This window comes from Triturus cristatus, chromosome 5_2, assembly GCF_964204655.1.
Source record: "Triturus cristatus chromosome 5_2, aTriCri1.1, whole genome shotgun sequence".
NCBI classification, from domain to species: Eukaryota; Metazoa; Chordata; class Amphibia; order Caudata; family Salamandridae; genus Triturus; species Triturus cristatus.
This window is the reverse complement of record NC_140588.1, coordinates 230119693-230263871: the sequence shown is the minus strand read 5'-3', so window position 1 is coordinate 230263871 and position 144179 is coordinate 230119693.

The following is a 144179-nucleotide window of genomic DNA, read 5'->3' as shown; positions in this document are numbered from 1 at the left end:
GTAACCTCTTTCTCTCTATTTACCAATGTCATTTTATACAACACATCTTCATCTGGTGTTTCAAAGGCTATTCCATCTGGAGTACAAAATATAGTGCAATTCATCTTGCACAATAAATCTCTACCTAACAAGTTCACAGGACTGGTATAGCACACTACGAACCTGTGCATTTCAGAACATTTCCCTATACTAACTTTCACTGGTTCTGTAAGGTAAGTTTTAATCTGTCTGTTGGACACACCAACTACTTGGATTGTTTCATCCGAGAGAGGAAGATTCTTTACATCAGCTGATCTAACCGTTGTTCGAGCAGCACCAGTATCAACTAGGAAAGTAATATTTTCATTATTAACTTTTCCATCTACAAATGGGCCTGTCTGGTCTACTTCTAGAGTTGCGCCAAGTACGCACTCCTCTTCCTCCCTTCGGCACCGTCAATAACCCTCTTCTGAATCGCTTTCATCGCGTTGCAGCCAATACTGTGAAGCAGTGCTAGCGCGTTGTGGCTTATTTACCTGTTCTTCGTAGTAGAATCCATTCTCCTTACTATACTTCTGGCAATTTTTGTTCTGTGGAAAAGGTGGTTTTGGCACCTGATTCTGTTGTGTTACACCCTGCTGTTGTCGTTGCTGTTGACCACTCACCTCATTCTGCACCTGTGGATTCAAGGATGAATTTTCATCATTAGTACTTGGTGGATTCTTACACTCGGATTTCCACTGCCCTATCCTACCGCAATTATGACACGGAAATTTCTTTTTAGCTTCCTCAATATTCCCTTTATTTTTCCCAGGATTAAATCTTTGTTTTGACCCAGCTTGTTCCACTAATTGTGCTTCCTGTCTCTCTGCTACTTTTACCTGTGCCCACATTGCCTTTTCTTTTAGTTTTCGCTGTTTTGCTTCAATTTCATCACTGAAATATTTAGCATGTCTCAATACTTCGTCTATTTTCTTATTTTGCCAATCTACCGTATGCTGTTTTATCATTTCACTAATTTCTGGACGAAGACCATATACAAACCTGTATACGAAATGACTCAAATCCTTGTAACTCAAATTTTCATCTCCACTGAATTGTTTAAAGGCTAAAATTAACCTCTCAATAGGCATGTACTGATTCTTTGCTTTCCTGATGTGTTCTGTTAATTTTCACCCAATCTGTCTCTTTAGGGGGTACCTTGTTCTTCAAGAATGCCATAACCTGTTCATATTTCTTCATTACCTCGGGGTCTGGAGCTCCTGTCTTAGGATCCCTTGGGTATTCCTGTGTCGGCCAATCTATTACTATTTTGCATTCTGTCCATAGATCTGCTGGTACAATTATGTCAAACAAGCTATCAAATCAATCCACAATACTTTGGATAGCTTCACAAATCTGTCCACCTGTCTATACCACTCGATGGGTTTTTCACGCAGTCGAGGGAAGTCATTTGTAAATGACAAAATATCCTGTCTAGTCTATGGGACATGCACATATCCTCCTCTCTCTCATAGGGTATTCTGTCACAACCTTCTCTTTTTCTCTCATAGGGTAGGCTGAAAACGTTTTGTCTGAAACTTCGTCTCGCTTACGATACCATCTGCTCTTCCATTTGTCCACATCTCCCCATTTTCTCAACAAAATAATTATATCCTTAATCTGATCTATTTGTCCTGTGGTATTCATGTTTTCAATATCTTTTTCGGTGAAAACTACTCGATATGGTTTCTGTAGGGCTTTTACCTTTTCAATATCAATACCCATCTCCTTTGCCACTTCTTCTAATCTTTCATGAAGACTTTTCGCTCTCCATGTTACGCTTTTGCACAGAAATAACAACTCCTCATCTTGGTAAGTTTTTAATTTCTCTGTCGGAATTGTTCCTACTATTAATTCTTCCAGTACCATTTGTAATTTAGCTACATCTATTGACTGAGATTCCTTGTCTTTCTTTTGCAAGCTTCTCAACCATTCACTCAACTCCTCTGTAGACGGTCCTACTGGCTTCTCTACATTTCCTTGTCCAAAATCTTTTTGCGTTTCTGACATCGTCTCTATCATTGTCATATGTTTCTCTGCACAGTTTTGACCTACAAACGGGTTATTTGAAAAATTCGGTTCAATCATACTCATAGTCTGTCTCCATGGATTCTCACTCTGACTCGTTCTTGATTGTTCAACCGGTTTATTACTTTTATAAGAGACTGTCAAACAATGTTCACTGTCTTTCTGCTTGTCAAAAATAGGCATTACTGGACCTATCGTTACTGGTACAGTTACCGCTTCCAAATTCTTAGTTAATTCTCTTATTTTCTCAGTTAATTCTAGGGTTGTTTTTGCTAATTCTGCTGAATTTTCTCCATCCAATTTTCCTCCAGACTTCTTTTCTACCTCTCTAATAGGATTGTTTCTTCCCAAATCTTGGAACTCTGGTTCCGATTTTATGATTCGTACTGTTTTTTTCATTTGGGCACTTGGAGTTAATATTTCTGGTTCTGGTCGGTATGGTGGTGGATTCTTATAGAACATATCATCAAGAACATCATCCTTGGACTCATTCACTCCGTACCCTCTCGATTCCACATTATGCCTCTTTTCTACACACTTTCGTCCTTCATTTTCTCCTGCAGTCCTTACGGGAAACAAACCCTCAGTCATACTCGCATTTCGCCACCTTCTCATTCGATCATCCTGCGTCTCATGTCCGTATGATCTACCAAACAGGTACCTATATCCTCTACCATTTATCTGTCTTTCTGGGTCATGCATTTCATCTTCCCACTCCGTCAAAGCCTCAAATTGAGTCGGTCTAGGTCTCGGTTCTAAATTCATCATTCTCTCTCTCAAATTTCTCAAAACTGCCAAATTAAATGCTCTGGAAAAGCCAATACTCCGTCTTTTTCCGTATACTTGACCCAATTGTCTAACCAAATACAGGTGTGATATCCATATTTCGCAACCATAAAGGATGCAGGGGTTTTCGGTGGGGGAAGTAACTGTCCTTCCCTAGTTATGATCGTTTGTCCTTCTTAAACCACTTCTTAATTTGACCAAACTATGACTTCTTCTCCTTTTCTGGTGGATCGTAATACATTTTCCCTTCTTTCGTGTCTCACTAGTTTCTCCTTACGACTGTACCGCTACTCTGTTCAATCGCAGCGCGACTCACACTAATGCACCAATCCGGAGCGTCTACGTCACTGTCACAATTCTCAAATCCCAGCGCGACTCACACTAACGCACCAATAGGGAGCGTTTACGTCACCCTGTATTTCTCCACTCCTAGCGTGGTGCACACTAAGGCACCAATCCGGAGCGTTTTACGTTTCCGACCGACTGTCCAATCCCAGCGCGGTCGTTCTGACGTCAGCAGCCGCTGCGGCAGCTCCTGCTCCTGTCTACCCCTCCTTTACAATCTGCTCAGTAAGTTTTTGTTTCAATTTCTACAATTCTGTTAGTAACAACATAAAAACGTCTCCATTGTCCGCTTCGCTAACCAAAGAATAGCAATAGACCTTTCTCACAAGAATTCCGTCTTTCCCGAGAGCAGCGCTTACCTCTGTCCTACTGTGGAATCGTTACTTCCGTTGATAAAGTAGCACATCCCTCTACTTCACCCTTCTAACAAGCATTAGCTAACCGTTTCTCCAGTATTTAAGACAAATAGTTGGAGACTCAATGCTCCTGAGAAATAAAACCAGAGTTTCACAATTAACCTGAATGCTTTTTCGTTCACGCACTTTCACACAAGAAAAATGTAGTACATTCACACAGAATCCTGTCTTTCCCGAGAACAGCGAACAGTCTGTCCTACCACAGAATTATGACATACGTTAACAAAGCAGCGCTTACCTCTCCTTTGTCCTTCTAACAAGCTCAGAGAGTACCTATTACCTTTCCAGTGATAAGCGTTATCGGAATGCCAGTTGGATCCCTGGTACCTAAGACCAGAATTTCACAGGTAACCTTCGCTATCATACACACTTCTCTCGCACAGAATGTGTCTCTAATGGCAACACATGGCGATGTCACCGAATCGAACCCAGACAATGCGTCGTGCAACTTCAATCGTCACACGTTTTCTCCTGTGTACCTACAGGATAACAACAATTCCGTCTTTCCCGAGAACAGCGCTTCCCTCTGCTCTACTACGGAACCGTTACACTTCCGACTTCCTACATCCCAGAAGCTGTGCAAACAACATAAAACTCAACACGACTCACATAGAGTGTTAGTACATGAACCAATTTCAATAACCAATTATCAATAAGCTATTTACAAGCAATATTCACAAAGCCAAAACAATAAAAACCATTGTCTTGCTACCAGAAAACTGTTGTAGCGCGGAGCGTCAAATTTCCCCTTTCGGCACAGACCAACTACCTCAGCATCCGATTCACTCAAATACATTCATTGGTGGGGCCTATAACACCAATATACTTACACTCTGTTGATCTGTTTTTCCTGAGGGAAATACGCTTCCAAACGCTGACATGAAAGGAATACCTTTACCTTACTCTTAAACACATTGACCTCAGACCTAAGATATCCCTCTCATAAGGAAATGGATCATTTAGTTGTTTGAAGGTTTAGATTCACAGTCATTTATCTAGTCTTTAAATCCCATCAAAATCTCTTCTTAAATAATCGACACAACACATTTGTCAAATAATCAAATATTCTTTATCTAAGAAATATTGCAAGAAACGTTAGAAATCATCATCAGCATTTTAGGGCATCATATTTACCTATTCTGGCTAAAGTCGTCCTCTAAGTCAATCAGTCAAGGAAGAATTTATTCAGCAAAGTTAGGCCGCAATTCAGTGTCTCAAAGATTCAGGATAACAGCTGTCCAGCAGTGTCACCGTCCTCTCCGTCAACATAACGTCAGGAAATCGAGTTAGTCAAAGACGAGCGTGTCGATCAGCGATAGTGTTAGCGTTCTTTAGCCTAATTCCCTACCTACTTTTATAATGAAAATAATGTCAAAAAGTATCAAGATCGGGGTTTAGAGAGTCCTGATTGGTCCATTTGGGGTAGCGGGGTACAGTTCTCAGGGTGTCGAATGATGCAGTCATCAAACTTGCTTGTTCCGGCTTTCAAATTGAGCTTTGTCTTTGGTCTTGGATGGGTTCCCGGAGCGTCCTTGAAGGGTACATGTTCTCCCGGGGTCAGGTCCAGGCCACTGCTGATGGCGGTGATGCCTGCGCACTCCACCCAGAACCTCGTGTTGTCAGGGCAGTCACGTTTAACGTCTCGTTCAGCCATCTTGTTTAGGCCGAAATGGTCAACTTAAGCAAAAGAAACACAAAAACGTAATTAAAGCATAGAAATTGCTAATAAAATGTTATCCCCTTGCTAATACCCATATGTGTGTGTATTTATCTAGCAGAAGCAACACTCAGAGCGGTTTATACTCACTGAATGAAGCACAAATCACAAATACATCACCAAAGCGACATATAACATGCAATATTCTAGTTTTCTACTATTAATATGCGTACTCAAGTTAGTTTACAATTAATATAGCCATGCAAGGTGCAATTCCCACGTGTGATTCTTTTGTTAATATAGTTGTCACTTCAAACAAATTAATAATATTACAATGAATTGATTATTCGGATTAATAAAAACATGCAGAATGGGGGGGGGTATACAAAATTTTGTATTACCCACTCCAGCACCGCTACGGCCAGTTCGGCCCTGGTGAGAATAAGAGCATGTATGTCAAGATATCTAAGATCTTTGGGGCATATTATCAAGCACGGCGTTATAATTATCGCCGCTTTGGCGGCAGCAGGCGCGTAGCTAGGGGGGGGCGATGGGGGCGGACCGCCCCAGGCGGCACTATTTTTAGGGCGGCCGCTCAGCACTGGTGGCCCGTTGCGGCTGCGGCGGCCTTTATAATTTATTTAGGGACAGATTTGACTGTCACTAAATAAATTATAAAGTCCGCCGCGGCCGCAACGGCGCGCGCGGCCGGCGGCCCAGTTAAAAAGTTAAACTTCAAGTTCAAGCAGCGCGGTGAGCGTGCTGCGCACTGCACGCACCTGACCAGCAGACCTACTTGTTTGTGGTGCGCCAGTGCGTCAGCGCCTGCCTGCTGCAGTGCTGCCTTGCCATCATGACGTCGGTCGGTTCCGGTTCGGCAAGACTAGAGCCAGGACTTCGTATTGGTCACCCAGCCTGCTCCAGGGCCTCGCGATGAGAACGTAGTGGTGACGCATCACGCGCTTCACCACTACGCACTCGTGAGGACCCAATTCTGTGCAGCACAGGTCGGAGTCGGACTGTCGGAGAAAATAAGTTTGTTTATTCCTATTCCCCTTTCCTGACCCCTGCAGCTGCTTATCGCATCAGGCTGTGACACAAAGTTCAACTAGTAGGTAAGAGAATGTGTTACTATTTTTTTTCTTTTAAAAATATGTGCAGGCCCAGCAGGACACATACTTCTGTGCGCGTCATTTAAACAGTTTTTATCCTTCTCATGGCCGATGCAGGACACAATATGACAACGCAATTCAGAATGCCCAGATAACGCTAGTGATTAATGATCCTGCTGGAGAGCAATCGTTTGTCTGTTGGTAGTTTTTAAGTGCAGATGAACTGTATTTTATGTAGATAGCTCAGTGGGTTACTGCCTTTGTCACAGAGATCCTTGTGTTACTTGCAGTTCAGAAGTTACAATCCTAACATAGGACAGTGACCAATGAACTGTCATCCAAGAGCTGCATACAAACATGAATGGTATCGTTTTTTTTGTTTTGTGATATAGTTAGAGCTTCCTCAGTCTTTCATCATTCTAATGTTGCTAAAATGAGTATGTTTGAGCAGAGATACATTTTTATCAGTAAAGCTGATCCCCATGGAATACTCTTTTAAATCCTAAGGTTGTGTTTCCCCAGACCAAATCCTCTCAAAATATACTGCCCACCAGTATGGATGACATGTGATTCCTACACCTTGTAATCCTCATTGGCTTATGTGACATTCCCTGTAGACTGATTTACATACTTGTATGATTGATTGTCTCTGTATAATGTGTTTTTGGTGTAAAGTGCTGACACACTACACTACACTGATATGAGTAGCGCTAAACAACAAATGCATATGAGAGAGGGGCTACGGAGCGATGAGGGGCACTGGTGGAGGGTGGCAGTGAGGGAATCTGAGCAGGAGGTAGTTGGAGGGGCTGTGGAGCGATGAGGGGCACTGGTGGAGGGTGACTGCAGGGCTCCAGTCGGGGTACCAGGCGGGTGGACGGTGTCCCCTCACTTATTTTAACGGGAGCTCGATTACTGGAGCAAATGGAGCCACACATTTACTCTTTGGCTTCTCTGGGGCGAGATTGGAGCTCATTCAGAACGCTGCTCACGCGCTGGCTTCTCTGATGCAATGGCATCTAAGGGGTGAGCGAGGGGAGGCAATGAGTCTGATGGTGCAAGCCACTTTCGTGACATTACTTCGTGTTGTGACGTCAGCGTCCCCATACTTCTTTTTTTAGGACTTGTGCCCTGGGTGACAGTGAGGGAATCCGAGGAAGAGGTCATGGTGTGGAGGGGGAGCTAGGGTGAGATGAGGAGCACTGGTGGAGGGTGGTAGTGAGGGAGTCTGAGGAGGAGGTCATGAGGGGGAGAGGCTGCAGAGAGATAAGGGGCACTGGTGGATGGTGGCAGTGAGGGAGTCCAAGGAGGAGGTCATGAGGGGGAGGGGCTATGGGGAGATGAGGGGCACTTGTGGCGTGAGGCAGTGAGGGAATCTGAGGAGGAGGTCACTAGGGGGGCCATGGAGGGACGAGGGGCACTGTTGGAAGGTGGTAGTAAAGGTATTTACAGAGAAAGAGGTTATTAGTGTGGCGCCAAAAAAGACTTTCGCATCAGCGCTAAAGCCGGCCCTGTCATGGCCTTTCTGTTTTTGTTTATTTAATTAGCAGTCGGGTCATAAGGGCTACTGTGGAACATGCTTTAAAGTGCTGCTAATTATATTTACTGCTATATTCAATGTTTTAAGTTTTAAGGTGATTTTACTAATGTTTTTACCGGGAAAAAGCAAAGTGGAGCCCGATAGTGCCTGATATGGGGCTGGGGCCCAAGGTCAGCTGTGAGAAAAGGTGCACTGGAGAGAGGAGTAGTGGATAATCAAGCCTGTAAGGGAGAGCGTTGCCGAGTCCGGGGTCAGCTGGAGGTAGTAATGAAGAGGGATCCTCCATGAAGGCTCAAACAGATGGAGCCTGAGTAGTATCACTTGCCTGATACTCCCACCTCAAAAACATCCTCTTCCCATCAAAGGAACATTACATGGAAAAAGCACTTTTTGTGAGTGATAATATTTAGAAAGAGATTTGGAAAAGAGTGAGTTTTACTGGTCCTTATAAGGCTAAGAAGAGATAAAGGAGGGCTCTGAAGCAGGCCTACCCAGACATATATGCGACAAATCGAGCCCGCAGTGGCCCACCCAAATGCACCCTTGGCCCACCCAAATAAAAATTCCTGGAGCCGGGCCTGATGTGTGGCAAAAATATTTGTGCATGTTTGTTGTGTGGCATTGCTCTGTGGTGGTGACTGTTTTTAAGCTGCCTCATCTGGAGGCAACCGACTGGGCCTCAGTGGGTTTATCCTGCTGGCTACGATGCATGCTAGTATTTTACAATGAACATTTATGTGCGATGGGGATAGTGATATGTATGGTTAGGGTTGAATGGCCACACAGTGTTAAAGATCCTCAACCCTTTACGTTCAAAGAATGGGTGAGCACAGCTCTAAACGGTTTGAAGCTGAAAGGCTCTCCACAGAGAAGAGGCATGGGGCTTCAGAAAGCATTCCATAAGCGATCAATGACTGGGTGTATAATAATGTTAACAGACAAATCTTGTGGTTCCAGCATCTGAGCAGTACTTCCAAAATTAAGACCCATTACACACATTAAAATCCCACTCCACATTGAGGAAGAATGTAACAGCTTGGACCCAGGGGCTTAGTTGATCCTCGACCATTTACATTCAAACAATGGATGTCTGAAGCTGACAGCATGGCACTCCACAGAGCAGCCCTGCCCTGGCACTGCCTCCCAGCCCGTGTCTCTCTCGGCAGTGGCTCCCTTCCTGTGCCCTGGGTAGACTTGGGGGTAAGTTACAGGCTCAGCCCACAGGACAGGCGGCTCTCAGCTTCCCACCATTGGCTGCACTTCCAGCCCATTAGGAAAATGAAGACCCCTCTCCGGTTGCCCGAGCGGCTAATGCCGTTTTCTGGAAACCCTCATCATTCTCTTTATCACACCCTGGCCTCTCTCCCTCACACTGACCCTCCTCATTCTCTTCCTGTCTCGCCTGTTGGTCGCCCCCCTAAGTATGTGCATCTACAGTCCCTCTACCAATTTGCCTGCCTCTACTCCTTCATTACCTCCCGCTGCTCTCTGACACAAGCCTGACCATGTTATTGCACGTTCTTTTTTCTTCCTGCATCGCGTCCTCTTCCATGAGGTCCCCTCCCTGTCCGGAGTGTGTCTTGCTGTGCATTGCCCTCCCAGGTTCTTTTGTGTCCTCCGTCCCCAGACGTGAACCAACCCCTGCCATAGAGACCCTGGCTCTGGCTGCCACCACTGTGGAGTGCTGCTGGAGGCTGAGTGAGGTAAGAGCTAAACGTTTTCAGAGGGGATATTTAGTGAGTGGCAGAGTGGCAGCATAGCTGCCAAGGTTTCAGATGTGTGACATTTTCTCATAACTTCAGTGTAATTATGATTGACATTTCAACGATTATGAGCATAGCTCCCAAGGTTTCAAATTGCTATGTGTGACATTTTCATAATTCAATTGTAGTTGTGAGTGACATTTCAACGACTATGAGTGACACTTCTTTGCGAGCAAAACTCAAGCAATGAAGACGAGGGAAACATATATATATATATATATATATATATATCAGTAATTACACCCATTTGAGCAATGAGAAACTCTAAGAAGACTAAAACTGGTGCAAATGTCTGCGGCGGCGGACTCATAATTGCAATAAAATTATGAAAATATCACACCCAGCAATCTGAAAGCTTGGCAGCTATGCACTTTGAGGCTGCTCTTTACCAACTGACGTTGGAACTACTCAAAACAACAATGTACAGTAGAACTCTTCTTACTGTGTATCATCTGTGACTTGTCCATGCACATCAAGGGTTGAATCTCTTTGGCAGTACCCCCATATAAGTCATGTAGATTGCACAATTTTCTTCTCTAATGTATAATTCAGATGTAGCTTACTCAAATTATTTTAACTTATGTTGGTAATAGATTTTAATGGGCACATATAACAGGGGGGCACAGTAGTATAGCACAATACAGCCCATCCCATAATCTCCATGATTATCTCATGTACATCCAGGGTTCGATTCCCTGGCTTTACATCCCTTAATTTTCAGTTTGATTGTTATTGTCTTCTTTAATTTAGCCATAATGTATGTGTGGTATTAGTTTGGCAATATATTTAAATAGACACACCTAACAGCATCTCATGTAAGTTTAGCATAATGCAGCCTACCTGGTATGCTCAAGACTCACCTATGTACATCTACTTCCTTTAATCTAGAAGTATTTCACTTAAATTTTAGCAGCTGACAATCACACTTAACATGCTTGATGTCGTCTTTGTCTTGTATCTATTTATTTGCCCTGCACATTTCTTTATTTCGAAACATTGACCATTCTTGGCCGACATCACTGTGGTTTAATATTTCTTGTTTCTTCTGAATATTCAAGGAGTGCCGCAGCGCCGGAACAGTTTGTCCCGGGTCCTGGATAGAGTTGAACAAGTTCCCATGGCCCCCACAACTGTGTTTAAGGATTGTGATCATAATGTGTCGCCCCTCCCTGTATTTTAGCTTTGGGCCCCCAGGCAGGCTGTGCACCATGTGTGTGCTGAGGCTGCTGTGAAGGAGAGATGCACTATTACAAGCTGGTTTTGGGTACCAAGAGCACACGTCTTTTCATTCCCAGGGAGTTGGTTGCTGCTGCTTGGAAGTAATGACAGGGAGCGACCCCTGGATGTTGCCTTTGGGCCACCAGAGTGGGCTTTGTATCTGGTCTGTGTTGGCAAGGTGGAGCTGACTGACCCCTTTATGCTGCGTTTAGTTTTAAGGGCACACAGTGAGTCATTCCCTGTGAATAATTAATTTGCTGTTTTTGAAAGATAAAGAATCACAGGCTTCGACACTGTTAAGTTGGTTTTGGGTCCCCAGAGCACATCACTTTCGTGCAGGTCCCCACTGCTTTAATGATGGGACCATGATGTATGGTCATTTAATGTCAGCTGTAGATGAAGGTTACATGAACAGTGTCATGTGTGTGCATGTTTGCATTGTGTTGAGGGGATTACCAGGTAATTGTTCATGCAGCTCTCTGATGGATGTGATATGAGGTTTTTCTGAGTCCCCAGATAGATCATGCAGTCTGTGTGTTCTCTTTTGTACTGCCAGTCACCGGTGTATTCAACTGTGTAGCCTTGGACCATGTCATGTATGTGCATGTAACTTGCATGATCAAGCTAACTATTCGAGGCGATATTACGTTTTTCTCGGACCTCTTTGAAGTGCATGGCCTCCCGCCGGGGGGGGGGGGGCGGCAATCTGAGGGATAGCCCCGGGCGCCACAAGCTCTAGCTACGCCACTGGGCGGCAGAAATCTGCCGCTAAAGTGGCGATAATGGGCTTGATGATATGCCTCAGAGAATTCCAATAGAAGCCCATGTTGACACCAGAACATGGGCTTCTATGGGAATTCTCAAGGGCATATTATCAAGACCATTATCGCCGCTTTAGCTGCAGTTTTCTGCCACTAAAGTGGCGATAATTTTAACGCCGTGCTTGATAATATGCCCCTTTATCTCTAGGTAGAGGGTGCAGCTGGTTAGGGACACCTCAGATTAAACCTGATGCTAGGCAAGAGGAAACATGTACCTTTTGGGATGCTTAGTTAGACTAATTTTAGTTGCGAGAACCTCAACTCTCAGCTCTGCACCCTCTCTGTGCACCCCCAACTCTCATCAACAAAAACACACATACCTAAAACTAGTGCTCCTTATTTGTTGTTACCTGAATGTCTTCTAATTGATGGAATTTGAATCTGCATCAAACAGCCAGAATAATCTTTCTTTTCTCTCACAGGCGCACTAGGTGTTGGAAAAGCCTGTAGGATTCACAGCTGAGACCGATTGGCTTTGACAATGCTTGTGATTCTTTGTCTTTGTTTTTTAAATGAAAATGAAACACAGCTTACCAACTGTGAGACATGCAGCTGCTCTGCGTGGGTCACTGGGTTTGAGTGGAGGTCCTAGGACTGTAGCTCGGTCTGTAAGACTGCGGGTTGGGAGGCTTCAGAATTTCCAACAATCATTCTGCCATATTATGTTAATCATTATATAGTATGCAGCGCATGACGGGGGCTTAATGGCCACTGGAAAGGGAAAGGATTGTGGACTGTGAGGGGGACTTAAAACACAGTATTTTGTAATATAACTAATTTTTAAGACCTTCAAAATAGAGACGAGGGTGTGTGTGTTTGGCTGAGTGAACAGAAAACTTACCATTCCAGACTAAAAGCTCCTGTATCCAACTATTTAGTAAATAATACATTTATTAGGGGGTAATACCCCAAACACCTCCTTGAAGCTACAGCACTGGGTGGCCCCACTACTTGGTGGTCCTCTGGTGGTTCTTCTGGTACATCACCTGCAACCTGTGTCACACCTGTTTTGTTCACCGTAGAAGTTCAGCAAAGCCTGGCAACCGTGGGGAGCACGAGACCAGCATAACCTTCGCTCCTGTCACTTTCCCATTCTGCTTCTGTGGAAACTGTAAAATCAGTGTTGACTTTGCTTAGTCCCAAACACTATTTGTGTTAAAGTGGGGAATTGTGATTGCGTTTTCCGCATTCAAAACGATTGCGTTGGGCAATAATGCTTTTTAGGAAGCCCTGTTGTTTTTATATGACCTGTTTCCCGCTACCAATTTGATACGCACATTTCCACTGGAAATGCAATCTCTACACTCTTCCACATTAGTCTAAATAAACATTCATTGTCTCAAAAAAAACATAAATTCAGAAACAAACTTGTATTTATTTTGACATTTTATTAAGTGGTATAGTCCATTAAAAAGTTACTTTTGTTTTGTTTGGAAAACCAAGCATATCTCCTATAGATGCCACGAGGGTTCCTTGCTATTATAAAAGAAAGAGGGGGCATATCATCAAGACGATTATCGCCGCTTTAGCGGCCGTTTTCGGCCGTAAAGCGGCGATAATCCTAACGCGGTATTAGCAAGGACACGCTAAACGGCTTTAGCGTGTGTTACCTTATGTCATCGCACATTTCACTAATGCCTTGCATCTCATCGCTAATGAGAGGCAAGGTAGGCGTTCCTGATATTTACTACATGTCAGAACATCGATATCGCGGCTTCGCTCTATCAACAAGGATGCCCCATTCCCGCGTTGCGACTATGAAAGTCGCTCAAAGACCCAATTAACGCTGGTTTCTAACACCAGGTTAATTTCTGACTTACCCATATTGCCCTATGGGGGGTGGATTGTCATGCTGAATCCCCAATGGCTTATCAACAAGAACTACCCTATCGCTGACATGTTATCACTGGATTACCAGCGATGTTGCAGCATTTCCGCTGCTATCGCTGGATATTTTGTCGCTTTGGAGATAGCCGTTGATGATAACGCGCTATCTCAGCGATAATATCCAGCGATAGCCGGCGATAACTTCAATCGCGCTAAGCGCGATTAGCGATATTTATCGCGCGGCCTTGTAGATATGTCCCGAGTGCCGGTGCTGAAAGCTCTGATCAGAAACTCTTGGCACGCGGAATATCAAGTCTGGTAATCCTAAAACCACATCGTGCCTCTTTAACTGCCAGACACTCCCTGCCCCTTTATCTCACTCTTACAGGTTCCTGCTCTCTCCCTCCCCGATTGGTTTGGCGTCTTTCTCTTCCACAGTCTTTCTGATCTGTGTGTGTTCCTGCTCTTCCAGTTGGTATATTGATGCAGAAAAATAAGTGCCAGTCCTCAAAAATAAGTGCCCTCCACCGGCAACCACAGGCTCAAATTAAGAAGTGCTCATACTTGAGTCAGTTCTGCATTTTAAGTAAACAATGATGTGCACACAGGGACTTGTAGTCCAATTTCTTCCATTATAAGTATGTTTTTTTTCAAAGTTACGCCATAGAAGATTTTGTTGGCTAATAATCTCGGACTGTTTGAAAATGTCATGCAAAAAAATAAACACACAATTACAAGACAGGTTGGAGGAAAAATGAAGCAAATGCAACATGCCTCAGCCCCCCAACAAATATATGCCAATCATAAAGAAAGGGACAAGCCAAAGAAGAGAGACAAAATCTCTCAAAACGTCTTCCCGGCTTGTATCACTAGGACATTCTTGTATCTAGAAGGGCCCTCACACAAACGCTAATTATGTGGCATGCTTTATCATTGGACCCGCTTCTGAGGAGACAATCAACTCCAGACAGGCGTGACCTCACAAAGGGAGGGAGCCCTTTGATATTACCTGTGCTGATTAGGTGGCTCTTAGAACCTAACTAGGATAAAAATACCTATAAAAATACTTTATTATGGGGTACCCATGGTAAGATTTAAAACAAGGGTGACACAAACTGGCCATCATGGGGGCGGTGTGTCCCATGGTTGACCTGTTTCGTCGAAAAACATTATTGCTCAGATTTCTTCAGGCCCACCTAAGATCCTTCAACTAAGGGGAAGGCACACAACTATAGGGTGCAGCCACTCACACTGGTGTATAAACACCTGCACACACATTAGAAAATGTTATATACTGAACCACACCATTCGGGGTTGTCCTGTATTCCTATACTCTTGTGGGAGTCCTCATTTACGAACCTAAAAGGAAGACAGAAACAAAAAACAAAGTATGAGCGACATTCTCCTTTCGCAACACTTGTCACAGCACAGTGTGCGCTATATTGCTCATGTGAAAATACTTCATAAAAATAAAAAACATTCGGCCATCAATCATCCGTTATAAAATATCCCTTTTTAACCTGTAACCTTATCAAATAACCATGGTAAAAACATGAGTTTCATTGCAAGCATTCTCAAGTCATGGAACTGTAGCAAAGAAAATGGGGACCTAGCACATCTTATCTACCAATGCCCAACTCTCAAAACATACTGGGATAACATCTTTGGTTTTATAAATAAAGTACTGGGCTGTACATTAAAAACTGAGTTCTCCTCCCTCGCCACCGTATTTATGACCGCAGAACTAAGATCAGAGCACGATAAGGACCTACTAGACCTGTTGATGACCGCAGCAGTGAAAGTGGTCCTAGCGAACTGGAAAGACACAAGTAAGACTTCATACAGAGGCTGGTTCAACTGGTTTACGCACCTCAGAGGTGCGGACATTCAACTACAGAACTCACCCTGGAGACCAGCCTCCAGGGGGATGTGGAAGTCACTCGACATATACCTGGACTTTTACGAACCCCGATGAACTCCGCCGTGAAACCAAATCTTCGGCGACTAACCCCCTGATCCCCCCAGACCCCCGGTAGGCGTGGTAAAAGGAATAGAATTGAGCGCAATCACCATGGCCCTACGGGTAGGTTGGAATGACTGGTCTGCCCATATTGCGACAAGCAAACCAGCGATGTGGCGGCCTGGTCAGGTGATTATAGGTCTCACAAATACATAGCCTCTCTTGTGCCCTTCTCTTCATCTTTCTTACTATCTCTTTCTTTCTTTCTCTCACTAAGCCACGTCAGGAGGGGTTAGTCAACCATATGTTTCGAAGCGACTGCAAACACTGTTATACATTCTACGGATGGCTAACCCTGTAACAGAAATCCTAATGTCTTGTATAATAAAATCAATAAAATACTTTGAAATTAAAAAAATAAATTGAAGATTATGTGGCTGATGAGGGATTATGTAGCAAATGGAGAAAATCTATAATAAAGCAAAAACCACTGTGGAGGCACGATCACATAATTCCAGTGGCCCTGCTCATAGAACAGTCACCCAAAAACACCTATGGACAAATTGGTCCATGTAACCACCTATAACCTGGTATCTAATGACGTGAAGAAGATAATTAATAAGAGGCGGTATATTATGAATACAGCTAAATGTAATTTTGAAAAACCTCTATTCGTACACAAAAGAAATTGGAGTCCAGGGAGCATATGTATCATCATCTCCATTTGCGATTCTCAAATAGCAATTTTTTGAGAATCGCTATTTGAGAATTGGAAAACGGGATGTATTTAAAAAATCGCACAAATTTTGCGATTTCTTAAAATTCCTTAATTGCGATTAGCAAATTGCGAAATCGCAATTAAGGAATACCTTCCCATTCATTCCTATGGGCCAGGAGCCCCATAGCAATGAATGGGAAGTCCTTCTCAATTTGCGAATCGCTATTTGCTAATCGCAAATTGAGAATATTTTCAAAGGTGCAAGGGTGTCATGATGACACCCTGATGCACCCCTGAAATCAGCATGTGTGCACATATGGCGCACATACATGCCCTAAGGGCATGTATGTGCACCACATGGCACTTTGAAATATGCAAAAAAGTGCATATTTCAAAGAAATCGCAACTTACCACCAACTTGAAGTTGGTGGTAATTTGCGATTTCTTAAGGAGAAATCGCACAACTTGGGTGCGTGTTACATTGCATTTAAGAAATCGCTATTTGCGATTTATTAAATGCTTGCGCAAACTTAAGAAATCGCAAATTTAGCGATTCCTTAAGATTGCGAGGCTGAAATGCCTCATACATCTCCTTTTGCGATTTTGTATTCTCAAACGCTGTTTTTTTGCGATTCGCAGCGTTTGCGAATACAAAATCCTTTGATACATATGCCCCCAGGAGATAACATATTTCATACTAGTGACAAGAAGACAGTCCGAAAGTCTGTACAAGACTGACACTTTTGGGTCTGCCTCTGGTACCAGTACACCACGCATGTGGTAACTGCAGCGTGTGTCATCTTACCAAACAAATTACAGAGCCGTACCTGGGTCTCTCCAACCCATTGATCTAAAGATGACACACCAATTGAAATTCAACATGTGTTGTTTACACCATTACGTGCATCTGCAATATGCGGTATGTGGGGATGATGTGCCGCAAAGTTAAGCTAAGAATTGGAGCACACAGAAGCAATATCAGGTGTAATTGGGCAAGTGCAAAATTGGCCAATCACTTTATTACAGCAAAAAACACCAATATTAACATGTACTGAACAGTCTTGGAACAGGTGGGCCCAGATGGCCCCAATACGAACCCCAACCAAATTCTCATGGAAAGAGAACACAGGTGGCTGTACCGCATAAAGACACACCTACTCGGCCTGAATAGTGACATCCCGTTGTCCTTTTTAGGTTAACTCTCTTGTGCATTACTAACAGGGCAACCTTTAGCTGACTTCTTCTTCGAGGTGTGCTAATTTGACAATTTGGGACAAGCTCATATTCCGAGGGGGCTGGACATGGTTAACCCTAAGCTTTCAATAACTCTCTGGTCCAGTCACCTAGGGTGGCTTGCAAGTATGAACACGATTCCACCATCTGCAGAACCGTGTAATATTGGGATCACAAGGTTCTTTCATTTGTATTTGTTTTCCTTTTAGGTTCCTAAATGAGGACCCCCCACAAGTAAAGGAATACAGGAGAAACCTTCACAAACATCGCCATCAACCATACTTCTTGTGATGGCTGCATTTGAATATATCATGAACACAGTCACCAGAATTATTATTTTTTTGGGCTGGCATTGCCTTTTCCACATAATTAAGGATAATTATGGGTTTTCCACACTTGTAACACATTTCAAATCGGCTGCCTAACTTGCATATTTCAACATCAGTAATATTTTGGCTCAATAAGATTCTTCACACTTTTCTCACACCTGCCTCTCATACAAACCCGATACTCACCCTCCTCTCTCCCAACTCTGTCCTCATACCCCTACTTTTTCACACTTATCTCTGTCATCCTCTAGCACCCTTCTCACCCCCTCTCTCTCCCTGTCACTTTCCTGTTGCTAACTTCTTAGACACCTCAGTCTTCCTCACCCTCATTCCACATCCTGCCTGATAACTTCCTATCTGAAAACGTCTTGCCACACTTCTAGTCTCACCCCCTCTCTTCTTTATTCTCCACTTACCTTATTTTTACTTGTTTTGCACTGCAGTAAGAGTAATTTTTGAATTCCTTTTGTCAGCACTGGAGTGCAAGTCCGACCCAATTTTTGCTGCCTTATTAGATTTCTTTTATGAAGTTCAGATGTGGATTAACCCAAAATGACCACAATCTAGAGAGACTTTCTGGGCAGACATCTTGGGGCATATCAGCAAGGCGGCGCTATGAAATTATCGCAGCTTTTGCGTCCGTTTTCGGGCGAAAAGCTGCGATAATTTCATCGCCTTATCAGCAAAGACACGATATCGCGTGTTTTGCTGATTTAGCGCCCCTTACAACAACGCCCAGCTTTGCATATCTAATGAGATGCAAAGTGGGCGTTCTGTGCTAAAATAACTGGAGAAATGTCGCTAACCGACATTTCTCCAATTATCAAGCTGCACGCAAACAAGCAGAGCGATAAGAAAAGTGGCGCTAACCACAGTTATCGCCTACTTTCCTTACGCCTGCTTGTAATCTGATTTAGCCATGTAATCCAATGGGAGGTGGATTACATGTCTAAGAACACCCTGCCCTATCAGCAAGGTATCGCTGGTCGCAGTGCGATTATCGCTGGATTTCCAGCGATAATCACACTGTTTTCCAGCTAACGCATGGATTCCTATCGCTTGGGAGATAAGCGTTGCTGATAGCATGCTATCTCCACAATAGAATCCAGCATTAGCCTGCGATAATTATCCTCGCGCTAAAAGCGCTGAGCGATAATTATCGCAGGCCCTTGCTGGTATGCCCCCTTGTTCTTCCCGTCTGTCATATCAAGAACACTTACTGTTCCAAGATAGTCGCTGCATTTTGTTGAGGCCCAGATCAGAGGCTTCTATCATGAAAGAAAAAATATCTGTCTTGGGCTACTTACCAAGCACCAATTGACTATTCAGTATGGGGCAGCAGCTGCATACAATATATAAAGGCTGTTTGACCGCTCCCTCCTGGTAGCTTCCTCTATCTTCAGGTGCACAGTGCAGTTCCTGGGCCTTTTCTCCACAGCTGGTGGTCCCTGGCACATGCCTCCATCACTAGTGTGTTCTTCATGTGGGGCTCCTGGATACCTTCCTCTATCAGGTTGTGTTCCTCTGCCCCTACCTTTCTGCATGATGCCTCTGTCTTCCAATGCCCTCTTAAGTTGCTTTCTTTCCTCTCTCTCCTGACATCCTCTGGCTTCAATCTCTTTCGCCGCAGCTCCTGGCGTCATAGCAAGAAATTATTTAGTGCTGGCTTCTCTACAACATCACAATAGAAATCTCAAAACTATTGGCTTTACTAGTGCTTGTTTTCATTTTTTGTCTTTCCAAACACATCAGTTCCTGCCTTCGCTGCTGTCATTTTGGAAGGCTCTTAAAATCAATATCTTTTTTAAGTTTTTCCCTTTCTGACTTTGACACATCGCCTTTCCACTTGTTTGTACCCTATGATAAGTTTGTAGTATGTTCCTATCATAAATTAAATGAAGATAGATACATCCTCAAATATATAAAATAGAAGTTAGTTTCCATAGTGCTGGCGCATCCATTTCCCATTTTATGGAACCTTATTTATTAAAGAAAAACATTGACTACGAGGTGCATTAAATGTCAAAACATTCCATTTTTGGGTGGTCTTGTAGTATTCCAATCAGGGTTTAAGGTTCACTGTCAGTGCTCATCATATCTTCATATTGTTAATCAAGATCCAACATAATGAAATTCATCACATTTCCCTGGTCCTTGCCTTCAAATAGTTACCCAATATGATTGGCCACAATCACAGGGACGGTGGCAAGCTGGGCTCAGCAGACCACTCTGTCTTATTGCTTTTAAATAAAGCAGTGTTTTTTTTTAATGCAAACCATTTTCCTTCAAGGAAAAGCAGATGAATTTAAAAAAAAAAACGAACAAACCTATTTTAGGAGTAGGCAGTGGTACCGTGGACGGTTTTATCAACTTTTATAAAGGAGAAGGGGGGATTTTAGGTGCCCCCTCCCATTTGCAAATTGGTAACCACGTCCTTTGAGTTGGTGGTAAAATATTAATGTTTTTCGACCGGATTTTGCATACCATAATAATTTGGTATTTTGAAGGGACGTCCTAAACATGTCTCTTTCAAATCCCAATTCTGTATGGATTCCAAAACCTTTTCTGTATCTTTAAATGGGCTTAATGCATTTGAAAAAGGGTTTTAGCATTCTCAAAACCCTCTAGTTTATAGAATCATAGGATTTCCCAATGCGAAAACTCTTTGTACATAAGTCCCCTAGTTCTATATGTTGAAATGTTTGTAGCTCTAGTCACTGGCCCATATCTCCTCCCCAATTCTGCTTCCTATCTGTTGCATTTCGTTGTTTATATTGTTTCTGGCTTACATCTGGAATGTGTGATGAAGGATCTACCAGCAAACATTATGTGACCGTGGGCATTCAAGCTAATCAACATGTCACAAGCAGTTGCAGAACGAAAAACCACGTTTACTAATTATGTGCTATACACAGATATGCAGAGGGAATTCCCCTACCCTTTTACAGCCCAGTTATGGTGGGTCTGTGAAGGGGTGGAATATTAATTACCACAGATATTTTCCAGCACTGCAGGAATTTGAGCCTATTGGTTGTGATCAATAGCACCATATTACAGTCATTGTCCAGAAAAAGGGGTATAATGTGGATTTTTTTGGTGCTTACTCCACCAAAATACACACGTCCTAGTAATTGCAGGGAATTGTCCCATAGTAAAGTTCAACATGTTTTATCTACTGAAAATTACAGGGGACAAATGCAGGTGTACTTGTTCTATGTGTTGTGTTACACTACTTACTGCATGTATCACAATTGATTGGGTCGACCATAATGAGGGCCCTTGTAACTAATACTTACTGAAGCCTGTAAATCCTTTAGTGTGTTAAAGTGTGAACAAGACAACACAGATTATTAGCTACATAGGTGTTTCAAAATATGTTACAGCTGTGTTGAGAGAAATTATTCCATTAAAAGACCTGCCATTATTACCAACTTTAAACAAAATGCATTATCAACTTATAAATGGCACATGATTACAAAGATGACACAGAAATTGAGAACAATTAATTTACAAATATGGTAGTGTCTTAAGCAATTAAGTATTAAGGCACGGAAGGGGATCCGTGTCAGAAAAGAGGAATACACATATAATTATAGGGATACCAGTACGAGTTTTCAACATACACTGTGAAACAGCTAAGATTCTAATAGGGTTCAAAATCACTTGATTAATCTTCTACATTGGCTCATTAGATCACAAGTGTGAATGGGCATCTATGATGTTCTGCCACAATACTGACATGTTACTATATAACCACACTTATCTCTACTTCACCCAAGGACTACACATCATCAAGGTAAGTAGGTTAGGAGCTAGGAATCATACATCTATACATTGCTATTTATGCGAATAATGACAATATGTTGGTAGTCGATGTCCTGGAGTTGCTATATTTGTATGTCTAAGGGCCTCATGTAGGAAGCCAAATACCGGTCGGTAACGGCCGATTTTCGGTAATTATACCGTTACCGACCGGTATTTTGGCTTTTGAGATGTAGGGGGAGAATTTCATGATTCGGTATTTACCGAATCGGTAAAATTACCGAATCGGTAATATTACCGATTCGGTAAATACCGAATCATGAAATGAGATGTAGGGGGAGTGTGTGGTGGGTGTGGGGATTCGTTATTTACCACCAACTAAAGGTTGGTGGTAAATGACGAATATGTGTAAAAAAGCATTTTTGTGCACGTTTAAGTGTGCAATGTGGCAGACATACATGCCCTTAGGGCATGTATGTGCGCCACATGTGCACACATGGCCGAATCAGGGGTGCAACAGGGTGTCAATGTGACACCCTGCCACCCTTGCATGTGCTCCCCCATTACCGAATCGGTATTTACCGATTCGGTAATGAGGCATACCTTCCCATCAATGGTGATTGACAATAGTGTCAGCTTGAGAATTTGAAATGAGAACTAGATTCCTTTTATTCCACCATCCCCTGTTGAGTAAAAGAGCTGAACCTTTGCTTACTTTACAAACTTACACTGGAGAAGAGAATCTAGAAGAACCTTTCAACAGTTGCTTGTGGTTTTTAATTAAAACCCAATCACCAGGTTTCAAGGAATCACCACTAAAATGTTTTTGTCAGCCAAAATGACTTTTCATGGCATCTTGGTTGCTTTTCACTCTGGCTTTGACAACATCCAATGAATTAATTTATCGCTCAGACTTGCTAGATACCTATGTGGGAAATAAACTAGAGTGCGCCATTCTACCTCTCAGCAAGGTAAAAGGCGCATCCCCAGTGTTGGAATGGGGAGCAGTGTTGTAAGAACAAACCTTTTCTTTCAAGTAGTCCCCAATATCTAAACTTGAAGCGATGGTGGTTTGAATACCTTCTTTGATGAGTCTGTTACCTCTCTCGACCAGTCCATTGTAAAATGGGGAATAGAGAGCTACCTTAAAGTGCTGGATGTCATGACGTTCTAAAAATGTACCCATACGTTGAGATACAAAGTCTGTACCATTGTCAGTAACAATAGATTTTGGAGAACCTTCAAGTTAAACAATGTGTTCTAAAAATGTAATGGTGTTTTCAGTGGTGTGGCTATCACAAAACCAATAAAACATCCACTTTGAAAAGTAATCCACCATTAGAATTAAAACAAATTTTATGTGCAGGTAACAACTCATAAGGTCCAGAACAATCTTTACCAACTTTGTCCCAGGGACCACATGGAAAAGGTACAGGATGTAAGGGAGTTTATAAAGTTTTCCATCTTTTATTAGAGAAAAGGCACTCTGAACATGTTTCAATGGAAAATTTCACTTGAGCTTCCATGGAAGGCCACCAATGAAATTCTTTGATGCATTGACAAGTTTTAGAAATACCAAGGTGACCTTGGTGTGCTAACTGAATAATTTTCCTGCGTAAATTCTCAGGAGGAATAAACAAATCATGACGCATGACAATTTCATCAGCAATGGACAGCTCATCGGCTACATAAGCAAATTTCTTCATGTCACCAGAAAGCATTCTGCTTTCTGGCCAACCGTCTATGATGAATTGTTTGACCTTATTAAGATTGTGATCCTTAACATATATTTCTCTCCATGTGTGCTCAGAACTAGAAGGGAATCCTATAACAGCATCTATAGCTGCCATCACACACTCCAAAATACCAGTATCACACTCATTGTATTCAGTTTCCAAAGACATTCTAGAAAGACAATCTGCTCTGAAATTTCTTCCCTCCAGCTAAGTGTTTTATTACAAAATGGTATTCTTGCAATGTGGAAAGTAAACGTATTAATCTCACGAAGGGTTATTGGGACCAGAGCCAGAAAGAATGTAAACCAATGGTTGATGGTCAGTGAAATTGTCAAATTATCGTCCCCAAATATAAGATCTAAAATTCTGAATGGCCCAGACGCACGCAAGTGCTTCCCTTTCAATTGTGCTGTAGCGTCTTTCTGGAGGTTGTAGTGTTCTGGAGGCAAATGCAATTAGGTGTTCCTTGTTTCCCACCAATTGACAAAGAACAGCACCCAAACCAGACAAACTAGCATCCACATTTAAAAAACATCTGCAATCATCCTGAAATGGTTGAAGGGCAGGAGCATGTTCAATAATGACCCATCACATACAGCTTTGATCAGTGATAGTTTAGATTTGATATCTTCTGGAGAAAGTGTGTGACCAAAATAATCAAGAGTTTGAACACCAAATTTGAATTTTTCATGACTAATGGTCATTCCAGAGGTAGACAATTTTGACAAAACCTTGGCTAAGGTGAAATTATGAGCCTCACGACTGCTATCGTGAACCAGAATGACGTCTTGATATGCCTGGACTCCAGGAATGTCTTTGAGAAGTGAGTCCATAAGTTTCTGGAAAACGCTAGTTGCAGAGGCTAGTCCAAATGGCAGCCTAAGATATTTGAATGCCCCAAAGGGAGTGATAAATTGGTGAGCTCTTGAGAATCGACACTGAGGGGAATTTGATGGTATGCAGACCATAGGTCAATTAGAGAAAAAGTCTTGGAACCTCCTAAACCAGCTAAGAGTTCATGGATTTTCTGAAGAGGGTGACAATCTTATTTTTTTGTAAACAATTTTTTTATTGCCTTTTACATGTCATATAACATATCCACTTCCAGGGTATCAATGTACAAACAAAATAGAGCACTACCAGGCAAATGCATGTTTTGTTTGGCTGCAAAGGTCACACCGCTATCTAATACCGGTGCGGTATACATACGAGAAAGTTCTCCCATCCCCTCCTCCCCAACAAGTAACTAGGCCTCCCCTGCCCCCTCCCTCCCTACACTGCTGTCTCTCCTCTACCACTAATGGGCTCAGTTAGTAGACTCTTGTGCGCTTGAGGTGTGTATAATGGTGCTGCGCCAGCACCTTCCTTCGCAACTCCATCCTCTCCTGTGTGTGTCGATGCCAAGAAATGCTCTCCTCTCTCTGGCTCTACTGTGGTGTTTCATCCAATGCTGGACCCTGGGGGTTTTCTACGGGAAGATGGTGACAATCTATGATGATGTTTTTATTTAAGGAGCGCAGGTCGGCACAGAGTCTCACCTCGCCTGATTTGTTCTGCAAACGACGATGGGAGAAACTCACTGAGATGAATCACAAGGAACAATAATACCCTCAGAACAGAGATTAGCCAGTATCTTCTTAAGATCATCTCTGGCACTGAGAGGTAAGGGTCTGACTTTGTGCACAACAGGTTGAGCATCTGGTTTAAGTCTTATTTGGTGTTCAAAACCCAAAACAGTACCAATTTTATTGGTAAGAACCATGGGAAACTGGTTGATAATCTCGTTGACATCAGTAGGAAGATCTGAAAAGGAAGAAGTATTAATAGCCAACATATCCATATTGTCAGTATCATCTGTAACATATCCTTTTGGTAAATCTCCAAGGACAATAGGGTTGTCATGCCTGGTTTAAGGTAAATTCCCATTTTTGCAAGATCCTGCCAGCCAACAATGTCTCTGCCCTTATTTGCAACGTAATTGTTTTAAAAACATAACGTTCTAAGCATATCAATTTAGATTTGGAATAACCAAGCATGTCAATTTCAGTTTCCCCAAATGCGTTGAGATTGACATCTGTGGGAGTAAGGGATATAGAATAAAGCCATGGTTATTGAAAATAAATTTCAGAAAGAATTGTGATGGGAGACCCAGAATCAGCCATAGCTTGGAATGGAACATCTGCAATAAAAACATCACACCACGGACCTTTAGCTGTACCTATGTCACTAATAGAGTTACATTCAATTGTCACAACAACATTAGTGAGTTTTTCTGAAACAGCCTGTAAATCCTCAGAGAAGTCTATGCTGTTGATTTTCATTGGTCTCCTTGCACTTCTACACACGCCTTGAAAGTAGCCACATTTTTTGCATGCAGTACATTTCTTGCCAATGGCTGGACAATTGGGAGAGCATCCAATATGTGATCTTGAGCCTCATCTGTAACACATTAAAGTTTTTCGTGGAACAGATTTTCCAGAACTGTTGGTGTTTGCAATTGCAGAAACAGTTGCCTCAGGTTGAGTAGTAAGAGAATTTACAAATTGCCCATCACGAATAGTTTTAAAGGAGACCATGGAACGTTCAATTGATTTGTCTATATAAATGGTTTCAGATAAGGTGGGGTTCCTGCAGCTCAACAGTCTTTCCGGTATCTTATGAGAAAAACATCTGAAAACAAACTGATCTCTGATGGCATAATCTGCATTTGCACCAAATTCACACGTAGATGCCAGTATTCTCAGTTCTGCAAAATATTCCTCTACTGTTTCGTCAATATTTTGTTTTCTTTGAAAGAAATTATGACGTTCTAGCATAATACTAGGTTCTTCATTATATTGTTTGGTTAAACGAGCTAAGGCTTCTTTAAAAGGGTCCCAATCATCACCTGAGCCTGCATGAGGCACATGAGGTAAGTTATCAAAAACATTTTGTGCCGCAAGACCAATACAACTGTATAAAACAGCTGCTTTACGTGCAGGTGAAAAACCTGTGGCGTCAATTGCCACTAAATAGTTGTCAAAAATTGTAATCTATTGACGCCATTTAACAATAGGTTTACCAGGAAACTGTAAAAAAGGAGAAGGGGCTGTAATTTGTTGAGAGGAAGCCATGCTTAGTAACAAGAGTGTATAATTATGAAGTTTAAAAATCTGCAAAATATGGCAAAGCAGGTGTAGTAAAATTTATTATAAATTGTAAAGACGCAATATGTAAAAGGAAAGGAGGTGTCTGAGTAATAAGTTTGTGCTTGAAGAGAAAATTAATTTTGAATGTCACCAGTAGTAAGGAATAATAAAATTTGACAGTACCTGAGTGAAAGCTGTAAGATTTGAAGGCTAACCAATCAACAGTACATGTTCAAAGAAAGCTCCTGCCTGAACATGTGTTGATGTTAGCATAAACCAGATTAATGAAATGCATCAAAACATCAAAGAGAAGCAGAGATGACAATGAACACATCCAATTTTAAACGTTGCAGTTGGGAATAGCGTGTGCATGCGCAGGCATGTTCCCAAAACCGGAAATGAGAGCTGCTCCTTTAAATGACGTGGACAAAATGGGAGGGGAACACGTAAAGTTGGATATCAATGTGCGTGATCTCGTTTTGAATGCAGTGCGGTGCTCCCTTGAATAATAAGAAGGCATGGCAAGGAGGAAAACGCGGAGTTGGAGATCGGCATGCGCGATCTTGTGTTAAATGCCAAAATGAGCAGTGTCTCTGATGAGGGTCCGTGAAGGTAGAAGGAATGAAATTGGAGAAGGACGACTCCCATGTATTTGAGGAAAAAGACAATACAGGTGGTGCAGCAAGCGAAAGGTTGCCGATCGTAATCTAAGGTAGAGAAAGTGAAATCCATAAAATAGTTGAAATGGTCAGTGGGTGTGTAATCCAATCGTCGCCAAGATGTTAAATGTAAAACAGCAGGCAGTTGTTGAATAAAAGGGTGTTTATTCAGAAACAAAATACACCCACAATGACGGCGTCCAGCTGCTGCGGATTCAAGCACGAAAATGAACGTTGCTTGAAAGTCCGCTAAACAGTAAACGGCACGGAGTGTGGAACACAGTTAAATGTAAATAAGTTTGTACACGAGATGATCACATGCAAGGACCTCGTGGAAGGCTGCATGTGCTCATCTTGTGCACCGGAATATTATCATTACTACAAGGTGAAATCAACGTTCTAAACTGAAGCCCTGGTGAGCTGGGGCTTCAAGTCAATCAGGAAGTGGAAAGCATGGTCACCACACCCTCTCCCAACTCGTCACGAGGGTGGGGACCTGTGACGAGTTGGGAAAGGATGTGTGTAGTAGGCGAGTATTGTAGGTCTTGCTGCTCAGCCAGAGTGGAATGTTGGTACATGGTTAGAATGCAGTGTTGGAATGCCTGAGTGGGAGAATCAGTTGAGGACGGGCTGAGCAGCAAGTGGGCTGCTCCTGGTGGGACCCCCCCCTTGATACTTATCATCTGATCAATAAAGCATTCTTCATATGCTACACCTCGGCTACTTCCAATTATTCCATCTTATTTCATCTGGCGACGATCCGGAAGAACCTGCCTGTGCTGCCTTAACAGATGGTTGAACAGAAAACTGAAATTTCCGAAGGTAAAGCACCTATCTTGGAACAGTAATCTACGTACTTAAGAACCTGACACCAGGGGTCCCACCAGTGACCAACATCGGTCGCCCGCTGAAGTGTGTCAGGACTCGTGACTCTTCCTGCTACCTTCCTCACCTACAGTCTGCCAGTTCCTGGGTTATCGGTCACTCTCCCATCAAACCAGGATCGGTATGAGAGCTACCTGAGGAGAGTTCAACAGATAAGGAAAACCAACAGATAAGGAAGAACGGAGCTCTAAGGAGAGTTCAGCTGGTAGAGAGAACTAGCAGCCATGAGAACGATCTCCACTTTTTGACAGGTCAGAGGGATGTATAATTGGTAACAAGCGAGTGTAAATGGATGGTCGCTGCCACCTACTGGAAGTAAAAAGAAGCCTGAAAATGTATTCCCTGTACATCGTAGTACAAATGCTGTGAGACTGCCTAATTCCGTTCGCTGTGGTTTGGCACCCGGGTGAGCAGTTTGTCTGTGAATGCAGTTTGGGCACTTCGTTTTGTGGGAACCTTCGCGCCCAATTTCAACCCTTGGGGTCTTGTGGAGTCATTTTTGGGTCAAAACCGTTCTTTCATTACACCAAACTGCGGTATTTTGGTGACTCTTTATCTATTTATTAAAGCCTGCCGTTACACTCAGCGACATTTGAATTGGTGCCACGGCACTTCAGTGAGAGCCGCGAGACTGATGCAGTCTGTTAGGAGCCTGTCATGCTGTCACAGGCTCACCTTATTGTTCTGTGTTGTCCTGGCAACTTTTCGATGTTTCAGTCCCTCATGTCATTGCCTCTGCATTCCTCAAGTCTGCTGCTCACTGACGCCTACATGCATGGACGTGTTGAGAGCCACCCGGTTCTCCGTCGTGCTGCGTGCCTCCATTTTGGATCTGCACGGTTATTCATGCTCAGCGCTGTTGCCACCCACGTTTGCCTATTACAATTAAGTCGGAGCATTTGCCAACCACGTTTTATTTTGTGTATGCTCAGAACAATAAAGCTTCAAGCAAGCCTCGCCGCACCAAGACACTACTAGTATCCAGTAGAACTTATCGCCTTACAACATGGAAGTGAAGTGATTTCATTAATCACCCTCGATGCCTACTTGCAACTTTCTGAAATGGCGCTACAATTTTTGGGTAATCATACTACTACCTCAGGCTCATCTAAAAAGTTCATTCAACCATTCATTAATTCATGTGACATGTTTTTTTTTTTTTTTTAAAGAATAGAAGAGTTATTTATTTTAAAATTGCTGCAATATGTTTTTCCATTTCGTTGGCATAGCAGTCTTTATGGACAAGGGTTTCGTATAGATATTGATCTGTTACATGTTTCCAGAAGGGAACTTTTTATTAGGTATACGCATGAATAACCTACAGTCTGTAACGAAATTTTTCATTATTTGAGGTATGCATTTCCAGCAAAGTGTGTTGGTTCATAATGTGTAATTTTCCTCTTAGGTAATTTATCTGTTACAAGTTCCAGATGGGAATTTTCATTAGTTAAGGTTTATATATAGCCTACTACAGCCAGTAACAAAATTTCTATGGTATGCATATATTGCTGTGTCATTTCACTTGTACGTGGATATGTCACATACGTTATTACTGTATAGTGTTTTAGTCATCTGCATAGAAATAATTTTCATTATTGAAGTATGCACTGGTTCATAACGTGGAATTTTTCCCTTAGCTAATTAATCTGTTACAAGTTTCCTAATGGGAATTGTCATTAGTTTAGGTTTATGTATAGATTGCCTTCTAAATTCAGCCAGTAACAGAATTTTCATGGTACGCATGCATTGCCAGAGTCATTTCACTTGTACTTGGAAATGTCACATAAATTATTACTGTATGTTATTTAATTTAACTGCATGATTATAATTTAATTTATTAAGGTACACACTGTAATAGCCTTCGGCTATGTGGCTTTCCACCGCTACGTGGATTTCTCACCTATTATTGTATATCGCTCACAGTGTTTTCTTTGCATGTTTAGTTAAGGGGTTGCCATTTAGTCATGTATATGGTGATTTCCACTTTTGCGTGGATAGGTCACTTTCAGGTATACAGTTTGTAAGCCTACTGGCTTTGTGATACTCACTTATACGTGCAGATATCACCTGCTGTGTTTCTACTTCTTTTCCTTTACTTTACTGGATTTATTCATCCATTGTGTGTAGAATCTACGGCTTCTTTAATTTTGTGGCAGTGTGTGGGTTTCACTTCTTTTGTTGGTTCTGGTACATTTTTCCACACCTTTTTCTGTCACGTTGGACTTATTTTATAGTTCAACAGGGTGCTGTGTTCACCCTTCTTAATATATTTTTTCTTCACAGTCTTTCCTTATATTCTTATGGATTGCTTGATCTGTCCACCTTTGTTCTACCATTTGCTATTTCTATCCTGCATTTGCTCCATTAATGGGGATGAGGCATGCTATGTCTTTTGCTCTTAATTAATGCAATGTATTTTTTTTTTTTTATGAATTATTGCATGTCTTTTTCATTTAGATGGATTGTTAGCAATTTTACCCCTATGTTGATTCATATTGTACTGTACTTATAAAATTCTTTTGTTTCTGTTAAAAGGGGGAAGGTGATGTAGTAGGCGAGTATTGTAGGTCTTGCTGCTCAGCCAGAGTGGAATGTTGGTACATGGTTAGAATGCAGTGTAGGAATACCTGAGTGGGAGAATCAGTTGAGGACGGGCTGAGCAGCAAGTGGGCTGCTCCTGGTGGGGCCCCCCCCTTGATACTTATCATCTGATCAATAAAGCATTCTTCATATGCTACACCTCGGCTACTTCCAATTATTCCATCTTATTTCAATGTGGTTGGCTGCAGACGGGAAGCTGAGAAATTGAATCTGCACAGTTTGTCCTCAAGACTTTTGAAGACACACTGCGGCAACTCGAGGTGTCTGCTTGCCACTGCGCTGCAGGATTGTGGATGCCATTTAAGCTCCGTTGTGTGTGGCTTCATGGGCAGCCAGGAGTAGACAAGGTGGTGCTCACTGTAGGTACATGTGTCAGTGTCGGCGGCCCTTTAAGTCCCCTTCAGTCCCAACGCTCCCTACAGCTCCCAACCATGGGGCATATTATCAAGCACGGTGTTAAAATTAGCGCCGCTTTAGCTGCAGAACACTGCCGCTAAAGCAGCGATAATGGGCTTGATAATATGCCGCAGAGAATTCCCATAGAAGTCCATGTTGACACCAGAACTTGGGCTTCTAGGGGAATTCTCAAGGGCATATTATCAAGCCCATTATCGCCGCTTTGGCTGCAGTTTTCTGCCGCTAAAGCGGCGATAATTTTAACGCCGTTTCTTGATAATATGCCCCCATGTGAGTGCAGTGGACCAGGCATTGGTTCATAAAGAAAAAAAAATTGCTGGTCCTGGCTGGCTGACAATATGTTGTTGAAGACTGTTATCGAGGTTAATAATGTATTTTGTGACCTGGAAGGGTGACGGCTAAATTTGCACTGCTGGGATAATAACCAGTTCTTAAGTTGCAGATGACCCAGCAGCTTTCCATCAAATCAATATCACTCCTTACAATGCAACTCAGTGAGTACTCATCTGCCCTGTCACCGTACATCTCTGCTCTTACAACCGGCACTGTGCTTCAGCAAGCACCATCTTGCAGTGGCCCAACTGCCTCAGCGTCTTGTGCCAATAGTTTCCCACGTTTTTGTCAGGGCTCATTGGATCGCTGCTTTGCTTCATTTGCTTGTCGTGCTTGCCTCTCTGTGTTTGGGCGGAAATATCAATGCGTTGCTGCCTGTTAATCTCTTCCTGTTGGCCAGCTGGACAGGAGCTTTGGAAGATTTAGGGATTCAGCAATACTTGTCCGCAATCAGGGGAGGCCATGGAGGGCATGACCCCTGCCAAAGTTTCAGGATAAGCTCATAAAATATATGTACATGCAAATTAATCTCAATATAACATCCATATTGCCAGTGGTATTCACCTGACATATATTTAGTCCTCCTGCACATACATTGGACAGCCTGTCCTGCACCTACTGCAACAAGACGATAACGGAGAGCAAAAGGGATGTAAATTTCTGGATTCTGCAGTGCGACTAAGAGGTGTGCATGCGGACTCCAGCCAGTCCCATCATCAAGGCAGAGTTATATCAAAATGCAAGGATACAGAAACTTGTGGCATGGCTAGGAGAGCCCAAGTAAGAGTGAGGCGATGAAAGCAAGTCCATCCTTAGCTTGACTCTCGCGTCACAAGAGGCACCTATGCACACACACTTACCAAGGTGGCACCATGAAACATATGGGCAATATGCATGCTTTAAAAAATCACAGGCTTAATATATAATCATAAAACAGTCTTGTTTACATTTCAATAATGGTCAACCAATGCCTCAACTTATTTGTGCAGTGGAAAATCCTTCACTCTAACTTAGATTGTAAGCACTTCCTAAAACACCCCGTCCCGAAGAGGAGTATCATCTCTCAACTGCATATCAAATCCTCAGCAGTGTGCGTTAGAAAGTAAATTTTCCCTGTGAAAACCTGCTGAGCAGCAGCCTTGGTCGAGGTAGTTCACTCTGCTTAAAATTAAGCAAGAACTAGCCAATGGAGAGGAGACGTGATCTTTCACGCTGTGTAACTCCGGCACTGTGACCTCGCTGTGGAATAAATAAACAGCATTATGACGTGATTTTATTGAACCCACAGAACTTGAGTACATGTAGTAAAATGGCTCTCCCGGACACAGCAGCCGGTAAAGGACAGCATGACTTAGTAAGTGACTTGCTACAGGCGTCAATAAGGGGATTAGAAAAAAGTATTATCTGGTCCTTATAAAGTAAGTTGCATGCCTTTAGGCCGAAAAGACAGATCTCTTTTTTGAGATTAAACATTCCTCAGAGAGTAACTCTCACACTAAGGGGTCCATTACGATGGCCCACACGCCACCGTATTGGTACACGGGACCGGCCGCCAGAGGTGTGGCGGTCCCGCCATGGCAATTAGGATGCCACCGCCACGCTGGCAGTGGCATCCCACATATATTACATTGTGGCGGGCGGTTCTGTAAGCAGCACCTGCCACAATGCAATATATGCATGTTGTGCATTAGCATGCACAACGTGACAGGCACCACGCGGTGCCTGCCACCTTGTGCATGCCAATGTTGGAGGGTACCATGGGTACCCTCCAACAGAGCCTCCATCAGGAATGGCAGGGGGCAACACTAGTACGTTCATTTCAGGGGACCTGTAGTGCAGGACAGTGGTGGTTGCAAGGAGGGTGTTAGGCTAAAGATAGAGATCAGGTAGGTGCCACGAGGGCCTGGAACAGGTAGGCCGCATTGAGTGTTAAATTCTATATCTAGTGCTTAATTTGAGCCTGTGGTTGCCAGTGCGGCCCACTGGCATTCATTTTTGGGGACCAGCACTTATTTTTCTGCTTCAGGCATTTCCTAGAAAAAACACACAAAGGGGGAAGACGGAGGAAGAGAAAGACATGAAAATCATCACAAAGGGAGAGGGCATGACCCTGCAAGAGTGAGCTGAAGAGGCATGGAGTGAATGGTAGTGGATTAAAGACATCTGAGGTGGATGACTACATTTAGTTGTACCAGCAGCATGTTTCAAAGCAGAGCTTTCGGCAACAGGCCTGTAGTAAGTAATATGAATACAAATTAGATAGTATCCAAATCCATTTATTGACAACCTCAGGACAGCACAGGCAAGATGATCTTCACCAATCCTCCAGCTACACTCTACTGAATTCTCCAGTTCCAACACGGACACATAGAATATAGAATGAAGAACGTTCTGTACCACGCGATCTATTAAAGAGATATCACTACACATCCCCCTTCTTTGTTTAAACAATACCTCTCATCCTCTCTTTATAAATAAATAACAGCAAAGAAAAAAAATAAAAATGAAAAGAAAAGAAGGAAGAGAAAAAAAAAATATCTAAACGTACGTAGTACAAACATAGTCTTCCAGTTTTTTAGGTTCTATAATTTTCCTTCCAAAACCACTCCTTTTTTCAAACAATTTTGGCTTGTAGAAAAACTTGAAGTGGTATTGTCAATCATAGAATCATGGGTATAATTAGATTCACAATCATTTAGTAATGTCTCGCCATTCATATTGACAGGTACATTTACAGTGTCATCACAATCAGTATTAATCCACCAATACTTGTCGTACATTGAATTAGAATCAGTATTTTCTTTCCTGTCATGAGATTTGACAATGGCAAGTTTACTCATGTGGTAAATGGATCCATCATCCAGTTGAACTGTGTTTCTATTGACTTTAACGATTTTTTTTGGTTCGCTGAATCTATTTTCACCTTTCACAATTTTTCTGCTAGATTTCACCCTTACCCATTGCCCCACTTGAATATTTACTGCTTTAACTCCATACTTGTTATCAAAGTACATTTTGTTTTTTTGTTGAGTTTTACTCATACATTGTCGAATTTCCTTAATGTCCCAATCAATTCTTCCACCCTTATTCATCCAACCAGGATTAACCTTGGAATGAGGAATTCTACCCCTCATAATGATAAAAGGACTATTACCAATAGAATCATGTATGGTGGTTCTATGACTCCACAACATTTTCATAAGCTCTGAGTGTAAATCTTTCTTACTGTTCATTGACAGCTGTATAATACCTTTGATAACTCTATTCATTCTTTCAACTACAGCATTACCCCTTGGATGATAAAGGGCAGTGAACTTTTGTTCAATTCCAGCGTACTCCAAAAAGTTTTTCATTTCCGTGGACTTAAACTGGACACCATTGTCCGTGAGCAATGACTTAGGAAAACCTTCTCTTAAAAAAATATTTTCAAGGAATTTAATGACTGAGCAAGTGTCTATCTTTGTGACGATTTCAATTTCAAGCCATTTTGAAAATAAATCCATCAAAACAATGATGTATTTGTGAGAACCATCATTCCATAACACAGGTCCCATTAAGTCTAAGGCTAGATCTTCCCATAATGAGCTAGGACAAATTAATGGACTAGAAGGAGGGTTTAAAGTTTTCTGTGACTTATCAGCCGAAATGCATTCCGCACAAGATCTCACAAAACGTTCAGTTTCCAGGTCAATTTTAGGCCACCAATACAGAGATTTGACCTTCAGTTTGGTACGTGCAATACCTGGATGACCCTCGTGACAAAGAGTTAATATTTTATTTCTTATGCTAGAAGGAGGAATAATTTTTTCTCCTCTCACTAAAAACAACCCTTCAATGCCAAGTTCATTTCGCACTTCCCAGAATGCCTTAAGTTCACCTAGGAGGTCATGTTTATTATACCCTAACCAACCATGTTCAACACAATGTTTCACTTTTCCCAAAACAACATCATTAGTTTGCGCCATGATCCATTCATTTTCTTGTAGACCTTGACATTTTTCATCAGAGAAAATACCAGCGACACAAACATCATTCCAAGAGCTATTATCGATTTCCGTGAGAGGTAAAGACATTCTACTTAAAAAATCAGCAGTAGTGTTTACTCTGCCCGGAACATACTGTACTTTATAGATAAAATCTTGTAAACGCATAGAAAGTCTTGCAATTCTGGCTGAAGCTCTCGATAATCCTTCTGTCGTCAATACTTTCGTTAATGGTTTATGATCTGTCTTAACAATGAACTCTCTGCCCCAAATAAACTTCCTAAAGTGCTCTAAAGCCCATACGCATGCCAAGGTTTCTCTTTCTATGACTGAGTATTTCTCCTCAGTGGGCGATAATGATCTAGAGGCAAAAGCTATAACATCTTCTCCCCCTTTCTCATTACATTGGGAGAGAACTGCTCCTAATCCTTTGCCGCTTGCATCAGCAGTTACGTAGGTCGGGGCATAAGGATTAAACCCCTTTAACGTGGGAGCCTTAACAATAGCAGACTTGATATTCAAAAAGGAAAGTTGACACCTGTCTGACCACTCAAATTTGTTCTTGTTTTTAAGTAAAGCACGCATATCATGAGTTTTGTCTGCGAACTTTTCTACAAACTTGGAGTAATATTCCGCCAAACCTAAAAAGGACCGGAGTTCATCTTTGTTGGATGGAGGAGGAGCTTTGGATATTGCTTCCACAAGTTTGTTTTTTGGTTTAACTCCATCACAACATATAACATGGCCAAGATATGTTACACTAGATTCAGCAAATTTACATTTACTGATCTCACCTGTTAAACTTACCTGTTGCGTCCGCCTTTTCACTACAACTTGGCGACGAGCAGACTCACCCTGTTTCTGCACCCACCACTGAGATTTAAGCAGCTCCTGCCTCATGCCTGTTCCCTGCTGTCTTGCTCTCCTGCTGGATCCGTCATTGTCGCACACTGGAAACCGCTTCCTTTTCTCCCAAGTGGTGCCTCACTTGTGTTCCTAGTCATACAGGTCAGGTACCATCCCTCCTAAATTCAGGTACCTCAAGTGCACGCGCACATGCACTCTGAGAAGGACACCGACGCATGAGGCTATGCATGTTGCTTAGCAACATTAGCCTTTATTCTTCTTCAAGATTACACGCATTGACACAGCAACGCGTCTGCATAATTATTTTGTATCCTGCGCTGCAGCCTTGCTTTTACTATTGACATTGACCTTTACTTTTACCTCATTTTTTTACACCTCTGCTGCTTTATACACATTCTTCATTTTTAAAAACAGTGCGTATTATTCTTCTCCCCAGCCAGCATTCAATTAATAAACCTCGTATTTTGCATTTACGTGATTTATAAGCTCAAAGCTCAGTGCAAATGTGCACAGATCTAAATGTACTTTTAATAGTTCTATTGCATTTACAATTTGAAATCTACTCATATTATTGCAAATCTTGGTCAAATTATTACTATGGCTTCTGCACAACAATTTCAACAACCTGCTCCTTTCTTGCACTCTCCTGGCAAACCAATTATCAAATGGTGAAAATGGTTAAAAGGATTTGAAAATTATCTTTTCGCAATCGATGCAGTCAAACACTCTCTAGCACGCAAGGTAGCTATCACCTACCTTCCAAGTTCTAGGAGACTTCTGTATTCTTTCATTATACCTATCCACATATTTCCTTCGGTTTAGATGTATTTTATCCATGATCATATCTCGATTCACTACCTCTTCCCTTCCACCAACGAGCCACAGGGGGCTTAACTTAGTACCAGGATCTCTCCCTTTAAGAGACTTAAATGGTGACACGCCAGTGACTGAGTGAGGAGTGATAAGATAAGACCAAACCATGTCCTCCAATGCTTTTCCCACATTACTGCCATTTTGTACATTAAGTTGAATACAGTCCTTGATCATACGATTTATGCACTCTACCAACCCATTCGCCCTAGGGCAATACAATGGTGTAGGTTGATGTTCAACAGAGAACTTGCGCAGGAACTCTTTCATACGTGCTGAGGTAAATTGTATCCCATTATCTGTGATCAAGATCTGTGGTACGCCTTCTGTTCGAAAAACACTTTGAAGGAAACACGTCACACTATCAGTCGTGATGTTTTCCACTACCTTGACGATAATCCATTTTGAGTGGTAGTCCACTAACGTGAGAATGAACCTTCCCCCCAGTCCTTTTACATTTAGAGGACCAATAATATCCATGGCCACTTTAACCCATGGAGCCGGTGGAACTTCCACTGGAGAGATTTTCCCCCTGCTCAAAACTTTACTCTTGTCACTTATAGTGCAAGGTACACATTCTCTTTCTTTTCTTTCCACCATGGTGTCCATTTTTGGCCACCAATAATGTAACCGAATCTTACTCTTGGTCTTACTGCAACCTAGATGACCCTCATGTGCCAAATGTAGGATCTTTTCCCTTATCCCCTTGGGTGGTATTAACTTATTTCCCCGGTATACATTTTGTCCTTGTACATGTAGCTCATTCCTCACTTCCCAAAACACCTCTTCTCCATTTTTCAAAAACTTCGAACTACATGGCCATCCCTCAAAAATGAGCTGCTTCACTCCTGGGAATAACCCATCATTTGATAAGGCTTCTTCCCACTCAGGTTTATCCAACCCATCAAAAACTGTAGATACCACAATTTCATCACTAGGATCCGATTCCTGATTCTTTAGGGGTAACCTAGACAAGCAATCAGCTGCCTGATTATTCTGACCCGGTATGTATACCACTTCAAGATTGTATCCCTGAAGACCAAGGAACCATCTAGATATCCTGGGTGTTGACCTTCCAAGGTTCTTTGTTGAAAAAATGCTTACTAAGGGCTTATGATCTGTCCTTACAATAAAAGGTATGCCCCAAACAAATGTCCTGAAATGTAGTATAGCCCAATAACATGCTAATGCCCCCCCTCTCAATTACTGAATAGTGGGATTCAGCTACAGTTAGGGCTCTGGATGCAAACGCTACTATCCTTTCCCCATTTTCTGTCACTTGACTGAGAGTGGCTCCAATCCCTTTTAAACTTGCATCCGTAGTGATGATGGTGCGTTTGCTAGTATCAAAACACCCCAAAAATGGTGCGACAGATATACTGTCTTTGATCTTCGTAAAAGCTTCATCACATTGTCCATCCCATTCAAATGTTGTACCTTTTTTTAATACACATCTCAAAGGATAAGTGGTGTCAGCAAAGTTTTTTATGAACTTTGAATAATACTCTGACAATCCCAGAAACGATTTGATCTCTTCCTTGTTGGTGGGACATGGTGCTAACTTTATTGCATCTACAAGATTAGTTTTAGGCTTGATTCCTTCTTTGGAAATGACATGTCCTAAGTAAGTGACAGAGCGAACTCCTATTTGGCATTTTTCCTTTTTCGATGTAAGACCAGCCTCATTCAAACTACTCAAAACCAAACGTAGCTTTCCATTATGATCATCTTCATTCTTGCCACACACTAACAAGTCATAAAACTTGTTCCAACCCTTCTAAAATATTTTGCATTGCCCTTTGAAAAACCGCCGCTGCCGAGGCTAACCCAAATGGCATCCTACAAAATCTGAACGCACCAAACGGTGTTATGAACGTTGTCAATGCCTTACTTTCTAGATGGAGTCTTATTTGGTGGTAGGCTGATGACAAGTCTATTACTGAAAAGAACTCAGCCCCACAGATCTGATTAAGCATATCATTAATATTTGGCAGAGGGTGCCTATCAATCCATATGTTCCTGTTTAGCTCCCATAAATCAATGCACAATCTGATACTGTTCGTATTGCCTTTCGATGTGATAACGATGGGTGCACCCCACTCAGCACATTCCACCGATTCTATGACGCCTTGACTCAGAAGTCTGTCAAGCTCCACCTTCAAAGGTTCTCTCATCATAATGGGAATATTTCTGCATTTATGAGCTACAGGTTTTGCCCCTTCCTTCAATTTTATTTTATGTTGATATTCTTTTAGGCACCCCAGTTTCTCTGTGAAAATTCCTGGGAACTCATCAAAAATCTCTGCCCCACACACACCTCTCCCCACCAACATGACAGGAGTATCTGCGCTTGGATCCAGTTTCATTCCCAGGTCTCTTTGATGCCCCCATCCCAGCAGGTTCGCCCCTTTCTTTGCAATATAGACTTTTCCAACGGTACTCCTATCCTTGAATGATATCCTCATGATGGCTACTCCATCTAAAGGAATCGGGTCCTTGTTATACCCTACTGGTACTACATCTGGAGTATGTAGTTCAACTTCACCCTCTTTGAATTTTTTACAAAATGTCTCGCTATTCATGAAGGTAAATGGTGAACAAGAATCCGCATACATTTCCAGCTTTTCTCCATCCAATCCTATTTCACATTTAGGTAGGTCAATCTGATTTACTCTACTTTCCTCTAAATCCTTCACTTGTAAAACAAAATTATTTTTATACCCATCACTGTTCTCAATGCTATGTACTGTTTTGCAAGATATGTCCTTGCCCGCTCGTGCAAAATGTCCCTTGCGATTACAATTCCTACATGTGGCTGTTCTTGCTAAACAATTAATGCTATTTGCCAAATGCCCACTGCTCCCACATCTAAAGCATTTCAATCTGTATTCATTGAACATTCTCTCCTTGTTAACTACATCCTTCCCGTCTTTCTTTTTTAAATTCTTAATTGCACAAACTTCTTTTAATTCCTCACTTATCTCACGTACACTGTTTTCACCAGTTGTGTTCATTTCCTTCATGCATTCAACAGTATGCTCAACACTTTTTGCGATGTCAATCGCTGTTTTTAAATCAGGATTACCAACTAACAATTTTCCCTGAATTTTCTTATTGTTAATACAGCGTACTAATTGGTCACGTATCAAAGATTCCGTTAACTCGTTAAATTCACATGTGTTTGCAAGCCCTCTTAAACTAGCAATATAGTTTCCTACTTTCTCATTCTTCCCTTGGACCCTTCCAAAAAATGTATGTCTTTCAAGCACTACATTAATTTTGTCCGCAAATTGAAGTTCTAGTTTCTTCATACTACAATCATACACATCTCTACCTTCTTCCTCAACATCTTCTTCATCTAAATCTGGCAAGCTGTCAAAAATCTTCCTTCCTTCTGCTCCCAAATAATGAAGTAAAATATGTTGTCTTCTGATTGCAGAAAACCTACTTGCCCCAATTGCAATAAGATAGGATTCAAACCTTTTCCTCCAATCTTTCCATGTAACTAAAGGTTCCCCTGCTTCAGATAAGAATGGTGTAGGCTGTAACATACTAGCAGCCGCCATACTGTTTTCCTCTCACAATTAACTTTTAGCCCAAATTTGTCTCCCACTCAATCCTCTATCTCAAAATTTACATCACTTCCTTGTCAGCTTACTCTTATTTGTGATTTTTACTCTTCTCTCCCAAAACTTATTTCGCACACAGCTAGGAATACCGCTTGAATAAACTTCCTCCCCCCCCAGTTCCTTTTCCCTTTTTTTTTTCTCGTAGATAATCCAGTCACGAAATTTTATTCAGTGCAGTATTCAGCCAAACACACGTCCTCCGTTGTTTCTAGTACATATGACAATCTGCTTTGTCTCCCCGTACTTCCTTCCGTTTACTCAATCCACACGTATGATATTCTACTTCCCTCAGGAAAGTTCTCCTTCAATCCCAAAATCCTCCTCACTGGCACCGCTTCGGCTCTCCTTCTTTCGTTCGCTTTGCAAACCAGTCGTCTTCTTCCTGTCAGCGTTCAATTTTACACTGCGCATACGCAAACAGCCGTTTCCTCCAAGTCAGCACTCGTATTTCACACTGCGCATGGGTGCAGAATAGTCATTACTCTCTACTTCTTTTATGCGCATGTGCTCATTCCTCACACTATTCTTCCTGTGTGAAGTTCCTCATCAATTTCCTCTCTTGCATTCCGCTCGTCAAGATATCCTTCTCTTGTCAGTTACCTCACAACGCGCCGAACCTCCGAGACAGCCTCTGTTCACCCGCGTTACCTGGCACCTGTTACCCGTTGTTATTCCTCCTTACGCTCTGCCAATATTCACTTCATGTTTCTTGCCAAAATCCTCACGACGCAACGTACCTCCGAGTTCTTCCTCTGTACACTTGCGTCTATGTACATCAATAACGGTAAGATTCTTCACACGTTTTCTGCTTTTCACTTCTGTACTGCATTCACTTTTCCTGTTATCTTCTTTCCTTCATCCCAACTGTGGCCACACATGGAGGGGATGTCAGTTCCTCGTCCTCCGCACGAGTAACTCGTCACCAATGAAATAATCCACTTCCTTTGTGTTATAAAGAGATTTATTAGTGGATCAGTAACCAACATCCATCACCACAGCAGTAACAGATCAAACTGTCATACACAGGGAGTGCAGGTTGGAACGTTCACGACATTCCACGAACGTTCCAATCATGGGGGTGGGCGGAAGGAACCAATAGATAAAGGTTAATTACAACAGGAATTCTACTAGTTGCCCTGCTTCTGGAAAAAGATGTTTGTCCTGCAAAAACATTGGACACTTTCAAGCATATGTAGAGGAGGAAAGAGATTCACCAGGGTCAACAGTGTATAAATCAATGAGGACATAGACATTTGTTTGGAAAGGTTACATAGTGTGGTTTTAACCGTTGAATTCAATTCTTTTGATCTAGGCCAGATCAGAGGACCTTGGGATGAAGTGATAATCTGGAATGTTCCTTTGCAAGTAAAAGCTGACTCAAGGTCACCTATTAACATATTATCTGATGTCACATTCCATGCAAATTGGGATGACAGCGTTGTCCTCACTCAGTCTGATGTTAACCCAAAAGCTTTTAGAGAGAGAGATATTGACATGTTGGGTTACTTTTATTCCAGAATTGAATGCTTAGGCAGATGTAATTTTAGAAAGGTGTATGTTGCCTTAAATGGAAGGAACATCATAGGTTGGATAGACTTAGCAAAAAATGGTTTTGTATCTCAAACCAGGTGTGGAACTACCCATTGTCCTTTGTGACATTCCAGCTGGTTACTATGATTACAATGAATTACAGGATGTAAATGTGTCTAACCTTTCCATTCCAGTGCCTAACATTGAACCAAATGTATCTAATTCTTCCTTTTGAGGGACTGATATTCTTGTTTAATTTCCTTCAGTTTTCAACAACCAAGTTGGCAGCATCATTGGATTTGAACACCAGATTCGCCTCAAACCCAAAGCGCAACTAGTTATTCATAGTCCATCCTTTAGCATTAAGTGCTAGAGGAGAATTGAAGAAAGTCTTAAAAGATTTATGTGATGAGGGCATCATTACACCATGCCATTCATCTGAATGGGTTTCTCCCATAGTTTTAGCCCAAAAAAAGGTCAGGAGAGGTCAGATTGTGTGCCGACTTGCGCTCCCTCTACCACAATATCTTGGTGGATTGTCACCCCTTGCTCAAAATCCACGATTTGTTGGCCAATTTGGGAGGAGCAAAATATTTCTCCGTTTTAGAGTTGAAATCGGCATACCATCAGATTCAACTTTCTGTTGCGTCACAGGAACTTACCACATTCGTGACTCCATTCAGGGCATACAAATACCTAAGACTACCTTTTGGTTTAGCTTCTGCTGCAAGCTTATTCCAGAAATTACAGGACACCTTGCTGAAAAACATAACTGGTGTGTAGGCATACCAGGACGACATTCTGGTGTACGCTGGCAGTCGGACAGAGCATGACAAAAAAAAACCCTAGTTAGAGTACTAGAGACATTTTGCAAAGCTTGACTGACCGTTAGACAGGACAAGTGCAAGTTTGCTGACCAGGAACTGGAGTATTTAGGACACATACTTTCACTGAATGGCGTTAAGCCCAAATGTTCTCTTATTAAAGCTATCAAGAATGCCACTCCACCTAATGATAAAGAAGCGCTTCGCTCTTTCCTATGACTTGTGCAATACTACGCAAGGTTTGTCCAGGGGTAAGAACAGATTGTGGAACCACTGAGGGGGCAACATTTGTATGGTCAAATGAACTTTAGCTTGTGTTTGAGCATGTCAAGAAACTTATTCAAGAGTCACCAGCTTTACATTATTTCAAGATGGTCACTAATGTTTCTTGACAGTAGATGCCAGCCTCACTGGTCTTGGAGCTGTATTAAGGCAATGGGTAGCTGGCAAAGAACATACTGTAGCCTTTACGTCTAGAACGCTTCAACCAGCAGAAACACGATGTAGCAACATTGAGAGGGAGGCTCTTGCATATGTTTGGGCCATTAACAAATTTAAATCATACATCTGGGGTAGTGAGTTCAATTTATACAGTGATCACAAGCCCCTCATGCATTTACTCATCAACAGTGGCCCAAACAAAGCATCAGCAAGACTCATTTGCTTACTTTCCCAGCTCCAAGAATATCATATCATCAACCATATTCCTGGAGGGAAACATTTTAGAGCAGAGTGTCTCTCAAGAATGGCTTTGAATGAAGCACCCTGTGAAGCGGATGACATTGAGTATGTAGTTGTTGCCGTTGATGCTGTAGCTGAATGTTCACACATTACAGAGAATGAATGGAACACGGCTTATGCTAATGATGCAATACTTAAAAAAATTAAGACATTCATTACAAGTCATTGGCCTGAACGCAGAACTTTACCTGTTGAAATGAAAGCATTTGCAAATGTAGCTGATGGATTGTCTGTAGTACATGATATGGTTATGCGCCATGAACTTTTTGTTCCCCCCGAGGCTCTACATAACACAATCATTCACACTGTTGATCAAGGACACTTAGGCATTACTAAAAACCTGCCAATGTTTAAAGCAGTACTGTTGGTGGCTGTCAATTGATTCCCAAGTTAGGAGGACCATGATTGGTAAATGTTCTGAGTGTCTGTTATCAGACAAACATTTGAAAACACTTTATTCTCCTCTTCATCCTGTCCCATTCCCAGAGGGTCCATGGGACAAGGTGGGGATTGAATTTCCTGGCCCATATGAAACTTTACCATTTGACAACAAATATTTAACTTTGCTCGTTGACTATCATACCAAATGGATCTACTATTGTTTTTGCAAGGGGGCAACCAATGATAATGGCATTACATTTTTTAGAAATGTGTTTGACATAAACAGGTCTCCCAAAATTATTGTGACTGACAATGGCACACATTTCCTGTCACGACAAATGTATTCCTTTTTGAAATTGCATGATATGCATTAACTTTAAGGTCGCACTATATTCACCTTTCCCAAATGGCTTAGTTGAAAGGGGTAACAGGATTATCAAAGAGAGAATAAAACTACAATTTCTTGTGGTCTAGATCCAATGGAATTTGTACGTGGCAAAGTATGGGCTCGCAACACTACCCCACACTCAACCACAGGTATTGCTCCCTTTGTTGTTCTTAGAGGTCGGAAAGCACACTCTATTTTGCTTCCCAATTGGATGAGTGAGAAAGGGGGAAAAGTTGACATTGCAGTTACGTTCAGAGAAAGTGTGCAACAGAAACAGAATAGCATGAAAGAACGCTTTGATGCAGGTAAGCATTTAGTGGTCCAAACCGTTCAGAATGGAGACTGGGTCCTTATTAAGAGCCCCAGAAAAGTGGGGAAAGGGCGCCCCAAGTTGTGATCGCCCGTAACTGTAGTACAGGTGAGCAAGGGTTCGGCCCTTCTAGACAACAAAGGTTGGTGGAACAAAAAATCCCTGGTCGAAATCTCTAGCTCACAAGCTGACATCATCAACAAACATTCTGACATGAATATAGAACATTGTGACTGGTTTGACTTACCTGAAAAGTGTGATTTGCAACCCAATACATGTATGGTGTCGGTTGCACCTGCACCAGATGCCACACGTCAGGCTGCAACTACACGTCAGATTGCAGTGACTCTTGAAATGATTAAGCCTACCAGTGGAAAAGGGGTGCTGCAGAGACAAATGCTGCATAAGTCGAAGGATTATTCACTGAATTGATTTTCTACTAGCACCACTTGCATTTTAGTTGTTGTTTATTACTTTTGTCTCTTTCCCTTGTTTTTCATGCTGTTTGAAGGGAAGATGTTGTAATATATATATTGCGAGTGAGAGTCACGCGCTCCCGCATGAATGCTTTCATCTTTATTGAAGCATTACGCATGTTGTATTTGTTTAAAGTATGTCTCACTGATGTTCAGCTGTTACCATGTCCTTGGAAATGCCATACTGAGCGTTGGACTCGTAGCAGCTGGATGGCTCCAGTCATCAGTACTACTTGGAATAAAATCCTCTTAAACTTACTTGTCGTGTCCGCCTCTTCACTACAGTTGCCCCCCTGTCGTTTAGTCCCTATAAACCTATATAGGATCTGCACATTTAGACAACATACACTGAGGGCTTGGTGTCCAAACTGATACCGGACACCCCCACCGAGTATGTTAGCCTGTATACCAGCTAGCTCACAGTGCCACTAGTCGCTCAGTAATTCGTGCTCACTTTGTCTCTGAGAGAGATGCACAGAATTAACAATGGGGAAGTTTTCCAATAACTATTTATTGAACCAGCGTCATTCTAGTGTAAAATAGATGTGTTGACACAATCATTAAACAGTAACAGAAAGAGATGATTATAACCACTAACAGAGTAAAAGCATAATGATGAGGTTTAGGCCTGTTGCAGAAAACCCCAGGTCCTCTAGTCATTACCTCAACTAGGTAAAAGGTCAGTCCTAAGAACCGTTATGTAGTGCAATATGAGGGCAATGTAGGTGAAAGGTGCAGTTAGTACCTGAGCGGATATTGCGGTACCTATATGGAATATAACACCCACTCCTCATCCGACTGGACAACCTACCAAAAATTATAACGTACGGCTAAATGTAGTACATAAAATAAGTCTATATAAAAAATAGTCCTTAAAAAATGTAAAAAAACCTCAGAAATGTTAAAAAAACATGTGTAGTAGGCGATAGAAATCTAAAATATGTTTGGGGATATAGTTAAAACATTTTAGACTAAAAATGTCTTGTTTAAAATTCCAAATTTGGTTGTTTTGGAAATACGGCCGAATTTTCCCAGCACACGATGTGCCAAATGTTTATGTGTCCTGGCTGGGAGATGCAACATCGCTGTTGCCTGCATCCGCAGATGACGATCACTGCAACACCTCGCAGATCAGGTCAATCAAGCACAGATGTTCCTCCGTATTTACCACAGACGTTGCTGGTGAGGCGCTAGTGTCATCCGAGGCCTGAGTATTTGATTAGGAGCAGGTATCCTTCCCAACAGGAGTTGAATCATCCCGTGGAGGCTCTAGGAATGCAGACATCAACATTGGAATATGTTGAGGACACTGCAGAACATGGGCCGTTATCGGGTCGAGTAAAGGCATCAACGTCCAGTGGCACAATTGTTGGAAGTGTTAGACAGAGATCCAACACGCATTCTTGTCCGCAGAACAGGCATCGGAGGACTGGCAGAATACAGTCTATCCAGACTGGTCTAAATGGCAAGAATCAAGACTCGCTTAGTTCTTGAAGTCGAGGTGTGTCCAGATGGATTATCATGTGATCACGGTATTGGCGCTCCAAGAGCATGCATTCCATCTCCTTGGTGACTGGGATGTCCATTGCGTAGCAGAAAAAGGACAATCAGGATACCTGCTATTAGAAACAGGATCACCGAAAACCCTCCAAAAATGCTTCAGGATACGAAGTGTATAAAGTTGGGAACAACTCCGAGGATTGTCTGAAAGGTGCTTAACAGTCCAGAATCTATGGTCTTAAATAGGTGGACAATACCCGTCGTATTAGACATGTTAAAGATACGTTGTACAGTTTCTGTGAAATGGAAAGGGCAATTTGTTCGTATCAGTGCCTGTATCGCGGCCGAAGACCTTGCAACCTGAAGATCATACATTTCTCGAACGGGGGTGAAGGGCACGGTTTGCCTTAAAAGCATGGCTTTCATTCGGCTCAGAGTATCAATCCATAAAAGGAAACATTCAACGAAGGCCCTAACGGCGCCTCCCTGATTGTGTGGGTCGGTGGAAACAGTACTTGCATACAGCAAGTAACCCTGGAGTTTACAGTGACTAGATATGTGATGCCCAGAAGCATCCAACAACAACCTTGATCATTCAGCATCAAGTAACTCCCATTTGAAAGTAACTCGAATACCGGATTAATCACGGCAGCTGGGGTCCCTTTCAAGTGACAGGTTGAGCTTGCAACTGGACCATTACAGGCCCCGTGAAGCATAACATCCTGACATATGAGAGAGCCGCTTAAAGAGCTCTTACAGTTAGTACCGCTAAGAAACACTTCTGTGTCCCCATTCTGGCATCGAAATCTGTATGGCAATTCCCAAGATTGCTTGATGAATTCCCTACCCATCACTTCATATCTGCCTGCCCGGCATTGTTCTAGGCAATATTGAAATTGAAAGTTGTGACCGGTAGTGTTATATGGCCATGAATTAACCATTCTGTGGAAGGTGACTCCGCTACAGTAAAAGGTAACTTGTCAAGTTTTTCAATACGCAGCATTGTATATTTCGCTCCTCTTTGTGCCATTGTAATCTGTTTGTCAGTCAGATTGTATGCTGGAAATAGAAATGTACTGTTGATAAATCGCCAAGGCACATAACCAGCGCACAAAGATTGCAGGGTCCAGCTTAATAACATAATAGTACGCCGTTTTGATTGTCCGTGTTGTAGAATAGTCCTGTTCTAGGATATCAATAGCAGAAGATACAATGTTGCCCAGTGAATAAATCCTGGCTGTTTATGTAGTCATACCATTGTCAACTACAGCTAACGCTTTCTCTAGGTTAATTCTATCTATTTATTGAAGTCTCTCCGCAGCTTCTTGTTGAGAGATTTTCCAGATTTCATTATAGACAGCATAATAGAATCGTTTCTGACGTGGCTTTCGGGGTCCTAATAAAAAGTCCCTTAAATCCACTTCAACTGGCAGTAAGGATAAGTGCTGTTTCACCTGGGACTGTGTTGAGGTGTTTAGCCAATCAAGGCACAACTTCCCTACACTGTATGATTTCACTACCCCCGGATGTTGTCTCTGTACATATCGTGGGTCTGGCCTATGGATACTGAAACCTTCGGTTGCACCCCTGAATCTTGACTGACATTTATTTGTGTCTATGGGCCAAAACTAACCATTTCTTTTCATTTGGGTCTGATATATTGTACTGCATGATGTCATCTACTGTATCCCCTTCATCTGATGTAAAATTGATGTGTGAAGGTGTGGGGAACCGTGGTGTGTTCAAATCTTTGTTCTTGGCTAATCCAAGACAGGAAGTCTGTCGCACAGTTTCATTCAGAAATATCATTTGTTGTGGAATTAAGCACACTCTAAATAGTGCTTCTGTACCCTGAACTTGCCAATTCTTATAACCCAAGACGATTTTGTGTCTATTGTGTCTTTCCATACGTCAAAACCGTGTTCAGACAGTTGGGCAATAAAGGATGCAGAATAAGTCTGTTTGGTGTTAGTCAGCATATTTTTCTGTGCATGTGTAGATGCAACCTTAGAGTAAAATGAGGTTGGGTCAGAAGTGTTGAACCCTAAAAAATATGAAAGTTTCTGTGCGAAAGATTTCAAACTACCATTTGGTGGTGTTGGACAATGTTCCCATTGATGGTATATGTAAGTACATATTATCAAAATCAGATGTGTCTTCTAACATTTCATTGTTGGAAAATGCAGCAGATTTTTCTAAATCAGACAACATATTATTGAGTTTCAAAATCCCAATCGTCAGAGAAGGTACTGGAGGTAATGATATCATTTAGAGATGTTTTAAATAAATGTGGTATTTTCAAAAGTTCTGTCGGGCCAAATACATCATAATCAACTTTGTCCCAAACAATACCATTAGGAATTGGAACAACTGTAATGTTCACGGAAAACAATTCTCTTTGTTCACGATGAGATGTATGTGGTTTCAAGACCAAGTTCACATTGGATACTGCAGAGCATTTTGGGAGATATTTTCCATAAGCAAAAAACAGTCACTAGGCCAATCCAGAACAGAAAAAACAATATTGCAGATATTATCCAGAGCTGGAGCCAAGGTGATATTAAGTAAGTCTTTTTCTGAAAAGTGTAGAACTCACAAATTTGTTGGGTACGGGAAACTGGAGCTGGCGGTGTCTCAGGTTCGCTGGGATCAAGAGAGAATGTATCAAAATCGATGAAGTAGCCGGAAGCAGTTCGATCTATCTTTGGTAACTCAGCAGGTGCTGTTGAACTTGCAGGTGTCTCTTTTTGAGGCATATTGATGTAGATATCAGTATTCGGTCGAATTTGTATTGGTGTTTCACTCGAGTTTTGATGTTCAATTTGAACAGGAACGAGTTCTATTTCATTGTTGGAAATTCCTTCTCTGTGAATTGGTGATTCTTCAAATGTTATGAGCCTTTCAGTCTGCACTTCCTGTATGGTAGCAAGAGGAGAGCGTCGGCTACCTAGGAGCCCACAAGGCCTACTATTCAGTATCGGCCACATAGTGTGGTTTGATCAGATCAATGGAGACAAATCTCTTTTACCGGCAAGAGGCGGAAGAAGCACTCTTCTTATTCCTTCAACAGCCAGGACAGGTCTGTATGATGGCCCAAATTCTTTCTTGTCCTCGATCTTTTCTCTGACCAGATCCCCAACTTTTGGGATCCATACAGGTCTTGCCGTGACTGATTTGACTTCCCCAGTGGTGGTGCGCTTGACCTGCACGTTGCTTTGTAGTGCTCTGGATTCATTAAGATCCTAAACAGCCAAACGTTTATTGATGTTAAATGGTTTAACATCCACCACTGTGCCTTCACCATCGAGATCCGGTACCCACATTCTCGTCCCAAATAGGACTTCATAAGGAGTGACCCCCCCTAGAGAACTTCTTGGCAAATTTTTGAGGACACACTGTACCCCATATAGGTGATTGACCCAACTACCACCGAACTTAATACTCTAGCAGTTAAAGACTGCTTTAAGTCATGGTTTTTCCTCTCCACAACCAAATTTCCCTCAGGATGGTACGGAGAGGAGTACCGCAGTGCTACACCCAAACTTTCTGTGACTTCCTTGTAAGCCCTAGAGCTAAACGCGGGGCCATGGTCAGAATGTAATGTGCCAACTGCGTATGTCCCTATAAAGACACGCAAGTCTTTTATAACAGTTTGAGCATCAGCCGAGCGCTGAGGCCATACCCATAGCAATCTCAAGCATGAATCCACCGCCACCAAGATATACTTGTAAGCCCCATCCGAATGTAGCAGGCCGCATTCGATATCTTTCTGATATTAATAAAGGTGTCTGCGCCAGACGTGCTACGGTGGAACCCTTCATCTGCTGGCAGATATCACAATTTGAGACAAAATTCTTCATCTGTTTTGTTAAACCAGGCCCTCAATAGCGTTGTTTCAGTAATGAAACTGTTGCGCTAATTCCTGCGTGTGCTGCTAGAATTAAACGTAATCTGCGATCCATGTTTGGTATTACTCTAGCCCCCACACCAGGAATATGAGCATACAGAATGTTGTTCACATCTAACTTGTAGGAGTACTTGAGTGGACATTTGTTCGGTACAGCCATGTTATTACGTGTAGTAATGACAGCAACCATAATGTCTCCGTCTATTTTCATTTTTGAATGAGTGATTGCAGGTATGTACAGCCCCTTTCGCAGCTTCATCAGCCAATTAATTCCCTGCAATGTGAACGCCATCACATTGATGACTGGTAATGAAGATATTCATTGTATGACTGAACACAGTAAAAGGAGTCGTACACACAATGAGTGTGGGGAATTCCCGATCCGTATTTATTAGTGCCAATAACAAGGCTTTTAATTCCGCTAGCTGAGCCGTGTAGTCTCCTAGAGACTGTGCCTTCGTATCACTGGGATGGAACTTGCCTTCCCGCATACGACCTTTTACAATCGCACAAGCGGCGCTGTATTTTTGTTTACTCCCTATGGCCGGCTGAGCAGATCTGTCCGTGTAAATTATAAATTTATACTGATCTAGAGGCATGATTTCATTTGGGAGAGGATGTTCTTGTTCATGTTGCAGAAATGCTTGTGTTTTTAGCCTTGGATCATATCTGTATTCTACATCCATTGCATTGAGAGAATTAGCCCATTGTATCCATTTTGGATGTAAAGCTTTAGCATTAGGAATGCTCGCCTTTGTAACAGCCTCTAAATCTAGTACTGGAGTTGCAACAAATATGCGTTTTTCCCTGAGCCAGTGCTTTTTCTCTCGCTACAGAGGTCTATACTGCTGTCAGAATTTTTTCTGTAGATGTAAAGCGCATTTCAGCGTTTGTTTACAAATGTGATCTGTATGCTATGGGTACCGCTTCGCCTTCATTGAAGTTTGGTAAGTGTACCCAGATTGACCCGCTACAACGCGGATCACCAGATTGCGTACGTTTACGCGTATCTGTAAGTGTTTTGAAGCTATCATGTCAGCTTGTAGGGAACGAAGAATATCTGTGTGTCCCTGTGACCAATGCCTAACTGAGAAATCAGGTCTTATTAAGTCTTTGAAAGGTTTTACTCTTTCTGCATAATCCAAATTGTATGTTCTGCCAAAATTTAAAAATCCCAATATGGATTGCAAGTTCTTCAAAGATTTAGGAGGTTGGAGCAGTTCACACTTTTCTAAAAAGTTAGCTGCCAGACTTTTACCTTCACTTGATAGCTCATATCCCAAAAATAATACATTGAGGTGGGCTATTTTTGATTTTTTAAAGTTAAAATTGTAGCCCTCAGTGGCGAACCCCAAAATTAGGTTGCTCAGCCTGGTCAAGTGTTCTGTTAAGTCATCGTCCATCAGATAAATATCCTCCACATAGGACAATGCCTCTTCATCCAATTTTTAAGTAATTCTGTTACCTTAGCCCTGAACAAACCGGGGCTATTCTTATACCCTTGGGGGAGTCTACAAAATTGACCCTGAGAACCTAACACGGAGAATGCGGTCAGATACCTGCCTACCCTTTTATGTTTGCTAATATTATAGATGATACCTGGGCTAAATTGTATAGCAATTTTATCCCTAAGTTCAGGGCAGGTTCTGCTCCATATTCAGTTTGTATTTGTCTTAATATGTCAGCTACCACTGCTAATGAAGGGATACCATGAGTTCTGGTATATATTGCAGCGAAAACTGTACCTCAAGTGTTACAATCCTCTATCTGGGGAGTTATCCACATTGGCAAGCAGATTGTTAGTATTCTGTGTTTTTCTTGAGGGCTTGTATGTGGAAATACTGCCTCTAGCTGTGTAGTGTTCTGAGCTATCCAGAATGGTATTTGTTCACGTTTTGTGGACATTTTACCCATAACTGCTTTTAGTTTTTGTCGTGTTATTTTAGTTGCATTTCCCTGAAAGGGTCCTGCTTGTGCAGCTCTTGTTGGCTGAATTGTGAGTGTTCTCATCACAAATTGTGGTACATTTCTGTAAAGATTTATTATTTCTTTGTGAAGTGTACGTAAGTCTGCTACTGGCATTGTGTCAATGTCTGGATGTTGTGTATAAGCCGCAAGGACAGGCCATGTGGCTCCGCCTCTTCCGAGCGGACCTAGTCTTGCTTTATTTCTTGTATGGGGAAGGGTGCCTTTAAACCAGTTTATGTGCTCCTGGTAGGTGAGTGGAATTTCAATGTCCTCAGTTGAACTGTATTCATCTGGAGGTTCTCCTTCAGTGTAAGAATGAAATGTATGGGTTTGTGCATCTGCTTGTGGGAATGTAACCCATGAATAGAATACCTCTGTTCTATATGATTCGTGAGCCTCAGTCACGAAAGTTACTGTCCCACCCCTAGCTGGGAAATCATATTCTGCTAGTTTTATGGTAAGGGCAGTTCTAACATTTTCTGAAATGTTAATTTCCCCTTCTTCTTCCTGAACTAAAAAGCGTTGTGCTGGCACAGTGGCGTCCTCTGTCAATAATTTCAAGGAAGAGTCTCAAGGAAACTGAGATAAGGTTTTACACACAAATGTAGGAACTGTTTGTCCTTCAAGCTTGATAAACCTACAGCCAATAAATAGGAATTATTTTGCCTACTCAGCTGTGGCAGGATAGTTCCCTTCTCACTTCAGACATCTCTGAAATAATGTGAGTCAAGCTCTTTGAGAAAAGCATGACTGAACTTCTCAGAATTGACTGTTAAATAAGTACCAAAGCCAACGTTGGGCACCATGTCATGTAGTCCCTTTAAACATATATACGATCTGCGCATTTAGACAACATACACTGAGGACTTGGTGTCCAAACTGATTACGGACACCCCCACCGAGTATGTTGGCCTGTATACCAGCTAGCTCACAGTGCCACTCGAAACCCCTTTTACCAAGGCGAGAATAGTTCCTGGCAACTATCGAACATGACAACCCTGTTCCCTCAGAATCATGGAAACAGTGCTACTTGCCACTAGTCGCTCAGTAATTCGTGCTCATTTTGTCTCTGAGAGAGATACACAGAATTAACGATGGGGACGTTTTCCAATCACTATTTATTGAAGCAGCGTCATTCTAGTGTAAAATAGATGTGTGAGACCCCATTCTGGTCTCGAGGTGGACACCCCGCAAGTGATGTCAGACCACTGCGAGCTGGAGTGTCTGCATGCAGGAGCCTCAGCGTCTCGTGTCAGTGTGTCAGCGTGAAGTCCTTTACTCCTCTCTCTACCTTAGCAAGAGATGCTGTATATGGGCCCGGTTCACAGAACTAATCTGAGACAAAATCCTAAACTTACTACTTTTGGTATTCACAGAAGGCATTTAGTAGAAGTAAAGTTAGGATTTTGTCTTAAGTCTGTCTTAAGTTTGTCTTAAGACTGTCTTAAGTCTGTCTTAAGTCTGTCTTAAGTTTGTCTTAAGTCTGTCTTAAGTCTGTCTTAAGTCTGTCTTAAGTTTGTCTTAAGTCACACTTAAGAAAAAATCCTACCTTTACTACTACTAAATGCCTTCTGTGAATACCAAAAGTAGTAAGTTTAGGATTTGAAGTTAAAATTGTAGCCCTCAGTGGCGAACCCCAAAATTAGGTTGCTCAGCCTGGTCAAGTGTTCTGTTAAGTCATCGTCCATCAGATAAATATCCTCCACATAGGACAATGCCTCTTCATCCAATTTTTTAAGTAATTCTGTTACCCTAGCCCTGAACAAACCGGGGCTATTCTTATACCCTTGGGGGAGTCTACAAAATTGACCCTGAGAACCTAACACGGAGAATGCGGTCAGATACCTGCCTACCCTTTTATGTTTGCTAATATTATAGATGATACCTGGGCTAAATTGTATAGCAATTTTATCCCTAAGTTCAGGGCAGGTTCTGCTCCATATTCAGTTTGTATTTGTCTTAATATGTCAGCTACCACTGCTAATGAAGGGATACCATGAGTTCTGGTATATATTGCAGCGAAAACTGTACCTCAAGTGTTACAATCCTCTATCTGGGGAGTTATCCACATTGGCAAGCAGATTGTTAGTATTCTGTGTTTTTCTTGAGGGCTTGTATGTGGAAATACTGCCTCTAGCTGTGTAGTGTTCTGAGCTATCCAGAATGGTATTTGTTCACGTTTTGTGGACATTTTACCCATAACTGCTTTTAGTTTTTGTCGTGTTATTTTAGTTGCATTTCCCTGAAAGGGTCCTGCTTGTGCAGCTCTTGTTGGCTGAATTGTGAGTGTTCTCATCACAAATTGTGGTACATTTCTGTAAAGATTTATTATTTCTTTGTGAAGTGTACGTAAGTCTGCTACTGGCATTGTGTCAATGTCTGGATGTTGTGTATAAGCCGCAAGGACAGGCCATGTGGCTCCGCCTCTTCCGAACGGACCTAGTCTTGCTTTATTTCTTGTATGGGGAAGGGTGCCTTTAAACCAGTTTATGTGCTCCTGGTAGGTGAGTGGAATTTCAATGTCCTCAGTTGAACTGTATTCATCTGGAGGTTCTCCTTCAGTGTAAGAATGAAATGTATGGGTTTGTGCATCTGCTTGTGGGAATGTAACCCATGAATAGAATACCTCTGTTCTATATGATTCGTGAGCCTCAGTCACGAAAGTTACTGTCCCACCCCTAGCTGGGAAATCATATTCTGCTAGTTTTATGGTAAGGGCAGTTCTAACATTTTCTGAAATGTTAATTTCCCCTTCTTCTTCCTGAACTAAAAAGCGTTGTGCTGGCACAGTGGCGTCCTCTGTCAATAATTTCAAGGAAGAGTCTCAAGGAAACTGAGATAAGGTTTTACACACAAATGTAGGAACTGTTTGTCCTTCAAGCTTGATAAACCTACAGCCAATAAATAGGAATTATTTTGCCTACTCAGCTGTGGCAGGATAGTTCCCTTCTCACTTCAGACATCTCTGAAATAATGTGAGTCAAGCTCTTTGAGAAAAGCATGACTGAACTTCTCAGAATTGACTGTTAAATAAGTACCAAAGCCAACGTTGGGCACCATGTCGTCTAGTCCCTTTAAACATATATACGATCTGTACATTTAGACAACATACACTGAGGACTTGGTGTCCAAACTGATTACGGACACCCCCACCGAGTATGTTGGCCTGTATACCAGCTAGCTCACAGTGCCACTCGAAACCCCTTTTACCAAGGCGAGAATAGTTCCTGGCAACTATCGAACATGACAACCCTGTTCCCTCAGAATCATGGAAACAGTGCTACTTGCCACTAGTCGCTCAGTAATTCGTGCTCATTTTGTCTCTGAGAGAGATACACAGAATTAACGATGGGGACGTTTTCCAATCACTATTTATTGAAGCAGCGACATTCTAGTGTAAAATAGATGTGTGAGACCCCATTCTGGTCTCGAGGTGGACACCCCGCAAGTGATGTCAGACCACTGCGAGCTGGAGTGTCTGCATGCAGGAGCCTCAGCGTCTCGTGTCAGTGTGTCAGCGTGAAGTCCTTTACTCCTCTCTCTACCTTAGCAAGAGATGCTGTATATGGGCCCGATTCACAGAACTAATCTGAGACAAAATCCTAAACTTACTACTTTTGGTATTCACAGAAGGCATTTAGTAGAAGTAAAGTTAGGATTTTGTCTTAAGTCTGTCTTAAGTTTGTCTTAAGACTGTCTTAAGTCTGTCTTAAGTCTGTCTTAAGTTTGTCTTAAGTTTGTCTTAAGTCTGTCTTAAGTCTGTCTTAAGTCTGTCTTAAGTTTGTCTTAAGTCACACTTAAGAAAAAATCCTACCTTTACTACTACTAAATGCCTTCTGTGAATACCAAAAGTAGTAAGTTTAGGATTTGAAGTTAAAATTGTAGCCCTCAGTGGCGAACCCCAAAATTAGGTTGCTCAGCCTGGTCAAGTGTTCTGTTAAGTCATCGTCCATCAGATAAATATCCTCCACATAGGACAATGCCTCTTCATCCAATTTTTTAAGTAATTCTGTTACCCTAGCCCTGAACAAACCGGGGCTATTCTTATACCCTTGGGGGAGTCCACAAAATTGACCCTGAGAACCTAACACGGAGAATGCGGTCAGATACCTGCCTACCCTTTTATGTTTGCTAATATTATAGATGATACCTGGGCTAAATTGTATAGCAATTTTATCCCTAAGTTCAGGGCAGGTTCTGCTCCATATTCAGTTTGTATTTGTCTTAATATGTCAGCTACCACTGCTAATGAAGGGATACCATGAGTTCTGGTATATATTGCAGCGAAAACTGTACCTCAAGTGTTACAATCCTCTATCTGGGGAGTTATCCACATTCGCAAGCAGATTGTTAGTATTCTGTGTTTTTCTTGAGGGCTTGTATGTGGAAATACTGCCTTTAGCTGTGTAGTGTTCTGAGCTATCCAGAATGGTATTTGTTCATGTTTTGTGGACATTTTACCCATAACTGCTTTTAGTTTTTGTCGTGTTATTTTAGTTGCATTTCCCTGAAAGGGTCCTGCTTGTGCAGCTCTTGTTGGCTGAATTGTGAGTGTTCTCATCACAAATTGTGGTACATTTCTGTAAAGATTTATTATTTCTTTGTGAAGTGTACGTAAGTCTGCTACTGGCATTGTGTCAATGTCTGGATGTTGTGTATAAGCCGCAAGGACAGGCCATGTGGCTCCGCCTCTTCCGAGCGGACCTAGTCTTGCTTTATTTCTTGTATGGGGAAGGGTGCCTTTAAACCAGTTTATGTGCTCCTGGTAGGTGAGTGGAATTTCAATGTCCTCAGTTGAACTGTATTCATCTGGAGGTTCTCCTTCAGTGTAAGAATGAAATGTATGGGTTTGTGCATCTGCTTGTGGGAATGTAACCCATGAATAGAATACCTCTGTTCTATATGATTCGTGAGCCTCAGTCACGAAAGTTACTGTCCCACCCCTAGCTGGGAAATCATATTCTGCTAGTTTTATGGTAAGGGCAGTTCTAACATTTTCTGAAATGTTAATTTCCCCTTCTTCTTCCTGAACTAAAAAGCGTTGTGCTGGCACAGTGGCGTCCTCTGTCAATAATTTCAAGGAAGAGTCTCAAGGAAACTGAGATAAGGTTTTACACACAAATGTAGGAACTGTTTGTCCTTTAAGCTTGATAAACCTACAGCCAATAAATAGGAATTATTTTGCCTACTCAGCTGTGGCAGGATAGTTCCCTTCTCACTTCAGACATCTCTGAAATAATGTGAGTCAAGCTCTTTGAGGAAAGCATGACTGAACTTCTCAGAATTGACTGTTAAATAAGTACCAAAGCCAACGTTGGGCACCATGTCGTGTAGTCCCTTTAAACATATATACGATCTGCGCATTTAGACAACATACACTGAGGACTTGGTGTCCAAACTGATTACGGACACCCCCACCGAGTATGTTGGCCTGTATACCAGCTAGCTCACAGTGCCACTCGAAACCCCTTTTACCAAGGCGAGAATAGTTCCTGGCAACTATCGAACATGACAACCCTGTTCCCTCAGAATCATGGAAACAGTGCTACTTGCCACTAGTCGCTCAGTAATTCGTGCTCATTTTGTCTCTGAGAGAGATACACAGAATTAACGATGGGGACATTTTCCAATCACTATTTATTGAAGCAGCGTCATTCTAGTGTAAAATAGATGTGTGAGACCCCATTCTGGTCTCGAGGTGGACACCCCGCAAGTGATGTCAGACCACTGCGAGCTGGAGTGTCTGCATGCAGGAGCCTCAGCGTCTCGTGTCAGTGTGTCAGCGTGAAGTCCTTTACTCCTCTCTCTACCTTAGCAAGAGATGCTGTATATGGGCCCGATTCACAGAACTAATCTGAGACAAAATCCTAAACTTACTACTTTTGGTATTCACAGAAGGCATTTAGTAGAAGTAAAGTTAGGATTTTGTCTTAAGTCTGTCTTAAGTTTGTCTTAAGACTGTCTTAAGTCTGTCTTAAGTCTGTCTTAAGTTTGTCTTAAGTCTGTCTTAAGTCTGTCTTAAGTCTGTCTTAAGTTTGTCTTAAGTCACACTTAAGAAAAAATCCTACCTTTACTACTACTAAATGCCTTCTGTGAATACCAAAAGTAGTAAGTTTAGGATTTGAAGTTAAAATTGTAGCCCTCAGTGGCGAACCCCAAAATTAGGTTGCTCAGCCTGGTCAAGTGTTCTGTTAAGTCATCGTCCATCAGATAAATATCCTCCACATAGGACAATGCCTCTTCATCCAATTTTTTAAGTAATTCTGTTACCCTAGCCCTGAACAAACCGGGGCTATTCTTATACCCTTGGGGGAGTCTACAAAATTGACCCTGAGAACCTAACACGGAGAATGCGGTCAGATACCTGCCTACCCTTTTATGTTTGCTAATATTATAGATGATACCTGGGCTAAATTGTATAGCAATTTTATCCCTAAGTTCAGGGCAGGTTCTGCTCCATATTCAGTTTGTATTTGTCTTAATATGTCAGCTACCACTGCTAATGAAGGGATACCATGAGTTCTGGTATATATTGCAGCGAAAACTGTACCTCAAGTGTTACAATCCTCTATCTGGGGAGTTATCCACATTGGCAAGCAGATTGTTAGTATTCTGTGTTTTTCTTGAGGGCTTGTATGTGGAAATACTGCCTCTAGCTGTGTAGTGTTCTGAGCTATCCAGAATGGTATTTGTTCACGTTTTGTGGACATTTTACCCATAACTGCTTTTAGTTTTTGTCGTGTTATTTTAGTTGCATTTCCCTGAAAGGGTCCTGCTTGTGCAGCTCTTGTTGGCTGAATTGTGAGTGTTCTCATCACAAATTGTGGTACATTTCTGTAAAGATTTATTATTTCTTTGTGAAGTGTACGTAAGTCTGCTACTGGCATTGTGTCAATGTCTGGATGTTGTGTATAAGCCGCAAGGACAGGCCATGTGGCTCCGCCTCTTCCGAGCGGACCTAGTCTTGCTTTATTTCTTGTATGGGGAAGGGTGCCTTTAAACCAGTTTATGTGCTCCTGGTAGGTGAGTGGAATTTCAATGTCCTCAGTTGAACTGTATTCATCTGGAGGTTCTCCTTCAGTGTAAGAATGAAATGTATGGGTTTGTGCATCTGCTTGTGGGAATGTAACCCATGAATAGAATACCTCTGTTCTATATGATTCGTGAGCCTCAGTCACGAAAGTTACTGTCCCACCCCTAGCTGGGAAATCATATTCTGCTAGTTTTATGGTAAGGGCAGTTCTAACATTTTCTGAAATGTTAATTTCCCCTTCTTCTTCCTGAACTAAAAAGCGTTGTGCTGGCACAGTGGCGTCCTCTGTCAATAATTTCAAGGAAGAGTCTCAAGGAAACTGAGATAAGGTTTTACACACAAATGTAGGAACTGTTTGTCCTTCAAGCTTGATAAACCTACAGCCAATAAATAGGAATTATTTTGCCTACTCAGCTGTGGCAGGATAGTTCCCTTCTCACTTCAGACATCTCTGAAATAATGTGAGTCAAGCTCTTTGAGAAAAGCATGACTGAACTTCTCAGAATTGACTGTTAAATAAGTACCAAAGCCAACGTTGGGCACCATGTCGTGTAGTCCCTTTAAACATATATACGATCTGCGCATTTAGACAACATACACTGAGGACTTGGTGTCCAAACTGATTACGGACACCCCCACCGAGTATGTTGGCCTGTATACCAGCTAGCTCACAGTGCCACTCGAAACCCCTTTTACCAAGGCGAGAATAGTTCCTGGCAACTATCGAACATGACAACCCTGTTCCCTCAGAATCATGGAAACAGTGCTACTTGCCACTAGTCGCTCAGTAATTCGTGCTCATTTTGTCTCTGAGAGAGATACACAGAATTAACGATGGGGACGTTTTCCAATCACTATTTATTGAAGCAGCGTCATTCTAGTGTAAAATAGATGTGTGAGACCCCATTCTGGTCTCGAGGTGGACACCCCGCAAGTGATGTCAAACCACTGCGAGCTGGAGTGTCTGCATGCAGGAGCCTCAGCGTCTCGTGTCAGTGTGTCAGCGTGAAGTCCTTTTCTCCTCTCTCTACCTTAGCAAGAGATGCTGTATATGGGCCCGATTCACAGAACTAATCTGAGACAAAATCCTAAACTTACTACTTTTGGTATTCACAGAAGGCATTTAGTAGAAGTAAAGTTAGGATTTTGTCTTAAGTCTGTCTTAAGTTTGTCTTAAGACTGTCTTAAGTCTGTCTTAAGTCTGTCTTAAGTTTGTCTTAAGTCTGTCTTAAGTCTGTCTTAAGTCTGTCTTAAGTTTGTCTTAAGTCACACTTAAGAAAAAATCCTACCTTTACTACTACTAAATGCCTTCTGTGAATACCAAAAGTAGTAAGTTTAGGATTTTGTCTCAGATTAGTTCTGTGAATCGGGCCCTATATACCCAAAGTAATATCCCCTGGGGATATACCTCTCTGTGTCATGTCGAACTAGGATGATGGAAGTAATGACCCTTGTACATAGTTATGCAGAGACGTTCAGCCTGCTGGCCAGCTGTGATTCCTAAGAATCCTCATGCATAATGAATGAGGGTTAGGCCTTTCGGAGAAAACCTCAGGTCCTCTAGTCATTACCTCAACTAGGTAAAAGGTCAGTCCTAAGAACCGTTATGTGGTGCAATTTGAGGCTAATGTAGGTGAAAGGTGCAATTAGTACCTGAGCCGATATTGGGGTACTTATATGGAATATAACACCCCTTCCCTACACAGAAAGGTCAAAATCTTAGGCTCTACAGCTTGTGTTATAGCTGCATTCTCTGAGATTACGAGTTTAGGACATTCCACCTAAATTTCTTATCCTTGTCGCGCTCTCAACCGAACCTTCAATCTTAATATTGAAGTATTCATCCAAACATGGAAGGGTGTGACCGTTCCGAAGAACTCAGATGTTGAATAAGTCAAGGCTCAATCATAGGGGAGCTTCCTGCAACCATAATAACAACCATAACTTTATCTCCCGGCGTCAACTTCTTTGCAACATTAATTGCTCATTCATCATTGTAATAAGTGTAGTTGTAGTGCAAATCATCAATAGCTGGGCCATTCAGCATTTCAAATGGTCTTTTACCTGGAAACCAGCTACACCCAGGAAAGGGTCTTACCAATTTGCCTATCAGTCACCCATCCCTGCAGAGCAGAGCCGCAACCAGTTTTCATCCGATATATGCCTGAGGTGAATCTATCATGATACGCTTTACTTTTATTCCTCTCTTGCCACCTTGCAAACTTCTTTCCACCAGCTGCGGTGGATTACGCCTACCTGTACGTGTTAAAAAGGTTGATATGGCACTTGAATCAGAGATTCAAATATCTGTAGCCACATTTTTAAATAAGTAGAAGACCACTTTATATATTGAATGTGACACTGAGGGGTTCAAAAAGTCCCAGAGGTTCCTTCTAAAAACCTCCTCCTCTTCATTTAAGACGTTACTGCTGTGGTCTTTTCCCATGCCAGTGAAAAGTCAATTATATAAGCCACCAGGGAGATGAATCCTTATCAACATATAATATACTTGTGTTGTCAAGGATAATCACAAACATAATAAAGACGTAAAAACAGCTTAATTTCTGTGCTAAAAAACACAAAAAGTGTCATACTTGAAATAATGTATTCTCTTGTCAAAAGAGATAGCATTGGTGTTAGGAAAAAGAAGGCCTTACATCTACACATACAGGCCACGGATGTATGACGTTACAACGCACACTTTTACAACGCATGCACTTACAACGCATTTTTTACAACGCATAATCCATTACAACGCATGACATTACAACGCATGACACTACAACGCATTTTTAAAAACTACCTTTACAACGCATTTCCATTACAACGCATAATACCTTTACAACGCATACCATTACAACGCATAATATTAAATTGCATTTAAGGTAAGTATTAGATAGTATAGGGGTAAAAGTTACTTTTCTAACTCCAGGGGGTGCAACAGTAGGGTAAGTGTTGGATAGTATAGGGGTAAAAATTACTATTCTAACTCCAGGGGGTGCAACAGTAGGGTAAGTGTTGGATAGTATAGGGGTAAAAATTACTATTCTAACTCCAGGGGGTGCAACAGTAGGGTAAGTGTTGGATAGTATAGGGGTAAAAATTACTATTCTAACTCCAGGGGGTGCAACAGTAGGGTAAGTGTTGGATAGAATAGGGGTAAAAATTACTATTCTAACTCCAGGGGGTGCAACAGTAGGGTAAGTGTTGGATAGTATAGGGGTAAAAATTACTATTCTAACTCCAGGGGGTGCAACAGTGGGGTAAGTGTTGGATAGTATAGGGGTAAAAATTACTATTCTAACTCCAGGGGGTGCAACAGTAGGGTAAGTGTTGGATAGTATAGGGGTAAAAATTACTATTCTAACTCCAGGGGGTGCAACAGTAGGGTAAGTGTTGGATAGTATAGGGGTAAAAATTACTATTCTAACTCCAGGGGGTGCAACAGTAGGGTAAGTGTTGGATAGAATAGGGGTAAAAATTACTATTCTAACTCCAGGGGGTGCAACAGTAGGGTAAGTGTTGGATAGTATAGGGGTAAAAATTACTATTCTAACTCCAGGGGGTGCAACAGTGGGGTAAGTGTTGGATAGTATAGGGGTAAAAATTACTATTCTAACTCCAGGGGGTGCAACAGTAGGGTAAGTGTTGGATAGTATAGGGGTAAAAATTACTATTCTAACTCCAGGGGGTGCAACAGTAGGGTAAGTGTTGGATAGTGTAGTTTAATATTATGCGTTGTAATGGTATGCGTTGTAATGGTAGTATGCGTTGTAATGGAATGCGTTGTAAAGGTAGTTTTTAAAAATGCGTTGTAGTGTCATGCGTTGTAATGTCATGCGTTGTAATGGATTATGCGTTGTAAAAAATGCATTGTAAAGGTAGTGCGTTGTAAAAGTTGCGTTGTAAAGGTTGTTCCCCACAGGCCACTAATTAAAACAGCTCAAAAAGGCCCAGCACCGCACCCCCCGCTTTGGAGAGATTTTCTAGAATTCAAATTAATGAGTGAACGAACCCTTTCACAAAAAACTGTGACTCATCCTGTGTATTAAATAAACAAATTAACAGTTTGAGTAGAGCTGCCTCTGAAATAAAGGGACAGAAACAGCAACTCAAAGGCAGGTGTGATCTTTTAACCTTGCACCACCTGCACAGATGAAAATTGTCCTGAACTAATAAAGATCACTATGATGGAAGCAGATATGCCCTGCTCTGATAAATGATATAGTATCTAAATCAAAGGAAAGCTAAACTGTAACACAGATAAGCTTCACCATAAGCCTACAATTTAAGCACAGAATAGTAATATTATATCTTCAAAGCCCAGAGATTCAACAGTAACTTAACTTGCAAGCAGCAAGACAAGGGGACTTTTGTTTGTCTTCTTTGTCGTTAATATAATATGTGCTCTCCTTCACTATTAGCTAGGAGAATTAACAATTACTGATACCCGAGACATGATGGAGTTCAATATTCTGAGCATTATATGCATGATACATGGTAGTGATACATGATACTATTGGTCAACTTGGTACTGATGGATTTTTAGGTTTCACCTGCACATCGCTTGCTCTGTGCTTGTAAAATCTCTTGTATTTAATGTATCTTTAAAGGGCGATCTTATCAGTTCCCATTATAAAATTACTGTGTTTATTCGCTTTTGTTTGGAACTTTTTTTTGTTAACTTCCCATGGCTGCTCTCATTTACGATCCTTCCACTAAAGCTATTTACACTGTTTAAGCCCCTTTCACTGTCAAGATGGGATCTATCCCCATGGAAAAGGCAGACAGCTTCTAGCAGTGTGCTGGAATGCTTGTTTTATATTACTTAGTTGTGTAAAGCAGATGCTTTAGCCTTATAACGTTTGTAGCATTTCCTATTCATGCCTCAGTACCTTTCTTTGCACTTTGTAGGCATTATCAGATAGATTTTTTCAACTTAATCTATTTGGTCACTATGATCAAATTCTAAATGTTGTAATAAGCATTTCATGTTAAAAATAAAGTTAATATACAAGAGCTATGCTATATTTTACTACTAAACAGGCAGCCACAATTGCAGATACCTTGCAGACAACTGGGTCATGATTTGAATGGTGCAGCAGGTGCAGTCGCACCGGGCGCAAACATTGTCAGAACTCCTCTATACACCTACTATTGCTATATTCTACAACTAAACAGGCAGTCATAAGAGCAGTTATCTATCAAGTACTATGGTCATTATTTCAATAGTGCAGTAGGTGCAGTGGAACCGGGACCAAAAGCTCCAGGCACCCCACTAGACACCTAATATTGTTATATTTTATTCCTAAACAGACAACCACAAGTCCATTTACCTTGCAGACAACAGGGTCATTCGAATGGTGCAGCAGGTGCAGTAAACTGGCCCAAAAGTTGTCAGAACTCATCTAAACACATAGTATTGCTATATTTGACTACCAAACAGGCAGTCACAATTGCAGTTACCTTGCAGACAACAGGGCTATGATTTGAATTGTGTAGCAGGTGCAGTGCCACCGGGCCCAACATTGGTCATGACTTCCTCGAAATACTTAATATTGCTATATTATACTACTATACAGGCAGACACAATTGCAGTTATCTTGCAGTTAAAAGGGGCTTGATTTGAATGGTGCAGCTAGAGCAGTGGCACCAGGGCCAAAAGCTCTAGGGACTCCACTAAACACAGAATATTGCTAAACTTGACTTCTAAACAGGCAGTCACAAGTGCAGTTATCTAGCAGATACTAGGGTCATGATTTCAATGGTACCTCAGGTGCAGAGGCACAGAGGACAAAAGTTGTCAGAACTCCTCTAAACACCAAATATTGCTATATTTAACAACTAAACAATCAGTCACAACTGCAGTTACCTTGCAGGCACTAGAGTCATGATTTAAATGGTGCAACAGGTGCTGTGACACCGGTGCCCAAATCTAAACATCAAATAGTGCAATATACTACAGAGACATTCATAAGTTCAGATACCTTACAGACAATAGGGTCATGATTTGAATGGTGCAGCGGGTGCAATGGCACCAAGGCCAAAAGTTGTCATAACTCCTCTAAACACCAAATATTGCTGTATTTTACTACTAAACAGGCAGTCCCAAATGCCGTTATCTTGCAGGCACTAGGGGCATGACTTGAATGGTGCAGCTGGTGCAGTGGCGGTGGGCCCATAAGTTGTCAGAACTCCTCTAAACACATAATATTGCTATTACATTCATTAATTCTATTATTTTCCTCTTTCATTTAATTTTTCAAAATTTTGCTATTACTTACTTGCACTATACCACTAGTTACAGCACAAAATAATGCCTTTTTTACATAAACAAGTCATAACACTTTAACAGACTTTCTGTAACTTTTATTGTAAACTAATCAGCAAGCTTCAACTTACAACAAACAACAGCTTATTATTAATCACATAGGCAAAATCTAATGCATTTACCAATGCTTGTTTTTTTCAGGCACTGTTGCGCAGACATAGTGCACCCCATACCACGCGCTCCCTTGACTTGTCTTTGCAATTGTTAATAGAGTCCACTACAGTGTCAGTAAGTATGTTGGTGATCACATTCATCCTTCTAACAACAGCACTTCTCACAACTGACTTAGGGCTGCCACACACACGTTATTTGTATGTATGTCTGTACGTATGTATGTATGTATGTACGTATGTATGTAGGTACCTATCTGTGTATGTGTGTATTGGAATTCCTAACAGGCAAATGAAGCTAGAGAGCAATGGAGGACTGAACAAAGATAGGAACTCTGAGTAACAATTCAAGATTATTTACTTTTTGCTTTCTATTAAATGTGAATCTTAATTTTGGGTGTAATGGCCACATCTAGTTTTTTTTTTTGTATTTATTTATAAAGTTTTATATAGCGCAAACTTGAACCTAGAAGGGTATCAGAGCCCTTTACAAATAGTTCAATAAGTAGAAAATAGATAGGCAAGAAACATAAATGCTGACACTGTCCGTTGCAAATCAGGAGTGGGACAGTGGGTTGTAAACCAGCACTCAGACGGCGAGTGCAAGCCCTGGTTGGAGAACTGCATCATATCAGTATCAAGAGAATGAGTCAGTGGGTTCAGGGTAGTGATTTGTTCATTAAAAGCAGTTTGACTTCTTTTTTGCATGAAGTGATTGAAGGAATCAGTCTGATTTCTATCAATAGGGTATTGCTATTGATGCATTCACCTATATGCTGACATGATTTGTTTGTGAAGTAACGTCTTCCTTTACACTGCATGATCTCTCTGTATGACAATATGCTCTATCTGTTTGCAATTCAAAGTACTCAGTAAACTACTTATTGACATCATATTCTTGATTTTAACCTCCTGCTGACATTTGATTTCTTTAGAGGTATGCAACTCTGTAAGTAATTTTGATAAAAGGGCTTAAATATCCAAATGAATGCAAATTACAGATTCCAAAAATACAATACAAAATCACCTGTGATTCCACTAGATGCATAGACATGCTGTCATCTTACGTGTCTTTCGCTTGCATGCAGTTGTCCTTCCAACACACCTTCAAGGTCTTTGTCACCACTTTCCAAAACATGCATATTCACTGACTCGCTCAAAAATTAAGACTGGCAGATTTTAGAACAGCAGATGAAGGGGGCACCTGCTTAGGAGCCGTTTGTTTTTAAAGTGATATTTCATCCTCTATTCTAAAGAAGAAAATACATGGCAGCAGTGTTAAAGAGACTCAGGGCCTGATTACGAGCCAGGTATTTTTTACAAACCCATGCATAAACCCTATTTACGTATGGGATGGAATTAGAAATTGAGGGGGATATTCTCAAGAACGTGTGATAACTACCGCAAAATTAGCTCAACGCAAATCTGCACATCGCAGTCTATCGCGTGAAAATAACTCTGTGTCAACGTGAAATTCTCAAGCGGGGGGACCATGCGATAGCCCCACGATAATGCATCAAATGACCGCGCTAAAATCAACGCAATGCCACAAAAATGCGAAACACCAACGCGAAAAATCTTGCGATGACACCAATTGTGATACAAAAATCAGCGAAAACCAGCCACAGGCCTGCAATTCCTACACGTAATGCGGGAAAATGCACCATAAAAGTCGGAAAGAAAAACACAAACAAAAGCCAAAGAACAGCGAAGCACAATGGAGGCAGTCGGAGCAAGTGCAGAGGACAACCAGAACCCCACAAGCCCCCCGGAGGACCAGCCTGGGCTCTCGGGGTCAGGAAAGAGCAAGGACAAGAAGAGTAGGAAGAAGCGGGTCAGTACGCAGGAAAACAGGATCCTGATAATGGAGGTGATAGAACACCATCAACTACTCTTCGTCACCTCCACTATGTCACTGGCTACTAAAAATTGAATATGGCAGACCATCGTGGACAAGGTGAATGCAGTCGGAGTGCTGAAGAGGACAATGGATGAGGTCTAGAGGCGCTGGAATGATGTGAAGCACAAAACCAAGCTGAAACTCGCAAACAACCGGAAGGCAGCAATGCAGACTGGAGGTGGGAGTCCAGCGCCACAGGAGGAGCTGGATGAGATGGAGGAAATGGTGTCCACAGTCATCAGTGGGGAGACAGTGGCAGGAGTTTGGGGCCCGGACACTGCTCAACATGACCGGACACAACAGCAACAGGGTGAGTAACCACCAGGGACTGGGGGGACGGGGGAAATGGGCACAATGGCACACATGCACAATTAAGCATAGCACGTCTGCGGACAGACCATGCCACAGACCCCCAACTCCCACCAAGAGACCAATTCACACAAGTATGCAACATCTCAGCACTGCATAAGCACAGAAGCCAGAGGCACACCGGATGTAAGTGATGAGGTGCAGCCAAATCTGAGCTCCAGTGGCGACCCACCCTAAATCTGGCACACACACATTACATGCAGAGCACATAAACATTGACAACGATGTGATACGAACCGCAACATGTCCACAACAGAACAGAGGACACAACTGTTGCCGCATGTGCGTAGAAACTGGCCAATCAGGGGGGCGTAGCCGAGCAGCAAGATGGCCACTTGGTAAAGGGGCTCTGCCGGCTGAGCACACTATCCGGCATTTATTCTGTTTAAAACTACCCATTCTTGCTGCGGAGTACAATGCATAAACGTAGAAGACTGAGCTGCATGCATTGCTGTACCCGCCGCTTCAAAATTCGGTAAACAAGAGCTTTAATCGCCGCTGAGATCTGGTGACCTAGATCCAGAAGTGAAAGGCCGAGACTCCGGGTGAAACGGCGCCTGGATCGGGGCGGGCTGCCTGCCGAGCCAGAGTTGCGACTCTCTGACTGCCAGAAAGCAAAGAACGAGGTGAAGCGGAGTGCTCAAGTGGAGAGGCAAGTGGAGTGGGGGGAGAGGGCCCCGGGGTCTGCACCAGCTCAGACAACTTGGCTGACACAGCGTAGCATGTAAGGCAGGGCCGCGGGCTGCAGCGGAGCCTGACTGAGAGAGCCGCACCGGGAGCTGACTGGGATCACAGCATGGGCAGACGGCATCCGCTGAAGAGCGGGCCACTGGGGTGTTCTTCCCCCCACTGAGAAATAGGTGACTGCGCCGTGCTTCAGCGTCGTAGTGGAGGAATATGAGCGTGGAGCCATGCATGTAGCGCCAGACCGCGGCAGACCCCAAAACACCATCGGAGCCACGCATACGCCGTGGAGATTAGCAGTGCAACTTAGACTGGACGGCTCCCACTACTATGAGGTACGAGGCCAAAATTTGACAGAGGAGGTTGCCGCGGGAGCTGGTGTGGGCCCCTCTACGATTATCACCACTAGCTGCTGGGGTGCTGTGTCTGGGCCCTGCGAACCACTTTGGCGCAAGGGTCGTTGTGCTCTCCTTGGGACCAGCTGCTGACACACTGCATGGGTGGTGCAAGTGACTCTGTGTGTTGCGCGCCGACCAGTGAGAGATGAGCACTTTACAACTTTTACACCTTTGAAGAACGGAGCTGTGTGGCTTCGTTGGTCCGTGCAGCGGTGCGGGCCTGCGTGGAGATACCGTACTTGTTCAGCAATTTAGATGGTCAACCCCATTAGACAGAACACAACCCAAGCACCTTGAGGCAACAGCTGCTGCGCACTGGGGCAGGGAGATACCTCCCTGACTGCAGTAATACAAGTGAGCTATGAGGTGATTGACTGAGCAACTGCCTGGTTGGAAGACCTGCAACGTTAATACGCGCCCTTGCAAGGATTGGCTGACGGGATAAGTCACTGGTGCTGACAGAGGACAACACAAAAGGGAAGGCCTTATTGCTTTGGATGTTGAAGACTGGTGGTGTCCCGTGCGAGGTGTAGCGAGGGGGCACCGCTAACTCCCTGTGGTGTGGCCCGAGGGGCAGGTTTCCTTCGTCCTTGTCGCGGGCTGACTGCTGCTCTGTGGATTTGCCTTCCCCCCTCGTCTGGTGGAGACCCCAATTCGAACTGTATGAAGCCACTGGAAGGCAGCACTCGAAGGGAGGTGAGGCTACCACTTATTATTTGCACCCGCACACTCGTGGCTGGAGAGCTTGCCCACCCTAGATGGTACTGCCACAGCGCAGAAGCGCGATGGGAAAGGCAGATAACAAACAGCCGAACATAACTTTCGACAAACACACCACTAGGCAAGCGGAAAGTGAGACGATGTCGCAGACAATTGTACCAGAAACGCAGCTGGAGCCGGAAAAAGAGGAAGATATAAAAACAATGTTGCGGGACGTAAAGGTCTGCCTCAAAGAAATAGATGCTAAGCTTGATTTCCTGGCCGTCAGGTAAAAACACAGTATCACCTTCTCCGTATGGACAAAGTACTGGAGGTCATCAAGGCGCACAACGAAGACCTCAAAGCCCGCTCGAGGAGAAACATCAAACGCATTACCGGAGTCCCAAAGTCCATAAATGTACCCAACATGGAGAAATACGTTGAGGGCCTCCTTCAGGACCTGTTTGGAACTGACCTGTCTGCCATGTTTCTGGTGGAGCGAGCCCACCGTACCCTTGGGCCTCGCCCACCGCCAGGTGCCTTGCCAAGGCCGATACTGGCCCGGCTGCTCAACTATAGGGACAGAGACACAGTTCTTCGCCTGATCCGGGAGCGGGGAGAGTTACAATATCAGAACAATGCTATCTCTCTGTACCTCGACTTCACGCAAGCGGTCCAGGCGGCAAGACGCGAGTTCCTCCCGGCAAAGAAACTGCTCCAGAAAACTGGAACTAAATATGCCATGTTGTACCCTGCCAAACTCTGTGTACACGCCAACGGCAAACCTCTATTGTTCACGGAGACAAGTGCTGCAATGAAATTTGCCAAACAACACGCACGACAACAGTGCGACAAAGGCCATAATAAGGACAGCTCATCACAGAATCAGCTAAGTGACAATGACTAGTATATCTGCCTTTCAATCGAGTCCCACAAGGGATCCTGTCTTACGTTTGATTCAGTGGTACAATGGGAGTTTATCTTATTATCCTCCATGCTCTTAGCTTTTATTATACTAATACCTTTAGGTAGTTCCTCTGATGCTCGGCCACCCTGTTGCGTTGCGACAGGGCAGTATGCCAGAAACCCCACACCCCCTCTGGGATGATTCCCTATAGTCACGCTATTGCTGGGTTTTTGTTAATTATTGGGTGGTAAGTTTCGAAACTGAACCTGATTGGGGGGTTGGAGTGGGTGGTGGGTGGGCTGGGAATGTTATTTTATGTTGGTTGTTTATTGCAATGCACTTCATGTTCTACAGTGGACAATATACGATATGAGCATGCCGGGCATTATCCAGAAGTTACCATCACACAGTGGGAGAGATATTTCAGGGAGTACCGATAACACACTCCAAAGCAGGTACCTTAGCCGCTATAGAGGGAACTTTAATTTCCAAATTGCATGTCTAATCTAACATGCATTACTTGGAATGTACGCGGTCTTAATGACCACAGGAAGACGCGGCTAGTGCATTCATATCTCACGAGACACTCAGCCGCGGCGTGCCTCCTACTGGAGACTCACTTGAGGGGTACGACCTGCGATAGATTGAAGTCCAACAGATGGTGTGAGGTATATACCTCTTGCTATTCCAACTACTCTCGAGGGGTGGCAACGTTAATCAAAAGGGGCATTCCCTGGCAGACCATGAAGGTAGTCAGTGACCCAGAAGGACGTTACTTGCTAGTACTTGGGGTATTATTTCACCAACGGGTCCTAATTGCCAACGTTTATGAGCCAAATGTAGATGACCACGCCTTTTTTCAGCAGTTTTGGCACTTCATACAATCCATGGGAGATGCTTCATTAATTTGGGGTTGTGATTTCAATACAGTATTGTTACTTGGGGAGGACAGGGTTGGCACCTCACGTACACACCACCCACTGGCAGCCGCAGTTTTAAAGGGATTATTCGCCGACTATAGTTTAGTGGATACTTGGCAGATCCTTCATCCTCACACTGGGGAGGGCACTTGTATAACGCAGCAACATAACGCATGGTCACGCTTGGACTTCTGGCTCACCTTCTCAGACCTACACGCTTGGGTTTCGGAGGCGTCCCCTCATGCCCCCACACTGTCAGACCATTCACCGGTCAATCTGACCCTTCATATACCCAAACCCTACAGACAACCTTTCACATGGCGCTTGCCACCCAACGCTCTACTTGACTCAGCTTTCAGGGAGGAGCTCCACATGCAGATCACAGAATACTTTGACAATAACACGGGGTCCGTGGAATCTGTCGGGACACTGTGGGAGGCCTTCAAGTTGGTCGTCTGTGGACATTGCATTGCGGGACAAACCAGGGTGCTTCGGGATATTTGGGATGTCTGGACCAGCTTGACTTGGAGCTATATGCTCTGGAAAAACAGTATTTCATTAAACCGTCAGCCAAGATACTGGGGCGCATTTGTAGTAAATTGACCGAGTATCAGGAAGAGGCTGATAGAGGGATAAACTTCCTACACAAATATGCAATCGCAAGGAGATATGGTGAAGGTGATCGGCCGGGGAGGACACTTGCGAATCTCCTGTGACCGCCTAGGGGCTCAACCTTTATCAATGCGCTCCATACCCCTACCAATAGTTTGGTACACTCCCCCCGATATCCTTGATACCATGCGAGATTTCTATGCACAGCGCAGGTCTCAAACAACCCTGCCGGACTCGGTTCTGGAAGACTACTTTCATTCCATAGAGCTCATATGGTTCAGCAGAGCGCACCACGAGTTCCTTGACATACCGTTTATCGTCGAGGATGTACGTCGTGTCATTGGCAGCATGCGGGCAGACAAGGCGCTAGGGGCAGATGGCCTCACTATGCAATTCCACAAAGAATACTCAGAGGTACTTGCCCCTCAGCTCCTGGTGGTGTACCAGGAGGCTTTGCAGGAAGAGATCCTCCCCGAATCGATGCGCGAGGCTATTATGATTACCCTTCTTAAACCTTATAAGGATCCCCAGCAATGTGATTCATACTGCCTGCTCTCATTGATTAATCTCAACGCCAAGATCTTCGCTAAACTGCTAGCCACCAGGTTCCAGCCAGCTTCTCTACACGCGACCCACGGTACGTGTAAGAGTGAATGGGCTAATATCTGAGCCGCTAGCTATTTCACGAGGCACCAGACAGGGCTGTCCTCTATCGCCGTTACTGTTTGCGATTGCGACAGAACCACTTGCGGCGCGTTTGCGGCAGCACCATCCCAATAGAGGGATTGGCATCACAACCAGAGCGCTTACCGTGTCCATGTAGGTGGACGACATTACACTCTATATGGTGAACCTCAAAGACAATCTGTCGCCCATGACATGAGAAGTCGTGCGTTACAGTGGACTCTCCGTAATCAACATTAACTGGAGTAAGTCCGTGATACTCCCGCTTACGCCTGGAACTCAGGCTTTTGCGACGGATTATCTGCTAGTATGGGCAACAGGCCCAATTTGTTATCTAGGTGTATGGTTCAGCAGCAATCTGCAGGAACTATGGACTGCCAACTATGGCAGGGTGGTGGCCTGGATTGAAGACAGGGTGAGAAGGTGGAAGACCCTTCCCCTTTCCCTGGTGGGCCGCATAGCAGTGGCCAAGATGATCATACTGCCAAAACGACTTTATCTTTTAGTTAACATCCCTCTACCACTTCTGATGCACTTTTTTAAACGCTTGAGATCGCTCATGATTGACCTGGTGTGGGCTGGGGGACAGCCAAGAATAGCCTGGGAGATCCTGACACTACCACAAAAACAGGGGGGAATGGCGACCCCGGATTTTGTCCTCTACGCATATGGTATAAAGGCATAATTTTTAAATTTCTGGGTGCACCCTACACCCTTTCAGCCACACGTGTCAATAGAAGTAGACAGAGCTGCACTGTCCACAGCACTACTCCACCCTTACAAGCGCCCTCGCGACAAAATAGACACGGTACAAGTCATGAGATGGGCATGGGAAGGTCTTCGCAAACGGGCAAGCCTGGATGTACTATACGCACTATCCATGCTACTCCTTAACAATCCGTTGTACCCCCCCCCCCCACTCATGGAACGAAAGGCACAGGCGCGTGTGAGTAATCACAACATAAAGGTGGGTGGCAATCTCTACCCCGACGATACCTTTCTCATGCTGCAGCACATGTGCAATCCAGCAGAGCCCGCAACGCTAGATATGGTATTGTATTACCAACTCCGTGCATCTTGCAAGAGCAAATTCCCCACATTTCCAGATCGGCCGCCGGCGCTGCAAGCGCTGGAAAACCTGCTGGCGGTGGAATCAGGGCGGAAACTTATCTCACACATACACAGAACTACACAAAAGGCATTTCCGATTGTTGTCCCAACTTCCCGTAAGGCCTGGGAGGAGGAGCTTGGGATAAACCTCACGGATGAAAAATGAAGTCTTGGTTGTAAGCAGCTGGAGCGCCTGTCGCCCAACTACCATCTCCGGCTTATACACTTTAAGTACCTTCACCGCCACTACCGCACTCCCATACAACTATATAAAATGGGGCTTTGCGATGATGACTGTTGCTGGTGCTGTGGTGCCCCCGTGCAACTTTTTTACATATGGCGTGGCAGTGCAGACCAATAGCAAACTTTTGGCTTGCCATACTGCGCCACATAAAAGCCATCACTGGGCTGGACCTCCCCTGCACACCATTGACATCCCTTCTTGGGGTCCTAGAGACAGTGCCCCCTAAATTACGTAAACTGCCCGAAATACTACTCTTAATGACAAAAAGACAGGTGGCCTTACACTGGGGGGTAGCTAGACCTCCAGCAATGAAGGAATGGGTTACAAATGTCACATACTGTAGGGCACAGTTGACAAACTATTGGGAACTTCTGCCGACCAGATCCTGTCCTAGAGACATTTGGGAACCCTATGTGCTTTGGCTTAATTCTGGGTCTGAGGTTGAATAAGGAAGCAAAGACTATTTTGTATGTCTCCGGGGGGGATGCCCTCAAGATTGTGATGTACAGGAATGTCCCTGGGAAGCATATCGGTATACTGTACTCCAGATGTAGTTGTTGATTGACACTCTGTGTTACAGGAACTGTGTTGATGCCCGCTCGGTGAGGTGGACGGCCTGGTATTCTAATATGTCCAGAAGATTCGCTTATAAGTATTGCACTGCACTTTATATTATTGTTGTATATGTTACGAAAATGCAAATAAAAAGAATTCAAAAAAAGAAACTGGCCAATCACATTTGGCAATGCAGGGAAATGTGAGTTGGCAATGCATATGTACATACTTTATTTAATATTTTTATGGCCCCACTGGCACCCCTAGCTGAGAAACATGGGGCAAAAGTTATAACTTATGCCGACAACACCCAACTGTTGTTCACATCCGAGAAGGGAGAGATGTTTATATTATTGATGTATATGTTACGAAAATGCAAATAAAAAGAATTTAAAAAAAGAAACTGGCCAATCACATTTGGCAAGGCAGGGAAATGTGAGTTGACAATGCATAAGTACATGCACACAAATAGTGGCATCTGTCACCGAGGTACTGAATCCAGCCGTTAATCAGGTCCTGAATTTGTCCTTGTCAGAAGGAAAGGTTCCGGCAAGGTGGAAACATGGTAAAATTCTCCCTCTTTTAAAGAAACCCTCAGCTGACCCAGCAGTGATAAGCAACTATATGCCTTTAACACTGCTTCCTTTTTTCGCCAAGGCGCTAGAGAAGTATGTGAATGTGGTTCTTACAGATTTTATTGTCTACTAACGCTCTTCATCCCAGTCAATCGGGGTTTAGAGCGAAATAGTACAGAAACAGCCCTATTGGAAGTCACTGAAACTATCAAAGCTACCCTTGATAGAGGAGGTAAGGCAGTTTTGATACTGCTGGACCTCTCGCCGGCTTTTGATACCGTGCCCCACGGACAACTCTTACAGAGGCTCTGTGAATGTGGCATTGAGGGCACGGTTCTCAGGTGGTTTTCTTCCTTTCTGGAAGGCCGTCAGCAATCTGTCTGGTCCCCCCTTTTCTCAGCGGATATTCCACTGCTGAATGTTGGAGTGCCCAAGGCTCAGTTTTGAGTCCAACTTTATTTAATATTTTTATGGCCCCACTGGCACCCCTAGCTGAGCAACATGGGGCAAAAGTTATAACTTATGCCGACGACACCCAACTGTTGTTCACATGCGAGAAGGGCAAGATGTTTAATGATAACACAATCAAGTTATGCCTGACTAAAGTGTTTGACTGGTTTCGACAAAGTCAACTATCATGCAATTCCGCTAAAACTGAAATAATCTTCTTTGGACATACTCAGGGGTATGAATGGCGGAATTGGTGGCCCCAGGATCAGTCTCCACCTTTTAGTCAAGTTACCACCGTGAAAAATCTTGGAGTCTTGCTTGACTCGGATCTTTCTATGAAGTCGCAGGTCCAATCAGTGGCCGGCATGTGTTTTAGGCTTCTAAAAATTATGAAAAACATCTTACCGCTGCTCCCCATGACCCACAGGAAAACAGTGGTCCAAGCCTTGATTACGTCAAGGTTGGAATATGCTAATGTGCTAATGTGCTATATCTGGGCATACCAAATTATTTATTGGGCCGCCTACAGGTAGTTCAAAATGTGGCCGCCAGAGCTATTTCCATGGTTGGGCCCAGGACTTACATGATCGCTCATTTAAAATCTCTGTACTGGCTCTCAGTGAAAACTAGGGTTAATTTTAAGTCCCTTGTGCTGGCCTTTAAGGCGCTCCATAACAGCGGGGCTCAGTACATTAGAAATAAAGTTATACCCTATACCCCAGCCAGGACTTTGAGGTCATCGACCCAACATCTGTTGTTGGTGTCTAAATTCTTTCTGGCTAGGAAGGGGGGACGTTCATTCCAGGTGGTAGCTGGAAGACTATGCAATGGTCTGCCTCTTTCTCTCAGACAAGAACAAGAGCTTCTTAATTTTAGGCGCCAACTTAAGACCTGGCTGTTCCATCAGTAATGGGGAATTTGCAGTATGAGGCTGCACATTGTTTTCTGTCAAGGGGGACCTGTTAGCGCCGGGACACTCCATGGAGTAGCTGTGCGCTTTATAAATACCCCATAACTTTAACATAACACATCCGTGAAGTTGTCAGAATGTCCACTGTCCCGCATCAGATAGGCAGCTCTCCACACACAGTCACAATGTACAATGTCATGCAGTCTGAATGTAAACATGTACAATGCATCAACATACATGTGAACACAATGTTAAACTGCATCTCCCCTTCACATTGCAGGGGGAAATCCAACACCTCCTGCAGAGCATTCCGAACCTCTCTTCTCTGATGACGAAGAGGACCACCACACCTTCGACTCCGATGCCCTCCAACAGCTCGTAGAGAGCCTCCGCAGCCCACTTCCAGGAGCAGGGCAGCCCAGCTGCTACAAGGAGAATCCACCCCCTGCACAAAACACACAGCAGGCAGCACCCACACCAACGGCTGCCTCCCAGGACCCCCACAATGAACACATGGCCTTCCAACGCCGTGTGTTGGGGTGCCAGGAGAAGTTGGCTGACCTGTTGCAGGTGGGGTTCGACCGCATGGCAGACGAACTAGACGCCATACGTGGGTGTCTAAGTCTCATCAGAGACCACTCACAGTCCCTAACGGACACCCACAGTCCGCTCCATGCTCTCCAACAAATCATGGCTGACATCGCCAGAGTCCTGACTCTGTGACAAGAATGACTGTCTAGTCAGAGTGGCTCCAGCGACCTCGCCCGGGAGCTGGGACTCATGAGGAGGCTCATGGAGAACATGGAGCGGACGCGGGCGGAAAGAGCGGCTGCCACGGCTACACACCAGCGAGTGGTAGCTGGGTCCCTCAATGACATAAAGACCATCCTAATGGCATTGCTGCCACAAGGCCTGGAACTGATGCATGTTGCTGCTACCACCCCATCCACATCTCTGGCCCCTGATGTGCCAGTTTCACACAGTGTGGCAGACAGTCCACCTTCGGCCCCTGGGGTGTCACTGCCACACAGTGAGGCAGACATTCCACCACCGGCCCCTGGGGTGTCACTGCCACACAGTGCTGGAGACAGACCACCACCGCCCACATGTGAGACACATGCAACAGCAGAGGACGAAAATGTGGATGAATCCGCCTTGGTGGCGAGAAGGAAGCGGCAGTATTCATCTCCGCCATATGGCCTGTTTCTGCTTGGTTCTGCCCTCTGCATCATCACCTTCCACTGTCCCCCGATGCACTCTGCGACACTCACCTTGGACCACGACATGGACTGCCATAATCTGTTTGGTCATCAATGACACGGATATCAGACTGCGGACTGAACTCTTCCTTCCCCGATGAACTCTTCATTCCCTGAGGGACTCTGGCTGGCCCTCCACGGGCCAACAATGCAGAGTGGGGTTTGCATGGCCCTGTACTGCTCCAGCTGCAACACTCCACTGAATGTGCAATAAACATTCATGTTTACACGGATGTGTCATGTCTATGATCTTTCAAGTGTGGAAGTAGGTAGGAATGTAGGGTCAGTGACCTCCCCTTATGTCCATGTTGCGCATGTTGTGACACAGGGTGACACATTGGTGATTGCGGTCCGTGTGGCGCCGACACTAAGACAGCGACACATCCATTAGTCACTTCGTTGTCCGGCCCAGGACGGAACCATGCCCAGGGCCCCAGGGTCATTGTTCACACCCTTACGCTGGACTCGCATACACAAGGACAGCCCACTCCGCTTACGGTCACAGGGGGGGACAACAAGGCTACATGTCCCAGGTATTCCCTGTAGGGATCTGCTGCTCACAGGTCTAATTGTCAGCATGCCACAGCCACTCCTTCACGGATGGTTTACACCCACACCACACCCATTCAACAGGCGTCACAGGACATGTGACCCTCGCAATAAAAAAGGCCCTGGCGCACGTGCTGGACGTCATTCACACTCTCTGACTGGGTGTCTCTCTCCGTGTGGTTCTGATTTATGCATGAGGGCCTAGGGCCCTGCCACCTCACATTGCCCAGTGCCGGGGGTGACATGATGGCATCCGCACCACGGAACTAAATCATAAAGGGTCCATGGCTAGCGGTGCACAGACTTGGTGGCACCGGATACACTGTGGCAGGCACAGGCACACCGGCACGGGATGTTGTCTTTCGGTGCACTGAGATAGGGACAGCTGAAGTGCTGAGCGGGCGTGCAGCCTGCGATGATGCACCGTCCTGGCAGTCAGGACTGGCAAGGTTTAGTGTGAGCACTGCTGGACCGCAGTGTAGGCCTGAGCCAGCGGGCAGTGCGGGCCTCCCGCCACGTGACGTCACCTCGCGGTTCACAGAGTTAGTGGCACCTATTGGGCTGAGCGGGTGTACAGCCTGCGATGATGCCCTGTGCACTGATGTGTTCTCTGTCATTGCGAAATCAAGACCCAGAATCAGGTGTGTGACCTGGTGGCCCGCAGTGCCTGGCTGCATGATGTGGGGGGTGCCAGGGTCACGGCCCCAGGCTTGGAGCTCCCACTGGCACGTGGTGGGCCTTCTTGGAGACATGCCGGTGGCGGAAGGTGAGCAGTGGGGCCTGGTTGCGCAGTGGCGGGCAACCACCGCTGGGCGGCTGGAGGGGCTGGGGTGCAGCAGCCTGTGTGCGCAGGGGCGGGCAAGCGATGATGGCGTGTGCAACTGTATGGTCTCTGCCATTCATGTCTCTGGAAACTGTTTTAGATGAGGGACCTGGGGGACTGCAGTGTATACAGGCACATGGTTGGAGACACACCGGTGGCAGAAGGTGAGCAGTGAGGCCTGAGTCCGCAGTGTTGGCACTCTCTCTCTCTCTCTTTCTCTCTCTCTCTCTCTCTCTTTCTCCCTCTCTCTCTCTCTCCCTCCCTCTCTCTCTCTTTCTCTCTCTCTCCCTCTTTCTCTCTCCCTCTCCCTCTCCCTCTCTTTCTCCCTCTCTCTTTCTCGCTCTCTCCCCCTCTCTCTCTCTCTCTCTTTCTCTCTCTCTTTCTGTACTTTTATGTGAGCATTACACACCTTCTTATCTAGATTTCTGTTTTGCAGGCTGTGGCTTGCAGAATGTCCTGAGAAGACACGCCATGCCTCTTCAGTATTCTTGTTTTGGTTTTGTTCTGTAATAAACTTATTATTTGTATATCATGGTATGGATGTCTGGATCTCCTTTTTCTGTCCACACATGTATGTTAGGTGTTGTGATTGAGCAGCTTCATGCAAATTGTTCTGTGCATGATTTTGTAACGTTGATGGGTGGGTGGTGCCCGGAGTGGGGCCTGGGGGGGGTTTGGGGGTGGTGGCGGTGGGTGTTGTTGCCCTCTTGGGGGTCCGAGATGCATGCTCAGTGGCTCCATGGCATCTGTTGTTCTTCATGTGTGGCTCTGGGCTGTGCTCCCTTTGATGGTGCTGGTTGTCGTCCGACTTTACACCAGGTCAGAGCAGGTGTTAATTTCCTGCAGCTAACGCGCCTTATCGCATGTTTTGTGTTTTTATCGCTAATGTGGCTGATCGTTGAGAATGTTGTGGAGTGGTGTTGTCGTGGTTTTTTGCACGGGAACTCCTACTCTGCATCTCATTAGCGATAGTTGCCGTGGTCTTCTGTGGCGATGTATTTTGTGCCTGCTATCGCAGGTAAACTGGTGGTATCGGCTGTTAACACCAGCTTGTGAATGGAGCGATATATTTATCGCGACTTTGGCTGTGATAAAGTGCCGGTAACTCTGTGACAGTTCCTTGAGAATATGTCCCTGAGTGTTATTTAACGCTAAATACCTCAACCTTTGTTAGAATTCAACAGGTCAAACCTGCCGAAATTTAACAGGGGAAAACCATATGGTAATTACCATAACACGCAGATTTTGGTGCGTTTAACACCAGAATCCATGTGTTATTCCCCAGAAACTCGTAATATGTGCTATTTATCACACCCGATAAATAACGAACCCCGTGGCAATAAATAGCACCTATGCTTGTAATCAAGCCCTATGCGGCAATATAGTGTGATCAGGAGAGCATGCTTATTGTGGAAGAGATCAGTAAAAACAAAAGACATGTTGTAATATTCTGGGGTTGTGTTAAATTGCTCTTTAGTCTCTGTGTTACTGCTTTGTTGGAATGCTGGGATAGAATGTGATTTGAGTCTCTTTTGGAATATTTAAGTGGAATCCAATACAGAGGGGCCGATTCCGATCCAGGTCGGTAAGCACTCCGACTGAGTCGGATCCGTAGTGTTTTCCAACCGAGCCGGACCCCTACAGTCCGACCGGGCGAGTACGATGCGCACGTATGCCGTCGGACTCGGTTCGGTCGGACTCCCATAGAAGTCAGTCAGTCAGTCAGTCAAAATACTTTATTTTGATAAATAAATATCATAAAAAGACATAGGAACAATACAATGTAATTTCACACAATCGACAATTCATAATTACTAAAAATGTTTAAAAAGAGGTCAGTTGGGTAAAAAATTCTAAACACATCATTTGCATATTACATTTATATTCTCTTAATTTCGGCCATTCATAAAACCATATAAGTTGAATTAGTAGACGACTTCCTCTTCTTAACCCTAACAGCACCCACTAAAAGACTAGCAACATGGAACATAATCCTAGGGGTCTGCAGTAACTGTAAAAACAAAAGTGCGGGCTTAACCTGAATAAACCCGGCCTCCTTTAAAATCGGAATCAAATATTTCTTTCTTAATGCCGTGTAGTGATCACAGAACATCAAAAGGTGCAATGTGTTCTGGATCGAAAAATTATCACATTTACACGGCATTGCGTTTTCGGGAGTACACCAGGTTGGAAAATGACCAAGGGTTAGATGAATCAGGTTAAACCGAAAACGAGTTAAGAGGAAACAGTGAAAAGGTTTATTTACAATAGTTAAATATAGTTCAGGGCCTACATGTGTACTCAAAATGATACTAGCCCGCACCGATGGTTTCTCAAATTCTACTTGTTCCCTTTCTAGGCTTGACAGATCTCCCATCATACCTTTAATCAAACCAATGTCTTTAACAGTTATCGATTCCGGGGAAAAGAAGAGGTCTGATCTCCCTAATTTAACAAGGCAGCTTTTAATGTATACTAGCCAAGCTATTTTATTTACTTTATCCAGCTGCAGGCAATCTTTTAGAATAATATGATTGAGGGGAATTTCTTGATTCACCCAAGTCTTTAGCCAGGCCAAGACGGGGGCCACTCTAATCAGATCTGAAATATAACCTACACCAAGTTCAGCATGAACAATGTATGTTGGGGTAGACTGTGGAACAGAGAGGACAGATCTTAAAAATGTATTCTCCGTGGTCTGTATACTTTCCATAGAGCAATTACCCCAAATCGCACTTCCATATGTAGCAACAGCAAGACATTAACAAAGTTACTATTGGCCTTGCTCCCAGTTTTTTTATAAATCCCTGGAGTGCAGAAGATGATCTAGCAAGGGCAATATTTCTATTTTTTATCTGGGGACCCCAGGAACCTCTCTCATCGAAAGTGATCCCCAGATAAGGAAAAGTGGCTACTCTACACAATTCTTGCTTCCCACACCTGAAGGTTTTTGAGAGCTTGTTTTTATTACCCTTGCCCATAATCATTATCTGAGACTTCTTAACGCTGATCTTTAGGTCCAAAGAACCCATAAAGACCTCAAAAGCGTCCAATAATCGTTGGAGGCCAACACCAGTACGGGAAAGCAAGAGGGCGTCGTCCGCGTATAGGAGAACTGGAATTCCAAGTTCTCCTATACGTGGAATGTCAAGGGTTGCATCTTTTAGTGTAGGTTCCAAAGCATTTATGTAAACGGTGAATAGTAGGGGTGCCAAAATGCACCCCTGCCTAACTCCCCTTTCTGACTTAAAGTGACTCGTGCATCGCCCCTCTGGGGTAACGCTAACTGAGGCTATTAAATCGGTGTGTAAATCTGCTAGGAGATTAACAAGGGCCTTGTCCAGTCCCATATCGAGCAAAATTTTCCATAATTTGGAACGGTTTACCAGATCAAAGGCTGACGAGAGGTCCATGAACCCCAGGTAAATGGACCCCTCCTTGGCCATCGTGTATTTTTCTACTAGTAAATGCAGGTTCAGGCCTTGGTCTATTGTGCTCCTTTTTGATCTGAAGCCATACTGAACGTCTGATAAGACACCTTTCTCTGTTAACCAATCGTTCAGTTTTGTTAAAATTACCCGGCCCATTATTTTCACCGATGAATCAATCAGTGAAATGGGTCTGTAACAGGATGGGTCTTGCCTGTTACCCTTTTTAAAAACTGGTATAATTATGGATTTCTTCCAAGAATCCGGGATTTTGTCAATTGAAAGAGCATTAAAAACATTACATAGCACTTTGGACCAAAATTTCGGAGCACTTTTAAAAACGTCCCCTGGTACCCCGTCGGGGCCCGGAGCTTTATTTTTCAGGGTCAGATCTATAGCCCTTTCCACATCAGCTGCCGCAAAAATAACAGTGTCCTCTGCAGTGCAGAGTTCCCCAGCTGGAACTTCTAGAGTGCCATCAAGGGTGGCAGTATTACATATTTCCGTATATATTTGACTAAAATGTTTAATCTACCTCTCATCTGAAATATTTGCCTCTAAGGAGGTATTCGTGTCGTCAGAAAAGAGAGGCTGATTTATTATTTTCCAGAATAGGCCACTGTTTTTTGGGGTTTCTGGTTCTAGAAGTTGAGCCAGAGCATTGTCTTTCAGTTCCCTCTTTCTTTCTAGGATAGTTTTTTTATATACATTCCTTGCATTAACTATATCTGCACGATTTTTAGGAATTGCTTTTAGTGCTTTTAGCAGTTCTCCGTGCGCTTTTGAGCATTTCTTATCGAACCATCTTTTGCCCACTAGCGACTTCTGCCTGGATTTGTTCTGGAGACTACGGTTAATTTCCATGCAGATATTATCAAATGCTACTAAAACCTCTTTAGGATCTGTACTTTCTGCTAAACATGTTGAGACTTCATTCTCTGTTTTGGATAAGACCTCTTGAAGAAAGATTTCAGGGACTACTTTTGTCCATTTCAGCCTACGATTCTGATCTTTAACCTCAAGGTTCAAGCCCCCTCTAACTTTTACTGTTTTAAGAGAAATTAATTCAGTATTCTTCAATACAAGTAAAACAGGATTATGATCACTAAAAACTGACACCTCTGTATAATAATTTAACACATTATTTAACAAATAAGAGGACACAAAAATATAATCTATAACTGTACCCATATCTTTTCCCTTAAACGTAGGGGACCTATTATTACCATCCCCGCAGCCTGACTCATATAGATTCCATCTTGCGAGAAAAAAATCAAGATATTCTCCACGCCTAGTATGTTCCAGATGAACAGATGAGGAAAGGGGAGGACCTTCATCATCCCGTCTAATACATGGTAGGGTGCATGGGTGTATATTAAAGTCCCCTAGTACTATTAATTCAAAAATATTTACGTTAATACTATAGACTGACAAAAATGTTTCCAGTACTTCCAAATTTTGACTGGTACACTCATTTGCATGTGAGTTATAAAAATTAACGAAAAGAATCTTGGCCTTATCTTGGGTAGAAAGCTCAACAATTAGACAATTTTCAGAGCCCGAAGAGCACTAAGTTAGAGTACCATTAATGTCCAATTTAAATAGACTTAATAAGCCCCCCTTGGGTCTACCTGCAACACTACTGGTAGCTGGGTTGCAGAAGTGAGTATAACCATCCAGGGAGAAGCTTTTCATACAGTCCCAAGTCTCTTGCAGGGCAATGATGTCAAAAGATTTTAATGTCATTTCCCATTCGGCAATCCCAATTTTGTTCTTTAAGCCGGCAATGTTCCAAGTGGCTATCTTAAGGGATGGTGCTAATGACTGAGTAGAGTTCCCCAGGGCATCGGGCTGTCAATCATTTTCCTCCAATGATGATAGGGCAGTATAACAGTTATAAAGAGGTAAGATGTTATCAAACTGCCTGTTCGCTAACTGAAAACAATGTCGGTCCCCACTGTTTTGAACCCAAGACATATTCACAGATGCATTCGGAACACAACCAACCATCCCCCTTCCGTGCCCATTTAGAGGGTTCCTTTGCTCATGGGGCAATCGATATTGGGTATTATCCAGGTGGTTATAAAAAAAGCCAAGGGGTCTAACACGTACCGAGTTTTCCAGGGTTGGCAAAGTGGCAGCTCTAAGGAGGACTGTTGCCACATGTTGTGGATATTTAAAGTTTATAATAATACAATCCCCTCTTATGTTTTTTGTACCATTGCCAATCCAACTAACTCTACGGGTAAATAATATATCATTAGCAAAGGCACACGGAAAACCACAATTCCGATTCAGCCAGGCAAGTGTTTTATTTTTAAGGGCATCATAAGTTTCTAACCTAGGATCAATCAGACAGGGATCAACCTCTGGTACATTTGTTAATACCACGGTGTATGGAACACACCCCGGAGGGCGATTGATAAAATTTTTCCTCCTAGGTCTACTTCTCCCGACAATATCTACCCCTACTAGATTATCCTGACTGCTTTTTTGTGCTATTTGTGGTTGTCCTGATATTTGTGCTAATGTGGTTCCCGCTAGAGATAGATTCGAGGATGGAATATTCAGAGCAATTACGGCTGAAGAAGTCTGAGCATTAGCCCCTGAGCCATTAACCCTGTTGCTATCTAAAGCATGTACTATAGGACCCACTGTATTATTACCCATTGTACCCGATGAGCCAGGTTGAGGGCTCGACAAGGTGGTAGACCGGGTCATACAAGAATCTAAAAGCCCTTCCAAACTGTTGACCCTTAGGAGCACTAGATCTAACTTTGCCACCAGGGGTCTAATCAGTGCTTCCAATTTGGACTCAAGAATGGTTACCAAGAGGTCAATCTGAGCTGAATGCAGAATACTTCCCTCTACATTATTTATGGGCTCCGGGGTATCTCCCCTTTTGAGAGATGTTGTGCCTGGCTTTTTGGTCTTCCGAGCCACTACCCTCTTAGCAGGAACCTTCCTACAAGCACGCACCACTCTCCGTATGGAAGATTGAATTAGAGAGGGCCCTGGTGATAGTGTCGGGCTCAGACTTGGGATAGATTCAATACAAATTTCCTGCTCCTCCGTGGGTACATCAATACTTGTATCATCATTATTAGAATTAACCAGGCTACTATAGGGCATCGGTGAGGTAGGCGGACACTGCCTTGTGGGTGACGTTTCTGGACTTACCCTGCCCAGTGATAATGTCCTATCCTTGTTAATCTTACTGACTACTTTAACAAGATAATTGTCCATTGTCCTTGTGTCATTGTTAACCGCCAATTTGGAGGACCTAAGTTTGGACATAATAGGGCCAGCAGATGCTAACTACCCAATGAAAAATACAGGCGCAACAATAGATTGCCTAATTATTGGAGAACACTATAATATTGATAAGGCCAACAAACATAATATACACAATAGGCAATATTAAAAAAATGGTAAATTACTACATATGCAGGATCCGAGTTCAGCAAGCCAAAGTCCGTGGCCCTGCCCTGCCTCCTCCTGCCCCGGACGGCCACAGACAGCCCGCCCTCTGCCCGGGCTCAGCCCGGCGCCACCCGCGCACGTCCCGCGGAGCGGGAGGCGTTCCGCCGTTAAGTAGCGCCTCCGGGCGCTGGTGGTGACGTCAGGTGCGCGCTGGTAGATGCTGGGGCACCTGGGGGATGTGGTCCGTGGCTGCTGCGGCGTCTCACTGGCTCGCGCCACTACCCCAAGTTGCCGTCTCGTCCTTCCTCCAGGGATGCCAAGTACATGAGGGCTTCTGCGCCAGGGAGGTGAGCTTTTTCACAGGGTCCCAGGAGCTCTCGGCGCTCCGCCGTTAAGTAGTGCCTCCGGGCGCTGGTGGTGACGTCAGGTGCGCGCCGGTAGATGCTGTGGCACCTGGGGGATGTGGTCCGTGGCTGCTGTGGCGTCTCACTGGCTCGCGCCACTACCCCAAGTTGCCGTCTCGTCCTTCCTCCAGGGATGCCAAGTACATGAGGGCTTCTGCGCCAGGGAGGTGAGCTTTTTCACAGGGTCCCAGGAGCTCTCGGCGCTCCGCCGTTAAGTAGCGCCTCCGGGCGCTGGTGGTGACGTCAGGTGCGCGCCGGTAGATGCTGGGGCACCTGGGGGATGTGGTCTGTGGCTGCTGCGGCGTCTCACTGGCTCGCGCCACTACCCCAAGTTGCCGTCTTGTCCTTCCTCCAGGGATGCCAAGTACATGAGGGCTTCTGCGCCAGGGAGGTGAGCTTTTTCACAGGGTCCCAGGAGCTCTCGGCGCTCCGCCGTTAAGTAGCGCCTCCGGGCGCTGGTGGTGACGTCAGGTGCGCGCCGGTAGATGCTGGGGAACCTGGGGGATGTGGTCCGTGGCTGCTGCGGCGTCTCACTGGCTCGCGCCACTACCCCAAGTTGCCGTCTTGTCCTTCCTCCAGGGATGCCAAGTACATGAGGGTCAATGGGAGCCAGTTGTACGACGCGTACATGCGCTCCCATTGACTGAATGGGTACGTCTCGAACAAGTGCGCGCCCAACAGTGGGTACGCGTTGGTGCCATCCGCGCCGTACATGCCTGTGTGGGGGAGACCCATATGTCTCTCCCTGTGTGCGAGTCGAACAGCTGCAGGTGTCGGGGGGTCCGATGCGGATCCCCAAAGTCCGATTCCGGGAGCTTTTGCGAACCGGACACTCCGGCTCGCACAGGCTGTCCGACGCGTGCATCGTAGTGGCTCGTCGTGAATCGCATCCATGCACGCCACGATTTACTTACGACCGAGACGTACGGAGCGGTTCGGACCCGGAACCGACTCGGTCGGTGAATTTCATGTAGCTCGCATCGCACTGGCTCGCTCGTACAGCTGTACGAGTTGGGTGGAAAACACGCGTACGGCTCGTAGTTTTCCAGCCGGATCGCATTCGGTACCCTACCGACCCGGATCGGAATCGGCCCCAGAATCTTATGTTGTCAGTTAGCCCTTTACTGAATCACTGCACAGCAGGAATTCTCATTTAAAATGTTGTTGCCTATATCAGGTAAAAAAATTAATAAATTATAGCAATTGTTTCAAAATACATTACATAATGACCATTGTTATACTAAAAAGTACAATTGATTGCAATAAAAGGAAGTCCAATTCACTAGGAAGAAACATCTTTAACAATACACAGTTGATGTTGGCAGCTGCTTATATGTTTGGATTAACTTTTTTTTTCTTCGTTTATGTACCTGTCCCTCCTCACTGCATTTGTAGGCAAGGACTGTGAAGTCAAGAAATGAATTCGACAAAAAGATAAAGGTTCTGCTGCTTCAAATTAAAATGGAATAATCATGCCAAATGTAGGGATAAGAGCAGTCTGCCAAATCCTCAATGTTCAATCAAGTCAACATATTTATAGAAGTAAAGGGGACATTATCCCTTGGTTGGTCTTCCTTGTCCAAGTGCTTATGTGTGGGAATATATCAGGCATGCAACCCGACCCCACACATCCAAACGATGACAGGTCTGAGTACTGTATGGCAAAAAAAAGAAAGGAAAGCTGCATCACCTACAGGACCTAAAAGAGAAAGTCTTTGACACACGGACAACACATAAAACAAGAGCACCCAGGCCTGAGCATCAGCACTCCAGAGCAATTACTATTAATGAAGAAAGGCTCCATGAACGACGAGGCTGCAGAAAACCCAGAACTCCACCTGAAGAATGAGCAAGAGAGTACAGAAGAAGGGCAAGCACTCGGGAATTGAGAAGAATGGCCCTAACCTACAGACCAAGACAATCATTGAACCCAGGTCCCCCCAGGGTATGTCCATAGAAAAGGTGACTGTGTCTGAAAGTCAGAACAGAGGCAGAATTCAGCTGCCCAAAAGGAGGATGCGGTTTGCAGTATAATAAAGAGGGCCTTATTTATGAAAACTGTTGCATCGCTGGTGAAAACAGCGATGCAACAGTTTTCACTGTTCCCTCCTTGCGACATGATAGATGTGCAGTATTTAATGTACGGCGCTCCATGTCGCAAGGAGTTACAGATATGTCAGTATTTCTGACGTATTTGTAGGTGCGAAAGTTAAGCATTGCTGGTGGTGTATCTGAAAACAGACACAACTCCAGAAATGTGTCCTTTCACATGGGACAAGCCCCATGTGAAAGGGCCTGCATCAGTCTTGCGCCTGCTGTGAGGCAGGCATAGGGTTTTGACGCAGTGGCGTCCTGGAAGAGGCGCAGTGAAATCTGATAGATTTCACAGCGCAACTTCCACGAAGCTTTGTTGCGACGGAACGCCCACCCTGCATACATTATACCTGACATAGGTATAAGGTAGCACAGAGGTTTACAAAGTGACGCAGCTACCTAGATGCGTCACTTTGTAAATATGGCGCAATATGGCGCATTCTTTAGACCGCTGCTGCATCACAAAAAGTGACGCAGCAGCCAGCACAAAAGTGTCCAGAATGTTTAATTTTGCAGATCACTAACAGAATATCGACAACACTAATATCAACCTACAGAAATATTGGGACATAAATATCGTTGTCAAAAATATCGATCTCCTATCTTCATAATGGTAAGTACAAAAATATCGAAAAAATAATATCGTTGTTAAACATATTGAAGCACAAAATATTGTTTATTTATATGTATTATAGATAATGTAAAATAAATTAAATAAAACATTTTACTTAAAAAATATTTAGATTTATATGTACATTTTAACAATTATAAGTAATAAATGTAATTTAAAAATAAATTAAACATACATTTATAAAATGTTATATATATATATTTACCTAAAAATAATTAATAGATAATAAATTTAATTAATTATAAAATGTTAGAAATATATTAAAAAACAAAGATAAATATCTATATACATACACCTGTGACATAAAAAAAATTATAATATAAATTAAAATATTAAAATATGTAATTTTTTTTAATTTACATTTTGTACTACCTTTAGGGGTCGATTCCGATCCTGTATTTTATTTTTCCGTCCGAATCGTACAAGTCACGTCCGACCCGTGATGTATGACTTGTACATATGCAACGTCTGTGTACGCACCATACAGTAGCAATGTCGGTGTACGCACCGTACATAGCAATGGCGGTGTACGCACCGTACATAAGCGATGGCGGTGTACGAACCGTACATAGCAATGGGGGGTACGCACCGTACATAAGCGATGGCGGTGTACGCACCGTACATAGCAATGGTGGTGTACGCACCGTACATAAGCGATGGCGGTGTACGCACCGTACATAGCAATGGGGGTGTACGCACCGTACATAGCGATGGGGGTGTTCGCACCGTACATAAGCGATGGCGGTGTACGCACCGTACATAGCGATGGCAGTGTACGCACCGTACATAAGCGATGGCGGCGTACGCACCGTACATAGCAATGGGGGTGTTCGCACCATACATAGCAATGGCGGTGTACGCAGCATACATAGCAATGGCGGTGTACGCACCGTACATACACAATGCATGGGAGTGTGTGTCTGTACGACTCGTACCCCTGTACCGTACTGAGCCACGGACACTGTAGAACAGCACAAGGAGGGTCTATTCGACTCGCACAACACCACAAAACACGTCTACACTGCACAAAGAATGGAAAGGACTGACCTGGACACATCCAAACAGGCAAACAGAGGGGCAAACTCCCAACCACCCCTTATGACACACCCACCAAAATTTCAAACTGAGCCACACCCACAAATGGGCCAATAAAAAGCGCCCACACACACAAACCATGAGCCTTTGCAACAGACTCACTGCAGCTAGAGAGCACACACAAACAACTGCACCCATCCACCTTAACATATACACCTTCACACAACCTCCTTCACACATACCCCCTCTACACATTCACACCCACACCATCACATTCAGACCCACACACCCACAACCATCCACACCCTCACCCTACACCATGCCCACAGACAAGAATCCAAAGTTCACAAGGGAGGAGCTGGACATCCTTGTCAATGAAGTCATCAGAGTCGAGCCAAAGCTGTTTGGAACATTGGTCAGACAGACCAGCATAGCAGAAAAATCACGCCTGTGGCAGAGGATCGTCGATAGGGTGAATGCTGTTGCACCCATCAGAAGGACCAGGAATGAATGCCAAGCCAGGTGGTACGATCTGTGGAGGGCAGTCAAGCGCAAAATGAATGAGGACTACGCCCAGAGCAACATCACTGGAGGTGGTGCGCCCCGCAGACCAGTACATTACCATCCCTGGGAGGAGAAGGTGATGGCCATGCTTCCGCCGGAGGGAGTACATGGACTCCAAGGAGTTTCAGAGCCTGATGAGTACACAAACGACTTACGTAACATGGGGGTAATGGCATCCACACCCCAACTACACCAAATGCACGCAACTACCCCCAAGCCATCACCGGCCAGAACCACAGCACCAACCCAAGAATGGATGTCCGGTATGCTGGGAGGGTGGGTGGCACAAAACGCATGTTTGATTCATAAATCAGACACAATTGCCCTCATCCCATATGGCCCAGCTACATACCCATGCACCATGCGCAATACACAGGGATTGGGAAAGTACTGACAAAATAGCCCACACTTGGCCCTGGTGTAGGCAGCACAAGGCCCTCCTGTGACCAGTGCAAACACAAACACCAAGACAACAAGGTCAGATATATAGGACAGGAACTCATACTCACTGTCATGGCAGCATGCTCCATGGGGGGACAGCTACATCACCTGGGAGCCCCAGTACCAAATCACACTACACCCATCAGCAGGCCCTGTCACACACACCCCTTACACAAGCAGACACCCCCGGGACAGGCAATGGATTTACCCACTGTCACAATGGACATGTAACACAACAACACCAATACATAGCCGAAGAAGCATCCAAGCCAAATATCTACATGTCAAAGACTCAGGAGAACATATCAATCTGTCCCCCGCAACATACCCATCCACAAGTGAACATTGGGGAGAATGCTAGGCACATACAACTTCCTGGAGGAACAGTGCCAACTTGAATGTGTATGAAACATGGATGTTGCATGAAACAGCATTCACATTGTCTGTCTCTCACACACAGGGCAACGTGAGGAATCTACCCCCAACAATGGGGGTGAAGATTCACAGTCCCTGGCCCGGGAGGAACTTGATCCCACCGACAGCGACGCCTCTCAACACTCCGCGGATGACCCCGACCGACCTGGATCCTCTGGTGTCCAAGCCCTTGCAGAACCTGGTTCAGGACCATCTGTGCTAACCACCACCCCCATTCCGGCCACATCCCAGGAGACACCGAGTAGCCCTGCCCGCAGTGAACAACTGAGCCAGTCTGACCAGGAGGGACAAGGAGCGCCGGGCACCCAGGAGGAGGCAGACAACACCACCACTGCCATCCCTCAAGGGTCCCGTAGACCCGATGTGCCCACAACGGCAGGCCAGGCTTGTGTGGGCAGGGGTGGTGGGGGTGGAGGCAGGCGGAGGCGAGAACCTGACCAGCCAGCTGAAGGGACCGGTATGTCACACATACACAATATCATGGATGCATACCGGCGTGACATCAGGGAGTTCAGCCAGGTAGTGGTGACCCTCACAGAGATCAAGAACCAGCAGGCCGAGCAACACGCCAGTCAACAACAACACCAAGGACGGATGGAGGCAAGACTGGTTGAGCTCCTGGCGGTGCAAAGGGACATAAGCCATTCACTCCGTCGGATCGCCAACAACATGGGCAACCCTCCCTGTGCCACCAGGCGAAGACCACCACCAGCCACAGGGAGGGAGGAGGAGGAGGATTCGTCCGACGGAGCGTCCCAAGCATCGTCAAGGCCTGCATCTGAGGGTCCCCCGAGGAAGCTGGGTCGTCCACGGAAAAGACCGTGAGAGGCAGCGGCACATCCACATCTCCCAGGTCACCTGGCCTGGCACCTGGCCTTCATGTGCGACAGCATCACCTCATTGACTGACATCATCTGCCACATGGACCTGCTGGTCACAGTCTGACTAATGATTCCAAACACTGTGGTCTGGACTCTGATGACTTCAAATGGCAAGGATCCCATCTCCCCCTGTGAACTTTGGATTCTATGGTCCCTGCGTTGCACCTTTTTCAGTGCACAAATCATGCCACAGAGCAATAATTAAATAATTTACACGTGAAATTTGATGTTGCCGTCATTTAGCATGAGTCCACAACATACGTGTGGGGATATGTCAAAGTATGCCTGAGTGTGGAACTAACTCCAGCCATCCATACACTTGGATCTGAATCCGGTCGAGGACACACATGTGTCTCAATGTATCACCAAATACAGACATGGAGCACAATACTCACCCGTGATGGCCTCAAGCTGCTGAGGGGGGGCCTGAAATACTGCTCAGACAGACCAATTTGGAAGAGCATCATGAAGGTGTAGAGGTCATGGGTCATGTTGATGTGCCCGGGGAGGGAGTCCCAGGTCTGTTTGGCGAGGTGGGAGACCTATCTCCTGCATGCAGTTTTCCTTTGGATGTGATGAATGGTGGCCAGGGCAAGGTGGGCTGCATAGGGTTGGGCCAACGGGGTGTGGGATGACAGACGTCCAAGGTTTGTTTTGGGTCTGGGGTTGTGGACTGCCTCCTGAGTGTGGTTGAGGAGTCTGAAGGTGATCCTGCAGCAGACAGTGAGCCATTGTAGCTATCTCAGGTGGACGGTGATGTGGCTGGGGCGGGGGATGTTGAAGATGAGTTGTGCGGATGCACCCTGGATGTGGACAAGTTCTCCTTTGCTGTTGTTCTACGTAGAGGCCGGTGCTGTAGTTGAGCCGGCTGGTGTCATGGACCTGGGGGACGGTCTGTCTTGCATTGTAGTGGATCGATCTGTGGATCATTTGCAGCATGCGGAGGGTGTTGCAGCATGAGGTACAGATGGTGGTGAGTTGCATGGTAATTGTGAGCGATGGGTCCATGATGAACACCAGCTTGCGTGCGTGGCCACTGGGTGCTGGTGCGGTGCCCAGACAAGTGGGACACAAGGAGTTGACCCAGCTGTAAGGGGACAATCCTCAGATGATGACCTCTTTCCTGTCCAAGTCCAGCCTCAGGTGGCTGATGTTCAGCCATTCCTCAACGGATCTCATGCCTTCTTGAAGTTTGGATCTGGCAATGGCTGGCTCTTTGATGAGTTTGAGGAGCAGCTGGGTGTCAATGGCATACGAGATGATGGTGAGGTCATGTGCGCATGTGATGGTGGAGAGGGGGGTCATGGAGACATTGAAGATCGTCACACTGAGAGAAGAGCCCTGTGTCATGGGCCAGATGACCCCAGTGTACTACATGTTGCAGAATGGAGGCAGACTCCCTGGTCCTTGCTGGTGAGCGACTTTCTGATTTAACCCTGGGCCCTCCTCTTGATACCAGTGTTGGAGATGTGTGAGCTGACAGTGTGGTAGCACACGGTGTAGAATGCCATTGAGAGGTCAAGGGTGGTGGCCTCACCATTGTTGAGCATGGCAAAGTTGTCGTTGGTGGTGGCAATGCTGACGGTTGCAGTGGTGTGATTACTGTGGAAGATGGTCTGGTGCCGGTTGCCTGGAGATGGTTGCGTGGAGGAAAATTGTCATTTGCTTGTTGAGTGTCTTCCTGATGACATTTGCTGGGTAGGGAAGCAGAGGGATGTACCAGGAGATCCTGCGGTACTGCCGTCCGTTGTTTAAGAAGGGCCTGGGTCTCTGCATGCCTCCTGCACCCATGGAATGTGGCAAACTCAAAGGAGACATTCAGGACGCGCTGGACGTGGGCTTCAAGGATGAGGAATGATGTGGTTTAGATGTTGTGTGGGAAGGGGCCTGATGGAGAGCCAGAGTGTATGTTGCATATGAGCCAGGTTGTGTCATTGCTGCTGATGGGAGTCCATAACCTGATGGGAGTTTGTCCTGCGGATTATAGTGCTTTCTGCCTCTGGGTGCCAAGGCTGTCATGTATGCCCATGAGCTTACAGTGGTACAAAGTTGCAAGGGATGTGATCTGCCTTGCAAGGGGCGGGTGTCTTGGATGGAGATCTGCTGTCAGTTCACTCACAATGCTGATGAGCTCCTTGATGTCGTGTGTTTGGGTGTCTCGGCACTATCTGAAGGATATCCACTTGTCCTTGCTGATGATATGGTGATGGCTGTGTGTGGTGTTTTCCAGGGCTGTAAGGCAAATGATGGCTCTTTGTGTTGCAAGGTTTGCACAAGAGTCCGGCTAAGTCTGTAGGAGTCCAGTAGGTCTGCCTTGTCCCAGGTGCCTTAACTGTTGTTGTGCTTCACAGGAAAGTCCGTCAATGTGGCAAGATTGTTGGATCAGTTGCTGATCCAGTGCGTGAGGTTGCAGGGTGTGGCGGGGGTGTTGTTTTGAGTGTCCCACACAGCTTGTCTGTGGTGACTTACATCAAGCATCTTCGGGGGATCGGTAGCGGGGTGTGGGGCAGTGTGTTGCTTGTCGGAGATGTGGATTCAAATGTTGATGGACCAATGATGGATGGTGGTGTGTTTCCCCTGCCGCTAGAAGTTACTGGCCCCCAGCCACATGTAGCCCGTGGAGGTGAGGGCATGCGTGCAGATGTACGTGTTGATGGCTTAGCGGAATAGTGGATGTAGGCCTGCAGATCTGTAGAGGAGTGTTACACTGAAGGTTGCCATGGAGTTGCTGCAAATCCGGATTTGTGACTCTGAGGGTGTACTTGTGAATAAATAGCAATTCATCCCCCGGGATTGGTGTTGCCGTCCCTGCGGGTGGTCTTGTATCCGTCTGAGATGGCAATGAAGACGTCATGTGCTGAGGATGCTTTTGTCCAGGTTACTGTCATGAAGGTGATGTGTGGGGCTGTTGTGTTGAGGAGGTAACAGAGTCCAATGGCGTGCTGGTGGACGGAGCGGGTGTGGAGTAGGAGGCACATTACCTGGTTGTTCTGACAGGGTCTTGTAGGCTGGGCAGCACTGTGTAGGCAGTTGGAGTAGCACACTGTCATGTGTGTTCCTAGGGGTTGCCTGATAGCAGGAGGATGATTGTCACAATAACATTGCTTGGAGAGTGGCTGCAGCATGAGTCTGTTGTGTGACGTGGGTCATGCAAAGAATAGAGGCTTGTGCACTGTGCATGTTGCAGGCGCAGACGTTCCTGCCTTTGGCACGGCGCTGGGGCTACAGTGGCACAGAAAAGCTGCTGCCTGCATTTTGAATGGGTGGAGGGGGAAGGGCAGAGCATTTTTGAGGCGTGGGGGTTTGCAGAATCAGGGCACTCGGTGGGGCGGTGCCGCAGGTGAGGCAGCAGCAGGCGGAAGGGGTTAGAAATTAGGCAAAAAGTAGCACACAAAGACAAGGTCTGAAAGGCACAGTGCAACAGGTGTATGTAAAGGAAGGAGTGTCAGGTTACTCAAGGGTCACTACGAGAAAATGTATGAACAATCACCATAAATTATAGCCACTGGATCAGGCAACAAAATGCAGAGATGCGCAAAGGAGACACACCATCAGCAGGCGTTCACATCCCGTTGTGGGGAGCAACCTGCACAAATACATACCCAACCAGGTACTTCATGCACAATAGAGATCATTAGCCATAAAGCACTGCATGCATGTTGCCAAAGTACACATACACACAGATGCTCAATCTTTGACACTTATGCCATAGATGACGCATGCAAACTGTGAAGAGAGATGCAGTGACAGAGATGAGGCACTTTAGATTGTGCTGAACCCCTTTAATCCACATACACACACAAAGGGATATGCATCCATATTAACAGACTCACAGGTCAGTTGACAGAACATGTGGGACATACGCTGGACACCCCCTTCACAACACGGATGATGTAAATCCCAATGAACTGGCACACAAGTTAAGGGGATGAGCCAAACACATCCTGCTGCACAGGGAGAGGCTGCAATTCCCCATGGAGCCTGTTGTTGTGATGTCCCCCACTATGTCCACCCGTAGCATCTGCAATGTTTCAGAGGCAAGGTTTACACACATTGATGCCTTCATCAGACGCCACACTCCACTACAGATGACTGTCAAGAAGGGTGACTATCATGTCATGGGAGTGATGCTACCTGTTATATGCTCCATGGTGAGAAGACATGTATGCATGGTACCACAACATGCACAGAAGCAGTCCCCACACATTCCAAACCCGTACCACCACAAAAAATCCTTGCTGCAAACCTTACCAAGACTGACCTTTCCACATGTCCGTGCATGGAACGCTGATTCAGCACACGTTTCAATCCTCATGAGGAATAGCAGGAGGACAATGATGACACGAGCAGACAACAGGCACAAAATACCTGGGAATGACAGACACACAAGAAGTCACCTAAAACAATTCTCACCGCACACATGGACATTTACCAAACATGAACAATGTTTTACACATGTAAATTGCAAAGTAAGTCTCTCCGCCAAACTGTGTGGCATGACATCATCACTCGAGTGACACATCAGAACACACATCCAAGTCACTTTGCATTCAGTCAGCTGGACACACACATTGCAACACATGCCACTCAATGCTACAAGCTTGCAGACTCATACCCAGTGACTCACCATTATGAGAAGAAGTTGCGTATGAGCTGACTCCGGATATCACCCTCCTCCTCCTCATCACTAGCCTCGTGAGCAAGTCCTTTATCCTCCACGGGTGGATGTTCCTGCTCATCCGGATCCAGGATGAGTGGCACTGCCTTCTCAACTGCCATGTTGTGCAGCATGCAGCACACGAGGAAGATTCGGCAGACCTTCTCCGGGGCATAAGGGAGGGACCCACCTGTCTTGTCCAGGCACCGGAATCGGCTCTTCAGGAGGCCAAACGTCCTCTCAATCACTCGCCTGGTCTGCCCGTGTGCATTGTGGTACCTGTGATCTGCAGCTGTTCTTGGGTTGCGGAGAGGTGTCATTAGCCATGGCATGTTGGGATATCCAGAGTTCCCTACATGGAAACATCATGTAAAAAAGTGGGTCAGGAGATGCCGTAAGATCCAGGGACACCGCAAGACACAGGACAAACAGAGTATACCCACCAACAAGACATGCTCGTTCGTTGTGCAGCCGCAGCATCATTTGTGGCACCCTGCTATGCCTCATGATGTAGGCATCGTGTGCTGATCCTGGAAAACGTGCACAGACATGGGAAATCAGCATGTTAGCAAGACACACCACAAGGGCATTTATCGAGTGGTAATGTTTCCTATTGCGATAGGCTTGTTCCTGTGCCTGTGGTGGTACCAAAGCCACATGTGTACCATCAATGGACCCAATGACATGGGGCATCCCTCCCAGGGCATAGAAATCACCCTTGACATCTGTCAACTCCTCAGGAGTAGGAAATGTGATGAATTCATCAAGGTGCTCCAACATGGCTGCTAAAACATCACGCAGGACACGGCTGAACATTGTCTGTGACATGCCACCAACATCAGCTATGGTGAATTGAAACGTACCTGTGGCAAAAAAATGTAGGGCTGCCATCACCTTCATCTTTGGGGTCAGGGCAGTAGGATACCTGTGTCGCGGTTGGAGGTGTGGTGCCAGCCTGTCGGTCAAGTCCTCAATCAACTGTTGAGTGAATCTGTAACGTCGGATGCAGTCACGTTCCCTCATGGCACCCAAGTCTGTCATTGGTCTTGGGACAGGTGGTGCCCTGCAAGACATTGTTTGTAAGAATGAAGATTGAGAGTCTGCCAATTTTAATGTCAATGAACATAGCACATGCTACATTGCTAATACACATCAGGTAACTATGGTGTCGGGTGTGTGCAATACATCCAGGACACATATGCCAGCTTGCTGGCACTCCTACAAAAAGCCAGATACACCTGTTGATTGTCAAGTCTACATGACATGCCCTGAAATGAGTTGGTGGCCAGTCTGAGTGAAGAGCCACAGATATCACCGGAGTGACACACAACCACATAGCTGCATAGGAAGGATGTCATCTCATCCACACAGCTGACTGCAAGACACACGCACAGGTCACAAGGAATGTCAAATGTACATATCAAACACATTGCGATGAAGGGGTACACGTGACAAGAGAAAGACACAGCCATTGAGACAACGCAGACATGTATGACTGGGAAAATATGATGTCCGATGCACACAGACCCTACAGCAGTGGGAATCCACATGTGGCATGGTGTGCGTAGATGTGTCCCATGCCCATCTCCACACAGACCCATGTTGGATGCACCAACAGTAGATGCAGTTGACGGAACACTGACATCAAGCTCATGGGGACACATGACACACACTTGACATAGTCACAAAGGGGCACACAAATCGTGATATGTCAGTTGATTGAGTGTCCCTGTCCCTGGCATCAGGAGACAGGTGCGGGTGGTGATGACTGTGCCATGACACAGTTGGACTACAGCCACACATGTGGCAAGTGTCAAGGTGATGTGTGCCACATAGTGCCCCATCACACATGACATGTGTACACAGGTCATCACACATCAATTGTGCAAGTAGATGAGAAGACCTGTGCAATATCACTGGCTGCCACACCTAGGGCCTGCACATAACAGTATGCAATGACAAGTACTTGATGGACATCCTTGTGCGACTGGTAGCCCTCCATATTAACATTGTAAGCGTGTGAAATGCGTACCCGTACGTGTATGCACTGGTAGAACACGTACCTGTACGCACTAGTAGTACATGTATGTGTACTACTATTGCGATCCCCTTACGGGTATGCACTAGTAGTACACGTACGTGTACTACTAGTGCATACAGGTACGTGTACTACTAGTGCGATCCCCTTACGGGTACACACTAGTAGTACACGTATGTGTACTACTAGTGCATTCCCCTTACGGGTACACACTAGTAGGTCATGTATGTGTACTACTAGTGCGTACAGGTACGTGTAATACTAGTGCGATCCCCAATCACACTAGTAGTACACGTACCTGTACACACTAGTAGTACACGTACGTGTACTACTATTGCGATCCCCTTACGGGTACGCACTAGTAGTACACGTACCTGTACGCATTAGTAGTACATGTACCTGTACGCACTAGTAGTACACGTACGTGTACTACTATTGCGATCCCCTTACGGGTACGCACTAGTAGTACACATACGATTACTACTAGTGCGTACCCGTAAGGGGATCGCACTAGTAGTACACGTACCTGTACGCACTAGTAGTACACGTACGTGTACTACTAGTGCGTACCTGTAAGGGGATCGCAATAGTAGTACACGTACATGTACTACTAGTGCGTACACGTACGTGTCAAACGCACTGTACAACAGGTGCCGTAGGGGTACGTGTGAAACGCACAGTACCTGTGTGTGTATTTAAAACTTACATAGGGGACACATAAGGGACAAGTGTTAGGCTATAAATGCATGCTGGTTGTCATGGATACCGAGTTTTCTGTTGAAATTTGTCCATCAGGTGTCCTGGAAAAGTCAGTTGGCCACAAGATACAATGCTGCAAAGTGGTTGTTGACTTGACATGATGCTAAAATTTTGAACGATGCAAATGCTGTCACTGGTGTAGGTTTAAAGGGATTGGAGTAAACGTACAATGAGAATGATTCAGACCAATCACTATGTACTCTTCAAAATGAATGCCCCACAGCAAGACAGTTATAAGGCAGCCAGAACCCATGAGAGGGCACTTGCCTGCACAACTCAAGAGTCGACAACACTGCTGCTGTCTCTGCTTCCTCTGGCCATGTCACGTACTGTAGAGAGGGCCCAGCCATTCACCCAGGAGGAGAATGAAGCCTTGCTGGACGTCCTCCTCCCACAGTACAGCAGCCTGTATGGGAGACCAGGGGAGCAGGTGAGTGCTGACTCCACTACCTTTGCCTATGCACCTGTTGTGTGACAGTCAATATAGTGTACAGGTGGGAAACACATGCAATGTTGTTTAGAGTGTGTCCCGGGGGGGTCATGATTATGGCTCACATGCAGAGCATGATGCAGTTCCTGTGTGCACTCCTGACTTGCATAGTGCTTACAGTGACTTTCACTGCATAGTGCATGACACATTCAGCCTGGCAAATCCTTGGTGGCTTTTGTTCCTGTTGTCCTGAGGTGATTCAGTGGTCCCCCCGGTGTGACAGGTGACTGTACCCACACATGTGTATGAGTTGAGTGGACCTGTGGTGAGAGTGTCCAAATGATGTGTATGGCCTCATGGACATTGATGTGTGTGAATGTTCCTTGTCATGTGGGTGAGTGTCTATGTGAAGTGTTGCACCACAGCTGCATGGTGGAGGCAACAGATCTACCCATCTGATGTGACAAGTAAGCCGTGCTTTGTGTCTGACTTGCAGAGCTAGCACGACACCTGTGACTCCCCACTGGCAAATGGCACTTGTGCTGAGTGAGGGTTGTATCCGCTGTTGTCAATGACAGGCGAGTGATCTGTGCCTGGGCGTGTCTGTCTCGTCTGCTGAGGGTGCGTCAGTGGAGTGGGACATGTGACTGCTTGGCACGTGCTGGCCATCATCCTGCTGTTGCATGTGCTGCACAGTGTGTGGCATGATCAGTGAGTTGGTTGCGCCCCTCATGCCACCTGTTGACTTTCAATGCCATGTAGTGCAGATCGCCCGGGTCCAGCTGGGGCTCGACCTTCCTCGCCCCCACGGCGGCCGCCGACGCCTGACCTCCCACATGAGACGTGTCCTGGCGGTGGTCTTCCCTGACCTCGATAGGCAGTTACAGGAGAGACTGCAGCAAGGAGGGGGTAGGTACCTGGCTTTTGGTCGTGTTATGTGTCGCCAGCTTTTGAAAGTGCTCTTTCGCATGAATACACTCCCAGAGTTGATATGTGCAGTGCATTTTCTGTTCCCCAATGTCACCTGGGGCTCTTTTTCCTCCCTTCCCCTCCTTGACTTGTGTCCCCTGGTCTGTGTGTAATCACATTTGCACGTGGTCATCTAGGGTGCCAGTAAATCTAAGTGCATATAGCTTTCTGCATCATGTTGGAGGGTGGTCTGTGACTTGTGTTGGTACCTTGCCTGTGCCATGACCTGTTCACTATGTTGGGGGTCCATATTTGTTGTCAATGATGATGATTCTCAACATAGGAGTGTGAGCTTTCAACTGAACCCCCTTGCAGCATGCATGACCAATGCTGTGGCCTCAGACATGATGTGCATGAGTGTGAGATATGTATAGTGCCATGACGGTTGAACATGGTACAGTCAGCTCATTCCAGGACCACGGAGCAGTGTGCCCACTACAGTCCCCTGAGACACCCTGGCCTCCTAATCATGTGTGTCATCCAACACTGTGCACATTCACTGTGGGTTCAGCATAGGTCTGCCTCTGTGGCATTGGTCCCTGGCATAGTTTGTATTTTTCAAATGTGTACTACATGTGTCCACTGGACAGGGATACACCATTTTGCTTGTGCATACTCACACTGGGCAGTGCCTGTGTGACTATTCACAAAAATCTGTTGATGGTTGTTTGTCACAAATATGTGTTGCCAGCCCCACGAGGTGATGTTGTGTCAATGAAGCAAGTTTTCAAGCACAGTTATTGTAACCCTGAATAAGAGGTGTCACTTCTTGAACTGTATCAGTCACACTGACTCAGGTATGGGGGGGGTGTGCGGAAGGGGCATACATGTGCAACCCTGATTTGTCATTGCCGCGTCGGACTTGTGTGTGAGAATTGGCTGTACAGAAAATCAACGTGCCGTGCCCCTGTGATGGTGATCAGTGCTTAATGTTCGTGCTTTGCAGCCTGTGTCAGTTTTTTCCAAACATGTATCATGCTCATACATTTTTGGCACCTGTGTGTGGTTCAGATGCAACACAGTTTTGACTTTGTGTGCTGACATCTGTGTGTACATTCTGGCTTGCCATGAGGGTGACCCCACAGTACAGCTAGGCTTTTTTCCAAACAATTGCAGGCCCATTGGCTAATGCATTGTCCTGGGTGTGGACATGTGTGCCACTCCAGATGACAGGCGTCATATGTGTAGCCAACTGTGTAATCAGGTGATGGATAGCCATGTGACAAATGACATACTTCAAGTTGATACTCTAAATAAATTGTACCTTGGCACTCACAGCACTTGTCAACAGTTCTTCATGTTTTAAATGTGGTAATTTGATGATTTGTGTTAAGAACAATGATGTGCCTGCATGAAAGATATCTCCCAAGGAAGTGCACATCAAACGGCATTTCCACTTTCATTGAACACACTGGAACCTTTTCAAAGAAGCCACTTTTCGAATTAATTGGTGTTGCAGTTTCTCCATATACATGCTCCCACTGTGGTTTGGATTTTGTGAGACTCCTTTGTTGTTGGTGATACGAACTAACGAGTGTCAAGACATCCAGACCTCCGTGGGCACATGTATATGTACTTTCTGCAACACCATTTATTTCTAACTGTGACTTCTTAGAAAAGGTGTCAGCTTCCTCAATGACAGGGTAAATGTACTTTTTTGTGCACTGCCTTGTGCGACATATTTCATCCAGGCACATGAGTGTTATTTTCACGAGATGGCGAATTTCCACATTCAAAACATGTCGATTGTGTAAAGTATTGTGAGTCCCAAGGTGACCACATTTTTTTGTTTTGTGAGTGTGGTGACACCTTGAGTATTGAGGTGTGTTAGTTTACCTTGGGTGCACCACTACTTTTTCTTTCAGAGTAAACAAGAGGTGGCATAACTGCATTGTATTGCTGTGCTCACCGGTTCACAGACACTAGCTTCTCAGTGTATTTCTCATTCAAGTTGTGGCCTGGTGTGTTCTTGTTTTCATGGTGTCCAAGTGGCATAGTGGGTCTGCCAACTGGGCAGTACAGGGCATATATATGTGCGGAGTAATGTAGCTGTTACTCATGATGCATTGCCGGATATGCACTGTGACCAATTGTTTTGTGCTCATGTGTCAGCTGTATACAGGTGAATGATGCATTGTGTTTTCTTATCCTTGCCCACGGCATCATCAACCGAAAACGAGGGAGACATCTGCATGGACTTGGAGGAGGGACCCAGCGCCAGTGCCACCAGTGCTGTGGAGTCAGCAGGAGCCAGTGGCACGGAGGGCGAGGGGAGTCAGTTGGAGGACCTGTCTGGAGGCGAGAGCAGCTATGACGCTGACGGGTCCGAGGCTGAACTCCCTGAGGAGGCGGAGGCTGCAACACCACCTGGCAGCATCCCCACATCTGTCCCCGCCTCCTCCATTCCCATCTCTGCCCACCCAGTTGCTCCCGTCCCTCCTGTCCATGCAGCGTCCCACTGTGTCTCCTTCTTGCCAGGCACCGCACCCCCTGCCCCTGTCACCCCTGCTGCCCTCAGTGAAGAGTCTGTGGACATACTGCAGGAGTTGCAGGTTGGGCAGGCATCAATGCTGAATGTCCTCCATCACCACACTAGACTGCTCACACAGGTGGTGTCGTTCATGGAGGGCATGTCAGCAACGATGTCTGACCAACGCAGGATTCTGCGGTTCATGGACTCTTCACTGACAGCAGCAGTTACTGCCCTGCAGCGTTCTGTCCCCCCCACCCCGGACTCATCCCCACTGCCCTCTCCCATGCCTGCCCAACGCACACCCAGACAGTCACGGGCACGCACCCCAACAGACACATCCAGCACACCCACAAGTAAGGCACAGCGCACACCTCCTGGCACGCACACTCAGGGGGATGTAGGCACACCCACAGGGTCTGGGGGAAGACGACAAACACGCAGTCACAGTCATAGTCCGCTGTCCTCACAACCCAGTTCCTCCAAAACCACTCCCCTTAGCTCCCCTGCCAAACTGTCACCCAAGGACAGCTACATGGCTGGTCTGGCCCTCACCCCCACTGTGTCACTACCCCACAAGCGTGCAAGGAAGTCCCCGGGCAGGGGAGTTGAGTCCCCCCATGTCCACCCCCTCCCCAAAGAGTGCTGCACCCCATCTCTCAGCCACCACACCCTCCGTTGACCCAGGGGTCTCTTCAGGTGCAGGGGTTAGGATGGAGGCCCTAGCAGAAGTGTGCAGTGCTGTGTTCACCTCCACCTTTGGCACTGCCCCACCCCCTGTGGTGGAGACATCCACCCCTGCACCCACCACACCTACCCAACCCCCACCTGTCCCTGCGGTGCCTGGTCCTGCCACAGATGATGCCCCCCCCCCCACCGGCCGACAACCCTTGAGGTTCGCTTGTGCAGGCAAGGTAGGGGTGGACATGGTCCCCTACGTCCACCCTTGGACTCGAGAAATGGACTGGCCATTTGCCTTTGTACATAGTCTTATTAATTTATTATTTTTCTGTGCTGAATAAAGCCTTTTCTTTTACTTTCAACACTATTGCATTTCAGGTACTTGATGTTGGTGATGAGGCTCATGAAGTTGGTGTTCTGGTAATGTGTTAGGGTTCTGAGATATGTTTTTGTATGATGGTCATGAGGTGGACCATGGTATCTGTGTGCCATCACAATGTCTGTGCAAATAATCATTGGTAGTGTGTGTTCATTTGGTTTGGAGAAATTGTCCAAAGCAGTGTTCCTTCCTCTGTGGCACCTGACATCGTCCCTGCAAACAGTTGCACAATTGTTGTGCTGACCTGTGTCCACATTTCCTTTGTTGGTGACGGATCCCTTCAACAATGGCCATGCCTGCTCACCGATGTCTCCTGCTGAATCGCCTGTGCCATCCTTGCTAGTCACTGTACTTGTGTTTTGGGTATGTAGGAATTCCATCAGGGACAAATTGTCCCTTTTCAGCACTATGCATGTTTGTAATCATGGCCTAACACACAAATGGTACGTGTTATGCAGGGTATTTGGGCACCTGACTCACAATTGTGGGCATTGTATCTAGTGGCATTGAACCCTATTCCTTCCATGAGAGACAACATCTTGGTGGCTGGACCAGCACCTGGACATTCCGATCAGTCCTGGGATGTGCGTGACAGTGTGTGTTCCCTTTGGCTATCTTAGTTTTGTATGCAGTTACATGACTATACAGTCTGTTGGCATGAAATCAGGGTGTGTATTGTGCTGCATACGCCATGGGTGGGTATGCATGTTATATATGTCCTCACACCCACATGTGGTGTGTCATGCAGTGTGTGAAAGACATCCATCCTCCTGGGAGTGTGACATTGCTGGGAGTCCTCTGCACCCAGCCCCATATGTCTGTCCACTGCTGGTAGTGATATGCACCCACCCCTCATATGTCTGGACACTGCTGGTAGTGATATGCACCCACCCCTTATATGTCTGGGCACTGCTGGTAGTGATATGCACCCACCCCCATATCTCGGTCCACTGCTGGGAGTCCTCTGCACCCACCCCAATATCTCTGTCCATTGCTGGTAGTGATATGCACCCACCCCCATATCTCTGTCCACTGCTGGGAGTCCTCTGCACCCACCCCCATATGTCTGTCCACTGCTGGTAGTGATATGCACCCACCCCTCATATGTCTGGACACTGCTGGGAGTCATATGCACCCACCCCTCATATGTCTGGACACTGCTGGGAGTCATATGCACCCACCCCTCATATGTCTGTGCACTGCTGGGAGTCATATGCACCCACCCCCATATCTCTGGACACTGCTGGGAGTCATATGCACCCACCCCTCATATGTCTGGACACTGATGGGAGTCATATGCACCCACCCCCATATCTCTGTCCACTGCTGGTAGTGATATGCACCCACCCCTCATATGTCTGGACACTGCTGGTAGTGATATGCACCCACCCCTCATATGTCTGGACACTGCTGGTAGTGATATGCACCCAGCCCCATATCTCTGTCCACTGCTGGGAGTCCTCTGCGCCCACCCCATATGTCTGTCCACTGCTGGTAGTGATATGCACCCACCCCCATATCTCTGTCCACTGCTGGGAGTCCTCTGCACCCACCCCCATATGTCTGTCCACTGCTGGTAGTGATATGCACCCACCCCTCATATGTCTGGACACTGCTGGTAGTGATATGCACCCACCCCCATATCTCTGTCCACTGCTGGGAGTCTTCTGTACCCACCCCCATATGTCTGTCCACTGCTGGTAGTGATATGCACCCACCCCTCATATGTCTGGACACTGCTGGTAGTGATATGCACCCACCCCTCATATGTCTGTCCACTGCTGGGAGTCCTCTGCACCCACCCCTCATATGTCTGGATACTGCTGGTAGTGATATGCACCCACCCCTCATATGTCTGGACACTGCTGGTAGTGATATGCACCCACCCCCATATCTCTGTCCACTGCTGGGAGTCCTCTGCACCCACCCCCATATGTCTGTCCCCTGCTGGTAGTGATATGCACCCACCCCTCATATGTCTGGACACTGCTGGTAGTGATATGCACCCACCCCTCATATGTCTGGACACTGCTGGTAGTGATATGCACCCACCCACGCACCCCCTTGGAGCTGTACACTGCTGGCCTCGACCTACACACACACCAATATGATGTTAACATGCTGGGCCAGTCCTCTAAGCCCACATTCATGGCGTGTGTACGCCTCGTATCCAAAATGTACTGATGCCGTAGGGGTACATGTGGTATGCACCGTACCCACACATTCATGCGTGGGTACGGTCCGTACCACTGTTGTAATGGTGCCGTAGGGGTACGTGTGGTACGGACCGTACCCACGCATGAATGCGTGGGTACGGTCTGTACCACTGTTGTAATGGTGCCGTAGGGGTACATGTGGTACGCACCGTACACATCCACTTCCGTTGTTGCGGTACGCAGGGGTTGCTGGACAAGCCCCCCCAAGTGACCAGAGCCTGGGGGTAATGTATGGCCTACATATTATAAGTTTGGGTTTGTGTATGGGGTATGTTTCCTGCCCCTCACCCCCCGTGGCCCCTGGGTGTTGTTCTCACCTTCTTCGGCGTGTGCGGCGGGTGCGGTGCACCAGGTCGTAGGCCAAGAAGAACGGGATGACACATACGATGGGGTTCATGGTGTGTACATCGCATACCGGGGCTCCGTTGCGTCGCGGTTCGCGTCGAACTCTGCTTTTCCGGCTGTGTTTGACTCCCGTAAAAAAAGGGCCATACGGAGTGACGTAGGGACGAATCGTACTTGCTGGGCCGGAAACCGCTGCCTGAATACGTCCGGACGTCGTGTACAAGCTGTTCCGGATCAGAATCGTAGGTATTTTGTCAACGTACGGTCTTTTGTACGATTCGTACGGAAATAGGCTTTCTGTACGAATCGTACTTCCTAGGTTGTAGGGACAGTTTACCGGGTGCGAGTCATACGGAGAAAACGCTCCGTACGACGATTCGTAGGGCCTTTTTACAGGATCGGAATTGGCCCCTTAGTGCAACAGTAGGGAAAGTGTTGGATTGGAGGGTAAAAAATTACTATTCCCACTCCAGCAATTGCAACAGTAGGGAAAGTGTTGGATAGCAGAGGGGAATAATTTACTATTCCCACTCCAATGGCTGCAACCGTAGGGAAAGTGTTGGATAGCGGAGGGAGAAAACTACTATTCCCACTCCAGCGAGTGCAACAGTAGGGAAAGTGTTGGATAGCAGAGGGGAAAAAAGTACTACTCCCACTCCTTCGAATGCAACAGTAGGGAAAGTGTTGGATAGCGGTGGGGTAAATTTATTATTCCCACAGAGCAGAATTCAAATTTAAAAACAAATAAAATATCAACTACAATACAAAATATGATAAAAACCCAAAACAAAACATATATAAAAATATAACAATTAACAAATCATATAAAATATTTTAATGTAGCAAAAAAATATAAATTTTTTAAATTTAACAAACAATTTACAAAACAAATAGATATTTTGTAATAGAAATTAGTCTTAATCAAAAAATTACATAAATGTAATATTTATTTTCCTACCCTACAACACCACACAATTTACAACACACATCTAAATTAAACAAAAATGTGTACCTCCATAATGAACACAATTAATTATCAATTAAACAAATAATTATAAAACACATTTAAAAATGTTAAAAATAATGTACAAACCAAACGGTACAGCTATTAAACCTAAATCCCCAAACAAAATTAAAACTAAACACCAAAAATATTTATCAACTAATAAATGAATACTAATTATCAAATAATGATTAATTAATTTAAACTTAATTACTTTCCACCCTCTATCCCAATAAACACCAAAACACACACCTAAAAATATTTACACAATTTCCAAAACTAATTTTACATTAATAAATTAATATCAATTAACAACAAATCATTAATTAATTTTATAAAAAATACTTCCCACCATTTACCACTATAAACCCCACAACTCACACATCAAAACGTTTACACAGTTGGCACATTTTAAAATTTTAATTAATTAATTAGCATTAATTAACAAATAATTAGTTAATTATAAATAAATTACCTCCCACCATATTCCCCTATAAATGCCACCACCACTTTCGTAAAACATGACACAATTAACATAATTAATTAACAATTAATTAATTGATTAATTAATAACAATTAATAAGCAAAATATAAATAATTTGTAATACATTAATTCACACTATTAACACCATAAAATAACATCAATTAAATATTATATTAAAATTATTAATAAATGTATTACAATTAAATTACTTCCCACCCTACTCCCCTATCAACCCACAACCCGCTCCTAAAAAACATAACATAATTATTAATTACTTAATAATAATTAACAACCAATTGATAAAATATTAATGATAAATTAATTCCCACAATTAACAATATGAAATATAAAATAAAGAAATAATAATTAATACAAATATTAATACACTAATTATAATTAAATTACTTCCCACCCTACTCCCCTATCAACCCACCCGCTCCTAAAAAAATTACACAATTAACATAATTACCAATTAATTAATAATTAACAACCAATTAATACATAATTAATAACAAAATAATTCCCACAATTAACAATATAAAATATAAAATAAAGACATATTATTTAATAAAAATATCAATAAATTAATTATAATTAAATTACTTCCCACCCTATTTCCCTATAAACCCACAACCCGCTCCTAAAAAATGACACAATTAACATAGTTACCAATTAATTAATCAATAAAAATTAATAGCCAATTATTCATTTATCAATTATAAATTACTTCCCACAATTAACACTATAAAATCAAAAATAAATAAATACTAATAAATAAAAATGAATATTTTCAATTTATTATAATTAAATTACTTCCCACCCTATCCCCCTTTAAACTCACAACCTGCTACAGAACTAAAACGCAAAATTTCATTAAAATAAAATTAATAACTTCTAAAAATGTAACACATATATTAAAAAACAAATGCAATACTTAGACGAAAAAGTAGAGAACATACATTTAAAATACATACTAAAATACATAACAGTAACTAAAAAAACAATATTTTTTACAACTATGGGGCCGATTTCGATCCGGGTCGGAAAGCACTCCGACCGAGCTGGATCCGGAGTGTTTTCCGACCGAACGAGTACGATGCGGCCATATGCTGTAGGACTCGGTTCGGTCGGACTCCTATAGAAGTCAATGGGAGCCGGTCGTACGACGCGTACATGGGCTCCCATTGACTGAATGGGTACGTCGCGGACAAGTGTGCCCCCTACAGTGAGTACGCGTCAGTGCCATCCGCACCGCAAATGCCTGTGTTGGGGAGACCCATGGGTCTCCCCCTGTGTCCGAGTCGTAGGGCTGCGGGTGACAGGGGGTCCGACGCGGACCCCCAAAGGCATCCACCCAGATGATTTGCGAGCCGGACACTCCGGCTCGCACAGGCTGTCCGATGCGTGCATCGTACTGGCTCAGTCGTGAATCGCATCCATTGCACGTCACGGTTAGCTTCCGACCGAGACGTACGGAGTGGTTCGGACCTGGAAACAAGTCGGTCGGTGAATTTCATGTAGCTCGCATCATACTTGCTCGCTCGTACAGCTGTACGAGTCGGGCGGAAAACACGCGTACGGCGCATAGTTTTTCCGGACGGATCGCGTTCGGTGCTCTTCTGACCTGGATCGGAATCGGACCCAATATTTTTGCAAACGATATTAATGACTTCGATATTTTAAAAAACAATATTTCTTACCTGAAACTCGATATTCTGGACCACGATATTCTTGCAGTAGATATTTATGTTTCTCAATATTTTGCACTCAATATTAGTACAAGTCGACATTTCCTACTCGATATTCTGACTCTTTACCTAATTTTGCTCCACAATGAAGTACCAATTTTTTCCACTGTGGCGAGGAACTGTTTTCTAATAGAGGGTAACTTGACTCATAGTCAAGAACCAGGTCTTTGAGGCTAGACAATCCAGTGTCATTTGGGAAACAATGAGAAGCGAAATAAAAAAGTTAGAAAAAGGTTAAAATAAAGGGCACTAAATTTGGCAGGCGTATAGTGTTTGCCTCTGTTTGGTTCCTTTTTTTGGTTGCATGTATCTCCGTTCTGCGATTTCTTTAGATATACACTAAAAAATAATAGTAATTGTTTATGGCCGTTTCGGTAGATTTCTATTCATGTTTGTAAACAGTGGAACCTTTTTTTGATTGTTGAATTCAATGATACCCACTGGCTCTCAAACTGCAATGCTTACAAACATCAACAGATGATGAGATACAAAGAAAAATGTTACGGGTAGGAATCAGAAGAAAGTAATTATCTATTTTCAAAAATATAAAAATAAAAAAGTAAATGACTCTAATACACATTGAATTTTCTCACTGCCCTTTAGGCCATTGGATGATTTTCCTGCCCAGAGCTGCCATGCCTCACCATGTCCCTGGGCTGGAACATCTAGTAATGGTTGTGAGGTAATATAGGTCCAATCTTAACCACCAACTTAATTCTGAATAAATCTGAATATGATCTTTCAGTTTTAAAGGAGCTATTCAGTGAAAAAGTTCTATTTACCCAAACCTTTATTTCTAACAAACCCCAACAATAAGCATTCCACAAATCTCCTTTGACTGATGATGTCTGCATGGGTTTTGAGATCTATTGTGACATCATTCATTGAATGGTCCCTTTAACTGCAGTCTTTAAACATCCTTACTGCTAAAGCTCTTTTCTGAATACTGTAGCTACTTAAGTATGTAGTGCTTTATTATTTCCCCGCCTTCTGTGTCTAGCACGTACCTTATGTACTCCAGGGATCTGTGACGGCACACATAGGAGATATCAGGAATGCATATGCTTTCAGTGGCTGATCCTCCGCTGTGGGGGTGGAGCGTCACCCCACCGCTGAAAAAACAGTAAAAATAAAATGATAATAAAAACAATTTATTATCATTTTATTTTTCGTTCCCCACTAGAACCAGTCAAGTCTGTGCGGGGCAAGCCATGATGATAGCAGGGGAGGAGTAGTGCACACTGTAGGTGCGCATGATGGTTTGGCTGGCCGTCTTAGGCCTGCCAAACCGTCATGCGCACTTAGGTTTCTTCAATCCAGCTGTGTTGCACAGCCGAGTTGGAGAAACAGCACAGACTCCCAGGCACTGTCTGAGAGGCAAACTGAGCCACTGAGACCAATCCTGATGCTGCTCTCATGCTATTGAGAACAGTGCCGGGATTGGATGGGGAGCATGTGTTGGAATGCCAGGGACTGCTAGGATACCATTGGGAGAGAAGAGGAGCACCGACAGCAGCGTAGGTGGCAGAACAGGTACGTTTTTTTTTTTTATTATTATTTCCCTAATCCCCCTTGAGTTTTACAGCGGACGCCACTGCATGCTTTTGTTCTACACGTCACACTGACTGGTGGTTCTCTGCACATATACTAGGTACAGTATCTCTCTCTTATCAGTTCCCTCCTTATAATGAACTGGAATCTTATACCTAATTTCAGCATAAGGACCATTTCAAATGTTGATGTCAATAATTGGACATTACATTCTGGGTCACATTTCACCATATGAGAAAGGGTCTTTTTCTAAAAGATGAAGCAATGTTTAAGCCAAATGTGCAACTCCATGTCTTTATGTCTAAGGAGACATATTTCACATATTTCTTCCATGTTACTACAGAACGTGAGACTCTGTGGCGAAGTACAAAAATCCAAAGCTGTTTTTTGCTGCTACCTATCCATTCATGAGTGGATTTTTGCAGGCAGAAAATTAAAGTAACAGACTGCTTCTGTCTGCAACCTCTGCCTGCGAAGATGCCACCCATATTTCTTTCTGGCTGTCAATGCTCCAGTTAACTAATTAAGAGAGTCGATGTGCAAGATCATGACTGTCTGATTCTTCGTACGACCTTGTGAGCCTTCGTAAGACTAAGAGCCCCATTACTAGTATGAGGTGGCGGTCTGACCACTGCCACACTGCGGCCCGCCCGCAGTATTCCGAGTGTGGCGGTCAGACTGCCACAGGACCGCTGCAACTGCCGAGGATCCAGGATCCCGTGGTGGTCGCACAGCGGTCACAGGCAGGAATATGCTGGCGGTGCCACAGCGGCACCACCGAGCATATTCCGGGTTGCCTCTCCACGGCACTTTTTATGGCGGCAAGCGCGCCATGAAAAAGGTGGCAGAGAGGCAACTAAGGGGTCACTAACAGGGCCCCCTGCCACCTCTTGAGGTGAATATACATGCGTGGGGGAACATGCTGTGCCCCCCTGGAATTGCACCCCCTTTCCTGCATCGAGTGGTATGCATGACATGGTGCATGCCATGCTACAGAGGAATGGGCAGTCGGTGCTCTGACGACAGCGGTATACATGTTAGGCTCTCATATGAGCCTAACAGACTGCCACCGTCAGACTGCCAACGCCCTCTAGACTGGGATTTTGCTCCTAATCTGGCGGGCGGGTGCACCACGGCTTTGGCGGTCCTCCAGCGGACAGCGCAGTGGCAGCGCCGCTGGAGGACTGCCAAAGTCGTAATGAAGCCCTTAGTCATAGGCTAAGAAACAAATCTGGGCGGGACAATGATTCTAAGTTAAAACTTCATAGGTATATTCAAAAATATAATCACCACAGAAAGCAAAAAGTCATTAGTTATTTAATTATGAATCAATATCAATACATTTGTGACAGCATAATTCTGAAGGAGGGCAATCATAAGGTCAGCCTCTAAAGGAAACTCAAGGAAAGAACTAATTATAAAGCAAATAAATAGACTGGCATAGGGTCTGTTCAGTCAAAAGACCCAGAAACTCTAAGTATAAAGCAGTAAACAGACTAGCACAGAGTCTGTCTTCTACGGAAACCTAGAACGAACTGGCTCTTCTCCAAAATAAAGCACCTTGCATTAGGTTTCAGAAGACAGAAGCTACACGCATTTATTAACTTGATATGACATCACATGGTTCAATCAATCAATAATTTGTATAGCGCACTACATACCTGCAAGGGTTTCAAGGCGCTGAGGGAGGGGATTGGGGGGGAGCTGATGCTACTGGTCGAACAGCCAGGTCTTGAGTTGTCTCCTGAAGGCTAGCAGGTCTTCGGTTTGTCGTAGGATGAGGGGGAGGGTGTTCCAGGTCTTGGCGGCGCGGTGGGAGAATGATTTGCCTCCGGTTGTGGTTCTACGGATGCGTGGGACGGTGGCCAGGGAGAGGTCTGCGGAGCGGAGTTTCCTGTTGGGCACGTAGAAGGAGAGGCGACTGTTGAGATAAGCTCGGCCGGTCTTGTGGAGTGCCTTGTGTGCGTGGATCAGGAGCTTGAAGGAGATTCTTTTGTCGACAGGGAGCCAGTGCAGGTTCCTCAGGTGGGGGGTGATGTGGTCACGGCGCGGGACGTCGAGGATCAGGCGTGCGGAGGCATTCTGGATTCTTTGCAGTCTGTTGATGAGCTTGGTCGGGGCTCCGGCGTAGAGGGTGTTTCCGTAGTCGAGTCTACTGCTGACTAGGGCCTGGATGACTGTTTTCTTTGTGTTTGTCGGGATCCATCTGTAGATCTTGCGGAGCATACGGAGGGTGTTGAAGCAGGTGGAGGAGACAGCGTTGACTTGTTTGGTCATGGTGAGTTTCGAGTCGAGGATGACTCCCAGGTTGCGTGCGTGGTTGGTGGGTGCGGGGGGAGTCCCCAGCAACGCGGGCCACCAGGAGTCGTCCCATGCTGAGGGGTTGGCCCGAGGATGAGGATCTCCATCTTGTTTGTGTTCAGCTTAAGGCAGCTATCCTCCATCCAGTCGGCGACGGCCTTCATTCCCTGGTGGAGGTTGGATTTGGCGGTGAGGGGGTCCTTGGTGAGGGAAAGGATCAGTTGCGTGTCGTCAGCGTACGAGATTATGTTGAGGTCGTGGTGCCGGGCGATGCGTGCGAGAGGCACCATGTAGACGTTGAACAGCGTCGGGCTGAGGGAGGATCCCTGCGGGACGCCGCAGATGATCTCGGAGGCTTCGGATCAAAATGGGAGGAGGCGGACTCTTTGGGTTCTACCGGAGAGGAAGGAGGAGGTCCAGTCCAGGGCCTTGTCTCGCATCCCTGCGTCGTGGAGTCGTGTGCATAGTGTGCAGTGGCAGACGGTGTCGAAGGCGGCGGATAGGTCCAGAAGGATGAGGGCCGCCGTCTCGCCGTTGTCCAGTAGGATCCTGATGTCGTCTGTGGCGGCAATGAGGGCGTTCTTGGTGCTGTGGTTGCTGCGGAATCCTGACTGGGAGGGGTCCAGAATGCTGTTATCTTCGAGGTAGCGGGTGAGCTGGATGTTGACTATCTTCTCGATGACCTTAGATGGGAACAGAAACAGGGAGATGGGGCGGAAGTTTTTGAGTTTGCTCGGATCCGCCTTGGGTTTCTTCTGTAGGGCGTTGATCCTGGCGTGTTTCCAGCTTTCAGGGAAGGTCGCGGTCTCGAAGGAGAGGTTGATGATGTTGCGCAGGTGGGGTGCGATGGAGCTACCGGCTTTGTTGAAGATGTGGTGTGGAAAAGGGTCAGACGGCGAGCCGGAGTGGATTGTGCCCTTGGTCTTGATTGTGTCTTCGGTGCTCATGTTGTCCCAGGTTGTCAGGTGTTCGGTGGGTGGTTGTGGTTCCGGCGCATTGGGGCTTGCTAGGGTAGTCCGGGGGTTGAAGCTATCGTGGATGTCGGCGATCTTGCGATGGAAGAAGGTGGCGAGGGAGTCGCATAGGGCTTGCGATGGCGGGATGTCGTTGACGTTGGAGCTGGGGTTGGAGAGTTCCTTCACGATGTTGAAGAGCTCCTTGCTGTTGTGTGCATTGTTGTCGAGGCGGTCTTTGAAGGAGATCCTCTTGGCTGTCCTGATGAGGTGGTGGTGGTGGCGGATGGCGTCTTTGTGGGATGCGCGGCTGCCTGGCGACTTCTCGCTGTGCCATATGTTCTCCAACTTCCGGCAGGTACGCTTTGATGCTAGGAGTTCTGGGGTGAACCAGTTGGCTCTTTTGCTGGTGTCCTTGAGGGTTTGTTTTTTCAGTGGGGCTAAGGTGTTGGCGCAGTTGTCCATCCATCGTCTGAGGGTGCACGCACCATTGTCGGGGTTGGTCGGTGGGTTGAGTGCGAGGTTTGTCTGTAGCTGTACTTCGGTGATCTTGCCCCAGCAGCGACGGGGAATCTGTAGGGTGTGGTGATGTGCAACGGGTTTCCGAAAGATGAAGTGGATGCAGTGGTGGTCGGTCCAGGTGGGTTTGGAGATGTGGCTGAAGGAGACGTTGGGGCTTGAGGAGAAGATGGTGTAGAGCGTGTGTCCGGCGATGTGGGTCGGCGTCGTGATGAGCCGTTCCAGTCCGAGGTTGGCGAGGTTGTCTATCAGGGTGGAGGAGTTGCTGTCATGGTTGAACTAGCAATGTTACAAATGAATAAACCAATCAATATTGTAGTTAACACAATATTTCTAGAGACAGCTACTACATAATGCATCTCATTGGGTAGACTATACAAAATAGTTATGGAAACAAGCTGACATTTAATGTAACAATTCATTGCAAATGTTTGTTCAGCCAATGAATGACATACACAGAACATTGCCAGGAAACCTTGAAAAGTTTCAAAATAAAGGATCACCCTAAACAATGCTTACATTACAAACACCACAGTGTCAATTATTTTCCTGACATGGAGAAACACACAAGCATGCTAATTCATACGATGCAGTCCTACTGGCTTGTACCCCCAAAGCTTTTTACATGCTAGTGGATTGCTTTAATCTCTTTATGAGTTATCTTGCCCTGACCACTAACTATGGCAAGTCACAAATCATGGCTTGTGGGTCAAGTAAAATGTTTTTACATAGACTTATCACTAAAGGCCAGTCATTGGTCTGTGTCAGAGAATTTAGCTACTTGGGAATTGTTTTCAATTCCCTAGGTACTTGGCACCGCCAGGTGACCTTTTGCCTCCTGCAGCTTAGTAGATCAGCTGGAACCTTTTCAAACCTTTCCAGTCCCATACTCAAAGGTAATATTTCATATTTGCTAAAAAGAAATATAATGCTCAATGTATCCCAGGGGTAGTGTATGGGGCATGGGTTTGGGGCTACAAAAATGTTTTCTTACCCAAGTCTGAGGAAAACCGCATTTGACGGAGGTTTTTATACCTCCCTCCAACAGCTTTGAGTTTTTTTGCACATGCGGAGTTAAACCAGCTATACATTGAGGATGTAGTTCATCTGGCACCCCTGTTGCTCTTGGTTAGCGTTTGAACTATTCCTCATGCCAAGCTCTGCAGAGACATAATCTTGGACTGTCTTGGCTTGGACAATGGATGCACAATACCGTGGCTGAGTTACATATCCAGTTCACTAAAGGCCCTGGGGCTATCCTCTCTCTTTTCCATTCCTACTAATATAAAAAAGAAAGAAGATAAATTGCGGGTAAAGCAATTATATTTGCAGTCCTGTGAAGACATCATGGGGCATATTATCAAGAGATTCTTCTCCGCTTTTTCGGCGATATTCGCCAAAAAAGCGGCAAATTTTCCATCGCACTATTTACAAGGACTCGCTAACATGCGTTAGCGCTTGCTTCCTTGGAAGTCCTGCCGTTTTTTTTTCTACTTTGCATGTCAGCGATATTTATCGCTAATGACATACAAAGTAGGCGTTCCTCACCTAAACTTCATGGTAACAGTCCCAAACATGACTTCGCCCTATTAACAATGCCAGCCCGGACCCGCAAAGTGATAGGAAAACTCGCGCTAAGCACGTTTATCTCAGGAATCTAACACCTGTTTGAAACTTGACTTAGATATCCTGTGAATGGGAGGTGGATTAAATGGTTAAGTAAAAGACATACAATTGATAGACGCAATGCAGAACAAATCAAAACATTCACCCTCAGTCAAGAGATCTGGGTTAAATCCATCATTCTTTTGCTCACCATGCCACCCCAGTTTAGACTTGGCCATATGCAAATCAGTCTTGACCCTGTGCCTCATGGGAACAGTCCAGCCCGAACTGCCAAGCCAGGTCCTCCCTGGACCGGAAACAAGCGTCCTAGGACCGGTTTCGGGGTTTCACCCCTCTTCAGCCAGGATAGCTTGATTCCAGTGGCACAGTGAGCACAGTACCCATGTCTGGGCATACCTGGCGCACTTAGGGCGAGCATGCAAAGGACACACAATTGATGGACGGAATGCAGAACAAATCAAAACATTCACCCCCAGTCAAGAGATCTGGGTGAAATCCATCATTCTTTTGCTCACCATGCCACCCCAGTTTAGACCTGGCCATATGCAAATCAGTCTTGACCCTGTGCCTCATGAGAACAGTTCAGCACGAACTGCCAAGCCAGGTCCTCCCTGGCCCGGAAACAAGCCTCCTAGGACCGGTTTCGGGGTTTCACCCCTCTTCAGCCAGGATAGCTTGATTCCAGTGGCACAGTGAGCCCAGGACCCACGTCTGGGCATACCTGGCGCACTTAGGGTGAGAAAGCAAAAGACACACAATTGATGGACGGAATGCAGAACAAATCAAAACATTCACCCCCAGTCAAGAGATCTGGGTTAAATCCATAATTCTTTTGCTCACCATGCCACCCCAGTTTAGACCTAGCCATATGCAAATCAGTCTTGACCCTGTGCCTCATGGGAACAGTCCAGCCTGAACTGCCAAGCCAGGTCCTCCCTGGACCGGAAACAAGCATCCTAGGACCGGTTTCGGGGTTTCACCCCTCTTCAGCCAGGATAGCTTGATTCCAGTGGCACAGTGAGCCCAGGACCCACGTCTGGGCATACCTGGCGCACTTAGGGCGAGAAAGCAAAAGACACACAATTGATGGACGGAATGCAGAACAAATCAAAACATTCACCCCCAGTCAAGAGATCTGGGTTAAATCCATTATTCTTTTGCTCACCATGCCGCCCCAGTTTAGACCTGGCCATATGCAAATCAGTCTTGACCCTGTGCCTCATGGGAGCAGTCCAGCCCGAACTGCCAAGCCAGGTCCTCCCTGGACTGGAAACAAGCATCCGTCCATCATTTGTTGCAATTACACTTTTCACCCTAAGTGGGATGGGTATGCCCAGACGTGGGTCCCTTGCTCACTGTGCCACTGGATTCAAGCTAGCCTGGCTGAAGAAGGGTGACATACCCTTAAACCGGTCCCAGGATGCTTGTTTCTGATCCAGGGAGCACCTGGCTTGGCAGTTCGGTCTGGACTGTTCCCATGAGGCACAGGGTCAAGACTGATTTGCATATGGCTGGGTCCAAACTGGGGTGGCGTAGTGGGCAAAAGAACGATGGATTTAACCCAGATCTCTTGACTGGGAGAGAATGTTTGAATCATTCAGCATTCCGTCCATCATTTGTTGCAGTTACACTTTTAAATGGTTAAGTACACACATGCCTATTATCAAGGTTTACATTAGCGATGCATGATCATCGCAGGATTTCATACGATATTCCTGCTTATCGACGTCTATTGCTGGTTTTGACATCGCCTCTGTGCAAAGCGTTGCTAATATGCCGCTAATACGGAAATGTCCACCAGCGATAGACAGCGATAATAGAAAACGCGCTAAGCGCGATTTGCGATAATTATCGCATGCTGTTGTTAATATGCCCCCATACTCGCAGTTGCGACCAAGAAATGCACAGTGCTATTTCACTATAGCTCACTTGTCTCTCCTGAGCCAGACTTTTATCTCTCTCATGAATTAACACACTAGGCGAGATCTCTGCTCTTCTGATTTAGATCCAGTTCTGCATTGCAGCTTTTGTCCTTTGCTAGATTGTATGCCACCATGGGGAAATTTGCTCCATCCTGTCCCTGTAATGGCATCTCGGACCAGCCCTTGTTGCATTATATTTTTTGTGTACCGGTTTTAATTATGTACGAAAGCACTTTCCTAACCACTGTTAAGAACCCTTGGCCATCGCAGGTGTAAGAAGCTCTATATCACCTGCAATTGCTGAATATCTCAAATATCTACTTCAACATATGTTCTTTTTTCAAAGCTGCTATTAGAGCTAGGAGAACCAGGGAGGGTTGATATTTCTTCCTGGGCCTGGAGGGATTTTTCCCTTATTGTCGATATTTTAGAATGTGTGGTCTTAATCTCCTATTGTTGTGTATATTCGAATATTAGAGTTCTCATTTTTATGATCTGCACTTTTGGCCGTTTTATGATTTTTGCCCATTGATGATGTTCCAATTGTGGAATTTTAATAATGATGGACTATTATGTGTGGTATGTTGTTTCTCTTAGCCTTTTTTGGCCAGACTAGTAGAATAAAGATCTATTGAATTGAATTGAATTGAAATGCGCACTATTATTCAGCAAAGGTGAATAGCTGACACTCACTCTCTAGAGAAAAGCTTATCTTTAAATCCAAAATCTAAAGAGTGGAGTCACATGGGGCCATATGTAGGTAGAACATGTTTTGCGATTCTCTAATTGCAATTTTTAGGGAATCGCAATTAGAGAATTGCAAAACGGAATGTAGATAGGATTAGCAAATAATTTTGCGAATCCTACATATTCCTTAATTGCGAATTGCAAATTGCAATTCGCAATTAAGGAATACCTCCCCATTCATTCCTATGGGCCTAGAGGCCCATAGGAATGAATGGGAAGACATTCTCTATTTGCGATTCTCAATTAGAGAATCGCAAATTGAGAATGCAATTTCAAGTGTGCCAGGGTGTCAAAAGGACACCCTGTTGCACCCCTGAAATGAGCATGGGTGCACATGTGGCACACATACATGCCCTAAGGACATGTGTATGCACCACATGCCACTTTGAAAAATGCAAAAATATGCATTTGTGAAAGAAATCGCAAATTACCACCAACCTGTAGTTGGTGGTAATTTGCGATTCCTTAAGGCCTAATTGCACTTTTTTGGTGCTTCTTACATTGCATTTAAGGAATCGCAAAATGTGCGATTCCTTAAATGCAATAGCAAAATAAGGAATCGCAAATTTAGCGATTCCTTATTTTGCACACAGATTTGCCTTCCTACATACCACTTAGCAAAATTGCGATCGCAAACGTCGAAATTCGGCGAATTTCGGCGTTTGCGATCGCAATTTTGCTTTCTACATATGCCCCTTAGTCCCACATTGGTCCTCATTTACGAGGTTTTGGCGCAGGACAGTGCCACAAGGAATCTTGCTGCTCTGCCTTGGGTCAAAAGAAAAGTGCAGCATTGTGCCGAATCTATGAGCTATGGTGCATTCCTGTCCATTTGCCCTGCGCTGGCGCACAATGGGCTGCCATGCACCAACGCAGGCACCCTTGCGCCATAGTGCAAGGGTGTCTGCATTGTAGGGGTGATTGTTTTGTGCAAGAAGGGACACCTTCCTGCACAAAAACAATCAAAATAGGTATTTTCCTCTTTCTATGTGTGCTGCAGAATGCAGCACACACAAAACAAGCATTGGCATAGACAATACGTCTCGCTTTTTGGACCGTATAAGTATTTAGTTATGCAGCAGAATATACTCGGTGCAACACCACCAACTGTTGCATGGCTAAACACTTATAAGGTCCCAAAAACGAGACCTATTGGCTATGCCAATGCTTGTATGTAAGTTGCATCATGTTAAAAAAAACATGAACATTTATCTGCAAAATATCTGTAATAGACTACCATGCATCACCCACAAAAAAAACATTCAAGGAAAACAGCATTTAAAACAATCTGTTTCCGAATTATTCAAGGTAATCAGAGCAAGGCCCTCTGCAGAATAGAGCTGGTTCAATCAGGTGCCCTCCTGAAAGATGGCACCCTAGGCCAGAGCCCTTTGCCCATGCCTTAAAACGTCTCTGGTCCAGTGCCCACAATCAGGGCACGATGTGTGCACCCCTCCGGGTCACAGACCAGTTTCTGGACCTCGCATTACCAACTACACGCCTAGGCCTCTGAATACACGCTAGATGAGCGTGATAAAAGAGCCAAAGCAAATGTCAGGACACCAGTTTGACTGCAGTCCTGTCAGGCACTGGGGCAGGGGTATGATTGTGTTAGGAGCAGTGCGCCTCACTGTGCCATCAGTACCGCTTACTGTCAGCTTGGGATTGGTGCACTTTATCCTCAAGGGGCTGGAGTAAATCGTGGTGATAGAAGGAATAGTGCATCATATTATGAAAAGACTGGAGGCTATTGTCTTGATAGAACTAGTGCATATTATTGCGACAGGGCTGCTGCCTATAGACAGGGTAGTAGGAACGCACCTTAATGTGACAGGACTGGTGCCCATCGTCCTAAGGAGGAAGAGAGAATGTATGGACACCTGAAATAGAGGATAACTACCGCACCTAGAAGGAGCGGGAGATAGTGGAAGGTGAAACATTGTGAAAGACCAAAAGAGATAAACAGTAAAAGCTGTACAATAGAATATACCGAGGCAGGGATGTTTAAGAGTCAGTCGTAAGTGGGCTGGAACAGAAAGAGTAAAATAAATATGAGACCAAGAGAGATGAAATAGAGAGAAATAAAAAATAAAAAAATTAAATAGAGGTTACGTGGAGGCGACTTGGAGGAAGAAGTGCAAAACTCCAGAATTCGAAGGGGGAGAAATGTAGAGTGACTAAGAAAGAGGCAGAGGAAGTGAGACAGGATGGAGCGAGGTTCAAGGCCAAGGAATAGGAAAGGTTGGAAGGGAGAGAGACAAGAGAGGCACACGACGAAAGAGAAATGAGGGTGAGGTAAATAGTGTGTAGACTGAAAGGAAAGAGGGAGGGAGAGAAGGTCGCAAAAGAAAGACTGACAGTGAAACAGAGGAGGAAACTGAGGAGGCAGAGTGGGCACACAGAGAAGAAAGACTTATAGAAAAGGGCAGACTGCGATAGGAGGGAAGGGTAATTGAGAGCTTGAAAGCAAATGGTTAGCGAGAGACTGTGGAATGCAGGCAGAGGATACAGAGGAAGGGGGAGAATACGGAAGAAAGAGTCGAGAGAAGAGAAACGGGGAATGGGGCAGACGTGGGACGGGGAAGAAAGAGGCTGAAGGAGGGAACGGCATTAGAGTACAGAGAAAAAAAAGAGTGTTGTGCAGAAAGTCTGAGTGAGGGCAAATCAGTGGAAGACAGTGGGACAGAGGAAGAGGGAGAGACAGAAAGAGTAACTGATTAGACAAAACATGAGACACTGCGGAATGGTTGCAGTGAGACAGACAGCAAGGAAGAAAACTCTGGAAGAAAAGAGAGCCACAAGATGAGAGGGGCTGAGATGGGCTGAGACAGAGGGGAGGGGAAGAGAGAGACCGACTCACAGAGTCTGGGAAACAGAGGAGAAGCTGAAGGGGGCTGAGCAGAAGGAGACGACAGAGGGAGGGGCGAGGGACTGTGAGGGAGGAAAAGAGGGAGAGACAGTCAAGGAGGAAGGAACAGAAAACACTGAAGGGGAGAGATTTGGGGAGGGAGAGACTGATAGAAGCAGGGAGTGGGCAGAGAAGGGACGGCTTGTGGCTGCACACAAGCTACACAGAGTACTTGGCTTTTTGCCACAAGAGGAGGGGCGGCCAATCCCCAGTGACGGTTAGAGGGGGAGTGAGAGCAGAGAGAGGGGGTGGAGGGGCATGGTTCTGGCGCTGTAAGGCTTAATGAGCCATTACAAAAGCCAGATGGCCTTTGCACGTTCACGCGCACGTGCATGCAAGCTTCAGGCTAGCAAAAGACTCTCTGGTAGCACTTTAAAAACCCGCTTACTAAAGGTCTCGCTTGGACTAGCGCATGAGCTAGCTCAGGCGAGACCTAAAAAGGGAAAAATGAGGAGAAATAGGGATAGTTCTCGTTGTTGCTCATCCCTAACGCCATCCCTGGGGTGGCATTAGAATCTGACGCATTCTTAGGTTTATCATTCCTCGTAAATCTGGGAATGCGTCAAAATCCATAGGCGTTGCTTGCGAAGGTCCAAAGCAACACACACGGAACGTCCCTTTCACGCAGTGTTCTGTGTAAAAGGGGCACAAATTTACAAGGCCATGAAAAGCCAAGTAAAGTGGCTTTGCGTGGCCTTGTAAATATGCTGCGGCACATTACGCCACTGGAGTGTCAAAAAAGTGACACTCTGGCGGTGCAAATGTCAGGGGCCTCTTAAATGAAGCCCTGTATGCTTAATTTGAGCAGGTGGCTGCTGATGGGGGTACCAGCACTTATTTTTGAGGACCCCCACTTATTTTCACGCATCAGACATTTCCTGATTGCAAAAGACGGAAAAACACAGTGATCGGAAAGACGGAGAAAGAGAAAGAAGACAAAACCTTCACAAAGCGACAAAAACAGGACTCTGCAAGGGGAAGAAAAAGGGGCAGGGAGTGTCTGGTAGTGAATTAAAAGCCACCAGCCTTGGTGTGCGTCCGTCCGATGATTAATTGCACCAGTTGCGGCATATGAGCCGGGCTTCGGGTACCGAGACACTTTCTTTTACAAATTAACCACTGCTCACCTTCACATCGAATTTCATACTGCCCAACCAGAGCCGTAATTTGCCTAGAAGCTTGTCAGTGTCACAATTATCCCATCTGTGCTTTAAAGGAATCCTAATGCTTATTTGAAGGGTAGCTGAACAGCCATCCAGAAGAATACATAAACAGGCATCTCTCCTCACTCAGCTTCAGCAATGCTAGGTATCAGCTTCTTCAATCAGTCACATCTGAATAAAAGCTAAGGATGGCACTTTCAAGCCACTTCATGAAAGACCACGAGGAAATGCTAGAAAAGTAAAACTACTTCACCTCAGCAGCATGGACTGCATCCCCAGAAAGCCAGGTTTTCTATGTTCTCTCAGGACCTTCTCTCACACTCAACTTCACTTGCCAACTCTAAGCTGATACCTGGCACTAGAATCAAAGCTTCAGCACAAGGGAGCAGCAGTACATGGCATCCATAATCCTCAACCACAGACTGCTGTCAGGCATGTAGTACACTTACTCGGTATAGCTGAAACTAGTTAATGTAAGGTAAAATCATACTGAGAAACCCGGTGAGCAACAAGCTGCTACCTCTATTATACTTGAAAAAACATAAAAGTGCTGTGTGAAAATATTCACCTTCAATACACATGGCTTTTGGAAGATTGTGCTCCAAGTGGCTATTTTCCATTTATAAGGAAACTAGGGTACAGATTTAGCAAAGGTTTTGCATCATCCTTGCACCACGCAAGGGGACGCAGGTCAACGCAAAACTGACAGTGAGATGTATCAAGCCATGCAAGGCCACCTCGCATGGCCCTAAGTGGATTAGTAAATCTCATGGAACCCAAGGAAATGCAAGTCTCTGCTTTGCCCTGCTCTGCCCCATGAGTGGAGCGTGGGTGCTCCCATGCATCCACCCATGGTCTTTGGTGCACTACCATATTTACCAAGACGTGGGAATGCATCAAAATGCTGCGCCTTCCCAGTGTTTACAAGGAGAAATATGTTTATTTCTCTCTATTTTTTCTTTTTCTATGTATGCTGTATTCTGCAGAACATGTAGAAACAAGGACACTCCTCACAGGATTGTTTTTGTGCAGGAATGAGTTTCTTCCTGCACAAAAACAATCCTGCCTGCAATGCAGGTACCCTTTCACCATGGTGCAAGTGTGCCTGCGTTGGTGCTACGCATTACATAGTGTGCCAGTGTAAGGAGAGGACAGGAATGCGTCAATTTATATTAAATATGGGGCATACCTGTCCTCTACCTGTCATTCAAATTGTTAATAACAATAAAAATAATAAGCATATATAGATAACATATAGAAACTTAGATTCAAACAAGATTTACTAAAAATTAAAAAATATACAATAAATAAATAAGAATGATTTAATATTCTAATAAATTAAAACATATTTAAAAATCTAGGTAAACATTAAAATAAATATTACCCCTCCCTACTAAGCAAGACTAGGGAAATTGCTGGTCTTTGCCAGTGTCAAATTTACTATTTCCACTCCAATTTGAGCAACAGTAGAGAAAGTGTTGGACTTTGAAGGGGTAAGTTTTAGGGGCCCATTAGCATGGCTGGTGGATCGCCACTGCCTGACCGGCAGTGGCGATCCGCCTGCCAACACACCCCGCTGGACAGCCTTTCACCCCCGCCACATTAGCATGGCAGGGGGTACCGCTGCCGTTGGAAAGACCGACTGCTGCTTTTCCGCCGGTAGGCAATCGTCCGGATTTCCTACCGGGTGGAAAAGGCCCATAATATGTGGCCATATTATGATGTGGCATTTTCAATGCCTTTCCATGGCGGAGACTCCAGGGGGTGGGGGGTTGGATGGCTGCACTTGGGGGGTACCCATGGTACCCCCCAACAATGGCATGCACAAGGTGGCAGGCACCGCGTGGTGCCTGTCACGTTGTGCATGCCAATGCACAACATGCATATATTGCATTGTGGCGGGTGCTGCTTACAGCACCGCCCACCACGGAGTAATATATGCGGGATGCGACCGCCACGGTGGCGGTCGCATCCTAATTGGTGGTGCGGGACCGCCGCACCACTGGTGGCCGGTCCCAGCACCGCTAGGATGGCGGGCAGACTGAAGTCTGCCCGCCATCCTAATGGACCCCTTAGTATTGGACTTCAATTGCACGAACTGTAGGGAAAATATTGGATTTTGTAGGGGTCAGATTTATTATTCCCAGTCCAATCTAAGCAACAATTGGGAAAGTGCTGGCTTTAGGAGGGGTTAGATTTACTATTACTACTCCAATTTGAGCAACTTTAGGGAATGTTTTGTATTTTGGAGGGGTCAGATTTACTCCATTCTAAGCAACAGTAGGGAAATTGTTGGGCTTTGAAAGGATCAGATTTGTATTTCCGCCCTTAAATTTGTTAAATAAAATAAGGAATATGAACCAATATTGTTTAAATAATATTAAAATAATATACTCATCCATTAAATATAAAACAAATACAATTACATTTAATACATTTTATATTACAAATACAAAATCTTTAAATAAAGTAAACACATTTTCAATAAAAACACTTAAGAACCTTGCTAACTTAAAAACCAAAAAGCTGACAATGAAAGCTAACAAAAAAACCAAATAATATTCAATTATTAATATTACATAAAGAATTAAATAAAACATTTCAAATAATACATTCAATAAATGCTAATTAACACAATTAAAATCCTTACTAACCTGAAAAATGAATGCTGACAATAAAAATTATTTAAAAAACAATAATATAAAAAAGATAAATTATTAATCTTAAATGCAAAATTAAATATAACATTTAAAGATAATACACTTAATAAATACAAAATTAAAACAATCAAAAAATAAATAAAGTGATCAACCTCCTTAACAATTAACAATAAAAAAATAATTAAAATAACTAATTGAATAATTTACACAATTATTTATAAATTAAAATACTTAGATAAAACGTATTATGAATTAACAATAATTCTTTTCATATTAGAAAATGTCCCACCCAAATCTCCTACAAACCCAATTACCCGGGACTTTATTAACATTGTCTAATACCTTATGATACTAAAATAACTAAACAGTATCAAACTGAAAAAAACCAATAATATACAGAAATATATAAAAAACAATATTATAGACAACTATATATTTTTTTTTTGGGGAATTCTTTTTATTAACATTGCTAAAACCATCAAACAATACAGGACATTTAGCACAATGCATGCAATAAATTCCCCGTCTGTAGGACAATGACAGACCTTCAATGGCACAAGTGAGACAAATGACAGTTGATATTAAAGTCCCAATCCTCCCCCGTTGGCCTGTACTTCCGCCATGGCCCCCAAATTTTCCGCCATTTTTTGGTGCAGCCTCTGCTTTTATAGATAGTTTCTTTGACCCTTTGGCACCAGTCTATGTCCCATACCCATTGGTCCCATTGAGGCGGAGTCCGCGAGCCCCAGTCCCTTGCAATATTCCTCTTTGCCACCCGCGCCGCCAGTGCCAGCTAGATCTCCTTGTATCTAGTCCAGTCAGAGTCACTTCTAATCATTAATAGTAGCCATCGGGGCTCCTGCGGGACCGCTGAACCCACCACAGTTGTCATCACGTCGACTACCTTAGTCCAGAAAGGGACTATCTGCGGGCATTCCCACAGGGTGTGGTAGAAGATACCCTCCTCCCCACATCCCCGTGCACAAAGGACCGACTGACTCCTCCCCCAGGCGTACAGATCGGTGCAGGATCTTAAGCCGTACTAACCGGAACCTGCAACGGATTGCAATCTCCCTTGGACTCTGTAGGGTGTCCTGCCAGTCTTCGTCTTCCAGTTCTCCTATGTCCCCCACCCATCTCTCCCGCAGCGTCGCCAGTGGGTCCGTGATGTTATTTATGAGTTTGCGGTATATTGTGGAGGTGGGCTTTTCTGCTCCATGGGGGAGTACTCTGGGATAGTCGTGCCGCGCACTATGTGAGCCCGCAAGGCGTGGGTGAGGTGTAGGTAGTGGTAGTGTTGGGATTCGTGTACGTCATACTCTTTTTTAAGATAGGCAAAAGATCACGGGGCATCTCCCTTCCAAACGTCCCCCAGGTATTCAATGCCTATAAGTTTCCAGCCCCGGAACCCTGTCAAACGAGTCACATCCGCCAGCTGGTCCCTGTGCCAAAAGGGGGTTCTGCCCATCAGGGAGCCTGACCACCCCAAAAATGTATTGGCCTCCCTCCAACATTGAATCACCACCCCGGTGTGTGACAGCCAATCCCTTCCCTGTTTACAGGCATACAACAGGGGCTCGCAGTTACCACCCGGCATAACCTATCGGTCTACTCTATGGGCTGGTTCCGACCGATCAGCGTAAACCCAGTCGTTTACCACCTGCAACTGGGAGGCCCAGTAATACAGCTTGACATCCGGAAGGGCCAGCCCCCCATCAAAGACCCCCCTCGTCAGCTTGGGCAATGCTATCCTGGGGTTGTCACCATCCCAGAGCAGGACTCATAGATCTTGCACTATCCGCTTGAACATCCCCGTTGGTATCGGATATGGCGTGTTTTGCAGGATGTAGAGCAAGCGCAGCAATGCGAGCATTTTGAACATTGCCGCCCGACCCATAAGGGAGAGAGGTAATGACCTCCAGTGGTTCACATCGGTTTTAAGGCGCAATAGGTGTGGTTCCAGGATCCTAGCGAAGAACTCCGCCTTGTCCCTTGTAATGTATAGTCCCAGATATTTAAATCTGTCTACAGCGATAGAAGCGGGACACCGGGTTGGGATTCTCGGTGGAGGGCCTGACTTTCCCCAATTAATCGTATAGCCCGAATAGCTACCGAACAATTCAAAGAGGTGTAGAGCCTGTGCGATCGAGTGGTATGGCCTGGCCATGTATAACACAATATCATCTGCGTATAAAGAAATACGCTCCACCCACTCATCACTCAATGCCAGGCCCCAGAAAGACCTGTCCCTCCTAATCCAGTGCGCCAGCGGTTCCAGGGCTAATGCAAAGAGGAGGGGGGACAGAGGCCACTCCTGCCTAGTGCCCCTTCATAGCGGAAAGGCTCTGGACATCGCACCGTTCACTCTCACCCTCGCCATCGGTTGTTCATACAGAAGCCAAACCCAACTGCAGAATACGGGACCAAACCCCAGTCGCTGGAGCACCATAAACAAATAGGGCCATTCAATGCTATCAAAAGCCATTTAGGCGTCCAGCGCCATCAATGCTGTCTGGGTGGCCCCCGCAACCTCTGTCATGTATAGCACTCCATAGAAGCAACGTAAATTGTGTTGGGTGTTCCTACGTGGCATGAACCCAGACTGGTCCACGTGTACCAAATCCGGCAGGACCGATAGCAGCCTATCCGCCAGGGCCGTAGCTAAGACCTTAGGTTCTACATTTATAAGTGAGATCGGGTGGTAGGACGAACAAAGCTCAGCCGGTTTGCCCGTTTTATGGATTACGACTATCGTGATCTCTCTTTGATCAGGTGGAAGCCTACCCACCTCTCGTGCCTCCCGATACATCCGGAGGAGTGGGTCAGTGATGATATTAGTCTGCCGCTTGAAGAGCTCCACCGGGAGGCCATTGGGCCCTTGCGCCTTTCCAGACTGGAGGAAATTGAGGGCCATCCCTATTTCCTCCCCTGTGAAGTCTGCCTCCAGTCGATCTATTTGTTCTGGAGACAAGGTGGGGAGCACAAAATCCTGCAAGAATTCCGCGTACTCTTGCTCATTGTGGGTGCAGACCGGGGTATATACCCCTTCGTAATAGGATGCAAAGGCCTCTGCTATTTCTGCGCTATTGGAGGCCAGAGAGCCTGCGTGGTCGCGCACCTCGACCAACCATGAGCGCTCCCTGTCTCTTTGTTCGAGCCACGCCAGCAGCTTGAGAGCCTTGTCTCCCACATCGTAAATTCTATGTTGGGTGGCGATGGAGTAGGCTCGCGCCTCACCCTCTGCTAGAGCCCTGAGCTCGTTTCGTTTAAGAGCCAAATGCGCCGGCCACCCTCTCTATCTCCTCAATCTCCCCCTTCAATCGGGTAGCCTGCAGGGACTCTTCTTTCTTTTTTGCCCCTATCAGAGCCTGAGCCTGTCCCCTTAGAATGGTTTTGAAGGCCTCCCAGAGCGTGATACAAGACTCCACCGATCCCTTATTCTCCTCAAAATATAGCTGGGAGCCCTCATGAAGCCGTTCACTTATGGTGTCGTCCCGGATGCGCCATGGATCAATCTTCGGAAAGGAGGCCCTGTTAATCATCCGCCCTTTAATCGTAACCCCCACCGGTGAATGGTCAGAGATTCCCCGGGCTAGGATATGAGGCTCCGCAAAGTCGCCCAACTGGTCGGCACTCGTAAAAAAGTGGTCTAACCCGGAAAGGGACCCATGTCTAGCCGAGAAGAATGTATATTGTCATTGTGTGGGGTGATGCGTACGCCATATATCTCAAAGCCCCAGCGCAGAAATGAAGTCCCGCAGCCCATACCCCCCCCTGGAACCCCGCCCCTCGCTCGAACGGTCCAAATTAGCGTCCATTACGGCGTTGGTGTCACCACCTAACAGGAGGATACCCCATGGGAGGCCAGTCAGGAAAGAACCCAGTTGTGTGTATGTTGAGGAGTGAAGTCCAGGCGGGATGTAGCAGGATCCCAGGACTATGGTTCGGCCCTCCAGCCACTGCGAGCAAACATCCTGAGTCGTCCATCCAGGTGCCTGATATTATTATCGGCAGGGTGTTGCGGATTAGAATGCCCACTCCTCTGAACCCCGACGTGAACCCCGAGTGGGCCACCATTTTTTACCCAAACCTGTCGAGGGCCCTGCATCTATTGCCTCACAGGTGCGTCTCCTGAAGCAGGACTACATCTGGTGAGTGCCTTTTCAGGTATTGGAGCACTAGCGTCCGCTTGATTTTGTTGCCCAACCCATTAACGTTCCACGTCCAAACTTTAATACGTGTCTGGTTACCTATCGTCGACATCTGGTCTCACACTTATAATCACACTTATCTGATCGCAAATGTCCCACTGTGCCCCCTTCGAGCAATTTCGGCATGCAAAAGAACTGTGATGATCTCGAGCACAACTTACCCCTGAAACAAGAACTCCCCCCCTCACCAACTCCCCCCTCCCTGCCTCCCTGTGAGGTGGGTACCCAACCTCCCACCATACAAACATGCAGAGTGCCTGTCGTCCCTTCCGCCCCATATCAAACCTGAAAAGGAAACAGGAGCTTTCAGCCAGCAAAGAAGGTTATACATAATTGGCGGACGTTACACTCTACATGATAACCATTGTCTAGTAACCCCTAGTCAGCTCCCCAAGTCCCCCCCCTGCCCCAGCCGGCTGAAGTGAGTTTGTGTCCCAAGCATTGTGTCCAGTGCGCCAGAAATCTCCCATTTGGGCAAGAAAGTTTGGCCCCTCGAGGCTGGCGGCCGCGCCCACTTACCACATCTCAGGCTATGAGGCCTTAAAACGCAGCATTGTCCCCATTACCTGGGCCCATTGTGAGCAGTGTCGCGGTTGTCTGTAACATGAGTGTCCTTCATCGCCGCCTCTCGTCTCGGCGAGGTCAGTCAAGGTCCGCGCCGGCCCCCACTCCTGCCCACTGACCGCCATCTTTCCAGCCAGTCACTGGCCTCCTCTGGTAACTTGAAAAAATAAGACTTACTGCCATCTAGGATCTTGAGACGAGCAGGGAAGAGCATCATGTACTTCACGCCTTGCTCCCGAAGAGCTCTCTTCACTCCTTCAAATGACCAGCGGAGGCACTGAACGTGGAGCGTAAAGTCAGGGAAGAAGCGGATGGTGACGTTATCAAGCTGGAGATCCCCAGTCACCCTCGATGCCTGTAAGATGGCGTCCCGGTCCCTATAGTTCAGGATCCGAGCGATAATTGTACGTGGTGGGTCCCCTGGCTTAGGCTTCCCTCCAAGTGCTCGGTGGGCCCGTTCAACAGAGAAAAAATTGGATAGTCGTTTCGGTTTCAAGTGATTAAGGATTAAGTTTTCAACGAACCAGTCCGTTGATTGCCCCTCCATTCCTTCCGGAACCCCCACTATGCGGATGTTGTTACGCCACGCCCGACCTTCCTGATACCCAGCCGGGCCTGAATGTCGGACTGGTTTCTCATTAAGGCGGCCAATTGTTCTTCCAGTCTCTTTGTTTTGGATTGGAGACTGCCGATCCCCGTCTCAGCCACTGCTACCTTTTCAGACATCTTGCGGAAGTCGGCCCGCAGGAGGTTGACCTCCTCCATCACAGAGTCAATCTTCGGCCCAAAGGTGCCCCGCAGGTCCCTGATCGCGCCCATGATGTCCCTGAGCGACGGGTCAGGGTCACTGTCCACTGGTTTCCCCTGATGGCTGCCACCTGGAGTTCCACCCTCCCTGCCCATGGCCATCGTATACTTGTCAATATGATTAGACTGGCCTTGCCCTGGTGGTCTAGTGCGGCCCATGTTGGGATGGCCGGCCGCTCTGGTGCGCGGCAGTAGGTGTCTCCGGCGCTCTTTCCGTGCGCCTGTGAAATGGGCCCGAATCCACCAGTGGCTGCGCGCACCTGTGAGTTCTGCCTCTGCCGGCCCACTCGGACCTTCCTGGAGCCCCAGGGGACCAGCAGCGTTACCTCAGCCACCTCGCGCCTATTACCTCGTGCTCCTGCCCGGGAATGTGCCTGGTCGGGGGCCACTGCTGCTCACCCTCTGCGGAATCTCACCAGATGTGCGCCATCTTGCCAGGGCCTTCGCCCACAGACAATGCCCAGGATCCAGGTATCTCGGGGAAGCCGCGTGGTCCGCCACCCCAGTCGCTGCTCGCCTTCCGCCCTGCACTGATGCGCTCTTAGCCAGGGGCTGTCAATGCCTACCCCCTCATATGCTGTCACACTAGGCCCCCGCCCTCGTGTAGTGCCCGGGGTTAGGCTCTACGACAGTCACGGGGAAAGCCACAGCCTCCAGGTCTGGTGTGCAGGCAGAAGCCCTTTCTGCCGCCTTTCTTTAGGGAGGGTGCACACTTACCAGCGGGGGAGCTGCCTCGTAGCTCGGCACTCAGCACTCTGCCGCTGTTGTCGGCCCCTCTGGATACTTGGGGGACGTCCACCGTGCAGCCCGCAGTCTGGCCCGCTACCGCCGAAGTTCTAGCTGGCGGGCGCCATTTTGTCGCAGAGTCGGGCCGGCCGGGCTGTATGGATCGAGCGCTGAGGAGCTCCCAGGGGTCTCCTTAGATCTGCTGCAGGTCCCGCCGCCTCCCGACGGCTTCCGATGCCACTGCCGCTGGTCACCGCTTTCGTTCAGGATAATGCTGGGTTTCGGGTGTGGAGAAGCTGACTGCTAGCGCAGCTCTGTCAGTGCGCGACCATCTTCGGTCACCCCCCATAGACAACTATATTTGAAAAAATGTCAATGATTAAAAAGCAATATTCTTGCCTTCAACATTAATTCCCACAATATTCGTGACGTCACAATATTCTGGCCATGATATTATTGATTTGATATTTTGTCAAAAACAATGTGTTATACACGTTATTGTAGTAAGCAAAGGGGAGAGCATGAACTCTGGGAAATTGAGAATCTAAGAAACTTAAAACATTGGGACTACAAGACTGATCACAAACTTTCACTGATTCAATCAGAGTATATGTTATGTTATAGTGACTTATTGAGTGCAAACAATCACCCTATGGTGTCAAGGCACTAGCTCTGAGTGAGGAAAATATTAGCCCTAATCTTAGTTCTACTTGTGGAAAAAGGCAGGTTTTTAGTTCCTTCCCAAACATAAGCAAGTTGGGAATAGTCCTAATATGGGGGGGATGGGGGAAATAGGTTCCATTCAGTAGCCGTAGTATTCACAAAACTTCTTCCTCTCCAATTGGTTTGTTTGAATCTATGACCCACTAATTTCTAGCACCCTTGGACCTTAGATTTCTCCCTGGACTACACCACCCGGACAGTAAAAATAAAACATACTGTATTAGTCTTTGTTTGGACTGCCTTTTTCACTGGTCATAGGGCAGTCAGTCCTTGCAGGGCAATATCAATCTTGTGTACTGTTGTTTACCATTGGTCACCGTACACATTTGTACAGTTGTACTCCAATAAAATTTCGAAGTTAACCCTGTGTGCAATTTACTCTCCAGGAGTAGTGAGCCAAGCACTTAAGGCCTACTAATGGAAGTGTTCGTGAATTTTTGAACTCAGATTCACTTCAAAACAATTTATCCCCTTCAAAATACTTAATGTACAGTCAGATCTGTAGTTTAACTATGTGTTTTATTTACAAGTATTCCAGGAGGGATTTTAAAATAAGGACACACCAAAATATGCAGAAAATGTTAGCCTCTTCTACAGTGGCGGCTGGTTAAATTTGAAAGTGGTGAGGCGTAAAATTGGTGTTGGAGTGCACTGCCTCGAGCTAGTGTAGTGAGAGAGCCTGACCAACTTAAGAAGGGTTGTGGGGGGGGTTCTCCCCCGAGAATTTCTTTTTTAAAAGAGTGGGCAAACTAGGACATCTTAAGGATTTTGGGGGCCCTGGACCAAACATATTTAGGGGGCCCCCTGGCCCCTGTTAGGAACAGCTTTGATTATATTGTCCAGTTTCAGCTGTTTCATGCCCTCTTTGACCAGGTCACTGACAGTGCATAGCAATTCCGCCAAAATCTGGGTCCTCACACCTTACATGGGGGAACTAGAGAGATCTAAATAGATGGCGTGATACACTCAGGTATGACCAAGAATAGGCTGGGTGAAACAGTCACACCTGACATGGAGTAGGTAAAAAAAAGTCTGAATATGTAGTGTGCGACACTCACGTCTGACCTGAGACATATATTTAAACAGACTGAATGAGACACTAGCAATGGACTAGAGACATTCGAACAGCCCCGGTGAGACACGTCGGGCCCGATTCACAGAACTAACTTAAGACAAAATCCGAAACTTACTATCATTTTGGTATTCACAGAAGGCACTTACTCATTTTGGTATTCACAGAAGGCACTTACTCATTTCGGTATTCACAGAAGTTAGGAGTCCTAACTTTAGGACTCCTAAATGCCTTCTGTGAATACCGAAAGTCTTAAAGTTAGGATTTTTCTCAGTTTAGGAGTAGTAAAGTTAGGACTCCTAACTTTAGGACTCCTAAATGCCTTCTGTGAATACCGAAAGTCTTAAAATTAGGATTTTTCCCAGTTTAGGAGTAGTAAAGTTAGGACTACTAACTTTAGGATTCCTAAATGCCTTCTGTGAATACCGAAAGTCTTAAAGTTAGGATTTTTCTCAGTTCAGGAGTAGTAAAGTTAGGACTCCTAACTTTAGGACTCCTAAACTGAGAAAAATCCTAACTTTAAGACTTTCGGTATCCACAGAAGGCATTTAAGAGTCCTAAAGTTAGGACTCCTAACTTCTGTGAATACCGAAATGAGTAAGTGCCTTCTGTGAATACCAAAATGAGTAAGTGCCTTCTGTGAATACCAAAATGGTAGTAAGTTTAGGATTTTGTCTTAAGTTAGTTCTGTGAATCGGGCCCTCACACTGGATATGGGACAGTCTGGATCTCTGATTAGAACATGGTAGACACACCAACAGGAGGACCGCCAGAGCCCAGAATAGACTTAATGAAACACGCACACGTCGCACGAGACAGACTGGGACCCTACATAGACAATGGGAGACACACCGACCAGAGGACAGCTTAGATCCCTGTATAAAGCTGGCGAGACACACAACCCTGACACGGAACAGCTGGAGGTCTCTAAAAGACTGGATTGTGTGCCTTTCACAACACAGCCATGAACAGGCCTCACAAAGAGACGAGCTCCTCACTGCAGCCTCTCTCTGGACTCGAATGAGGTGGAGCCAATGAGTGGCTGTGCCAGACCCCGGCCCCACCAGCCTACCTGAACTTCGGGTCGATGTACGATAACTTCCAATGCAGCTGCAAGCACACAGCTCTGGCAGGGTGCACAGCTCCCCTCGGAGCATGGAGTTCGGTGTGCGGTAACTTCAGACCGGTGTGGGGAAGTATCATGCAACGGCTGGTGCTGGAATTGATGTGCACCAGGCCTTAATGATTAGGAACTGTGTGGGAGGCGTGGTGGTCAGTTTCCGCCGTTGTTGTTTTGTCTTTCATGGTGGTTTTGTTTGTCTTTAAGTGCAGAATAAAAATGGTTTAAAAAAATAAGGGGAACATATGTTGCAAATGACACAGTCTTCCTGTTGAGGTGCAAACAGCAGCCCAGCAACACTGCCAATGGACAGACTGGTGTGGCATAAGCTCCATATTATTAATTCATTCGAAGCAACACATGGCAGAGAGAACGCACATCTGAACTACGAAACCAAGGCCCTGGTGAATTACTTGCTAAGAAAATGTGAAAACGTAGCAAGCTTTGCCAACTGCTGCAGACGCGGCTGGTCTGTCAGAAGGCACCATTGCAAGTGCCAATATCGGCAACTGTAGTCACATAACACACATAATACATCAATAAACCACACGACACTTTTGTAAGTGGAGAAATATTGCTGCAGGTTTATTAGCATAACCAATATGCAAACATGGTGGGTTATCTTACGGGCGATCCGATCCCAGGGCAGGCCAACCCCTATGCCGCCTGCCCGTCTGATAAGCCTAAATTACACCGTGGCAGTCGCCAAATGGTGCATACCAAATCTTGGGATGGGCCACCCCCTCCCATCCGTGGACCACCAGTCCACTTGCTTACTCACGCCCCCCCCGAAAGAGGTGGGCGGAGCGTATTATGGCAGCCCCCGGTTGCTCAGACCCACAACCGCCCGTAGGACTAACGGGGCGCCGTAGTTCTTCCAGGGGACAACCTAAGACATCCCTGGGTATCCTGGCTTAGCACCACGCTGTGCTGCTGCATGAAGTACCCCTTGGTATCTGCAGGCTCTGGATCGGCCTGGAACTCCTCCACAGCCTTGGGAGTGGCCACCGTCACTACCATGGCCCCCCACCAAGGTAGACCTATTTACTTACAACCTGCTGCAGCCCAAAGCTTCCCCTAGATCCAGTAGGAAAAGATCTATGCCTAAACTAGAGAGGTGCACCCTGTTAGAAATGGGGATTTCTGGTTGGCTAAGGCTTGCGCCAAAGTCAGGCAGAAACCACCACTCTAGTCAGGGCAAGGAAGTTACACGCCAAAGATAACCCCTGCTCACCCCCTTGGTAGCTTGGCACGAGCAGTCAGGCTTATCTCTGAGGCGATGTGTAAAGCGTTTGCGCGCGCACCCAGCAACAACACCCAAGGCCCACCACAAAGGAAACTCCACACAAGGTATTCTATAAAAATAGCCTTTGTATTATACACAACACATTAGATAAAAACACATACTTTACAATGTGCCAACAGGCACGGGCAGAATTTACAAGGGATTATATGTACAGGGGACAGGGCCACCTGGACCACTGTCCGGAATTAGCACTTTTTAGAACGTAGCACAAAAATATATAAGATCACTGTAGCACAAAAATAATATGTATAGCACACAACCAGTACTTACTGGTATCAGGTAAGTACCACCTACGCAACCCTAACCACCTTAGGAGACTGTCACGCAGGGAACTAGAACCTCACTAGCACCACCTGTACTAGGAGAAAGCAAACAACCACCTAAGTATCACAATACCTGTAGGGGTAATAGAACGTTACACATGATGCATCACATTCAGAGGTGTAGGGAAGGAAAACACATGATGCCTAAAAACATTCAGAGGTGTAAAGCAATGGCACATGACGCATAAAAACACATTCAGAGGTGCAAGGAAAGGAACAATTGCGCAAGAACTCATATGCCACCACCTGTGGCAGTCTCTAGGCCAACTGGCCTTGTAGGGGCTAGGACGCCCTGTGTTCAACAAAGTCAGGGGCAAGGCTGCGCAGGAGGCACAGTCCAAAACTCCGAGGGCCACAACCTAAACGATGCAGCTGCCCACTAAGTGCTGGGCAGCTGGAGACAAATGAGCGTGGGCACTGCTGTGCCTGTGGAGCCCCCTCTGGACCACAACAATAGGGGCGCCTCGTGGGCTCAACCAAACAAAGGCGCCGTCGTTGGAGTCCCTCTCGGGGGACTCGCGATTGCCAAATAATTGCCCCCGTAACGTTGGAGTCACACTGGACTCCGAGGAAATATAGTGCCCCTCGTTGGAGCCTCAACCGGCTCTGAAATCCATGCGCCTTATGGGAGCCTCACAGGCTCTACTACACCCAGCCCCCGTCGTTGGAGCCTCGGCGCGAGGCTCTCAGTAACATGGGCCCGCGCCGGAGGCGGGGGCTGCTTACAAGATTAGCCGGTCTGGGACCGGCACCCACGTTACTCGTGCGGAGTCCCCAAGCCCTTCCCCACTCACCGGGCTGTCCTCGGGGGACTCCGCTCCTCGGGGCCGTACTTCCTGGTCGCCGGAGCGGGGGGTGGGCTCCCGCCTGCTCCCTTCCTAAGCGCGACGTCTCTCGGGGCCGGGAACACGTGGGTCACACCCCATCCCGCTGAACCAATCACAGCGCGGCAGGGGGATGACGCGGCCGGGACTCCGGGCTGCCGCGGTGATCGTCTCGGTGATTAGAGGGGTGGGCTCCCTCCGTAAATGCAATCTTCGGCGGGGTAGGCACCCGCCGCAACAACAAGCCAATAAGCGGGGTGGGCACCCGCCGACAAGCACCCAAACACGGGGTAGGCTCCCGTCACCAGCAGCACACGGGGTGGGCACCCGTTGTCACAAACAAAGCGCTCCTGGCGCCGAGGGCAAGTCCAGCGCTTCCAGGCGCTGGAGGCTGTAGTGGAGCGCAGAGTATCACGCTCCTTGACGCTGGGGTCCCAACAAAGCGCTCCTGGCGCTATAAAGCAAATACAAGCGCTCCCAGGCGCTAGGGATAGCAAGTCCAGCCAAAAAGTATTTCAAGGAGCAGGGGGGCAAAGACTGGGCCCAGAGCCAGCTCACAGGGCCCTCCAGCAGGGAGGCAGTCCCCAGTGGCGGTCTCTCCTGGCGCCCAGCAGCAGCAGGCCCCCCCTCAAGTGGATCCTGCAAGAGAACACCCCATGTAAGGGGACACAGCCCCTTTTTATACAGTACAAGTCTTTGTCTGAAGGTGCAGGCAAGGGGCGAACCACGTCCAACAGGTTCCTGAGCACTTTGTTTTGCTCAGCCCCTCTCCCTATTCACTGGCAGGGCTAGGGTCATTAGACGCACCACAGGGGCCGGCGCCAGCATTGTGTTGGGAAAGCCCTGTCCTATTCAGGACCCAGGTATACTCCTCCCCAGCCATCAATATGCTAACTCCCTATTCACCACTGGGTGACTCCCCCTGACTCTGGGGATTTCCCTAGTCCGTCACATGACCTCCACCAGCCAATCGCCAGACAAGCCACACATTTCATACTGCACACTGAAGTGCCCACTTCTAGAAGTGGCACTTCCACACTAGGTACATGCACGCCGCACACATCAACGCGCAGCATTCACTCACACGGGTCCGCACATACCAAACACGGGCCTGCACACCCCACGCATCAGGAACTACCAGGACACATACATTCCCCCATGCATTCCCATGGGAGGGCAGGCCAACTTCAACACACGCACGCACTTTACCCTGGGACACAGCGGTAAAGTGCGCCTAAACCAAGAATCACTACACCAAGTTACCAATAAAAAGCAAAAAGTCTCAGGGGTGAACCTGCCAGAAGGGCCAAGTCCAACACCCCCCATCTCCGTCCAGGCACCCTGTGGACTCGGCGTGTATAAAACCTTGCCTGATGAAGCCAAAACCTCTTTGCTCTGTGAAATTGCGCATGGCGCGATTAACTTTCCTCCTTGACACCTCAATAGCTTCCCCCGAGCGTGCTCCCCTCCAAACAGCACGTGGTGTCATCTCTGACCACCACAGTTCGCAAGACCCCATGATGCTGCTTAGCTGGCTTAAGGTGTCCCTCATTTCCTGGAGCAAGGCTCTTCTGCCTAATGTGGACAGGTCGTACTGTGGAAATATGGATTTTTCTGGTCAGTTATGTCCCCTATCTTGGACCCCAACGGTTCTATGTGCATGTCACAAGTACATGTATGTTCCCTCCAGTTCCAGTTATAAAGACGCGAACACATGTGCGTCCACCGTCAACATGTCCTCTGTCAGATCCGCCATGAATAGGCCGGATATTCCATTCCTAAGTACGAAAGGCCACCGCCTTTATATGGTTCACTTATGCCATTTTACAGTCCAGGCAAGTAGGCCCTGATTCTGTCATCAAACTCTTCTTGCCTTCTGCCTCTGAAAGCTCCAGTCTGAGCCTGCATCTGTGACCATGAACTTTGTCTCATTCTCTGCGCGGCTCACGAAGTCTGACATCAGCCTATTCTCTGCCAAGAACTGTATTTCACCTTCGAGTTATCTGCTTCCCTCTCAGCCGATGCATTCCTGCCTAGTAGTTTAAGTAAACATTCTTCCAGTTACCATGCAAAGGGCCCAGCTTCTCTGCCCTCATGCAAATAATTCATAGTCTTGTTACTATGGAAGATTCCTGCCCTCGCATTTAGTGTAGACACCTAGACGCTTGTACACGCACGCACAGTCAGTATAGAATAGATTCTGTCCGAGAGTCCTTCTTTATGGATAACATAGTTCTTTAAACATAGGATGTTAGATATGATTTGGGATTAGGTTGACTTGACCCCCCAGACTTCTTGTCTCCACATGTACAGCTAAATGTCAAGTCCCCTTCACCCCCTAGTTACACGTCAATTACACGTCATACTGCTGCGCGCGCATCTATGCCAAGTATTATCTTATAGATCCACCTATATATGACATCATAACCAATTACGTTCCTTTTTACTCCTTGTTACACCCATTTTCGGTTACGCATGATATTCGTCATTTTCCTTATCAATTGTTACGCCTACTGTATTCGCCTCATTGTAATGCATGATCTATAAAAGTCATTTCATGTCAATAATGTATGTACTTCACTTCCTGAACCTCCGGGGTGATGGAACTTGAAGCATCCGATTATAATCGATTATTGGAATAAAGCCCATTCCGAACCTCTAATACCACGGATTCTGCCTCTCATTTTATTGAGCTATTTTATTATGTTTCTGTATCAAATTCAGTCCCGGTAAAGGAAAATTATTTACCACATGAATGGCGCCCGAATAGGGACACTTTCTCATCTCACGCGCCGGCGGTGCGTTGCAGGCCCGGTCTCCTGCCACAGCTGGACGGACAATAACGCGTACCAGCAGGATTTCCTGTATCTCCCTCCGGTCAAGCGGGGGCGACTGAGACTGCGATCAACACCCAGACGAGGCGGTGAGAAGTGCGAAGTATCCCGACCAGAGCCTAGCTGAGAGAGCAAGATCCGAGGTACACAGAGACCCACCAGTCCGAAGTCAAGCCCAGTGTCCGACGAGTCGAGTCGAGTCCAGTCCGGTTCAAGTTCAAGTTACTGAGGCCTTCCGTTTCCGAAGCTACCCGGTGAGTACCATTGCTGGGGAGGCATTTCTGACGTGCACATAGGTTGTGCCGGTCAAGACGGGTTTGGGTACACAAATCCGGTCTGCACTGTTTTAGCAGTGTATCTGTACTGTTTAGCAGTATATCAAGTATTCCGAAGTATCTAGTTATTGTCAAGAATTAAGCTTGGTGATTAGTTATGCAGACGATCATCATTGTTGTTTCAGTTAAAGGCTTAATGTTAAATGTTTAATGTGTTTAAAAACGTCCTGTATAGTGTGGTATGAATGACTGTTCATTATCGTGTTTATTGTATTAAGTCTGTTCAAATACAAGTATCAGGTCAGTTGGTCAAAATCAAGTATAAGGTCAGTTCTCAATATGCCGCTCTTCTCGAAATTAAGACAGATCACTACTAGAAAAGGGGTTCTCGAAGAAGCCGTTCCTATTCCTCCTAGGGACACTCCAGGGCACTTCATGTATCACAAACATGGCTTAGACGCTATATTATTTCTTGATTTATGGGTAGACTACACCAAGGGATTACCAGAAAGTCAGAGGTGGCCCACAGCGGGAACCTGGGATGCAGAGTGCATCATGAAAGTTGAGGAAGAGTTATGGAAAAGGAAGGTCAGACAGTCACAGAAAGACGCCGTTGAGTTATGGCGTAAAGAATCTCATAGACGCACAGAAAAAGCACGTAGACAGGAAGAAAAGAATAAAGAAAGTTCAAATAAAGTTCGAGAGAATCTATTAATTGAGGAAGGGAGCCGAGTGAAATCAGAACAAGTAGACAGACAAAGAAATGCCCTTATGAATGGTATGTATCCCCTTCTGGCCGAAGGATTACCTAAGGCTACTCCAGAAATACCGAAAGACTTGCCACCCCCATTGTTCCCAATAAAGGTACATCCTAAGGGGCATCCTAGAACCGCAGAAGATGTTTTTCTTTCCTCATATTTAGATGACGCAGCTCCCGAGTATGCTAATTCCGCCCCACATAGACCGCATACCAGGGAGGTTCAACGCCAAGATCCAGTGCCCGTATCCCTACAGCAACAAATCGAGTCACAAGTTCCGGCAAGCACATCTGTTTCTGCATCCGCTCCTACAGCTACTTCTACAGCTATGTCCACACCTGTAGTTGCTGTGTCACGTTCGACGAATCCTTTCACGCCCGACACCCCAGATGGGGCTACGGGAGGTGCTAGCAACATATTTTCTACGCCACCCAGAATAAATAAACTTACTTTTCAAGAGTCAGCACATCCACGTACACCGAAACTCATAAGTGCCCGTACGCTGAAGGAACTTCTTATAGATTGTAGATATGACCCTGTGCCCGGTAAAAAGGACGAAATGACCCTGGCATCATTGCGTATCAGACGAGCCGCAGTGTATTTAGGAAAGTTACCAGGAATGACTGAGCATCTAGATAAAATATATCATTTTGTCCAAACAGGGCGAGATCCAGAATGTATTAACAGAGCTATGGAATACCAGAAAGTAGAGATACAGGGGGAACTGTTACGTTTCCTCATAAACTGTGTGATCAGAAATCAAGACCGACCGGGGGTAGACCCGGAAGCAATGAAAATTCTTACAAGATGGAGCCAGAATATATCAGAAGGGAGACATGATAAACAAAATTGTATAATAGCCATGTGCAGAAAGATCCGTAAAGAAATAGAACGTCTACACGAAGAGAGATTAGAGGTAGACGAGTTCGAACAAAGCGAGGAAGAAGGGTCAGGACCGCCCACAGGACAGTCGGACACCA